This window comes from Crinia signifera, chromosome 4 (assembly GCF_055691185.1).
Source record: "Crinia signifera chromosome 4, ASM5569118v1, whole genome shotgun sequence".
Taxonomy (NCBI): Eukaryota; Metazoa; Chordata; class Amphibia; order Anura; family Myobatrachidae; genus Crinia; species Crinia signifera.
The window spans coordinates 187,387,062-187,531,240 of record NC_139220.1 but is presented as its reverse complement, the minus strand read 5'-3'; the positions used below and the strand labels follow the sequence as shown (position 1 = coordinate 187,531,240).

The 144,179-nt window shown below is 44.0% G+C and overlaps 1 protein-coding gene across 7 annotated transcripts; it reads left to right on the top strand.

Annotated features, from left to right (window-relative positions):
• Nucleotides 1-41,649: 41,649 nt before the first annotated feature.
• IMPDH1 (inosine monophosphate dehydrogenase 1) lies at nt 41,650-140,213 on the top strand. Of its 7 annotated transcripts, XM_083183253.1 has the most exons (17): nt 79,658-79,870; nt 80,758-80,856; nt 87,321-87,446; nt 103,585-103,633; nt 109,891-109,992; nt 110,894-110,968; nt 113,868-114,074; nt 114,545-114,632; nt 119,776-119,975; nt 120,110-120,200; nt 120,387-120,482; nt 121,409-121,552; nt 121,650-121,794; nt 122,272-122,415; nt 126,237-126,320; nt 128,594-128,610; nt 134,770-140,213. In XM_083183253.1, the coding sequence occupies exons 3-17, from the start codon at nt 87,370-87,372 to the stop codon at nt 134,859-134,861; spliced, it is 1,611 nt and encodes a 536-aa protein (XP_083039379.1). In that variant the 5' UTR covers nt 79,658-79,870; nt 80,758-80,856; nt 87,321-87,369; the 3' UTR covers nt 134,862-140,213. The 7 variants fall into 7 exon arrangements, with proteins under 7 accessions (XP_083039378.1, XP_083039381.1, XP_083039379.1 ...); XM_083183252.1 differs by lacking the exons at nt 79,658-79,870; nt 87,321-87,446 and adding an exon at nt 41,650-41,667; XM_083183255.1 differs by lacking the exons at nt 79,658-79,870; nt 87,321-87,446 and adding an exon at nt 78,998-79,124.
• Nucleotides 140,214-144,179: the final 3,966 nt, after the last annotated feature.

Here is a 144,179-nt window from a genome sequence, read left to right as displayed (position 1 = left end):
CCTCCCAACTGTCCCGCTTATCACGGGAACATCCCAATATTTTGGGACATTCCCGCGTCCCTATCGCTGCCGGCAGTGTCCAGTGGCGGGGGGGGGCAGTTCTATTCTTGCAGGCTGAGGGGCTGGGGGCTGGCCAGCAGCTCACATAGCTGCTAGACATGCCCCCACCGAGGCGAAAAGGGGGCGTGGCCTCGTGGTAGCGTCACAAGTATAGGCCACGCCCTTTACAGTAGGACCCCCCCAAATTCGCCACGTGCCGTCGTCGCGGACGCCATCCCGCCTCCTCCTTCACAGAAGTTGGGAGGTATGCTGTTGCAAAGCATCTAGGGAAATAGTTAACACAAGCTATGAAAAAAGGTTAAAATAGGGTGCTTGAGAGAATGTGACCACAATGAGACTAATTAAAAATGTAATCTAAAAAACAATATTGTAATAATTTTGAGCAATAGTGTTAAGACCTGCGAAGTGGGGTCCTGTGAAGGGTCTCTCTCTCTCTTTTATTTTTTGGGACCTGTAACAAATACTGTAATCCTTGTTTATTAACTGAAAACTTGCTGCATCCCCTAATATTTTATCTTGTTCTCTATTCCAAATAGTAATGTGCAGCTGTATACTTGGGTTATATATATGATTTCTCTAGGGAAGTGCAGCTGAAAAATCATTAGTGTTGCTGCTGCTGTTATCCGTAGTAAGCATAGAAAAAGCAGCATGCTTACATCAGCACTAGCTGTGGGGACTGTGGCCTCCGATAAAGGACAGGTGCCCAGAATTATGCCACTTCATGGTTACCCAGTGAAGTACCAACAATCTGTCCTCTGGGTGGAGACAGCTCCTGGAGACAGATACATGTAGGGAGGAAGGGGGCAGGGATTGTGCAAGTGTGCAAATTCCCCAGCTATCAGGATGTTAAATACTCCGATCCTCTTTGACAGATAGGGCACAGCTCAGACTAGCCTGCCTTCTGTCTGCTCAAGCTGAGTTCAGCACCAAGGGCAACCTGTCTTAAAACTTCTAAGGACAATTACACTACATACGGTAGCACTCTGCAGAGCTGCTGGTTGTAAGCAACCACACAGGATGTGATTAAGTGACTTTCTCATATTTATTTCCTCTGCATTTATTCTCACCCAGCAGCAGCTCTCTCTCTCCTGCTGGGTATGGATGGGTACAGATATGAAGGTGATGTTCAACAAGGACTTTTTGACTATCGACTCATTGTAGGGGATGTGAAGGAGCCCCCGCTTTCCCCATCTCATTCCTCACACAGGCGTTCCTTAAAGAATGGCTGCTCACCTGTACATAGTGGGCATCTTCATGGGCACGAGACCGCAGCTCAGAGGTACAGTGCTACCCGATTACAGGCTGGGTATGAACCTGAGAGGTAAGGGAGACCGGAAGAGAACACAATTTTCATTTAAATCTCTGCGGTTTACAAAAGTGTGACATTTATCATTACTGTAGATGACCAGAGGGTTCGTACTTCCTCTACCAGACATATGAACTTTCAGGAGATCATTGATTTTTATTAATTATTATCTTTGTTGTATTACACTGTTTTACATATCACACAGACCAATATACAGCTGTTACAACTTCACAGAAAGGGTAGTGGACAAGTGGAATATCCTCTCATCAGAGGTGGTAGAGGCTGAGACACTAGAGCAATTTAAACATGCATGGGATAGGCATAAGTATAACCTTACAAAGAAATAAGGATCAAATGGGGTGTGAGGTGAAAATATGGTTAAAAAAGGGGCAGACAAAATGGGCCAAATAGTTCTTATCTGCCGTCAAATTCTATGTTTCTATATGCTTTGAGTCGGGATTTCTCAACATGTGGTACTTTTACTGCAAGGACACATGATGAAGGTACAGTATATCAGCATTTGGAATGTTTGTGAAAATTTTTTTTATTTTAATTAATAAAATATATCTAAACTATAAAACACAGGGGGTACTAGTTACACAGTGGTGCATATACATGGTGTTTTGGAAACATTAATAGTCTTCTGTCGAATTTCCAAAAATGCAGACATATATACATGTATGCAGAGGTCTGGGAGGCAATGGAGTCATCTGCCTCTGGGCTACTGCTCCCAAGGGGGTACCTCTCCTTCCACTCAAGTCATCAATTTAAATTTATCGCTTCTGTGGCTGACTCCAATAGACGTGACACCCACTTTATTCATGGGTGCCTCCAACGAGAAGGGTCACAGGTTTCAATCCTAGATGTGACTGCTAAGCAACGTATTTGTTTCAAATAAATGATAATGTCAATAAATGTGGTGCAATGTAACAATATTTATACATCCAAAACATATTTATATAAAGTATTTGTTCTGAAATATATATTTCATTTATATAATGTATTTATTTAAATTAGACACATGCATACATATATTTATATAACGTGGTGGTGGGGGCATCAATATTTGTCTTTCCTCCAAGCAGCTGGCACAAACTGCATGTATGGGTACATTTAGCAATAAGGGGCTCTATATAGCAAAGCACTGTAGAACTGAAGTGCAACTGTGCAATTTCCTTTCATATAGTGACTATAAGTGCAAATGATTACAGTATTTATTAATCTCATGTGTGCAACACTGTAGGTGTGTCAAACAATATATGTGGTGTTTCTTGTGTTACTCCCCACTTTCAGCATCCTGAAAATACCTACTAACTCACTGTACCATTTATGATGCAAATATGTATCATCCGCATGCACTGATACTTTAAGCCAGGGATGGGGAACCTTTGGCCCTCCAGCTGTTGTTAAACTACACATCCCAGCATGCCTTGCAACAGTTTTAGCATGGCCAAACTGTAGCAGGGCATGCTGGGATATGTAGTTCAACCACAGCTGGAGGAGCAAAGGTTCCCCATGCCTGCTTTAAGCCATTATTGGACCACGTGAGCAAAGGGCACTTAACATTGTTTTGCACCTGTGTGTGTGTGTGTGCCTAGATTGTGTGCTATGTGCACAATTAGTGCATTCTCCCTCTCCACCCTCTGAAGGTTTGTTCACAAACTGGAAGAGCAGGAAATCTGTAGTGTTGCACTGTGCAAATTTGTCAATGACAGATCATCAAGCTAATACCATTATATAATAATTTCTGTCTTTAAATAAAACTAGTCCGTTTTCTCTTAAAATACAGCTGGGTTTAACCCTGTATGGTATATTTTCAAACATTCATGATAGTGAGTGGACATTGAGTCTGTCTTCATGACATATGGAACTTTGAGCCTACAGTAATTCATTTTTGTATGGAATTGCACAGCCCCTAAGATGCCATTGTGCAATTCAGTGTCATTCAAATTCAGCAGGAGGCATCTGTTGAAGATCCATATGCGAGATCTGAGTGATGTGTCTGCAGACAATGCATTGTTTTTAGGTAAGGGCCAGCCTGAGTAAGCTGAAGCCGCTGGATCCAGAACCCAGGTCCCGTAAGTCTGCATCAGATGACGCAGGCCCTGGACCCTTCACAGTGGCAACACTTTGTGAACAATGGTGATGAATGCCACTCTCGCACTTCTGCCCAAATGCTGCAGCATGTCAGTCATGCTGTGACTGACACGGGGCTGTTAGCAATATCTCAAGACCTAGTCTGCGCATGTGAAGAACCGGTCTTGCGTCTGCTCTGCCTCACACCATCTGATTTGTATGCAAACCATTGGGTTTATGTACAAATCACAATTAGGTGGCAGGTGCACACAGCAATGAAAAGAGTTGAGAAGTGTGCCAGTGTGGAAATTTCCTATGGCAACCAATTAGCTGCTTCCTATAATTATATAGAATGCACTTCAACGCTGGGCAACTTCTCCATTGGCACACTTGGCTCATATATCTCCCTCTAGGCCAGGCATGTCCAACATTGGCCCTCCAGATGTTGTGAAATTACACATCCCAGCATGCTTTGCCACAGTTTTGCTATTAGAGAATGCTAAAACTTTTGCAAAGCATTCTGGGATGTGTAGTTTCACAACATCTGGAGGGCCAATGCCGGCTCTAGGCCTTTTGTTTTACATTGGCCATAATATGCCAAGAAATGCGCTTCTCAACAGTAGTGCAACTGGAAGGTGCAAAGTATAAGGCAAAGTCAATGGGAAATTTATAACTGCTCCATATTTTATGCAGTTCCCAGCGCCAAACCACATGGCTCAAGCAGTCTATTTACTAGGACACGAGGGCATGCACTAATGCCCTGTACACACCAGGATGACCCGCTCACGATCACGCGGAACGCACGCATCGTGAGCGGGTTCCAATCCGATTTGCACCCGGGTGTATGGTCGTTTTCAGATCCTACCTGCTGCAGGTAGGATCTGAATAACGGCCGACCGACCCGCGGGGATGATCCGCATCCGATCGGGAACGGATCAGAACAGGACAGAAAAGGGCCCAATCAACATACAATCTACATCCAATCGGTTGGAATTGGATCTAGATTGATGGGATCTGACCCTCGTCGTCCTGGTGTGTACCCTGCTTTAGACTGGAGGGGAGACGGTTTAGAACACTTGGAAGGGCTTTTTTACGGTCAGGGTATAAAATTATAGAACTCTCTTCCATGTGAGGTGGTGTTGGCAGTTTCAATAACGTCATTTAAATTAAGGCTAGACCATCATTTATTAGATAAAAACATCCAAGGATATAACCGTCAATCAAAGGTCTTTTTTCATCCTAAACTACTATGTAACTATGATTGAAACCTGATTGCTGGGCTGCGAATCTTCAGAGCCACCAGTGTCCTCCCCCCCACCCTTGTGCACATACGTTTGCAGCCATGCATACAGGGGAAAACCATCAATCACTCCCCATTAAATGGTTTGCCCCCTCATTGCAGCACTGTGATGACCATGGGGAGATGGAGGCCACTGCTGACTTCAGCGGCCCTCCCTCCCCACAGATGGGCCTGTCTGTGTTTTTAGGTGGGACACCTAGAGTGGGGTGCCTACAACACCCCATGGCTGTCAGCAGTGGCGGTCCGTACCTTGTGGGGGGGGGTCTGTCTCTGACCGTGATGCAGGCACCCCCCTGTCACCGGTGACCGTCCATGCAGTGAGTTCCCGGCGCCTGTGGTCTCTCTGATGACAGACGCCGGGACTGGCGCATGCGCAGTACAAACCTCTGTACTGCGCACTCCGCCAGCTTCTATGGGCTGCTTCGGCATCAGCCCATAGAAGTAATTATGGTCCCGGCACCTGTACTATACAAATCACAGGCACCGGGACCAGCGCGTGTGTAGTACCGGTATAGGTACTGCGCATGCACAATCACCAGCAGCCTGCAGAAAGGTGTCCCGGAGGGAGTGATAAACTCCCGATGGGACTGTCTTGGTGACTGGCAGGTCGGACTTCCAATAGGAAGTCATTGCCAATCACAGTGAAGCCAGGGCAGTCTCATCGATAGTGTATAACCATCGATGTTTTTGCATATCAATGGTCATCCAATTTCTCTGATTGAGTGGCCTGTGGGCCAATCAAAATGCGGGGGCGGGGCTTTGTGTGTGTCGGGGGGCAGAGCTATGCTCAGTGTCCCGGCACTGTAGGGAAAAAGCAAAAACAAAACTTTTTTTTCATTTGGTTGTCCCCCATCAATGGCAAAACTATTTGACATCGGCCATAAACCATCGATGATTTCTAATCATCGATGGTGGATGGCCATCCCTATAATTGGGTGCAAAGGGCATTACTGTGTGGGGAATAATATAGTCAAAAGGCATCACTGTGTGGGGAATAATATGGCACAACAGGCATCACTGTGTGGAGCATAATATGGTGCAATGGGCATCACTGTGTGGGGCATAATATTGTGCAAAGGGCATTACTGTGTGGGGAATAATATGGTGCAATGGGCATTACAGTGTGGGGAATAATATGGTGCAATGGGCATCACTGTGTGGGTCTTAATATGGTGCAAAGGACATCCATGTGTGGGGCATAATAGGGTGCAAAGGGCATTACTGTGTGGGGCATAATATGGTGCAATGGGCATCACTGTGTGGGGAATACTATGGTGCAATGGGCATCCCTGTGTGGGGCATAATATTGTGCAAAGGGCATTACTGTGTATGGAATAATATGGTGCAATGGGCATCACTGTGTGGGTCTTAATATGATGCAAAGGGCATCCCTGTATTGGGCATAATAGGGTGCAAAGGGCATTACTGTGTGGGGCATAATATGGTGCAATGGGCATCACTGTGTGGGGAATACTATGGTGCAACGGGCATCACTGTGTGGGGCATAATAGGGTGCAAAGGGCATTGCTGTGTGGGGCACAAAATGATGCAATGGGCATTACTGTGTCAGGAACAATATGGTGCAAAGGGCATCACTGACTGGGGAATAATATGCTGCAATGGACATCACTGTGTGGGTCTTAATATAGTGCAAAGGGCATCCCTGTGTTGGGCATAATAGGGTGCAAAGGGCATTACTGTGTGGGGCATAATATGGTGCAATGGGCATCACTGTGTGGGGAATACTATGGTGCAACGGGCATCACGGTGTGGGGCATAATAGGGTGCAAAGGGCATCACTGTATGGGGCATAATCGGGTGCAAAGGGCATTACAGTGTGTTGCATAATATGGCACAGCAGGCATTACTGTGTGGGGCATAATATGGTGCAAAGGGCATCACTATGTGGGGCATAATAGGGTGCAAAGGGCATCACTGTGTGGGGCATAATAGGGTGCAAAGGGCATTACTGTGTGTTCCATAATATGGTGCAATGGGCATTACTGTGTGGGAAATAATATGGTGCAACTAGCATTACTGTGTGGGGCATAATCTGGTGGAATTTTTTTCCTGCGGTCACCAATGTCTGAGGATGCAGGGTCAAAAATGTGGGTGTAATTTAGACTTTTCATGTAAGGCTGTGCCCATTGTAGTGATGTCACGCTAATTACAGTGAGGCCACGCATCGCTTTTGGAGCGCATGCAAAAATTTAATAATCAGAATTATATGGGGAGGCATATTTTTTACTAAGAGCCAAATTGTCTGGAAACAGCCCTGCTAATATTCCTTCAACTTTTAGTATATTTAAGGTCCTTTCATGCCGTGTATGATATTGTTTGATGACAATGTGATAAAAAGTCCTTTCTCCGCAGATCATTACAAGATTACTTATGACACACCCATAAGCTGATTAAACATATACTAAACACAGCTAAGTGCCAGGTCACATCCTCTTCCTTCATATACTGCCACAATCAAAAGTCAGTTTACCATATGGAAAGTATTACAGCTTCACTACACCAATCCCCAGACGGCTTTAAGAAAACATGGTCTCCCTGGGCAAATTACTTTGTATCTGAACCCCCAGGGAATACTGCAACACTAAGCTCCTGAATACCGCAAACACGCAGCAAGCATGCACGCTTTCACCCTCACCTCTTTTGCATATTGACTCCTTGGTGCAATACAATGGCACAGCAAATCCTGTTCAATTTGTTAAAACAGAATGGTATACTTAGTTTTCTGCTTGGTTTCCAACTATAAGCATATTCTTTGTTCATTAGAACCTGTAATCAAAATGTTTTGTGCTTGTCCGCTTACTGCAGCCATCTTCTTTTTCTGCTTTTTCTCTCCTCTCATGTACTGCACTGCTCCTTCTTCTTCGACATTTTTTATATACTGTACCATCTATGTACACAACTTCTTTATACTATTGTTAATATGTCACTGACAATGGCCCTTATTCAGATCGGCACGGTACGGCCCGCGTGCGGCCGTACCGCCGATGTTTGTGGTCTGCACATGCGCAGAGGTCATTCTGCGCATGTGCAGCCCCCTTCGCCGCAGACGGATTTCGTCCGCCGCAAAGGGGGCGTATAGGGGCGTGAGGGGCTTCAGCCCCTCATTTCCCTATGTGTACGCCCCGCGTTTCATGGGCGTTCCCATGAAAACGCGGGGCGTATGCATGGTAATGAGGGCATGACGCCCTCATTACCATGACATGGGGGCGGAAAGCTGACGTCGCCGGATGTCAGCTTTCAGCCCCCTTACAAGCTCCCACACGGACGATTGTCCGTGTGGTCTGAGCTTGCGGGAGCTGCCGCGGCGTGCGGGCCTGCCTTCGATGGTCGTCGACCATCGAAGGCAGGGGGCAGCTCCCACCATGGTGGAGGCTTAGCCTCCACCATTTTTGTGCGGATCGCCAGCCGTCCGTGTACGGACGGCCGTGGCGATCCGTCCGGTGGGCGGCCCTTGGTTTGTGCGGTCGGAGCCCCGTGTGCGGCTCTGACCGCACCAACCAGAATAAGGGCCAATGTGCTGGGTGTTCTTGTCCAGGAGCGATGCTAAGACAATCAATGGCCGATAAATCACTCGAAGCATACACACTGAACGATTTTGACCAGGCCCAGTGATTATCAAGGGATGAGGGGGCACTTTCCATGGTAGGAGACTATGGAAAGTGGTTCACTCAGCCTGTAATACAGGCTGATGGATGGCGGTGGCCGGTGATGATGCGGGAGCATGCATCAGTGCTCTACCCTCATCGCCCACTCATACACACTAAGAGATTTTGGGGGGTATTGAATCTGCGGGTCAAGGCTGTCTACCCAGTCCCGTTCTCAGTCAGCTCGACCGAGAACAAGCAGGCGAGATTCAATGTCCTGGGGCGAGAAGGGGGCGTGGCTGGGAATAGTCAATTCCCGGCAGAATGAGCCCGACTGCTCATTCGATGGTCGGTGAACACAAATTCTCAGTAAGCTGCGAGCTTTGCCGCTTACCGAGCAAATCAGAATCACCCCCTTTATCACTTTTCAAGGCTTAGTACATCTTGCCATATGTGTGTAAGTGGCACTAGTGGGGACATTATGGGGGTTATTCTGGTTGATTTGCAAGGCTGCGAATTTGAAACCTTGCGAGTCTACCAAACCCCGCCTTGTGAATGGTGGCCTGGGCGCCATGCATGAAAAAGGTGCATGCATATAAAAGTGACTCTCAAGTCACTTACATACATACATCCGGTGATGTCAGCTGGCCGACCCACATCATCGGGGCATTTCCATGAGAATGCCCATGAAACGCCCCTCCACGCCCATTGTCCGCACACTTTGGTGCGTGAGCCCAGTGAACACCCTGTTTGCGGTGGTCGCACGCACCTGGCGTATGCACATGTGCAGTAATGACCCTGTGCATGCGCCCACAATCAGACCCCTTGCAAACGAAGGGGTCCGAACAAACGGACCTGAATAAGACCCTCTGTGTGTAAGCGGTACTGGTGGAGGCATTATATGTGCAAGGGGCACTAGTGGGGGCATTATGTGTGTAAGTGGCACTACAGGGAGCAGCACTACCTGGGTAATAGTCTAGCATAGCCCCAATAAACTGACATGAGATGTGGTTTATCTGGGATTTGCTTAACCTGCCCTAGGCAGGCAAAGTAACCTCCCCAAAAGCAGACCCGTTTTCAATGGAAACTGGGGAGGGGTGACACCATGAGTTACCACAACGAGTGACACCAACCCTAGTGACGCCTCTACTCCCATTGCACAACGCGGACACCTATTACCATTAATTATAATATCTGCCAAAAGGCTGGTACAAATGTACCTTATATATTGAAAGTATTTTATCAAAGAAATCTGCCCTGGTATATCAGACCTCCAATGTACTTCTTTTACTTCTTGAACTGTTACGTAATTATGTAATTACATTCTACAACATGTGGCTATATAATTACCAGCTTGTTTTCAAGTCGCTGCTGACACATAAAGTAGGAATTGGCAGTTATCAAACAATGTATTTCAGTAACAAACAGCTTAGTTTCCTGAACTTGATGGTGAGGTGTTATTTCCTTTGTATAAAGCTATGGTTGTGGATCAGTTCTTAGTAGCAGAGTCAAATATAATCAGTGGCTCTGGTGAGCTACAGAACCTCTGGGGAAAGTTTGTACTGCACATGAAAAATTGTAAACATTCCCTATCACTTTAGTTGTCTGTATGTCCGCAGAGACTAGCATGCTAAACACTTGTAATAGCTTGTGCCTAGCACCTGCCATGGAGGTAAATTTACAAAGCACCATATGATTCCTCGGTCAAGGTGGAAAATGAGACATCAACCTGTCTACTACTCTTTTATCCATGATATTTTTGTTTCTCCAGTGGCAGATAAAGTAGTTTTCTGAATAGGGATGTTTGTTGTCTTTAACAATCCTTTGTATATTAACTGGATGCTGGCATACCAACTGCCATCAGAACCCCAGCACCCTGACTTCAAAAAGGATCAAGATACTGGCGACAGAATACTGCTGGCACCCCAATCGGTAAGTATGTGGGGTGGGTCAGCTTTGGGCTGGGGAAGGGAGGATCAGTGTTAGGCACTGGTGGTGGGAATGCGCGGGGGGGGGGGGGGTAATTGTTAGGGATAGGCAGTGGGCTATGGAGTGGAGCATGATCTCTGGCCGCCAAAAAGGCTAGATCTGACATCAACAGTGTGTCCTGCTCGGAATGCGGTCGATAGGTCGACAAGCAAAAGGTTGACAGTCAATAGGTCAATGAAAAAAGGTCGACATGAGTTTTCGTGACTTTTTATCCGACTTGTTCAAATGTACCATTCTAAAAGGTCATGTCGAACTTTTATCCATGTCAACCTTTTTCATATGTCAACCTTTTGCCTATCGACCCTATGGCCCATACCCGTCTTGCTCAGTATCAGCACATGTGTTTTTTTAATGATTTCTTATGTGTGGCATGGATGTTGAATTGGAGGGAGGTGCTCCAATATTTCTTGAACAGGGTGCTTGTTAGACCTAGGGCCAGCCCTGCATAGACAGGGCTGGATGAGCTATCCCAGCTTTCACCATTGGGAGAGGGGTGCTAAGAGAGATCCTGTACTCAGTAAGGGGTGATGGGTGCAGTGAGGAGAGTGGGATGCTGCAATAGCCGAGCGGAAAATGTTAAATGCTTTCTGAACATTAAGGGGTCAGTATACAGTAGTATATCTCCATGCAGGTTGCTGCATATAAACTTTTAGATGGTGACTTGCAGATTTCTACTCACATCCCTATGGGGCTGCATACAAAAATCCACAAATTAACTGCCCGTTGGGTCCGTTGACGCCCTCATTCCCCTCGGGGCTCTTAAACAGTGACAGACGGACGGGTATTTACCTTGGAGAAAAGACATTCCAGTTACGACTGGGAACAGCCTTTTCCCATCACGCATGCCATATTTTACAGTGATATTTGCACATTTTTCAAATAAAAGCATCTATTTATCTTACAAATCACCTCTCCTCATTACACCATTATACTTGGAGGCAGCGCTTCAGCCCAACCCATCTTTGTTTCCATTTATGACCCACAGGGGAAGCGGGTAACCCCTGAGGCTATGCAGCGCCCAAAACATTAGCCACTCCAAGCGAGCGCAGTGTACACCCCAAACCGACCAAATTGACTAGGGCCTGCTCTGAGGAAGCTACACCAACAAGATGTAATTATTTCTTGTCTGCTGAAGTAGGGGAGTTAAAATCCCCAGTTCACACTTTAACCTAGGATTCCCTTTACTGCCAGCTGTGTACAGAGGGTAAACACAATGGTTTATGTACATTTAAAAGGACTCAAGCTGATTGGTTGCTATGGTCAATGTATCCCCCTAGCATCTCTGTCCTGGCCTAATCATCTGTTTTCTTCCTATTGTGTCCACCCATGTCCCCTCTAGATCACAGGTTCTCAAAGTCAGGACCCCACACGTTTTGCAGGTCTCATCACAGAATCAAGTGAAATAATTCGCTCCACCTCTGTATCTTTTCAAAAGGGGCAGTAAGTAATGAGTAAACCTGTGTCCTGGAAAATGTGATGCAAACTGTGTGGGGTCCTGAAGATGAGTTTGAGAGCCACTGCCAAGGTTCTCTAGGGTCATAACCAGGGGCGGCTCTACCATTAGGTAGCTGCCTAGGGCGCTAGCATCTCGGGGGGGGGGGGGGCACCAAGTCTGCCCATCAAAAAATCAAGGCTGTCTATGATGATCTTTGTTGTACTTAATGCAGGTGGCTGTTGTGGAACCTCTAAGACCGCACCTCTATACTTTCCTTTGAGGCATATTTCTCTACTTTGCTGCCCCCTCCTCCTTGTACTCTGTTGTGGGTGGCAAAGGAAGGCCTCCAGGGAAACAGGGCACTTGCCCACCTTCCCGGAGGCTTGGGAGGACCACTTGATTTTTGAGAGCCTCCCTGCCATTCTGGAATGTAAGGCAAACATTCCTTAAGAGGTTGGAAAGGGGGTATTGTGGCAGAAGGGGGAAGGAGGGGAACAGTAGGTTGAAGTTTTGCCTAGGGTGCTTAGAAGCCTTACACCGGCTCTGCTCATAACAGTGGGAGGGCAAGCAGCATACAGTAACTGCCTACTCTACGCAAGTTACTGGAGATTTTTCAAGCAGTCCATCACATCCACGGAAGAGAGGCCGCATCTCCCTTACTCCATCCGCTTCCCAATGAAGTGTACAGGATGAGGATATTACACAGATAAATTACATTGATGTGTAAAGGCAGTGGGGCTAAATGGTATGAATCTGTATAGTTTCGCTCCATGCATAACCGGAAACTTTGAATATAGGCATGTATAGAAAGCAGTACTACTGCCCAGAGCCTAAATTGAGGCAATGTGGCTGCCCTGTGGCACATGGATTTTGGCATATAGGGCAACTGGAATGCCTGCACTCAACTTCTGCCAAATCTCAACTACTGTATAAGCCACTGCAGCGCACCCTTTGATCTACCTCATTGTGAAGTCATGATTTCATATGTTTGGGAGCGGTGGCCAGCACAAGGGACATTATGGACCTGTTACAGTCATGGGGGACTCTACCATTTGATAATTCTGTAACCCCAATAATCCAGCAGTCATGGGGGCCTCTACCATTTGCTAATTCTGTAACCCCAATAATCCAGCAGTTGTCAGACCTCTGCTTCATTGTTTGCCTCCAGTCCCTACATTTGAACAGGTGATTGGGTTAAACTGTTTAATATCAAACTGTTAAATACAATGATTGTCCTGGAGAACAGTATGGATTGAGGCAGTAATTGATTGATTGATATTCAGTAATTTGATGGGCTTTTCCTAGTTTCAGGTGCTACAAATGGAAGACTGTGAAGTATTACTTTCCAAAACCTTTTTCTCATGTCAGCAGGACATCTCCTTTAAAAATGTATATAAGCTTCAGAACCTGTTTGTATAACGTCATGGTTTTGTTTATTGTTTGCATAGTGATTATGCAGCTTATATAGACAAGCAAAACAACAGTGGGCTAAAACGCTCCTTATTTATAGAAAAAGGGTGTGTCGTACTAGTGATAAAATATGTGCATATAATATATATGAAAATAAAGAAAATCCAAATCTAGTGTTATAAATTTGAACATAACCTAATGTATATCATAATATTCTGGATTGGCCCTATCCATGAAATCTGTGAAAAACCCGAATTGTGCAAACAACAAATAAAAAATAACACTTAGCATACTATGATGCTTGGCCCACTTCACAGCATTCAGTCATGTGTCATTGATACAAAACAAAAATCCACCCTAATCTGCAAAGCTCCACCCATTTTGGGTAACATATTGCCCCTTTTGGGATGAGGGAATTGGGCCAGATGGGAGATATTCTATTTTGTCCCTGCTTATCCATATACACAGTTTCTTGCCATGTTGCAGGAGAAAGGTACATTTTGTCCCTGCTTATCCATATACACAGTTTCTTGCCATGTTGCAGGAGAAAGGTATATTACCTTTCTCCTGCAACATGGCAAGAAACTGTGTATATGGATAAGCAGGGACAATATAGAATATCTCCCATCTGGCCCAATTCCCTCATCCCAAAAGGGGCAATATGTTACCCAAAATGGGTGGAGCTTTGCAGATTAGGGTGGATTTATTTTGTACCAATGACACATGACTGAATGCTGTGAAGTGGGCCAAGCATCATAGTAAAGTTTGGGTACTTAAGGGCCTGGTAATGTTGCTCCAGCCTCCCAGATCACCCACTGTGCTTTCAGAGGTATCCGGATGGCTAATAAACAACGTCTAGGTTGACAGTCAGAATGTTGACACCATATTGTCGATGTGGTGAAATGGTTAACATGGCTATGGTTGACACAATTTAGTGATTTCTTCCACTTTCTCCTACTTTGCCATCCAAGTGGACTCTGACTGGGAACAATAAAGTATGCCGGGAGCAGCAGTAGCATGGTGAGTCACCTGGCCTGAAGCATGGCGAGTGAAGAGGTATACTAATACCACTTTTACACCAAAACTGCCAGGTCACACCCGTTTTTTTGGACCCGGATGCGACCCGGCAGTTGTTCCCTTTTACACCGGCATCCCCCGGCATGCTCAGACGGCGGCGGCCAACCTGAATCAACACTTTGTTTCTGCGAAGGGTAAATACCAGCTTCTTTATTTTTACACTGCAAGTTAGATATAAATTTGAACACTCCCCACCCAAATCTTATGCTCTCTGCACATGTCACATCTGCCCCACCTGCAGTGCAGCATGGTTTTGTCCATCTGCAAAAATTGCAGCCTTGCTAACCGGCCCTCCAGCTGTTGTTTAACTACACATCCCAGCATCCCTTGTTACAGTTTTGCTATGTGCCATGCTACAACTGTTGTAGGTCATGCTGGGTTGTGTAGTTCAACAACAGCTGGAGGGTCAAAGGTCCTCATCCCTGGGGGAGGGGTATAGCAGCAGTGGAGTGTGGTGCAGCCCATACTATTCTTATATAAAAGTATTCCAAATGATTGTAATAACGACCACATGATGCTCATGGTTTTGCGAAGTACATATAACCTTTACAGTATGTGAAGTTTGTGTGTTTCTAAGTATCCAGAATGCAAAATCAATGGTAAATTCAAATTGACAGACAAAACAGGTGCACTCCTAGGAACAATCTCACTGAATATACCAAGCCAAGGTGTGGATATCTCTGAACCTTTATTTGCTGGCATGCATTGACAGTGTTTAGGTCATCAACTATTGAGAGGGCCCTGCTCATGAGAGTTTCCATTTAACAGGGGAGGGATAGACAGACAGGGGTGACATAGATGGGGTAGACAGTGTGCATGAAACATAGGGTTAGGGTGAGATTCGGCTGGGTTTGGTGAAGAAGTGGGTCTTGGGAGCCCATTTGAAGTTTTGTAGCGAGGTGGGGAGGGAGGAGGTCATTCTGGTGCATACTCCCTGTTGTGAATTCGCATCAGGGAGCGATGGTGAAGGCCTGCACATGCATTATGCACATGTGCAGGCCATCTCTGCGAACGGACCTGCATAGTCGCTGGTCTGCTCGCACAGAGCAGTGCGGGTGGGGGCAGGAGGGTGGTGGGGAGGTAGCGCCCATGGGAACAGCCAATGTTTCATGGTTGTCCATATGAAAACGCTGGGAGATCCCATGGTAATTCGGCCATGACGCAGGTACCGAGGGCGGGCAGCTGACATCACCGGATTGCCCGCCAATCTGAGTCACCAGAGAGTGACAGATTTGTGAGCGCTTTAGATATCATTCAATGGTTGGCGATCATCTAATGATTTCTGCCCCTCACGCAACATTCGCCGTGCGACAGCGCACTTGGGAGGCTAGAGGAAAGACTAGTATCATCAATAATGAGATTATGTGGGAGGGTGGGAAGATGTTCAGCTCAGCCTTATGGGGCTTACACCCGGGGCAATTTCATGGCATTTTCTAAGCCATCTGTCTAGTTCTTTTAGAAAATTTCCATACATTACGCCGTGTGTAGGTGCCATAGCAATAAAGCACAGCCTCACACATTGCAATCACCCAGCAATTAATATCCAGCATTGCCGTGACGGATCACTCAGCACACAGCGCTGACAAATCACTGTGTGCTGAGTGATCTTGCTCAATACCCTCAGCAAAACTCCGTGTGTAGGCTCCTTTAGAAATGTTAGGTTTAAGAAGAGAGACAGATGAAGACACAAGAAAGGAGAGCAGGGGAGAGGTAAGGGAAGGAAAGGTAGATTCCAGTATCATCAGCATTGAGATGATATTGGAAGTCAAAAGAGCTAATGATTTAACCAAAAAAGGACATAGAGAGAGAGAGAGAGAAGAAGAAGAGGACCAAGAACAGATCCTTGGGGAACACCTACAGTTAGTGGAAGTAGGGAGAGGTGGAGTCATGAGAGGAGGCAGAGAAGTAATGGTCAGAATGGTAGGAGGACAGCCAGGAGAAGGCAGTTTTAAGCAGACCAAGGAAGTAGATTAAGCAAGGGCTGCCAAGAGCCTGTGAATTTTGTGATTGGTTAATAAAGTTTTGTTGTTAGGTAGATTACCCAAGAGCCTTAGGTAGTTGTTGTTTGGTGGATTAGCCAATTAGATAGCTAAGGGGAGGTAGTTTTGTCAGAGGTATATAAGGGGAGTCATATGATGCTACTTCCCCCTTCATTCCTGGAATCCCACCCTCCCTTTCCCTTACTCTCTCAATTGCTACCTGGCCTTTAGTAATTGGCTATCCTAAATATTTAATTAAAATCATCAGGAGGGCGCTCTCGACCAGTGGTCATGTTGGGGTACAGGTGGTTGCTGTGAGGTATTGCCCCCTTTGCCAGGATGGCTAGTGAGCTCTGCCTCTGTGGGGGACGTTGGGCACTTCATGGAAGTGTCCTCGCCATGCCATAGAAGGGCTGGTGAGATCGTCACAGCATGTGCTGTACCTTCAGATAGATGGGCCATTCATCACCCATGTTATAAGTTGGGGCATTCTAGTCACCGCCATTATTAACACCCATTGACCGGAGGCTGGTCTCAAAGTGCTTTCCTAGCCATCCCTTTACAATTAGGGTCATACCAGTTAATAAATATCCATGACCTTTTAACTCATGCAGTTTTTGTCCGTGTCATTTTTATTTATAAGATTTGTCCGTGTGATTTATTTCTAGGGGTAATATAGAGTTAAGCTAGTGTTAAAGGTCAATTGCTATAATTCAATAGGCACCTTAAAGGATTTGCAGAAGGAGAGGGTGGTCTACAAAAGCAATAAATCTATTGATGAATTTGTGTACTGCTGATGAATTTATTCAGATGAATGCCAGAATGTTTCACTGCTGAATCTCTGTAAGAGTTGGTAAAATAGATTATATACCCCATTTATAAAATAGTTTTTAATATATGTTCACTATAGCATGTACACGTGGTTTTCTGCCCAGGAAAGCTCACAAATATGCATTTTTAATTATTTGGGGCTTAACTTTATCACACACACTCCTACACTGGGGCATGAAGTGCCCACATGGGAAATGCAAAGGAAGGGGCCTGCTGTAAGGGCATGAACAACCATTAGGTAAGTGTGGTCATCAACTGATCAACTGAAGGGGTGTGGCCAGATAACTAGGAAATTAAAGATTAATAAATTAGCATACAAACATAACCTCAGCATATACACATACACACACAACCTGAGCACATATACACACATAGACTCAGTATATACAAATACACACACACAACCTGACCATACATACACACACACACACACACACACACACACACACACACACACACAGGGGTTAAGGTAGGGGGGAATGGGGTAGAACTGAGTTCCATCACTTGTAATGGTAGGTGAAACTAGTTTCACCACAGCCCTGCACAGTGCTACTGTCGGCATACGGTGTACATTTTGTGTAAGGGGCATTGTGTATAAGTTATACTGCTATGTGATATACATGTATAAGGACTACTACTGTGTAGTGTAACTTTAAAAGGGCACTAATGTGTGTCATAACATGAATAAGGGGCACCACTATGTGGTGTAATATGAATCAGGGGCACTACATTTGAAGTAATGTGAAAAACATTGTGCTTCTGTGTGAAGTAATTTGAAATGGGGGTATTGTCTGACCCCACCCTTTCATTATAAGACCACTGTTCCTTTATAAATTATGGGATATAGGGTACAAGTTTATAGTTTGCAGGGGGTGCCAAAAACCCTGACACTGGCCTGTGTTCCGCCAAAAGGGGGGAGGGTTGGTGGGAGGGGAAATGAGATCTACCACCTTTCCTGGACCACTTTAATCCCTGCTCATACACACATAGCCTGAGTAAACATGCACAAACACATGTAGCCTCAGCACACATACACAGACTAGTAATCTCAGCATACATACAGACACATATCTAGCCTCAGCATATATGCACAGAAACACATGTAGCTTCTGCATGCATACTTGCAGACACACATTTAGCTTCAGCATCCTTACACAGATACACATGTAGCATCAGTAACACATGGGGTGACATTCTATGCTATGCGCTAAATGCGCATGTTTAATTCGCACACCATATCGCCGCAAATCGCCTATTTTCAAATCGCATTTTTCAGCCTAAATGCGCATATTTAATGTGATGCGCATTGGAGGCTGAAAAGTGCGAATAGGGGCGATTTGCGGCGATGTGGTGCGCTGTTTTTAGTCCTGAAAATGTGCGATTTTCATGTGTGAAAATCGCACATTTGCAGGACAGCGGAAGGTGTAAAAAAAAGAACCGAGCGCGGGGTCCCCCGCCCGAGTGTAACCAGCCCCGGGCTCACTGAGCCGGTGCTGGTGACATAAAATCAGGGTCCCCGACAAATAGGGGTCCCCTTGATTTTATGAAACCAGCACCAGACTCAAGGTCCGGTGCTGGTTCCCAAAATACGGGGGACAAAGTGACTAGGGGTCCCCCGTATTTTAAGAACCAGCACCGGACACAACCAGCCAGCAGGGTAATGCCACAGCCGGGGGGAGACTTTTTATACAAGTCCCCCCGGCCAAAGCATTAACCCCCTGGCTGGTCAGCATGGGCAGGGGTCCTGGGGAAGTGGGGACCCCCCCAATGAAGGGGTCCCCCCCCTCCAGGACTTACCAGCCCATGCTGATAGTCCGGGGCTGTCCTCCATGCCCCTGGGCTGTGGGCATGGAGCTGATGCTTTGTGTAAAAAAAAGAATGTAAACTATTGTTTTACACTGGCGAACTATCAGTCCCAGCAAGCCTACCCCGCATGCTGGGACTTGGGGAACCACAAGTCCCAGCATGCGGGGCATTAAAGTGCCCGCTGGCACTTGTAGTTCTGCAGTGTAAAAAATAGTGCACAAAATCACACTGACAACCTGTGAAATAAAACTTTAATACACACAAAACACACTGATACTTACCTACCTTGAGCCCGTAGGTCGGTCCCTGGATCCTGGATTCGTCCTCCGGGGCTCCAGGGCAGAAGAGTCCGGTTCCGGGGCCTTGGTCCTGGTTCCGGGGCTGGTCCTGGGGTTTCCGGGGCTCCTGGCGTGAAGAATCCGGGGTCCGGAATCCGTGGTAGTCCAGAGGGGTACCTAAGGAGGAAAATCCTACTCACCTGCTCCCCGGCGGCGACCTCCGGTGACAGCGCTGCTCCCGAATGGTACCCGGCTTCAAGGAGTTGGTCCGGCGCTGAGATGTTTCCTCTTCGCCGTCTGTGAACAGAATGATTTCTCGGCCAATCAGGAGCCGAGAAAGTCGGCTCCTGATTGGCCAGAAATCATTCTGAATATAGACGCCGACGGAGTAACATCTCTGCTCTGGATGCGCTGAGATGTTACTCCGGGGTAGGCTTGCTGGGACTGATAGTTCGCCAGTGTAAAACAATAGTTTACATTCTTTTTTTTACACAAAGCATCAGCTCCATGCCCACAGCCCAGGGGCATGGAGGACAGCCCCGGACTATCAGCATGGGCTGGTAAGTCCTGGAGGGGGGGGACCCCTTCATTGGGGGGGTCCCCACTTCCCCAGGACCCCTGCCCATGCTGACCAGCCAGGGGGTTAATGCTTTGGCCGGGGGGACTTGTATAAAAAGTCTCCCCCCGGCTGTGGCATTACCCTGCTGGCTGGTTGTGTCCGGTGCTGGTTCTTAAAATACGGGGGACCCCTAGTCACTTTGTCCCCCGTATTTTGGGAACCAGCGCCGGACCTTGAGTCTGGTGCTGGTTTCATAAAATCAAGGGGACCCCTATTTGTCGGGGACCCTGATTTTATGTCACCAGCACCGGCTCAGTGAGCCCGGGGCTGGTTACACTCGGGCGGGGGACCCCGCGCTCGTTTTTTTTTTTTATTTAACCATTTATTTTACTTTTTAAGGCAGAACCCTGCACAGAACATTGCGATCTGTGCAGGGTTCTGCCTAATTCGCCTAACAGACCCAGGTCTGAAATAAGTGCGATAATTAGTCACTTAAATAATGCGATGTGCAAATGCGCATAGCATTAAATAAGCGACTTGTATACTTTTCTGTGCGCAAACATCTGGATGCGATAAAAATGCGAATTAATCTCGCATTTTTATTCACCAGACCTTTACGCACAAAATATGCGATTTCAGCCCCTGTGCGCATCCCATTAAATCGGCGATTTAATGGGAAAATGCGATAGCGCCATTTTGTGGTCTAATTACCGCAAAATCGCGCTAATCGCAGAGCATACAATGTCACCCATAATATCTATTATGGAAATTAAAAGTGACTCTTCTAGCTGTTGGAAGGTGGGTGGATGGGGGCATGTCCACACGATGGTATCATAGTGGTTTTACACACACACACACACACACACACCACTATAAGCATAGGTGCCGATTTATGATTTTGCTGGTGGGTGCCCATGAAGCCACTCCGCAAAAATATAGGGGAGTGGCTTCATGGGGAAGGGGCATGGCCACAAAATAATAGCAATTTATATTATACAGCACAGTTGTCTCCAGTCACGCTGAATATAGACATGCCACATATTTTACTACGCAGGAGCTGCTTGTGTGTGCTATTCGGCGACAGAGAAGCACCATAGCATGGTGCGGTTAAAAGGGCTATTTAAAATGAAAGGAGGATAGATGTACAGTATGTGTTGCATCAACTGCATTCAACTACATTTTATTGTGTGAATTACTTTTGTTGTACTAACCAGATGAGGAGTAGAATTTTTTTTTTAGGCTGTAGGGTGAATTAGCCATTGAATAAACATCAGGTATATGTAATAAATCTATTTTTAACTGATCAGCCAATCGTAACAAGTGTCTTATTTAATTATGAGTACTGCATTGTTGATTCTCTGGACTTGTTTTATTGCTGTAACTTTCCATTTTTTTGAGCTGTAAAATTGTAACAAATCTTGGTACTCTTTACCTAGAACGGCGCCCGTCGCGGGCATCGCGGGTACATTTATGCCTGCCCGCGACGCGACCGACGCGATGCCCGCGATTTTCCCATTGAAAACCATGTTAAACCTGAAAAATCGCGTCGGTCGCGTCGCGGCCGGCCATAAACGTACCCGCGATGCCCGCGACGCGATGCTCCCGATTTCCCATAGGAAGCAATGTTAAAAGCCGCGATGGACCCGATTTTAGTGTTAAATGCCTCAATCCACCCGATTTGGCCATAGGAATCAATGTTAAATGGGCTACAGAGCCCATTAACCCTTAAATGTCCCCCCAAATTTTTAACGCCACCCCACGATCAACGCCAACCCGAAGCGTGGCGAGCGCAGCGAGCCCGCGAGGGGCGGCGGTACGCGTCCTCCGACCTTTTCATGCCCTACTATCCACGTCGGCGTGGTGTGAGAATAGAATAGTGTGGCGAGCGCAGCGAGCCACCGAGCCCGAAGCGTGGCGAGCGCAGCGAGCCCCGCGAGGGGACGCGGATACCTTCACAGGTAAGCGCGTCCCCTCGCGGGCTTCACAGGTGTCCGTGGCCACGCGGACACCTGTGAAGCCCGCGAGGGGACGCGTATAACTGTGAAGGTATCCGCGTCCCCTCGCGGGGCTCGCTGCGCTCGCCACGCTTCGGGCTCGGTGGCTCGCTGCGCTCGCCACACTATTCTATTCTCAACTCCACGCCGACGTGGATAGTAGGGCATGAAAAGGTCGTAGGACGCGTACCGCCGCCCCTCGCGGGCTCGCTGCGCTCGCCACGCTTCGGGTTGGCGTGGATCGTGGGGTGGCGTACAAAAATTGGGGGGACATTTAAGGGTTAATTGGGGCTATTTGGGCTCTGTAGCCCATTTAACATTGATTCCTATGGGAAAATCGCGGGCATTGAGGCATTTAACGCTAAAATCGCGGTCAATCAGGCTTTTTAACATTGTTCTCTATGGGAAAATCGCGGTAATCGCGGGTACCCGATTTTGATGTACCCGCGATTTACCCGCGATTTACCCGCGATGCCGCGATTACCGCGATTTTACCCGCGATGCCCGCGATTTCAATCGTGGGCGCCGTTCTAGGTAAAGAGTACCCAAATCTTTAAACCAAATATCAGCTAAGAAATTCATCATAATTAGCGGGACCGCCCGGCACCCGGCATCTGTCTCCTCCAGAGAGTTCTGTCACCTTTTAATATCCACTCAGCCTCAGTCACCTGAGGCAGAACAGATATTAAAAGCTGACAAGCCTGACACAGCAGGTGACAGGATTAACTGAAGGAGTCAGATGCTGGGCAGTCCTGCTCCTGGCAGCCTACCTACTACTCCAGTCCACTCCGCTTGGGGGTGAGTAAGCTCAGCTGCCTTCTCGGCTCCAGGACGTGACGCAACGCCACTAAGTGTTCAGGTGCGGTGGAGGGAGAAGGAGGGGACAGAGGTTGGCGCCGGCGCCCGTCGGGTGTACTGAGGAAGTCAAGTGTGCTTACTTTATACAGCAATACGTCGGCCCGTGGGTGCTTGTGAATTTCCGTGGGTGCTCATGCCCTTGAGCACCCACAGAATCGGCGCCTATGACTATAAGGCTGTAAAACAAGCATTGTATAATGGAGGGGGGGGGGGGTGGCAGGGCTACGACTATACAATTCAGCTAAATCGGTTCACTAGGTCCCTATTGGTCCTCACACTTGTGTTCTTTAGGTGAGTGGCTGAGGTGAGGTGTCAGCAGGACGGCCTCCCGATTTTTGTGAGCATCCTGTTTAGCAGTATGGGTATAATGCAAAATGGATTTCAGGAGAAAATGATTGATTCTATTATTTAGTGATTTCAAGTCTTTGGTATAATGGGTAGTACAACATTTAACATAGATTACTGTTTCCAAAGATTCCAAACAGAAATCTAAAAATTATTTTCAAAACTGGTTTGTAGATATTTAAGTCAGATGTAGCTGTAAGCTTTCTGAATTAATTACATGAGCAATGTTTTCCCACCAAGGCAAACAGGTGACGGCTAAGTTATGGGCTTCTACAGTGGCGGATTAAGCACGTGGTGACAGGGGCGGTCACCCCGGTCCCCCACACATAAGGGGTCCCCACACCGGGGCCCCCCGTGTGGGGCTCCTGTTGCCCGTGCTTGGGTAGCAGGGTCGGGCAGCGGGTTCCTGCAGAGGTCTGGGAAATCAGCGCCAGGGTCCCTGCAGCGGATGGGAAGTCAGTGGCATGGTCCCTGCGGCAGATGGGAACTAGTAGCCAATACCGCTATTAGTTCCCATCTGCTGCAGGGACCCCACCGTTGACTTCCCATACGCTGCAGGGACCACAGCGCTGACTGCACAGACCGCTGCAGGGACCCCCTGCCCGTCTGCACTGTCCAGGTACCAACCTCCCCTGGGGGGATGTGTCTGTGGGGGGGGGGGGGGGAGGGTGTCTATGGGGGACCCCACAATTTTGTTGTCCATGTCCCCCACAGACCTTAATCCCCCGGGCTTCTATTGCTGCTCGGTGAATGTATGCTACATAGCTTTGAATGTAAAAATTCTTACATTTACTAAAGCTTCTAAAAATGAAAAGAGGTGATGTTGGCCATAGCAACCAATCAGATTTTATATTTTCTCTATTGCATCCTTGAAAATGATAAGCTGGAACACCATTTATCATATGCAACCAATTTCAAATAGCTAAAACTCATTGATAAATGGGCCCCTATATGTGGATAAACTCCTATATGCCAAGCTACATACATGTGCCACTCTACCACCACCTGCACACTTGGGGCCTGATTCTGGTTCACTTGCAAATGCAAATTCTCTCTCTAATGGACAAAATCATGTGCACTGCATGTGGGATAGATGTAACACATCCATTATACAGTACCAGGTTTTTCCTTGGTTGGATGTAGTGAAAAGTCACAGTGTTGTGCAAAAGTGCTGCAGCTGTATATAAATACACATAGCTATATAACCCAGCAGTAATCCAATAAAGGGACATTTGAAAACTTTGACATCTCAAATGGTGGCTTGTCAGCAGAAACTATGGGATCCCAAAAGATTTCTCTTGCATGATAACAACTGCTTGGTAGGTTTACTGGAAAAAAAACAAAAGGGGTCTAACTCAGGGTGCTTTTTAGCATCCTGGCTTATTACAACCTTTGGACATGGTGTCTTCACCGATTTGCAGTTGCCAAAATCCTACATTATAAGGACCACAAGACTTTCTTTGAATTGCAATAAACTAGGGCTAAATTGGACCAGGTGACGAGACATTTGTGAGACTTGCAACTTCCATATACCATGTTCTTCAGGGCTGGTGTAAGGCTTCTCAGCACTCTAAGCAAAATTTCAACCTACTGCACCTCCCCCTACCCCATACTGCCACAATACTCACTTTCCAACCCCTTAAGGCATACTTGCTTAACATTCCAGAATGGCAGGGAGGCTCACAAAAGTTGGGTGGTACTCCCAGACCAACCCCGGGAAGGTGGGCAAGTCTCTTGCTTTCCCTGGAGGCCTCCCTTTGCCACCCACAACAGAGTACAAGGAGAAGGATGCAGCAAATTAGGGAAGTATATCTCAAGGGGAAAAAAAGGAGGTAAGGTTTTAGAAGTTCCACAGCAGCCATCTACAGTAAGTACAACACGGATCCTCATAGACAAGATATCCTTGATTTTTTGATAGGCAGACTTGGTGGCCATAGGCGAATCTAGAAATATGATAATGAGAGGTCCCAGATTCAACCAATCATGGAGCAGGGAACGTTGCGCAGCGAAAAATGGAGTGACCTTACAAAGGGAGCGTGGCATTACACATTATACCACACACAAAGTAGTCATGGCACCTACTTGAACTGTCCTGATCTGAATCTGACAACCGTGCAGTGCACAGCTCTCTGCCCGGCTGTCAGCACTTTATAGATAGGTGCATCCCCGGACCACCCCTTAGATTCGCCTATATTAGTGGCACACCCCCCCCCCCCCCCCCAGATCCTGGCGCCCTAGGAAGCTGCTGGTGATGATAGTTGTTTCCAAATGCTGCGCACACTTCATTGACACTTCTAAGGATGCTGTTAATGGTCTTGACCTGAAAATGCCTGGGCTGGCTTAGTACACATTGGGTCAGATGTATGAACCAGCGTTATGGGGGAGAAGGGGTATCAACGCACGTTATCTGAGAAGCAGGATGAGTTATAGAGGCGTGTTAAGCGTCGCTATAATACATATGCCTCAATGATGGTTTGCACGCATGGATTTCTGTCTGTGACGATAATGGCTCCTAACCTGCAGCATGATTGGCAGAGGTGCAGCTTTATTTTCCATTGGTTTTGTGAAGAAAATACCACATCCATCCTGAGTAACCTGAGGGTTACTCATATAAGTGATGTTTAAACAGAGTGATCCAATGCAGGTCACAGAAGCCAGCACAAGGCATATATTTACAAGACACCGTCTGCTGCATTAGCATATTTCTAGCTTACAAACATAAACATAGAATTTAGTGACAAATAAGAACCAATTGACCCATCTAGTCAGCCCCTTGTTTTACCCTATGGTTACCTAAAACCCTATGTGATCCTTATTTATTTGTAAGGATATCTTGGGTGAAATTTAACAGGATGAGTGATTCAGAAAGAGAGAGATTTGGCAAGAAATCTCCATTTTCTTTAAAGGGGCAATCATTTACACTTCAAAATTCAATCTTCAATAGAACTCCCATCTTAGTAAATGTACCCCCTAGTCTTATTATTCTGCCTTTTGTTTTCTCCTTTCACTTACACGCCTAAAATAAATGTGCCTCCTTTACCCACTTATTAGGCCCTCTTCTCCTCAGCTTGTGACTTTGCACATTTGATTACCTTCTTAGCCTCCTTCTGTCTAACAACATACATCTCTGGCCAATATTTTTAATAACTTACTTGTTTATTGTTAGTTCAAGAATGCCCACGGCATGTGGAAATGTTAATTAAATAGCCTTTTCCCCACATCAAAACCAGGGGTATACGCATCCAACATTGGGCATTCACTTTAGGGGTAATCCCCACTAACTGAATTGCTCTGGCATTAAAATGAATAATGGGGTATATCCCCCTAGACATTCCTTATTTGGGGTGGTAGGTATCGGGGTTGTTTTGGTACTTTAAAATTGTGTGCGGTTTTTTGTTGTTACCACTGTTTTGATGTATTTTAGATGGATGGGGCAACAATGCTTCTTATGTTGTTATCCTGATATTGTGGTTTATTGTCCTGCTGCATTTCATGTTCACTTCTTTTCTTAAATATTTAAAGATTCTTAAAGATTTGTCTCAGAATGTCTGTGAGCTAAATAATGATCAAATATGTCAACTTAAGGCTCTGACCAGGTTTGCCTATTAGAAATTCACTTGATGAGTGGTAGGGCATTGTCAGTGAAATGGCAATGGGTAGGCGGGTCTTATCAATCTACTTTTATTATTAATTCTATAGGGGTCTATAGCCTTATTAGTAAATCCCTTGGTTTTGTCTATTACAAGTTACAGACATTGGGGCATTTTGTTTCACTTACTTGGTCAATCCATGCCTCACATTTGCTTTACTATCTATTTATATTCTACCACTGTATACCAAGGGCCTGATTCCAATTTGTACACATATGCCTAAGTAGCAGCAATCTTTCAGCCTACAGACTCGATAATCATTGCAAGTAAAGTAGTCACCCAGAAAAGAATAGACACCCAACAGAGACATGTCGAAGTCATCTCCAACTTCATACACATACAGAACATTGAGTCCCCAAGTGAGTTTATGGTCTCACTGAATGGCCAGAGCAGCAGCGACACTTGTGCCATGTTTGTCTATGTAAATGAACCCAGCTAAAGGCAGAAACATTCCCCAAAACCTGGCATGAAACAACGGCATCTTTGCTGCCATTCCCTGTTACCTCCTCCAGACAGTACCTTCCCTTCAATCAATCTGCAACAAATCCTTGCTAGAAGCAGCAACACAAAAGTAAGAACATTTCCATCTTCGGTCTACAGCCAAAGTCAGTAAATCTGCATCACTAGACTGACTTCAGCACTTTCTCAAAATGAAGGCAACACACCTCTGCTTTCACAAATGGCCCCAGTCATCATCCCCTTCCCAATCCGCAAACAATTGTCAGGCTGAGGCTTTGGGGGCACTGCATAAGAAGACACAGAATGGGTCCTGCACATGCGCAGTGTACCCACCACCGGACTTGTGAACTAACCATTGGGTTAGCGTACAAAGCTGGTTTGGTGGCGAGAAGGCCTTCCACTTTTTTACTGTCTTATCTCTGCGATATGGTAGCTTCTGCTCTCATAGTTTTACCACATATACTGTAGTAGTAGATATGAATTGGTTTTGGTTGACACAGACGTCCAAAATGCTGATTGCTTGTGATGTGATTTTGTTTGTTTTTCGGTGGATAATCTCTGTTTAACTAATCATCCTTTATATGGGACACATTTAAAGCCTCTCCTCACAGCATTTTAATTTCCAGAGTGGCTCAGATTAGAATTAAAGCGGAAGAGTCATGCCCTTGAACAATTTTATCTTGCTCCTCACCTTAATGCTGATAGGTTGGAATGGCTAGTTGTGTATGAAAGAATGGACAAATTTCATCCTTGATGAAACCATAGACTCCACTTTTCTGCATTATATTTAAGCCAATAGGGATAGCAAATGTCTGGCCTTTATGTCTTGTGATTGATTCACTTCTTTGCTCTTATGTTGGTGTACTCATATCTTGGAATTTCATTACTTGGGATTCCTTACAGTATATTTCACTAAAAACTTGCCTTAATTTCAGTTTGTTAATATAAACCTAATGTTTGGTTGAAACTCCCACTGTTGGTCATGGGCAAGATAACTTTAGTGAAAATGATTCATCCTAATTTGCTCCGTGTCCTATATCCCTTGTATATTGTCCCTTTTTTTATTAATAAAATTGCTAGTTATATCTCTTTTGTCTAGGTTGGCAAGCATCTTTAAATTGTTAATAAAACTTTGTGTATGCGGTGGAATGGCCCTTCCTAATTAGAGAGCGGTGACACTTGTGGATAGTAAGCCCAGGTGCAAAATTATAATTCCCTACTCCCCCTCCCCAACCCAAGTTCACATTATGCAACACGGCAGTGGGTGACAGGGGAGGCAAAGTGTGAGAGAGAGAGAAAACAGTGGGTGACAGGAAGAGCTGAAAGGAGTAGCAGTGGCTTAGTTCTCAGGTGCCCTGCACCTGATGCACCAATGGTAGTTTCGCCTATGATTATCTGGCAATGCAATTGGTGCACTTGTAAAAATGGTTAGTTGAGCTGAAGTAATGGTATGCTCCTTGGACACTACCTCAGCAGATCTTTTTCTCATATGTCCCAATTGTTTTTTATTTTTTATTTTATTGAAGCAAAACATATATAACAATATGAGATGCAATGAAACAAGAATCGGAGCATTTCCACTGCACTCCATTATACCCATTACAGTTTTTACTTGTGGGTATTCCTTTTGGGGGGGATTTCCCTGCAGATACAGACACATAAGGGCCCTTATTCCGATCTAAGCGGTAACGGCCGCTTGCGGCCGTTCCGCCGATGTTTTCGCTCTGCGCATGTGCAGAGGGCACTCTGCGCATGTGCAGGCGAAATCGCCGCACAATTTTTTTTACCGCCGCAAAGGGGGTGGATAGGGGCGTGAGGGGCTACTTAGCCTCATTTCCCTATGCATACGCCCCGCGTTTCATGGGCGTTCCCATGCAAACGCGGGGCGTACGCATGGTAATGAGGCTGTGACGCATGTGTTGGGGGCGGGCATCTGACATCGCCGGATGTCAGCTGCCCGCCCCCATACATGCTTTCACACGGACAAGTGTCCATGAGGTCTATGGTTGCGGGAGCTGGTGGAGCGTGCGGCCCTGCCTTCGATGGTCGGCGACCATCGAATGCAGGGGGCTGCTCCAAGATGGTGGAGGCGTATCCCCCGCCATTTTCATGCGGACCGCCACATGTCCGCGTACGGACGGCCGTGGCGATCCGTATGGAAGGCGGGGATTCGCCTGCACGGTCGGAGCCGCATATGCGGCTCCCGCCGCACCAAGCAGAATAAGGGCCAAGGTTTGGCTAGCAGCATTAAAGAACCCTAGGCCTATTAATATGTATTCTATGTCTTTGCTTCCAACTTTGTGGCAACAGTTGGAGAAGGCCTTTTTCTATCCCAACATCACTGTGCCCCAATACACAAAACAAGGACTATCAAATGAAATGGTTTCATGAGTTGACTGGACCTTTCCCATGTCGACCTTTGACCCTTACCTATTGCATGTTGACCTTTTGGAGTAGACCTATTGACTTTCTATCTAAACACTGTCTATCTAATAATCTGCACCCATTTTCTCATGTATCGCTCTAGTTAAATTCTCTATTTCTCATGAAAGATTTATGTATATGAAATGGAAGTTGGAACACTATGGCAACCTACTACCATCACGGTAGACTAATGGTTCCCATACGCAGGTCCGATTTGCCCTGTTTTCATCTGATTCTGACTGATCGGGACTATATATCAATGAAAACTGGCCAAATCGGACCTGTTTGACATACAATCTGACCCGATGCACGTTCCCATACGCATCGGATCCTGTAGATCAAATGTGCAGCAAGTATGATCTATTGGAATTGGATACATCAGTGTACATTGCAGCTTTTTTTTTAGAACCACTGGTACACACCTATAGTCTGCAGAGCGGGGAAACCATGGGCAGGAGAGATGCTCTCCTCGCTCTTCATCCTCTGCTGCCATCTGCTGTTCCTGTCATGTTAGTTTGACAGGCAGCAGTGTTGGCAGCGCTATGACCTTGGAGACGGGCGGGCAGATTTCAAAACTCCCATTCAAATTAATGTGGCCCCTGATTGGCTGAGAAAGCTCAGCGCATTTATTTGAACGGGAGTTTTGGGGAGTCCCTTTACGTGTTATAAATCGCATGCAATTTATTGCATGTAAAAAATGGCACATCAAGTGCCAAATTGTATGTATTCCCCACGGGGAAGCTGCTAGGGAAGTTAAAAGGAAGTCAAGTCCAACTTGTTCCTCAGACAAGTCAGACCTGTGTATCGAGGTCTTTAGATGTGTTCTTTCCTTTAGCAGTTGTTGGTTTCTGTCACCTTAGTGCAATAAATATATATATATATATGTATCTGAGGACGGTATTAAAACCGAAACATGTCATACTGAATACTATTGATTCTTTGGAGTCAGTTATTGTTGGAGCGAGTGCCGCCGAATTTCCCTGGTATATTACTGCGTTTGCACTGCGGAGGGCACCGCACTTGTTGTCTTGAGACTGAAAATTGGAGAGTGCCGGTTATTTACACGTGACTATATATATATATATCTGTATTATATTACTTCTCAGTCAATAGTAACTGTTTGTATCTTGTATGTTGACACTTTGTTCTTTCTGTACAGTTTTTGTTGCTCTTTGGGTGCTTAATCTATTTGCTTATCAATAGTTTGTCAAATATTGCTTTTTCACTTGCTTGTAAATATTTGTTTTCGAAGCTCAATGAATATTTCTGATTAAAAAACAAAATGGTAGTGTCTAAAGGGAGTATTCAATGTCCCGCCTCTATTCATGACGGGGGAAGTAGCGGCGGGGCCATATTCAATGCTGTCTTTCCCGGGATCATTGAACAGAGATCACGGCAGAATGAGACTGACTTTAGAAGCAGTCGGGCCTGTTCTGCTGAGAACGGCCATGGATTGACAAGCTCACAGCCGCAGCACGATGATTCACGTCCGCATCTTGCGGCCATGCCCCCTTTTCGGCATTCGGGACATTGAATCCCGCCTGCCGATTTCAAGTCAAGCCGGGCAAGAACGGAACAGGGTCACAGCTGTTGGGCCAGCCTGACAGTTATGACCCGGGATTGAATATCCCCCATAATCTCTTGGAAAGATCAAAGTTTTTATTTTTACATTTTTGAATCTACTAGTTGGTTTCTTCTCCGGCAGTTGACCTTATTCTCAAACTGATTATAATCACTTTGGTATAAACCTGATCTTTTCTTTTTGGAGACGGATTTCCCCACCCCCTCCTCCTCTGTCTTGGTAATACATGGGTGCACTGACATATTCATATGTTTATTACAGAAAAAAAAATCTGTACTTGTTTCCTAACACGGCGCCTGCGATTTTGATTGTACTGTATCCATCGGGTCCTAAAAAATCCCGTCGATCGCATCGCATGCAACCAAAGCGCATGCGATGCGATCAACGCTATCGATGCGATTTTTACATCGGAACCAATGTAAAATGGTCCCTGAGACCCGATTTTACATTGGGCCCAATGTTAAATGCCCCCCAGACCCCAATTTTCATTGTATACCCACCCTGATGGGTCATATGCCCCCCATTATTAACGCCACCCCACGATGAATGCCAACCCGAAAGCGTAGCGAGGGGCGTCGGTATGCGTCCTCTGACCTTTTCATACCCCCACTATCCACGTCGTGCGCTCACCACACTATAAAAAATCAACTCCACCCCGACGTGGATAGTGGGGGTATGGTCGGAGGACGCGGCCTCGCTGCGCTCGCCACGCTTCGGGTTGGTGTTCATCGTGGGGTGGCGTTAACAATGGGGGGGCATTTCACATGTAAAATACCCATAAGGGTGGGTATACAATGAAAAATCTGGTCCATTGCCCCATTTAACATTGTTCCCTATGTAAAATCGCATCCATCGCATCGGTCGCATCGCATGTCTTAACTTAAGGCATGCGATGGACGTGATTTTTAATTGTCGGGGAAAAGGCTAAAAATAGCCCTGAAATCGCGTTGGTCACGTCCATCGCATACCTTTAGTTAAGGTATGCGATCATTAGCGACGGACGCCGTGCTAGGAAACAAGTACCAAAAAATCTATATTAACTTATTTTGTCTTCTTGTTAATATTTGTTTTAATTTGTTATATTTATGGTACAGAATATTATGTTGATGCTTTATTGCATACTATCGCAGGATATCAAAACATTGTGGAATTTGTTCTATTGCTTTTCTGATCTGTAAATCAGTACCATGTTTGTCTTTTGCAATTTGTAAATGCAATCAATACGCATATTGACAAATAATAAAAGAGGGTTTGTTTGTTTTGTTTTTAAATGGGGAAAATAGGAACAAAGGAATATCACTGCGGAAATATGGAATGTGTTCTGGTTTTATTAACCCTTTGAGTGCCAAGTGAATTTGTTCATCATAATGACCTGTAATGTTTACCTTATATAGGAAATATAATCTATTTTTACACATTTTTATTTTAATTCATATAACAACTGTGAGTGATGCTGGGATTTGTAGCGGATATTTTGCACTTCACTCACAGGGATGTTGGCACTCAAAGGGTTAATATATATACATATTCTCATCTGCTCATATACATTTAAACAAGTCAGGTGTAACACAAATGTTTGGGTTGTCATAATCCAAAATAATGCATCTATGTTATCAACATATTGTTTTGATATGCAATGACTTACATTTTAATTTAGCATGGGTCTGTAGCAGTAAACATGAATGATATTCTTGTCATTCAAGTTTCCTCTAGCGGTGTGACTAGCCCACTGAGGATATAAGGTTAAATAATCTCTCTGCCTATGTCAAAGCCTCAAGCCAGTGACGTAGATTACTCCTCTGCTTACCTTGGATAAAGATGGGACATGACATCTATTAATCCAAGCTGTTTGTGTCCAAGCTAATTCTATGGAGACCTCTGCAGAGCTTCTTTCAGATGACACCCGTAAACCGGGGCAAAAGGTCTTCACACTTAATGCTATTAGTTTTACCTACATCTAATAATGACAGAGTTTGTATTATGTGAAACAAAAATAGAAAATCAGCACTTATCAAGCACAACAAATAGGTAATATGCATCTTAAATCAGTGTGCAAAAGACATGCAAAACATTTACACATTTGCCTTGGCTAGATCCTCTGCGTGTAGGATGTACTTCACGTGGATCTTTCCATATTGGGTATAACACACTACTACACAATTCTCAACTCCCAGTGTAACATTCATATTGCGCCCTACATGGCTACTTAATCTGGTATGTTTGTAGATGGGATCAGTGGTGTAACTATAGCCAGAAACTGGCTGGCAACTTTTAGCCTAGGGGGCAAGTCCAGAGCACCGGCCCATATCCTCCATCTCTCTGGAAGGCGGAACGGTTGTGCACGCCGGAGGCGCGCTGAAAAATTAGGCGTGTGGCCTATCATAAGGGGGCGTGGCCTGTGCCTTGACAGGGCCGAAACTAGGTTTTTCAGCGCCCGGGGCAAGGCAGTCACTTGGAGCCCCCCCCCCCACACACACACAAAAAAAACCCACCAAAAAACCAACAATAACAATCCCCACCCAGTCAGCAAATAGGTTTAACCTCCACCACCCTGGACACTGTGTGGCCGCACTCCTGCGCAGGGTCTGCATTCTGTCCTGTCCCGGAGGCGGCATCTCCCTCAGGCTCCTGGCACAGAGCAGCAAAGGGGGAAGCTCCGCACCGGCCCGTGAAGCGGCTTTCACCTTTTATCAATGCTGGGGGAGAGGGATAACTTACAGTGGCTGAGTGCTGACAGCCGCGGGCAGGTGATGGATGAGTCCTGCTCTGACTGCTAATCCATCAGGTGCGGGAGCTGTGCGCTGTGATGTGTGGGGCAGCTCTCCTGCCGGTTACATGCTGCAGCAGCCTGGGTAGGCATATAGGAAGGGGCACCTTCTACAAGCCCCTGCCAGTGTCTGGCACCAAGCGCTCTGCCTGGAATCGGTCCGGCTCCACCATTGTGCCTGGCACAGTCCTGACCGTTGCAATGCTGTCACATAATAAAGATGCGGTTGCTGTGGAGACCGGACTACACCTGTGTCTGTGCACTTTCTGGAACGATCGGAGAGGGCGCAGATCAATGCTGGCTGTCAGCCCATACTACAGCTATGCCGACTCCAGGGGGGAACGCGGGAGGGATGGTACGGCGAACTGGCACTCTAGTCTGGCGGCTTCCGGTTCTTGAGGTTCGTCAGGTACGCCCCCCCTATCCAGCGCCCGGGGCGCCTGCCCCCCTAGCTTCCCCCTAGTTACGGCCCTGACCTTGATTGTATTGTGTACCTGCAGATTGCCCATTGTGATGCTAATTACACATTATGGCGCACACCTTGATGCCCATTGCACCCCATACTGTGATGGCAATTACCCAATGCTCCCCACATCGTAATGGCCATTATGCCCCATACCATGATGCCCATTACACCGCACAATGTGATGTCCACAGTGCCAGATTTGCCCACACAGTGCCAGATATTCCGCCACAGTGCCAAATACACATATGCCCCCACAGTGCCAGATATGCCCCCACAGTGCCAGAGACACATATGCCCCCACAGTGCCAGATATTCCCCCCACAGTGCCAGAAACACATATGCCCCACAGTGCCAGAATTTCCCACCAGCAACTCACCATTGTTGCTGTCTCTCCATCTGCTGCTGCTGGGCGGTGGGGGGGGGGGTCCGACAACCCTCTTGCTCCCCTGGGCCACTTAGCCAGTCACTGGCTGCGGGCCGCGCTGGATCACTATCCACCTCCTCCAGGCATCCCTCCAGCGCTGGCCGCGGCTTCCAGAACACGGCCGCGGCTACAGGAAGATGGCCGCCGGCCTCCTGCACTGAGGACATGGCACCCTGCCCCCCGGCCCAGCCCGCCCCTGACTATAGCGAGTGTATATGGGATGCAACTTCTATGGAGCCTGGGATTTTGGGGGACCCGAGGGCCCAGCAGGCAATCCTCTGTACCCTTTTGATTTATTAAAAAATATATATTTTTGAAAATGCAGTGCTGTGCTGTGTTAGCAGCTGGCTTTTTAATGGCTGGTAGGGCAGGAGACAGGATATGGCACTCGGCAGCAAAGAGCACCACATTATATATAGAGGGTGCTGCTCCCTTCCCTATTTCCTGGGAACTTGCTGGTTGTCATCCCTACACAGTCCCAGCAGTCTGTGACGCTGCAGAGATGTGGACCCAGTGGAAGAAGCAGCATGTGTCAGGCCATTCAATCACTGAAAAAGCTATAGTTCCTGCAACCCCCAACACCATGACAGCTGCCTGTGACCAACCACCCGAACAGGTACAGGGAGATGGGTGGTGGGAAGAGCAGGGGTAGGCACATGCCTGGCATGGGACTCAAAAGCACGGGCTCAACGGGTCACCAGTATGGTGGTGGGGAAGCCAGCACACATTGCCTGCTGATGCCCCCCTGCAAGCCGTTCTTAACTGTCTTTCTTCCTCTCTTGTCTCCCTAACACCCCCTCTTGCTCCCCTCTCTCTCTTTATCTCTGACATTGTATCTCTCTGCCACAGTCCTTCTATCTCCAACACTTCCTCTCTCTGACAATCTCTCTCTCCCTGACACTCTCTCCCAGACAAAGGAATTAATGGAAAACACCATGCTGGATATTCTATGGCACCAGAGCTCAATTTACACCATACAATGGGGCAGATGTATCATAGCAGCGCTTATCGCGCCGCTATGATACTTCCTGCTTCGCCTCAATAGCGAGGCGAAGCAGGAAGGGACATCGACAAGATGTATTAACATCTTGTCTGCCGAAGCGGGGGAGCGTTAACTCCCCCCTTCGGCGATGTCCCTTTCTGGAGATAGCGCATCAGTTAATACTGATGCGCTATCTCCTGTCCCCCGGCCGGCCGCACTGGGCATGCGCGGGATCTCGCTGTTCACGCGAGATCCCCAGCGCAGCCCAGACCTAACAGCAGGGACAGCGCTGTCCCTGCTGTTTAGATAGGGCTTTGCCAGCCTGATGCTGGCGAAGCCAAAGCAGGCTTCGTGCGGAACGGTCAGCGATGCTGACCGTTCATACATTCGGCCTGCTATCATTTTGATAGCAGTGCCGATATGGACAGGGGCGCATAGCGCCCCTGTCCTTTACCGCATCTCACCTGCTTCATACATGGGGGAGAAGCGGTATCAGTGCACATAACGTGCGCTGATACCCCTTCTCCCCCATAACGACCCTTCATACATCTGCCCCATAGAGAGTTATCAATAATGTTGGCCACCTATAGTAAACTGTTATTAAGTATATTTCCTCAATAAAATCAAACATATATTTTTGAAAATACGATACATGTGTATGTGTGTACATGTGGTCGGCAATATAGACTAAGCTCCACTGGGGCAGTGACTGATTGAATGTTCAAATAATCTCTGTAAAGCACTGCAGAATATGTGTACACTATATAAATAACCTGTAATAAATAACCTGTAATAAATAATCTAGTATGCATCAATACTTAAACAACACTTAAGCATATAACCAGTTCTCACATTTCCAAAAGGAATGGGATACGGTCACTAGGTCGACAAGCATTAAGTTGACACCACTAGGTCAACAAGCATTAGGTCGACATGCAGGAAGGTCAACGTGACTCAAGGTCAACATGGGTTAGGTCAACAGGGTCATTAGTTCGACACAAGCATTAGTTCAACATGGGAAAGGTCGAAATGGGGTGTTTCTTTTTTTTTTGTCCCAAATGTCGACCCAGTCGACAGGAGGAGCTGTTGCTTGTCACGGTCTGCTTCAGATGACAATATCCTGACCAACAGGTCTTTGCACCGCTGTAGACTTTTGTCCGCCGGAAACACAATATACACTTTAAACCGAGGATCAATCACGGTGGCTAGAATGTATTCCTCTGACTTTAATAGACTGACCACCCTTGTATTCTGGCAAAGCGTATAAAGCTCTTCAACCATATGCTTTGCGGAATTGCAATGCTTTAGTTCTTCCTTCAATTTCTCCAGCTGCTTCTGCAACAGCCTGATCAGGGGAAAGACCTAACTCAAGCTGGCAGTGTTGAAACTGGCTTCCCATGTGGCAAGTTTAAATGGCAGGAGAACATTGCACAACACGGAAATCAGTCTCCACTGTGCTAGAGTCAGGTGCATCCCGCTCCTTTGCCTATGTCGTAGGTCGCTGTGTAGGCTTGAATGGCCTTTTCCTGATCCTCCATCCTCAGCATATAGATGGTGGAGCGTGTTACAACCTCTTGTTTGAGGTGATGGCAGGGATTCAGTATTAAATCCCGGCGGTCGGGATCCCGGCGTTCAAAATCCCGACGCCGGAATCCCGACCCCCGAAATCCCGACAAGGGGGGGGACATGGATCGCCCCCCCTTGCGGGCTCGCTGCGCTCGCCACGCAGCGGGCCCGGTGCCTCGCTATGCTCGGCACACTAATTTATTCTCCCTCTGAGGGTGTCGTGGACACCCACGGAGGCAGAAAGTGTCGGGATTTCGGCGGTCGGGATTTCGGCGTCGGGATTTTGAACGCCGGGATCTACACTGCATCCCGATGGCAGGACAGGTTCACTATTTTTTTAAGTCATTCCAGCCTTCAGCAGGCAGTGGCAGAATGGCAAAAGTGTCCTGCAATTTTGTGGCCCACCGCAAGTATCTCCTGCACGCTCCTATCACTTTTGGGAAAATGCACCACCACATTTATTGTGCGGAAAAACATGGCACGTGTTGGAAATTGCCCATATGTAATGCCTGCACAATGTTACTGGTGTTGTCCAATACCACAAATCCCCAGGCGAGTCTAAGTGGGGTAAGCCATTGTGAGATGATTTCCCTCAGTTTCTCTAAGAGATTGTCTGCATTGTGCCTCTTACGGAAACCTGTGATACACAGCATAGCCTGCCTGGGAAAGGAGCTGGTGTTTTCAAGATGCTCACAATCATATAGTCCTTAGTTTGCCCTGAAGCATTTGTCCACATGTCCGTTGACAGTGGGTACAAGCACATTTTTCAGGGCACCGAGGACACTTAATCGGCCATCTCTGTACATCCTGGGTATCCCCTGCCTAGTGAAGTGGATGAGATTTGGTACCGAGGACACAATACCTCGTCTAAGTCCAAATCCACTGATGGCGGACAACAGACGCACATCTAACACCAACATAGCTGTCAAGGCCGCAGTTTTCCGCTTTGCCGTAGGATGACCGCTTTCGTACTTCATCCTCATTGTAAATGACTGTTGGATGGGCAATTGCTTAGTGAAAGATGTAGTGGTGTTCCATGATCAACAACTCCCAGTAGCAACAGCAGTAGGCATAGTGCTATAGGATCCTCCAGAGGAATTTCCGGATAGAAGAGTAGTCAGTCATGCCTGTGACATGGCCTGCAGGACTACCTCCGATCCGTATCGAGAAGGAAATTGATGAGGAGTGACTTGCTAGTGTGGTTTTCAGGCACTTGGATACAACAGGATTAAGAGATTTAGGTGTCTCTGGACTGCTAACGGTCCTAGCCAGGTGACGCATAAGGTCTTACCCCTGCTTATTGCAGTGTTACATAAGCTACATATAGCAAAACAGTTGTTGTCCGGATCTGGATAAAAATATATCCAAGATGGTAGAGGTGAATTTTTTGGTCTTCTGCCCAGGCACGGCGACGGCCTTTGCATCCCACAGACAACAACTGTCTCGCCTGGTGCCTTATTTAAGCAAACCACATCACCATCAGCAGCAGCAGCATTCTCCTCATCAAGTTCCTCCTCATCGCTAGCTACATCAATATCTTCCTCCTAGTGTACAACATTGACACCTCAAATATCAAAATCAGGAAGTGTACTGTGGGTGATCCTTCCAGCATATGCAGAGGGCATGCTGCAAATGGTGGAAGAAGCCACCTCTTCTCTTACAGTGATGGGTAGGTCAGGCATCGCAACCACCAACACCCTTGGACTCCATTTGGGGATTTATGATCCCATGTCTTTAGAAGGCACAGTTTGCTGTGTTTTTTATGACAGTTTAACTCTCTTATAATTTCTAGCGGGGAGAGGATGATGGCTTTGATCATCATGTGAAGCTAAACCACTATTCATGAACATAGGCCAGGGCCTTAGCCGTTCCTTGCCACTCCGTGTCGTGAATGGCATATTGGCAAGCTTACTTTTCTCATCAAATGATTTATATATTTTTTCTCAATTTACTGAACTTGGGTATTTTGGATTTTACATGCCCTCTACGATGACATTGGGCATCGGCCTTGGCAGACGACGTTGATGGCATTTCATGTTTTTAGTTACATAGTAGATAAGGCTGAATAAAGACTTTGTTATATGTAGTGTATTCAGGTATTTTTTTTTAAAGACAGATTAGGATTCTTATTTGTACCCCTGGATGTTTTTTACCACTAAATGTTTGTTCAACCTTATTTTATACATATTTATTGTGTCAGCCGACACCAACTAACCTGGAAGAGAATTCCATAGTTTGGCTGCCCTCACTGTAAAGAAATTGTTCCTTCTAAGGGAACTAAATCTTCTTTCTTGACTGGTGGCAGCAGCTTCAGCACTAGGAGGAAGTGCTTCTTTCACTATTTTATCCTCCAATTTTTTGTTGTCGATTAACTTTCTGGAGTTATAATAATATGCGGCACAGGAGAATGTACCCCTAAACCACACACACGGCAAGGCCTGAAAAAACTATACGGATTAAAATACCCTTTTATTTTGGATTTATTTAAAAATTATTATATGCAGGCGGCACAGTACTTGGCCTAAACCATACACGGCAAAGTCTGATTAGACTAATTTAAAATAACCCTTTTATTTTGGGGTTATTGATTATATGCGGGTGGCACAGGACAGTGTACCACACACATACACGGCAAAGCCTGAAAATATTAGATGGATTAAAATAAAATTTTAATAATTTATATAGGACTGTCAGTGGAGTTATATGGCTGTCAGCTGTTCCACTGGACTTTAATTGCATTACCACTGGAATAGCAGAACCATTGGACTTAACAGCATTACCACTGGACTTTAACGTCAGTGCCACTGGACTGGACTTATGCAGCAGTATCACTGGACTTTAACGGCAGTACTACTGAACTTATGCAGCAATACCAATGGACTTTTTAACGTCAGTGCCACTAGACTGTACTTATGCAGCAATATCACTGGACTGGACTTATGTAGCAGTATCACTGGACTTTAACGTCAGTGCCATGGGACTGGCCTATACAGCACTATCACTGGACTGGCCTATACAGCAATATCACTGGACTGGCCTATATACACTATAGCACTGAGTGCTGTCTATCACTGGACTGCACAACAGCAGTATCACTGTATATTAGTAGTAAAAACTACTAAGTATCAGCAGGACAGCAGGTGGCCGGGAGAGCAGGCGGGTGGGCGGGTGGCCAGGACACACGCTGCCTCTTCACTCTCCTAGACTGGAGTGAAGATGACATCCGGCCGCCCATCTCTTAATAGCGTGCGGATCTCGTGAGATGCGATGGCGGGATTTCGCGAGGTCCGGAGACCCGCGCTCCAAGTCTGGGCAGGAATACCTGAACAGGTTCGGAGAGTGAGTTCAGATTGGGGGTGTTCGAATTCCCCCAAACCGAACTCGCACATCTCTAGTACAAATGCAAATAAAGACAAGCACATGATAAATAAAAGACAGTTGAAGCAGATGCTGATGCAATGCTCATTGCTAGGGAGAGTAACATGCTCATTGCTAAGGGAAGTTACATGCTTATTGCCAGGGGGAATTTATATGTTCTTTGACATGGAGGAGTTATATACTTGTTGTCAGGGGGAGGGGTTGCATGCTCATTGCCAAGGGGACTTACATGCTCATTGCTAATGGGACTTACATGCTCACTGCTATGGGGGACTTAAATGCTCATTGCCAACAGGGCTTACATGCTCATTGCCAAGGGAGTTCTGAACAGTGCCGGACTGCTAGTGTCTGTCTCCTCGAAGGTGGCAGTCATTTTTTGAGGGGCCACCACCGACATAATATTCATGCGGCTTGCTGTTGGTTGGAGGCCAAACACAGTAGAGCAGCCAGGGGGTGTGGGTGTGTTGGGCATTAGGGGGTGCCTGGGCACTCCCGGCACCCCCCCCCCCCCCCTGCACATGCCTATGATTCTGAATATAGCTAAAAAAATATATACTGTATACACAACATAGCATAATATAGTAAAAAAACAAAATAGGTCTGTACGTTGCACTTACCCTTTTGAAGAGTAAATCAAGCCATATTGTGTCTTTGTTCATTTCTGGATACTCCGTTTGATGGGCCTGCTTTCAATTTAAACAACCACCGGAGACACAATTATTTCACTTTTATTTCAAAGCTTTGATATTAGTAAAGCATAAGGTACTAGCATCAAAGCTTCTAGTAATAATATATTCAACAAAGCTTCTGATTAACATCATTCCTATTGAAGGTCTCCTGACAAAGTCATAAATGTAATAATTAGTATGTAAATATAGGATTAAAGACCCTCCAACACCCCCCACCACGACACACCTTGCATTGCAACAATCTACTGTAAGCTACTTAGCGCAAGAGCATATACCCGCCTTTGAAAATGATGTGACCGCCAGCATCAAGAGACCTGGAAGATCCTCCAGCAAATCGGTCTCCCACAAGGACAGCTGCCAAAGGGAAACAAGGTAAGTCATTGTAGATTCTCAGTGATCCCAAGCAGGAGAAGAGAGCTATTCGTAAAGGTATTTATGTAGCAGGGAATGTCTAGACCAAGACAGACCATCAGTGACATTTCTCTGGTGGTGTATTGCCAGTCAGGAGTCCCAGGTATACCTACCAGCAGGTCCAGATCCATCTGCACACATAGGGGTACCCTGCAGCTTACTTGCTAGTCCTGTTAAAAAAAACTGGAATTTTTCACAACTGTTTGGATTGAGAGACTTGTGCACACACAGTGCCCATTTAAATTGAACTGTCAAATAATCAGCCAGTATGTACCAACAATATGTCTGTGAACGCCTATCGTTCACAGACATATTCCGTCAGCTGTGCAACACAGCCGATGGCAAATATATATCTGTGCATTGTGCTGTATATACAGTCCATCCACTGACTGTCCGTACACCCGAACCAGAGCCAATGGTGATTGACAGCTTAATGGGCAGGTGCATGTAAATGTGCTCAACCAGTTGTGACTTCAGTCCCGATGGATCAGGCAGCCTGTATGGAGAAAAACACTGCCTGATCTGTCTGTAGATATATCTGTAGATCAATTAGTTTGTACCCCACTTTTCTCTTAAATAATAAGGATGCCATTATCAAGGACACTAATTATATGCTATTTTAATATTGGTGACAATATATTATTTAAACTTTTTTTTTATTTATGAACTATAACACACACAGCTTTTATTTGCTCCCATTTGTGAGTTTGTGTTTATAATTCAGTAAAAGGCTTTAAACATTATCCTCATGTAAGTGTATTTGGGTGTATTTCCATTAGTTCTTTTTCCACACGTTGCAATTATGTGCCAAGTGTCCCTCTCAGACACAGGTTATACCCTCCATATTTACTATTCTTTTTGGTGGTGTGACACTAAGGAATAACTGTTTATATGCACAAGTGTTGTTTGAGTATGATGCATGCCACGTGAAATCACACCTTTATTACAAAACCAACTGGATTATGGCCCTTATTCAGATCTGATTGCAGTCAAAATTTGTTGTCAAAATGGGCAAAACCATGTGCGCTGCAGGTGGGGCAGTTGTAACATGTGCAGAGAGAGTTACATTTGGGTGGGGTGTGTTTAAACTAAAATCTAAATTGCAGTGTCAAAATAATGCATACAGTATTTACCCTGCACAGAAACAAAATAACTCAAATTTAACTCTCTCTATTCATGTTACATCTGCCCCATCTACAGTGCACATGGTTTTGCCCATTTTGAGAACAAATTTGTACTGCGATCAGATCTGCAGTACAGATCTATGTTCTTTAATATGTCTAATATACAAATCCTTTTTTTTTCTAATTATTGAAAAACTTTATTGCAAATGCAGCATGTAATAAAAACCTGTAAAATTATATTTTGGCTGAACCATATCACAATTACACATGTTGTACCTACAACCATTAATTAACCTCATTCATCAGTATTGTGGCCACACTTAAAACTCTATGAGGATCTCTAAATTAGATATATTTTATGGTAAAATACCTCCTAAAATAAAAATAGCCTAAACCCTAATTAAAAACAATGAGTAAAGGTGCCCATACACTTATAAGATTTGGGACAATTTCACCCGATTCCGACCCGCATCGGTCCCATGCGCATCGTGTCGGACCCTACAGCTCCCCTGGAGTTTACATGGGATAAATCGCATGCGGTTGTCCATGCAGTGGAATGGGTCACTTGCCCTGGGCTGGTCAGTGCGGCTTAATGGCGATGTATGCTTAATTGCCATAAATGGCTGGGGGGATTGAAGGGGACAACCGCACCAAGCGTTAATCGTCGGACTGTCTCTAGTGCACATTAGGTGCGATGATAATACATAAAATAAGTTATCCCAGTAAACCAGCGTTATGTGCAACATATGCACTTAACAATAGTTAATCATTTACCCAAATTTATCTTATAGAATATGTATTTTCTCTCATTTGGGATTTCTGTTAGACTGCTCACATAACCTTTGATATTGGGACCTTAGCATAGCTGTATGGCAGTGGTTCCCAACCTCAGTCCTCAAGTACACACAAAAATTAACTTTTTCCAGGTCTAAGCACACAATCACAAGTGAAAAATTGTCAGCGAATAATGAGTACACCTGTCGATTGACTTGGAAAACATGCACTGTTGGAGGTACTTGAGGACCGAGGTTAGGAGCCACTGCTGTATTGTATCAAGTGACAGCAGCAGACAGAATTAGCAAGGTGTCTGTATTTTATTTACATTACTAAATGTACTTTTTTGTGGTATAATTTGTATTTACAAAATCAAAACCCCACACAAAAAGTTTTGTAGAGGGGTTTGGGTCATTGGTTCAACAAAATTAGGTTGACATGCATTGGTTCGACCGCTGAAGGTCGACACATGAAAAAGGGTGACATGGCTAAGGTTAATAAGGTTCAAAATGTCGACACAAGCATTTGGACAACATTGGGAAAGTTGACAGTCAAAAGATCGCCATGGGTTTCGATCCCGAATGTCGACACAGTCGACATAGACACATGAAAAAGTGCACCACGTCAACTCGCATGGCTTGCCAAGCTTTGGGCTCTGTGCCTTGCATTGCTCAGCACACTATTAAAAATCAATGTCAACCTTTTGACTGTTGATCTTCCCAATGTCGACCTAATGATTGTGTAGACCTTTTTGGTCGAATGGTTGATTTTCGAATGCTCCCACACACATAGGGCGATTACATGGCTATTTCTAAGCAATCTAACTACGAGCCTGGGTGTTGGGTGCAGTGCCGACGCTCACACACTCCACGGGCAGTGGAGGGTGATGCGGCCACCTCCACCACTGCGCCACGGGATGAGGGGATGGGAGATACGGTTGCCACCGCTGTGCTCCACATGGGGGGGGGAGAGTTGGTGGCAGGAGACGCCACGGGGGTGGCTTAGAGATGCAGCTCCGTATGGGATCCAGGAGGGTTGCTGCGGGCTCGACCGTCACCACTGACAATGACCAGCATGGGGGGACGGGCTCCAGGGGGGAGGGGCTGTTTTTTTCTGCTGCTCAAAACCGCCCTCCAGTGGCCGGCGCCCTAGGCAAATGGCTAATGCTGCCCTGGTCGGGTGGTGATAAAAGTGTTATTTCTTTTTTGTTTAAATTAATGTTTTATTTAATGTTTTTTTTCTTTTATAAGAGGTTAAGGATAAAAAAAAATACACTAGACAAAGGTACACATCCCCCAATAGAGTACAACCCCCCCGTAGAGTAAAGGCACACATCCCGCACATAGAGTATAGGCACCCACACACACACACACAGAGTGTATGCACACCAGCAAACGCTCCCCACATGGGGGGTTATTCTAGTTCACTCGCAAAGACACAATCACTCTCTAATGGACAAAACCATATGCACTGCATGTGGGGCTGATGTAACCGGATGGTGTCAAAATCCCGCCGGTCGGAATCCTGGCGGTCGAAATACAGACGCCGAAATCACGACCGCCGAAATCCCAACAATTTCTCTAATAGTGTGCCAAGCGTAGCGAGGCATCGGGCCTGCTGCGTGGTGAGCGCAGCGAGCCCGCAAGGGGGGGTGGGGGCGATCCATGGACTCCTTGTCGGAATTTCGGCGTCGGTATTTTGACCGCCGGGATTTAGTACTGAATCCGATGTAACGTGCATAAAGAGTTACATTTGGGTGGGGTTTGTACTTCAAACTGATATCTATATTACAGTGCAAAAATGAAGCAGCCAGTAGTTACCCTGCACAGAAACAATAAAACACCTAAATGTAGCCTGCAGTGCATATGATTTTGTCCATTAGAGTGATTGTGCCTTTGCGAGTGAAGTAGAATAACCCCCATAGAGTGTATGCACCAGCAAAATGGGTATTGCTCATTGTGTCGACCAAATTAAGGTTGATATGCATTGGGTGGACCACTGAAGGTCAACAGGCCTTAGGTCAACACGGCTAAGGTTGACAGGGTTAAAAGGTCGACACAAGTATTAGGTCGACAATGGGAAGGTGACATGAATTTTTCACTTTTTTGTCCCGAATGTCAACACAGTCAACATGGACACCGAAAAAATGCACTGCATCCCCTCGTTTCAAGCTTAGAGCCTCGCTACACTCAGCACACTATTATTTTCTCTCTCCACGCTCTAGTGGATGTGAAAAACCCATGGCGACATTTTAACTGTCGACTTCCCATTGTCGACCTAATGCTTGGGTCAACCTTTTCCATGTGTCAACCTAAGCTCTTGCAACCTTCAGTGGTCGACACAATAAATGTCGACCGTAATAGTGTTGACCTAATGACCGTATACCGGCAAAACCTCTTCCCACCCCCCATGTACCCAACTCCTTCACACACAAGTCTCTCAAGCAGAGCCGGCCCTAGCCTAAATGATGCCCTAGGCAAGATTTTGGCTGGTGCCCCCTAGCACCGCCACTAGTTCCACCTCTGACCCTGCTGCCCTTTCCCAGCGCCATCAACCCTCATCATAGCAGTCATCATTTTGGTGCTCCTAACCGCAATATTTTAAATAGAAACAGTGCCCACATTCGGTGCGCAGCCCAAACAGGGGTATGTTCTTGCTGGGAAGGGGCATGGCCACACAATAGTACCCCCAATTCAAATTATTGTCCCACAGTAGTGCAACTTTATTCACATTATATCATGTGATGGTGTCCCTTATTCACGTTACATCACACAGTAGTACCACTTTAACTTATATACATTACTCCTCACATTATACCCTTAGAAAAAAAATCCTGAGAAAATATTGTATTGTAAGCACCTCTATGGCCACACTGCAACCCAGCACAAAGCAGTGTGTGCTGGGCAGAGGAGAAGAGCTGCAGCTGCTGCTGCTGCTGTCACTTAAGGGGAGGGGGCCTTCCATCAGACTTTGGCCTGGGTAATTTGTACCCCCTACCCCTTTCTCTCGGCACCCCTGATAATACCACACAATAATGCCCCTTACACATGACACACAGTATTAATGTCCTTATAAACATAATGCCCCTTACACATTGAGCCAACCTTTATTAATGCCCTTCATACACATAATGACACACATAATGCCCCTTACACATATGTTGCACATTATTAATGCCCTTATACACATGACACACATAATGCCCCTTACACATATGTTGTACATTATTAATACCCTTATACACATGACGCACATAATGCCCATTACACATATGCTGCACATTATTAATGCCCTTATACACATGACACACATAATGCCTGTTACACATATGTTGCACATTATTAATGCATTTATACATGACACACATAATGCCCTTTACACATATGCCAAACACTATTGCACAACCAACCCACCCGCAGACAGCACTCGCACAGCCGCTAACACTGTGACATCTGCCTCTGCTTGGATACAGATGTTTCCTCATAGGCCATGCAGCTCCTGGCCAGTTCTGCTAATGTTGGGTGCCTTTTTTGCTGAAATTTCGTCTTATTTGCATTGTTATGTGACCAGGGCACACAAGGTGATTATGATTATTAATATGCAGCATGCCTATATTCTGTGTGCGACTGTGGCATACAGAATGCTATGTTACAGTGATTTCCATATACACTATTTCATGCAGATACGGCCTCACTCACAAACAGAATATAGGCATGCTGTATATCATTTTAATCAGCAGAAACTGCTGGTGCCCCTAGGCATTCCAAATGCCCTAGGCAGTTGCCTAGTTTGCCTATGCCTAGGGACGGCTCTGCTCTCAAGTGTGTGTGTCAGACGGATCAACCTGCAATGGCGGCAGGCTCCAGCTCCCTGCACAGCGCCACAGTTCATCTTCTCTCCTGTGAGTGGCAGGCTGCAGCACATGTCCTCTGCTCGTGGCTCCCGCCTACCCGTGGCACCCATCTACTTTCCAGAATCATGCCACAGGACACAGTTGTGGTCGGGCAAGGACTGCATGAATTAAATGGCACCTGCTTAACAGGGGGTGGGTGCTGTAATAATGCAGACAAACTTGAATGGCCGGACAGAGGGCAGGGTAAATTTGTGGGCATTTAATTAGGGACAGCAATGGGGAAAAGGCAGATAAAAAAAAAAATACTTACCGTACACCCAGAAAACCTTGCAAACCTCTCTTCAACAGGGGCAACAAATTTCATGCGGGCCGCTACTCCTCATGTCCTCTCCTACAAAATGCAGTACTGCAGCTAAATAGACTAGCAGGGTAGAGCAGGGCATGGCTAAATATGGTGGGCCGAGTTAAGCGGGGTGGAACAAAATAGGGAATAAAAAAAGGGTGAATAAAATGGAGCGCCAATAAAATATATACAATCCGTCATATTAAAAAAAAAGAATAAAATGGGGGAGAGAATAAAAAAGGGAAATAAATGTACTTTATAATTAAAACCAACTACAGCAAATTAGACATCTAAAGAAAAAAAAATTGAATAGCCCACCCAACCATAACTTCAAAAGACTTCAGATGCCTGTATCTAGAAGTCGGGGGGAAAAATGACACTCAAAAGTAAACATTTGAAGACGGGCTTATGCTGAACAGTATAGGGCTAGTTGTCACTATGGCATGAGAAACCTATGCTGCATATCTCCCTGCTACAGGAACTGTAATGTTAACGGGTACATGAGTGTGGTAGTGGGCAGAGCCCTCAGCTGGGGCCGCTGTTTAGGACGTCCACGGCGCACCCTACACTAACTCTATTGACCTCCTCGGATCGATGACCATAATCTGCAGGTAGCTAGGCTTCTCCTTTAGTCAATGCGTTCGAAGGAGCGAGTAAGGCCCGCTTCAACCAGGTCTTAAGTGGTGACAAGACTAAGGCGAACCGAGCCTACCTGGGAAATAACACCCTGACCGACGAACACCTTTTCCTTAAAATCCTTAAGTAGCCAAGTAGCCTTAAAACAAAAGGCCCTAGACCAGGCATGTCCAACGTTGGCCCTCCAGATGTTTTGAAACTACACATCCCAGCATGCTTTGAAACAGTTATAGCATTCTCTAATAGCAAAACTGTGGCAAAGCATGCTGGGATGTGTAGTTTCAAAACATCTGGAGGGCCAACGTTGGCCATGCCTGCCCTAGACGGAGAAGAGGAGGAAGCTTGGGAACCAAAAGAGTTAGCCTAAGAATGGTAACCGTAGACGGCAAAGACAGGCGAAGTCTTGGAGGCCGAATGGACTGCATTATTGTAATCAAATTCCGCCAAGGGAAGACAACCCACCCTATCATTCTGCAACTTGAATACGGAGCATCACAGTTACTGTTTTAGAGACTGATTAAGTCGCTCAGTCTGCCCATTTGACTGAGGATGGAAGGCCAAAGTCAGACTGAGCTTGATCTTCAATGAGGCACAAAACAGTCTCCAAAATTGCGCAACAAATTGTGGACCCCTGTCAGAAACAATATCCACAGGTACCCCATGAAGTCTAAAAATATGCCACAGGAATAAAGTAACCAGTTCCTTAGTGGACGGTACCTGTTTCAGGGCCACTAAATGCGCCATCTTCGAAAACCTGTCAATGACCACGCAGATGGTCTGACAGCCGGCAGAAACTGGGATACCCACCACGAAGTCCATCGCAATGTGGGACCACAGCCTTGAAGGAACGGACAGAGGCACAAGTTCAAAAAAAGGCCTGGAGCAAGGAACCTTGTGCCTAGCACAGACTGGGCAGGACAGAACAAATTCTTTAACATCTTTAGAAATCACTTGCCACCAGACTACACGAGCCAGCAAGTCCAGAGTCTTATTGAACACAAGATGACTTATCGTCTTGTTGTCATGGAACTCTACCAGAACTTTACGCCTGAGCGACTCAGGTACAAACAACTGCCCATCAGGGGTCTGGATTGGAACCTGGCTCTGAGCCTGACGGATGAGACCTTCCAAGGGCAAATTGAGACCAGCCTGGATACAAGTGTCAGGGAGAATCGGAGCGGCAGTTACCAGGCGATCATGTCATGGAAGAAAACACCGGGAAAGAGCATCCGTTCTGACATTCTTAGGACCCAAGACATTTTTCCCTCAGCACACTGAGCAATGCTAGTAACCAATCTAGAACACTACATGATAATAGAATTCAGAGATATTGGTTACATATACCTGCGCAGGTGTATGCTATGCCCCCAAGCCGCGTCAAGGCTTCTCTGTATATTGGGGGTCCCTAGCGCTATATCTAGGTGCAGGGTGCGGCACCCCAAAAACCATCATAAGCTGGGAAGCCCAGTGCGGCATGCCAGTGATATACTAAGTGTTAATAATTAGTGATAGGAAGCCGAAGCTATATAAAAGGGAGAGATAAATGAATGTAATTAAAATAGGATAGAGATAGTGTTAGTGAGGGAAAAGTGTTAATAGAATGTAAGAGCATGCCGCACTAAAAGCACCCAGCCCATCCAGTCCAGGAGCACCGCACCCCACACCACCGTTACCCTAAATTGGGTCTAGGATTAACCAGCAAGGAGCCACATGATAATGGCTCCTTACTTGATATATCCAAACTAAGAGCTACCTACCTTGGAGCAACCCCTGACTACTCCATGTGGCATATCAGGACCCACATCTCCTCCTAATATGGGCTCCCTTCTGCCTCTAACAACATACATACAGATAGTAATAGATGCTCAATTAGTTCAGTAGCATTTCCCAGGTGCATGAGGGAGGGGTTAATTACTGGATAAGTAAAACAAGACATTTTTTCCCTCAGCATTCTTAGGACCCAGCCTATAAGTGATCAGAAAATTGAACCGAGTAAAGAACAAGGCCCAGCGGGCCAGCCGGGAATTGAGCCATTTAGTATACCTCAATATACTGTAAGTTCTTATGGTCGGTTAAAACCAAAATTTGATGACTGGCCCCTTCCAGCCATTGCCTCTATTCATCAAAAGCCCATTTGATGGCCAGCAATTCCCTGTCACCTCCATCACAGTTGGCTTCCGTGGCATAGAATTTCCTTGACATGTAGGGGGGAAATTTACTAAGAATACGAATACAATTTTTCGTATTCGTATTCTTAATTTGAATGAATACGAATGCATACGGCTGTTCTAGCCGTATACAAATTCGTGTTCCGGAGGGGAATTTACAAAGCAGTCAAATACGACTGCTTTGTAATACCCAATGTCCTATACATTCATATTAGTGGCTGTATATACGGCCGCTAATACAAATTCGTATAGGCAGTCTGCACGGATCAGTCAGATCCGGTCAGGATGCAGTGTGTAAAAAATAAAGAAAAATAAATACATTTAAAAAATGGTGTGTGGTCCCCCCTACAGCCGTAACCAGCACCAGACTCAAAGTGGGGGGCTGGTTTTAAAAAAATCAGGGAACAATTCACAAAATTAATAGGGGACCCCCGTATTTTACGAACCCGCCCCAGGCCCAACCAGCCAGCAGGGAAATGTCACAGCCGGGGGACACTTATTATATAAGGTCACGCATCCAAAACATTAACCCTACTGACCAGTCAGCCTGGGCAGGGGTCCTGGGGGAGAGGGGACCCAAGAACAAAGGGCCCCCCTCCAGAACTTACCTTCCCAGGCTGAAGCCTGGTGCTGTCCCTGGTACCCCTGGGCATTGGGTACCGGTCTGATTCAAGTGGTAAAAAATAGAATGAAAAACTATTGTCTAATACTGTGGAACTATGAGTCCCAGCAAGCCTCCCCCACATGCTGGGACTTGGGAGAACCACAAGTCCCAGCATGTGGGGCATTAAAGGGCCCGCTGGAACTTGTAGTTCCACAGTGATAGAAATAGTTCAACAAACACTCTGACACACATATGAAAAATAAAACTTTAATACATACATAGCCCATACATACTGATACTTACCTATCTTGAGTCCGTATGTAGGTCCCCGTCCATCGGTACTGGGGTCCGGGTGTCCTGGGGTCTGGTGTCCGAAGAAATCCTTTTGGGGACCTGTGGAAGGAAATTCTACTTACCAAGGTCCTCCAGGTGTAGATCGGTCCTCTTGGTTCCGCCGGAGTCCAGGGATCTTGAAAAAAATAAAATAACAAACCGTAAAGCCCGAAAGCAGCGCACTGAATGTGAGAGCCGTTGAAGTTTCATCTTCAGCGCCTCTCCCCCAAATGATTATATTGGCCCTGCTTGTCTATATTTATACTGTAGCACTGGTAAGACTAAAGCCGTCTACACACAGGTTGATTCTTCTAAGCGATTTTGACTACATTGTCAAAATTGCTTAGAAGGTTTGCCTTAATTTGCCGTGTGTACACAGTGGGTGATAGCGATGCGTGGCCAAAAAGAATATTTTGACTAGACAATGTAAACACAGACCACCGTCTTATCTCAAGCTAAATCCCTTAAGGCCCCCATACACGGTCCGTTTTTGCGGTCCATTTTGTACTTTTAAAGTACACATCGTATCGGATCGCATGCCTTGTGCATGCATTACGATCCGATGTGTACCTAGTACAAAAAGTATGTGCAGTACATACTTTTTGTACCGTACTATGTGATGCGCGGGAGCGTGCATCGCATAGTACAGAATGGAGCCGGCAAAAACGGAGCGTCTATGGGCTCCTTTAGTCAAAATCACCCAGCTTCCAGCCCGTGTGTACACCCATACTTGCCTACCTGACTTTCCTGGTAATGTATGATTGCCATCACCTGTGATGAAACACCTTTACCTAGCTCCCCACAGGTGATGGCAATCATACATTACCAGGGAAGTCCAGAAACAGAGCATTTTCTCCCGCATGGAGAGTGTCAGGTAGGCGTGTATGGTACACCTTTTTACAGTAGCTAACAGCAGGTGAGTGAGCACAGCACTGACTGTGTTACACATGTGCCGAGCTGACAGCTACCAGCACTGGATATTGCTGTAATTAAGACTGTTGTCTTTACAGCTTGTTAGAGCCATGATGACTCTGCAGGTTCTTTGCCTATGAAGTTTGATGCACAATTGACGAAGATAATACATATCCAACTGTGACTGTGCATTTTTTTATTTCAATATCTGCTTTGACATCTGGCTGATACAGATTGCTTACAAAAAGGGCTTATGCTGGGTATTATTTTTTGCTTTCCTTTTTGGGTGATGTGCAGGGAGCTGGAAAGACTAACTCCAATGATGAATAAAATAATAATAAAAATTATATTGCTAATAAAGAAATGGGTACTTGTGTATTATCAGGGCGCCCTCAAAATTGGCCGCAAATCGCATGCAAAAATCAGATGCGATTTAGCGGCCGATTTTTGGCCGATTTGCATGCTATTCCATCATTGCACACCCCCACTATCCAAGTCAGCCCGATGCGTGGCGAGCGGACGCGACATGCGTCCTCCCGACCGGTTCATACCCCCACTATCCACGTCGGCGTGGAGTTGATTTTATAAAGCGTAGTGAGCGCAGCGAGCCACTGAGTCCGAAGCGTGGCGAGCGCAGCGAGGGGACGCGTAAAACGATCCGAAGGGTGGCGAGCACAGCAAGCCATGTGAGGGGACGCGGATTACTTGACATGTATTCCGCGTCCCCTTGCCACGCTTCGGGATCGTTTTCCGCGTCCACTCGCCACGCTTTGGCCTGACTTGGATAATGGGGGTGGGTACTTGTTTCCTAGCATGGCGCCCCCGATTTCCATCGCTGTACATCGCATGCAACATAGCGGCATGCCATGCGATTTTTAATTGTACAAGCACCCTGATGGGTGCTTACAATGTTAAATGCACCCCCATTGTCAACGCCACCCCCACTATCAACGCCAACCCAAAGCGTGGCGAGTGCAGCGAGCCCGCGAGGGGTGGCGGTATGCCTCCTCCAACCTTTTCATACCCCCACTATCCACGTCGGCATGGAGTTGATTTTAGATAGTGTGGCAAGCGCAGCGAACCACCGAGCCCGAAGCGTGGTGAGCGGACGTGGAATACATGTAAAGTAATCCGCTGCGCTCGCCACGCTTCGGGCTCGGTGGCGGTGGCGTTGACAATGGGGGTGCATTTAACATTGTAAGCACCCATCAGCGAGCTTATACAATTAAAAATCGAATTGCATCGCATCACATGCCACTTGCCCATTTTGCAAAGTACACCCCTCAGGGAATTCATCTAGGGGTATAGTGTACATTTCAAACCCCCAGGGGTTTCACCAATTGTGGTACAACTGGGCTGTGAAAATGAAAAATTACATTTTTTTTACACAAAAATGCAGTTCTGGCTCAAAATTTTTCATTTTCACAAGGAATGAAGGAGACAAAGCACCCCAAAGTCTGTGCCCCAATTTCTCCCGAGTACGGCAATGCCTCACATGTGACCAAAAAATACCAGTTGGGTGCATGGCAGGACTCAGAAGGGAAGGAGTGATTTTTGGATTTTGCAGCTCAGATTCTGGTGGAATGAATGGTGGGTGCTATATGGCATTAGCAAGACCCCCGAAGCACGGTGAAATGATGAACCTAATAATCCATAGATGTGTGGTATATTTTGAAACACTCCTTCATACATAGGCCGGGTTTGTCGGGGCAAGTTTCACAGTGGAAAATAGTTTCCTTTCTTATTCCCTTTTTATAGCAAACTTTGCACCTTTTTTGTGTCCTGCCCTTTCTTGCAGTGGAGGGGATTTCGTTGGGAAAATGCTGCCCTGGTACAATACGGGGGCCAGTACTAGAAGTACTGGGGCCCTCTGCCTGCTGGTTCCCAAATACTAGGCCCTTTATGACTTCCTCTTGAAAGTGCATAAATGTCCCCCTCTGGCCGGTAGAACGGAATAGCACGTAAGCGTTATACAGTGCCATCTGGATGATATACACGGCCAGCTTCTTGTACCAGATATTTGTTTTCCGCAGGGCACTGTACGGCTTCAGTACCTGATCTGAAAGATCCACTCCGCCCATGTACTTATTGTAATCTAGGATACAATTTGGTTTTGAGGTGTGGGTACTGGTACCTCGTACAGGGATGGAGGTGGTACTGTCTCCATGAATTGTTGTCAGTATAAGGACATCCCTCTTGTCCTTATATTTGACCAACAACATATTTTCGGTGCATATTCCCCTGCTTTCACCCCTTCTTAGTACTTGGGCAATGTGCGTTTTGGGGAGGCCTCTTTGGTTCTTGCGCACAGTACCGCAAGCTGCTGTACCTCTTGAACCAAGGGCCTTAAACAGGGGGATGCTGGTGTAAAAGTTATCCACATAGAGGTGATAACCTTTATCCAGGAAGGGGTGCACTAAATCCCAGACAATTTTTCCACTAACACCTACGAGGGAGGGGGGGCATTCTGGCGGTTCAATTCTTGAATCCTTCCCTTCATATACCCTAAACTTGTGGGTGTACCCTGTGGTGCTTTCACACAGCTTATACATTTTTATGCCATACCTTGCCCTCTTACTGGGAAGGTACTGGCGGAATTTAACCCTTCCTTTAAAATGTATAAGGGACTCGTCGATACTAATACATTTATCAGGGATGTATAGCTCTGCAAATTTGGCACTGAAATGATCAATGACCGGCCTGACTTTGAATAGCCTGTCAAAGGTGGGATCATCTCTGGGTGGGCACTGTGCATTATCGGTGTAATGTATAAATTTATGGATTGCCTCAAAACGAGCCCGGGGCATGGCCATACGGTGAAATGGGGTGCTGTACAGAACATCTGTACTCCAATATTGCCTAATTTGTGGCTTTTTTACTATGCCCATATGTAACACCAGACCCCAAAACGTCATCATCTCTACTGCATCTACAGGGGTCCACCTAGCAAATGATGACGTGGGGTTTTGAGCAATAAACTGCTGGGCATATAAATTAGTTTGGTCCACCATTAAATTTATAAAATCATCAGAGAAAAATAATTTGAAAAAGTCAATTTCTCTGAGACCTGTTGAATCAAATTGGATTCCTGGGATGGCCAAAAACTCAGGAACCTGGGGCTCAAAATTGTCTGGTGGTGGGGTCCATACGAGATCAATTATTGGGGGGGGGGGTCTCAGCTGCTCTACGGGGGCGTCTTTGAGGGGGTCCCTCATCATCAGAGGAGGAAGAGGAGCTTAAGACAAATCCTTCAAATTCCCCGCTTGCCTCACTGGCTGTGTCAGAGTCAGAGGCAAGCATGGCATATGCCTCCTCCACCGAATACATTCTCCTGGATGACTGGGACGACATTTGGGATGACATTTGGGATGCCATTTATATTTTTGTGTTACTGGTAGTGAAATGTTTCAACACGTGTATAGTGTAGGGGGGGGTACAAACTTTATTTTAACCCGGGGGGTATGTAGTGTGTAGTGTGTATGTAGTGCAGAAAAAAAAAATACAAAAAAAAAAAAATTGAAGGGTTCAAAAAAAAAAAAAATGGAAGGGGTTAAAAAAAAAAAATGGAAGGGGTTAAAAAAAAAAAAAATGGAAGGGGTGAAATAAAAAAAAGGTCCTGCGCCAAAAATTGAGCACAGATGTTGGTCAGTAACGTCCGTCACTGAACAGCGCTCAAAGGCAACAGGAATTTGATCCAAAAAAAAAAAAAAAAATAGATCAACCCTGTGCCGAAAAAGCTGATCAGTGATGTACGTCACTGATCAGCGCACAGTGGCCACAGGACACACACAAAATCACAGTGTGTGTAAAAAAAAAAATGTAAAAAAGACCCCACAGCACTCACAAAAAATAAAAAAAGGTGATCAGTGATGCGACACTGATTACCAGTGAGGGGCAGCAGGTGCACAACCTTTGGTGGTACTGACAGGTATATATAAAAAAAAAAACCTCTTTTCCCCCCAAAAAGTTGCTGATCACCTCAGATATAGTGATCAGCACAAAAGGCGGGGGCAGCAGACACAAAATTTAGCACTCTCTATCACTCTCTGTCACTATCTCTCTCTATCTCTCTATCTCTCACTATCTATCACTCTATGACACTGCAGCAGCAGCACTGACAGGTATATCTATATATAAAAAAAAACCTGCGCCCCCAAAAAGTTGCTGATCAGTTAATTTATACTGATCAGCACAAAAGGGGGGGCAGCAGTCAGTTATATAAAAAATATATAGCACAATCTGTCACTATCTCTCTATCTCTCTCTCTCTATCTCTCTCTATCTCTCTCTATCTATCTATAGCTCTATCACACTGCAGCAGCACAAAATATAGCACTAGGCCTCTCTATCTCTCTCTATCTCTTTCAGTTATATAAAAAATATATAGCACAATCTGTCACTATCTCTCTCTCTATCTCTCTCTCTCTATCTCTCTCTATCTCTCTATCTATAGCTCTATCACACTGCAGCAGCACAAAATATAGCACTAGGCCTCTCTATCTCTCTCTATCTCTCTCTATCTCTCTCTCTCTAACTCTCTCTCTATCTAATAAATCGCAGCAGCACAAGATGTCACAGGATGTCACAAGATGTCACAAGCATAAGCAATATCAATGATCAGGTAAGTATTTTGGATGGGTTCTGGTCAGTATAGGCGGCAGCTGGGCACGGTGACCGCACTGCACGCTATTCCAGACCGGAATGGCGTCTGCAGTGCAGTCACCGTTAGTTTAAACCCCCCTCCATGGCTGTGATTGGTCCGTCGGTCCGACGAACCAATCACGGCCTTTGGGGGCGGGAGGGGTGAGGTGGGGTGACACCAGTGTCACCCTTACACCCCGCGGTGATTGGTGCTGTACTTTACAGCACCAATCACCTCCGATCCCGTGTCACCGGCGAACGTTATTCGCCGGTGACACAGAAAACACTGTGAATGGCTGTTCACAATGAACAGCCAATCACAGCGATCGCCGACGGGGGGGCGGCATCGCCGCCCCCCCTGGGCATGCACGGACATGTCTGCTGTCAGGGACAGCAGACATCGTCCCTCTGTCACTGCGTCTCTAGACGCAGTGACAGTTTTAAGCCATGACGTATATATACGTCAACGGTCGGGAAGTACTTCCCGGCCATGACGTATATATACGTCAAATGTCGTGAAGGGGTTAAAGTGGACGTGTAATGCTGTAGTATCTGAGAGACAGGTCACAACATTTACATAAATAAAAATGTAAACTTTTACATAATTTGGCACATACTGTATTTTTAAAAACCTTATTGAGAATGAATGTAACCATAGGGATCACTATACCTATTAATCAATACATGATAACTGCACTGATAATCCTATTTGAATGTGTATATCTTTGGTTTTTTTTTATTTCAAGTAGGCAACAGCAACATAACTTGAAATAAGTGGGAATACAAAAGTTGTGCACATACAGCTGCTGAGTCAATCAGATCACTAAAAGAAGATTCCTCTTCCCTTCACCAATAAGACATGCTCAAAGAACATTATAGTGTTGACTTAACCAGCGCTGAGTTCAGGCTTTCATCTCCATCTTACAGTATTAGTAAACTAGTACACTGTTTACTAGTAGTTGTGCGCCCACTGTAGTTAGTACGCTCATACCCCCACTATCCATGTCGGCATGGAGTTGATTTTATATAGTGTGGCGAGCGCAGCGAGCAAAGGGAGACTGAAAAATAAGCAAATAGCTTAGTAGGCGCCCAACTAACATATAAGTACCCACTACTTTTCTATTCGATTTTGCTTATAGAAGCGAAATCGAATAGAAAATCGAATGGGCATCAAATGGTTTTTCTACATTCAATGCAGATTTGATCCCAATGCGCACTCCTGTGTAGTGTAAATCGAAAAAAATATATAGTCTTGGCAGGCCAAACTAGACAAATCAAATGCATTTTGCATACCATTCGATTCAACCCCAACTAGACCCCAATCGAATCGTAAGCAAAATCGCACCGTGTGTACCAGTGGCGTAACTAGATACATGTGGGACGCATAGCAAAAGTTTGTAAGGGCCCCTATTCATCAGCTAATGCTGAAAAATGTATATAGCACAAGATACTTTGACAGGCAAAGTGGACCCCTCTCAGCTCTGGGCCCCATAGCAGCTGCACCCCCTGCACCTATGGTAGTTACGCCCTTGGTGTGTACCCACTATAAGCCTCATACTTACCTCTGGGATGAGCAGAGATTCTGACCATCAGCATCCTGCTGCCTATCATCTGACTGTTGGGGTCTCAAATGTCACAGCTAAAATACTATCTTCTCTTATTTGACATAGAATCAAATTACATGTCCTAAGCTTTCACGGTAGCACTACTAATTATAACTGACATCAAGTCGTTACATTTCCTGTATCCATCTGATTAAAAAGAAGAAAAATCAGTACAAGCTGAATGCGACAACTCTTGACGAATCTAGATAATGAATAGGTAATACTCACAATCCCTCTGATCCAATTACAGAACATCCTGTTTTATCAGGTTTGGCTTTGCTCATCTGAACGTTGAAGTTGGTTTCATGCAGAAACATGCCTGCAGTTTTCATTCTGCTCTTCTGCTATCAATTCATATGGAAAATTAAATTGCAAGGCCAATGCATGAAAATAAGCTCTATGACAGTTTATTGAGACAGTATATTTCATCTCCTTCACAACACATTTTGCTCTGCAGTGCTCATGTATCTTTTCTCTAGTTTACATTAAATACTTTTTGAGACTTATGGTGGGGTTTTAATTCAAAGTGAGATCTATATTGCAGTGTAAAAATAAAGCAGTCAGTATTTTCCCTGCACAGAAACAAAATAACTCACCCAAATCCAATTCTCTCTGCACATTTTACATCTTCCCCCCTGCAGTGCACATGGTTTTGTCCATCTAAGAAGGATTTTGTCTGAAAAAGTGAACTAGAATAAGGCCCTTAAGCCCATATCTTTAATGTTGCACACTCCTGCGCATCGTTGACCACCCCCTTCCTTCATGCACATCAGTTTTGGCAATATAGCCAATGACATGCATGTTCAGTGGGTCCCGGTTACATTACATTACAAGCATATGGGGCTAGTGTGTATGGGGCTTTAACATCCTAATTCTGATGCAAAGTGGTCACAGGTTCGGAGAGATGCAGCAGCCAGAATTACTACCTTAGGCGAATGGAAGTCTCCATATGTTTTTATACATATACTGTAGTTATGCCTGTGTTTTTTTTATATGCGACAACAGTTGCCATTAGTGATGACACTCAGACCATCCCCATGCTCGGGCAAAGGATTCATCAGAAGCAGCTGTCCAAATAGCAAACGGAAAGCACCTAATACAGTAGCATGTAACTCAGGCTACACACTGAAGACACTCCCACACAATGGATGTCTTGCATTAAATTGCAACATAGACACCCAACTACCACCTAGAAACACCTATTACGGCATCAGAATACTGGTACTCGGGGGAGCGAGCGCAAAGAAGCCCATTGTGGACTTGCGGTGCTTGCCATGCTGCGGGCTCGGTGGATCGCTGCACTCGCAACAGGTTTTATTATACCTCTATGGGGGTCGTGGACCCCAACGTCAGTTGGGATACCGACTGTAGGGCGGTCACCTGGCGCCCTACTGTTTTAGCCAATCATGGCTATTTGACAATGAGGATTTAGATAATAGGTTCTTACCTTTATTAACATATACATAAAGGCTGATAAGGTATTAAAATGTGTCTGCATTAAAACGCTGGGTGTTCCCCTGGGAACGTAGGTGGGTCGATGCCTGCCCCCTCTTCGGCGGACACTGAAGGAAATAAAAGTCAGTTCAGACTGACTTTTATTTCCGAAGGGGAGAGAAATCATTTGATAGTCGGCGAATATTGAATGATTTCTCTCCCCTTCAGCTGCATGGGGATTCGTCGGGGGTGGGGTGGTGGACGTTCAACCGGGCAGTGTTTCAAGGCTAGCTAAGCAGCAAACAACCGCTGCTTAGCGAGCCTTGCTGAATCAGGCCCTAAATGTGTAGATAACATACTTACTTATTATCTGTATGCTTATACCATTAAATATGAAAGGAATGACATCCATGAAACCACTATGAGTAAATTATCTTAGAAACAAGAAACTGACTGTTCTAATACGTTAGCCATCATGAAAGTAGTTTTAGTGTTTAACACATACTTGCCTACTTTGATTTTCACCTCTTTGGGAGAAGTCCGGAGAGGCAACACGTCGGGGGCGTGGGGGCAAGGCTGACATCACTTGGCCCCGCCACCATGCCATGAAATTCTGTGATTCATGTGAATTACAGCAATTTGCGGTAATTGAACCAGCGGGGAAGGGGGGGGCGGGGTTCAGGCCAACAAGTGGGAGACTTGCCCACTGTCCCGGGGGCCGGGAGGTGGACCTGATTTTCAGGAACCTCCCGGCCATTCCGGGAGGGTAGGCAAGTCTGGATTAACAGGTAAATATTTGTGCGGTATTTTTGTTTTTTCCTGAGTCAATTTATTAGAAGAAAGCAAATTGCAGCTATAAGCTGACTTGTACATGCTATAAATATTAAGTATTTAACAAAAACAGGTAAACCATACACAATGAATGAGATTTTCTATTAAACGCATATTCTATATAAACAATGTTACTTTCTGATAAATATTCAACTCTACTTATATAATATGCAGCTGTTCTTTAGCACAAGTGCAGCATGAAATTAGATAGCATTTGCGTCAAGATGAAAAGGAAACAATTTGTGACTGTTGCCCAAATAATCATGTGCTCTTAAATGACTTTTCCTAGCATAGATAATGTAACTCACCAGTTCAAGTACTTATCTCTGCCTGCAAGTCATGACTGTCACATCAGTGCTTGTCACGAGGCTATAGAATAATTCAATTATCTCCCAACAAGGCAGATATTTATATAGTATTTCTGTCAAAATAAGAACATTTTATTATGGATTGTGTCGCCTATTGTAAGATCGTGAACAACGTACCAGAGTTTGGTTTATTAACATTATTTAAAATGGAATCTTCAAATATAAAGACATTCAATCCAGGGCTGGATTAAAGCAGGGGCAAAAGGGGTCAGTACTCCTGGCCCCCATCTAGCTAGGGGCCCCCTGTGGTTGGCATGTATTTAAAAAAAAAATTCTAATTTTTTTTTTTAGCTAAAGGTTTTGTGCATGGGAGTGGGGTAATGCTGCATATTCACCTATCTGCCAATGATTATTGGTGTTGAGTAGGGATGCCAATCACGGGGCATTTTTCCAATCCCGGGATTGACATCTCTCAATTTTACAGGCAGTAAGAAGGACCTGTCCCCCAACTCCAGCCGCCCTGCACATTCATTTACTTACATGGCTGGGTGGGTGGCCGGGAGCAGGGCAGACATCCGCGGGTCAAGGGAGCGGGAGTAGGGCAGACATCCTGTGGGTGGGTGGCATCGGCGGTGGCAGCAGCAGAGCCACCGATGCTGCAGACATGTTTCAAAGGTGCGCGGTCCCAGTCACTCTGAAGCGGATATGGGCGGTGCAGCCTGAGCAGCGTGACCGTCAGAGGTCATGCTGCACTGCCCATACCCGCTCCAGACTGCAGGCCGGGGATCAGGATCTCCTGTGCAGCGTCTGAGCAGTCGCTCAGATGCTGCCCGGCATTAGATATGCACATGTGCTGCTAATCCTGGAATCCCAGGATTGGAAGGTCCAATCCCGGGATTCAAATCCCGGGATCCCACCAATCCCGGGATTGGCCACCCTAGTGCTGAGCATGGGGTGCCAAATCCCGGGATTGGCCACCCTAGTGCTGAGCATGGGGTGCCAAGGCACACTGACTGCACAAGTGTGCAGTGCATTACTGGGAGCTTGAGTCCCATGAGACTTTGCACAAGAGGGCAGAGGCTTAGAGATGTGCTGAGCTCTGATTGGTGGAGCTCATTAAATATTTCTCAGGCCCATGGAGGACAGCAGCAGCCTAGTCATGGGAGGGTTTTCAATCATGTATATATATATATATATATATATATATGTTTATATAGAATCTTCCCCCTGTAGTTACCCATTGACCAAGTTTATACTGCCTTTACTCTGTGTTTTGCCAATGTAATATTCTCCCATGCAGTTTGCAGACAGTAATGACAAGTGCAAGGGGGCCCCCTTGTCTAAAGTGCCCCGGGCCCCCCGAAAGCTTACTCTGGCACGGATTCAATCCATGACATCAAAGTGAGAAAAAAGGAAAATTCAGAGGGCAGTATTCAATGAGGATAATTTGCCCTGTTTCACAGCGAATTTGTGCTATTTTCGCGTTGGAAGGTGATTTTTTGGGTCAGAAAGTGAATTGCTATTAGATCAATTACATGGTAATTAAGTAGATATGCACATGCCTTTAAAAAGCATACAGGTGGACATGAACAATCCATCTTGAAAAAGTTTTCGGTTGCCTGGGAAACGAAACGCGTCGACGTCACTTCCGCCCCTGAGCCAACCCATCTCTAAGGTCACGATTCTCTGTACACGGAGCCGGCTCGTTTGACTTGTCTCTGCTATCACATTTGGAGCCCACCGATTGCCCGCATCCACCAGCATCAGGAATGCTATCCCACGGCTTACTCATCTGCCGCATCCCACCGGAGCTCTCACTCACGGACGACACAACGTCACGTGCGCCGGGTCGAGCCGCCGTGCCATCAGGCACCCCGATCCCTCCAGAATCTACTACCAAGGAGGGTGAGCATAACATAAGGATCTATTGCGTTACCTGAAACTCTACCACCTGGCGTTGCATGCGCTAACAGGTTACACGCAGCTTCATTCTGACTGTGATGGCTTGCATCTTCCCCAATTCATCTAACAAACTACCCCCCGCTACTAACACTTTGGCTAATCTCATCCACTATTGACTTCATATTGCTCCTGGAATCTCCCATTTATTAATTAATTTGTGACCTCATTTGAGTTGGCTACTGATACGGCCTTATTCAAGCGCTTGCCTCATATTGAAACCAAGTATATGAGAAGTTAGAAATTATTTTATTGTATCTGCTTTTTAATTTGATTTACTTATATGTGTACATTCAGTTTTTATTAACATGTCTTTTCATACATAAAATTCTAAACGCGATATTTATAGTGTGTCCAGGTGTCCTTTTGTTCAGCTTGGTTCACAGAGTCTTAATCTAGACTCAGCAGCGTAAGTGCAAAATCGATTGTTTTTGCAATTTCTTGGTGAGTTACTAGCAGATTCACCTGCACCTGCTGCAGCTGTTAATCTGGAGGTTTGATTTTCTTGTGTTTCACATGTGGTTCCAAAAAAATTTTTTACTAAGCGCCAGGTCCTGCGGACTGAGGAGGAGCCTAAGAACCCTCCTACGTCCACAAATTGTTTTCCCTCAGAAAGTGAATCACCCTATTCAACGTGCACTTCTCGTCGTCTTTCTAAGTGATTTTCGCCGTGTGTCGCCGTGTAGCAAATCGCCATCTTGAAGTGGAAAGTGAACTTTTAAAATAAAGTTGTTGTTTTACATTTGCTGTCAAAAAATCAGGAATTTTATTCTGTGAAGGGGCATGCTATTTTTATTCATGTGCTTATAGCACATGAATATATATTTAATTAAAAAATATATATATTTTTTTTTTACACAAAGCAGCCAGCAGGGGGCCGGGAACCGCTCATTAGATATTCATATATTCACTGCTCCCGATCATTACATATGCACAATCGGGTGCAGTGAATACCCGGTCCCCTGCCTGGCTCCCGAGCAGCCCACCTCCTCCCCACATACGTTCTGGGGCAGGCAGGGGGACTTCCATCTCCCTGCCTGCCGCCGTCCTCAGGCTCCATTCGCAGTCAGGTCAGCGAGCCCCTGCCTCATTGAATACTTTGTCAGCGAGGGCTGGCAGTGAGGGCTCCAGCCCTCCGGAACACGGCGAATGTGCAGAGAATCCTAAACAGGATTCGCTGCACATCGCGATTAGGGACATTGAATACTGCCCAGAGAAGAAAGGTGGGTAAAGAAACAAAGCAGCACAAAAAAGTTAAGAGTTTTTGAGAAATCATGTTTGGGGTTCATTTCATGACAAGTGGGCGCTCCAATGTTATGGTAGTGAAAAATCTCCACAGAAACTATTAGAATGAAAGTTTTATGTTCAATCCTCAGAAACCAGATATTGATAGAGGATACTTATCCTGTAACTTCTAACAAAATGGTTCCCCAAACATCTTTTTTATTAATTATATGTCCAGCATGTTAGTATACAGGTCCAAATAACTTGAAATAAGTTTGAATTATAACTTGGCACACCTTTTTAAGTTAAGTGTTTAAATAGTAGACATCAATGCAAATAACAGAAAGGCAGAAATTGATAATTTGCATGTCTGTGCACACAGCTGCAAGGCCATCCACTGTTTTGGTTTTCTATGGGAATAGCGTAATATCTAACTTGATGGGAAATATGAATGACTTATTTTCAAAAGAATGGTGTTGCTGCTCTATTTCGGTTTATACCTAGAACAATCACATTTATAAACAGATCCTACCTACACCATATATATATATATATATATATATATATATATTTATATATATCTAGCAATAGGTATAGGGTCCGTTTGTGTGTCTCCGTAACACTGCCATCAGTTGCCAGTGAATTAAACTACATGTCTTTCTCACACATGTCGTGTTCCTTCTAAGCTTATTTTCTGCCGCACCCTGCGCATTTTTAAAACCTCAAAATGCACCCTGCCCTTTTTGTGTGGGGCACTGTGCCCCCTTACGCTGCCCCCCACCGTGCTAACATGCCACTGAGAACATTCGTGTGTACCATCATGTGTAATGGATATTACGGCGTATGCCATCATTTGTATGGTGGAAATAAATTCATCAGTAGATTTGACATACTCAATTGCTGTCAGAGGTGTAGCTCATCAAAAAAGATCATCACAAAAGATAAGATGGTCCAATGAAAACAATCTAGTGAAATTATCATGACATTATCTATGGTAACTGAGAACTAAGAACTAAACCTGTTTTAGGTTTCCTCCATTTAAAAAAAGATTGTTTTCAGTGGACCATTGAAAATCTTTTTTTATATGGAGGAAACTAAAACAGGTTTCATACATGCTGCTCATTTAATCTTGTTGCATACTGGATACATATTCTTGATGTGTACTGGGGATCAGTATGCATGACCAGTGGCAGCAGCATACCTCCCAACATGACCCTCTCCAGGAGGGACACAAGGCTCTGCTTCTGGACTTTCCTCTTAATGTATGATTGCCATCACCTGTGTTGAACAGATTTACTGTTAAGAAAGGTGTTTCAACACAGGTGAATTAAAAGGGAAGTGCAGGAGCAGAGCATTGTGTCCCTCCTGCAGAGGGTCATGTTTGGAGGTATGCAGCAGTCAGCAGACCAACCAGCAGCATCCTGCTAAACAGAATACCGACAGGCGCTAAGGTAAATATACATAGCCTCTCCCTCTAGCCCCTTATCGGCATCCTAACCCACCACCACCACCACACACACCTGCAGCCTAACTCTAACCCTCCCGGTTAGTGTCCTATTCAACCCTCCCTGCATAATAACCCTAACCTTTTTTTCCTGCAGCGTAGATGTATGAAGCAGTGATAAGGGAGGAGAAGTGATAAGGTGCCTGGTACTTTATCACCAGCCAATCAGCTCCTAACTGTCCCTTTTTAAATCCAGCCTGTAACTTAACAGTCATGAGCTGATTGGCTGGTGATCAAGTACCAGACACTTTATCACTTCTCTTCCCTTATCACTGCTTCATACATCTACCCCTTAGTTACTGACAGTCGGGATCATGGTGGTCAGGATGTCAACGCAAAGATCCCAAGTGATGACATTACAGCCAGCCGGAATCCACGTATAGGGGGAATAGAACCTTGTGGCCTGCAGCATGGCAACTGCAGGTCCCCGTTGCGCTCTCCCGCTGCCGGCATATTGGCGGCCAGGAAGCCGCTGACGGGATCCTGATTGTCCGGAAATCACACTGAACTAGGGTGACCAACTCATCCCTTTAATCCGGGACACATATTAATTACACAGGTTCTGTGGCTGGCTTTCACCTGGTTTTAAATTGCCACACCTCAAGATTCCATTTCACCTGGATTTAAACTGCCATAGAACCTGTGTAATTAATATGTGTCCCGGATTAAAGGGATGAGTTGGTCACCCTACACTGAACCCTCCCCCAACCGGTGCCTAAACCTATCACCAGCATCTTAACTGCAACCTGTGTATTGTACTCACCCACCACTAGGCAGCTTTAGGCAATTGCCTAGGGCACCGGCCACTGGAGGGCGGCATGAAGGGAGCTGGGATGGAGGTAATGCGGCGGCGTCGTGGTGTGAGGATGACTTCACTCCCCCTCCCATCCCCCCCCTTGATGGAGTACCGGGCGGCAGGTTGTCAAACCCCCTACCCCCAGGTGAGCGGAACCCAGAAACCACCCCTCCCCCCCCCCCACATTTTGCCTGGGGCAGTGAAAGTGCTTGCCCCGGCACTGATTGTACTGGACTCACATAGATGTACTACTTTGACTTTTTTCCTTTTTTTTTTTATCATGCTTCTATAAAGAAAATGTAAAAAAAAATACAAAATAATATAGTAAATGATTTTATGAACTTCACTTCCAACTCCATTTCACAAAGGAGGTATAACTGCAGCAGGGTACGTTTCACAGTAATGGTCACAGTCTGCAGGGAATATTACCACTACCACACTGTGGCCTGTTTTTTTTTAGCTGGATTCTCCCACTAAAAGTCAAAAATCTCAAAATAACCATACACAAAAAAAATCTGGTTTTCCAATAAATAACATTTCAGTGATTAATCTCTGTGGTAAAATACTTAATTGTTAGCTACTCAATATTTTCTCAAAACATTTGCCACACAGCAGCCAGTCATTATAGACATTTCAAGGGCAGATCAACCCCCATGGACCATCTCAGGTCTAAATATTATATATCAACCCCAAATGTCGAGATAAAGTGCAAGGGCAGTCAACAGAATGCAGTAACAAACCACACTAATAATGAAATACAGAGCTATGGATATTATGAGAATTTTACAGTTCATTCAAAATATAGCAACAGATGCCTCTCACAGCCATAACAGCTGACTGTAAATATCTTATCAGACAATACAATTATCAACATTTATATTAACAAAGCTAAGTGGCAGGATCACACGAGTTTGTGTCCTCTCGAGAAGCTGTGAAATGCTTTTAGAAAGATGCCTAGTGTGTGTGTGTCAACTTTAACCCCCCCCCCCCCCCCCCCGACTAGCCTTATGCTGGGTACACACCAAAACGATTTGGATTGGATGCAAATTGTATGCAAATCGTATGCAAATCGGATCGTACGATTTGCATACGATCTGATCCCCCCTGTATTCAGATGAATGGATCTTTTACAGATCCTACCTGCAGCAGGTAGGATCGGATTAGGATCTAATTCAGATCCAACCAAACGATTTTGACCAAATCTGCATCCAATCTGCATCCAATCAGTCTGAATTGGATCCAGATTGATGGGATTGTGCCAAAATCGTTTTGGTGTGTACCCAGCATTAGCCATCATGGTTAGCCTGATTGGTTGCCCATCTGAAATAGAACTCCCATCTTTGTAAATAAACTCCATAGTTTCCTATTACCTTAATCTACTCAAGATGTTCTTTATTCCTCATAAATTTTTAAACTTCTTATAGCATGGGTTATTATAGTTTATATAAATTACCGGAGCACCAACCAACAATCTCTTATTCCCTGTACAGTCAATGGCTATTTTGCCATTCTTATATATATCTGTCAACCTGTTCACTCCTAAGGACAAGATAAACTTTTCCTCAAAACTGCAACGGCTTAAATGGTTGCAGAACTTTCTAAAAGGCTCCCCTAGTAGTTTCTATAATTATATCGATTTTTTTGCAATCAGCAGCCAATAACTTCCTATAATTCGGGAAGTAAAGAGCTCTACAGGTAGGTGGGTGTGTGTGTCTAATGTCCAAATCTGGTGTGGATTAAAGGGTTGACAGTGCCGAAAAAATCGACAGTCAACAGATGGACACCACGTTAACATGGTTGACACAAGCAAAAGTTCGACATGAGTTTTTCACATTTTTTGGTGTCAATGTCGACATCTGGGCATTAGTGTAACACTTTGATCAACCATGCTACAGGCCTGGTGCCTTGCTCCACTAGAACTGGGCTTGGCACACTTTACCATTTTCAATGCTAAAAATCGTGAAAAACTCATGTCGACTTGCTCATGTGTCGACCATTGTCATATAGACCTTTTCGCAATGTCAAGAAAGTCAACCTAGACACTGTCAACCTATCACCCGGATACCATCTCTGCTTTCCTTTCATAAATAAACCCCAGTGTCCATTCCTATAATGCAGTAGGGTGTCATTTTGATTGGGCTACTATAGCCCAATAGTCCTTCACATATCAAAAGAAATACACGATCTTTTTCAAGTGCAGATCTTATTATGAAAACCTACATCTAGGGGAAATAGCAACCAGATACTACTAGTCATTTATCTAGCAGATTTTAAAAGAGAATACAGATGCAGTGTCTGTCAGCTAGCCTGAAGAATCGCCCGTACTTATTTCCTAGCACGGCGCACACGATTTTCATCTTATGCCATCTTTTAGATTGCATCACATGCGACCCGACCGCATGCTATGCGATCAGACCCGATTTTTTATTGTACAGGCACCCTGATGGGTGATTACTACCCCCATTGTTAATGCCACCCCCACTATGAATGCCAACCCGAAGCGTTGCGAGCGTAGCGAACCCGCGAGGGGCGGTGGTATGCGTCTTCTGACCTTTTCATACCCCCACTATCCACGTCAGCATGGAGTTTATTGGTACTCTTTACCTAGAACGGCGCCCATCGCGACCATCGTATGCACTAAAAAACGGGTGCGATGCGATGCCCGCGATTTCCCATAGGGATCAATGTTAAAAGTGAGATTGGACGCGATTTTAGTGTTCAATGCCCACGATTTTTCCATAGGAAACAATGTTAAATGGGCCACAGAGCCCAAATAGTCACCCTAAAGTCTGAAATGGCCCCCACAATTGTTAACGCCACCCCACGATCAACGTCAACCCGAAGCGTGGCGAGCGCAGCGAGCCCGCGAGGGGCGGCAGTACGCGTCCTCCGACCTTTTCATACCCCCACTATCCACGTCGGCGTGGAGTCGAGAATAGAATAGTGTGGCGAGCGCAGCGAGGGGACGCGGATACCTTCACAGGTAAACGCGTCCCTTCGCGGGCTTCACAGGTATCAGCGTCCCCTCGCCACGCTTCGGGCTCGGTGGCTCGCCACACTATTCTATTCTCAACTCCACGCCGACGTGAATAGTGGGGGTATGAAAAGGTCAGAGGACGCGTACCGCCGCCCCTCGCGGGCTTGCTGCGCTCGCCACGCTTCGGGTTGACGTTGATCGTGGGGTGGCGTTAAAAATTGTGGGGGCCATTTAAGACTTCAGGGGGACTATTAGGGCTCTGTGGCCCATTTAACATTGTTTCCTATGTAAAAATCGCGGGCATTGAGGCATTTAACACTAAAATCGCGTCCAATCTCACTTTTAACATTGATCCCTATGGGAAAATCGCGGGCATCGCGGGCACCCGTTTTTTATGTGCATGTGATGGCCGCGATTTTTTACCCGCGATGCCAATCGCGGGCGCCGTTCTAGGTAAAGAGTACCTTTATTTTATATAGTGTGGCGAGGGGACGCGGATTACTTCACATGTATTCCGCGTCCACTCGCCACGCTTCGGGCTCGGTGGCTCGCTGCGCTCGCCACACTATATAAAATCAACTCCACGCCGATGTGGATAGTGGGGGTATGAAAAGGTCGGAGGACGCGTACCGCCGCCGCTCGCCACGCTTCGGGTTGGCGTTGATAGTGTGGGTGGTGTTACCAGAAAACAATTACTGTACATACATTTGATTTTCATTCTCTCTTTGGTACTTTTCTGTTATTTTGGGAACATTTCTTGCCATGTAGGGGGGAATAAGCAAACAAATGCTATTTTCTGGAAATGCTGTAATCTGAAAATAATGAGATATCATTTTTGTGGGTACTGCACAACTAATTTCCTGATATTGATGTTGAAATGTGACAAGACAACATGTTCAATAATAGGTCCAGCAGTGAATGGGTTAGGGAATAGCATATAAAACATTCACAAGATGTGCCTTTAATGAATACAATGTGAACATCACATGTTCAGGGGGATTCTAATTGATTTGGCCTTCTGGTGATCACATGAAAAACATGCATCATTTGAGAGTGGGATGATATTAGTGTACTGAACATAATCATCTAAAGGGGTTCATTGAATTAGATGTGATTTAGTTGCATCTGTGAATAAGTGTAGCAATATATCTATAATCCATGAGTCCAGGGTGATATCGCACTGTGAATTGCAGAATTGGCAGCATTTCCATGCTGTTACACCAGAAACCCCCCCCCTACATCTAAACTAGATTTGTATCTAACTGAATGAACTCTTGTGTTATACATACTATAGAAAGCCCAGAATGTTACTAGAATATAAATGTATAATAATTCTACTGGATAGTAGTAAAATAGCATCTCATTCTCCAATTTTCTCTTTCTGGACATCCTTAAGTACATCCACTTATATAACCTCTACATCAAATATTATTTATATAGTGAAAACTGAGGGTCTTTGTGTCCCAAAAAACACAAAGTACAAAACTGTAGCTACATGAAAGTGAATCATTATATATTGGACTACAAAACATCAGTTAGTTCTGCATCTGTGAATGCATTCAGTTAATAGGCCAAATGGATTTTACAGGCTTTTAAGTGTCTCCCCTCTAACTCTTCATTCTCTTCGGATTTCAGACCTTCTGGCATTTTTATTTCCAAAATATATTGAATGAATCAACTTTAGCTTAAATAAAATGTGATATATATATATCTTGATATCCGGCACTCGAATAACAATTTAAGCCTTGAATGTGTGCCTCCATTAACCACTGCAGCAAACAAGCCAGACAGCCCAATATTAAGTAAACTTTTGAAGTGGAACTCACGTTTCTTCATAAAAATCGCAGCCCACACTTATTGCATCATCGTTTCGTTAATACCGTCATCAGGATCCTAATTTAATAAATACCAAAACGTTGATGATCAATAATAAATAATAAAGAAGTTGGTCTTGATAGTCCGTTTGAAGTAGAGAGGTAGAGAAATCCAGAGGTAGGGAGCAGCACAGGAAAAGTCTTGGAGGTGGGAATGGAAGGAAGTAATCAGTTGGCAGGAGAGACGGTGAGCATTAGCAGAGCATAGATAAGGTGTGAGAGTGTAAAAGTAGATGGTTATGGTATAGTGGGTCGAGAGTCACTAGGCTGATCACTAAAGATCCACAGTGACTAGGTCGACAAATATAAATTGGCTACATTGACAGAAGATTGACACAAACATGAAGTCAACATTTATATGGTCGACATGCGTTTTGCAAGTTTTTTGGTGTTTATGTTGACATAAATGTGCCACATTCCCTCCTATAGCTATCTCCATTCACCATGCTTCAGCCCAATACCTCAGCATCAGATAAAAACTGTCCAAACCGCACTAGTGGATGGTTGCCTTTACACTTGCAAAAAGACCCCCTTACCTCCCACAGCATAACAGAATTTTCTGTCATTCTGTGTGGTTATATGTGAATTTTGGCTCATTCTGGTTGGCATGGGAATTTTGGCTGATACTGTGTGGCATAATGTGAATTTTGTATGTGAATTTTGTGGTCCCCCAGCTGAAATAATTGCTCACCCCCGCTGTAAGGTGTAGCAGGGCCAAACGTCAATTCTCTCTTTTTTTTTAAATTGTATTGGATACATCTTAAATAAATGTTCTTAAACTAATTCAATCATAAAGAAAAAAATGAATAAATTTAACCTTTGGCAACACTATATTTTGCAGGCAGAAGGCAGCATGAGTATTTTTTCCATTTCTAATTACATTGCAAGAAAAATCACTACAGATTTGCCTGGGGTGTTACATTTCTGCCCTTGGTAACACATGTCTGCATTACAGATCTGGACAGATTTGCCAAGCCCCATACACACGATGAAATAAAGGCAGACAATATGCACGATACAAGATCGTTAATGATATGTGCATACCAATCAGTGTGTACGATCTGCGGCTCATTACTGACCCCCATTTCTCATCTGTATATGCAGTCATTTTGCCTACACTACAGTATGTTGTTTATGACTAGGTGCATATCGTTCACTGTGTACAAGCAATAAAGGCAGAAATACGTTATTTAAACCAAGATGGTCATTGATAAAGCAAACCCTATATGTTTCGAAATCATTCAGTATGTATGCACTATAGCTCCGTGGAGTTCAAGGGACATTGCTAACAATATTGGGCAGTATTCAATGAGGCTGATTCGCCATGTTTTATGGTAATTTTGTGCTATTCTCGTGCTTTACTGCGATTTTTTGACAAAAACGGTGAATCACCCTATTCAATGACCAGATGGCGAATACATTTCAAGGTTTTTATCGCCATGATTCACCGAGTAGCAATCGCTATCTTTTTATGGTGAAGTGGAATGTGAACTTTTAAAATAAAGTGTTTTGTTTTTTACATTTGGTGTAAAAAAATCAGGAATTTTATTCTGAGGAGGGGCATGCTATTTTTTTTTTTATTTTTTTTACACAGCAGCCAGCAGGGGGCCGGGAGCCGAGCCGCTCATTAGATATTCATATATTCACTGCACCCGATCATTACATATGCACGATCGGGTGTAGTGAATACCCGGTCCCCTGTTGGCTATCCTGTGCTGCCTGGCTCCCAGGGAGCCCACCTCCCCCCCACAAACGTTCTGGGGCAGGCAGGAAGACTTCCATCTCCCTGCCTGCCGCCGTCCTCAGGCTCCGTGTAGCAAAAACGTGTAGAATGTATCTGACTTTATCGTTAGCGACTGCATGCACAAGGTATATAGAGGACGGGTGACATCAGTGAACGATATCTGTAACCAATACGCTCTCTTTCATTTGACAAACAGCACCGCCAATATAGTTAACTATATGGCCAGTGCCGCTAGTGTGTACAGTGCTTTAATAGGGCAGCAGTCTCCAAATTCTCAAGGCACCCTGACAGACCAGATTTTAAGGATATCCATTTATCTGCACAAGTAAATTATTTAGTACCTCATTCATTTTGATTAAGCCATCTGTGTGCAACCACAGATAACCTTAAAACCTAGACTGTTAGGGTGACTTGAGGTCGGAGGACTGTTAGGGTGACTTGAGGACACAGTTTGATAAATACTGTAGTAGAGAAAAAGCTAAACCCCTTCTAGTTACTCAGCCACTGCAAAGCTCAAGGCCTCTGACCCTCCCCTGAAACACATATGGCCTCCCTCCCTGCTTGTACACATTAATCCATGTAAGCCAGTGGTTCCCAAACTGTGTGCCTAGGCACCCTGGGGTGCCTCAGTACACTTGCAGGGGTGCCTTTGGTTGGTGGACCAGGATCAATTCATATTATTTATGGTCAATGTGCCAGGCAAAAGCAGTGCTAGTGGCTGCCAATCATAACATATGTGGACAAACAGGAGCAAATCCTGCCCCTCACCACATAACTGTGACATATATGACTTATGTACATAATTTTATCTTTTTTTTCTGAATTTCTCAATAAGAAACATTTGGCCTAGGGGTGCCTTGATAACATTTTGATGCTCTAGGGTGGCGTGATTCAAAAACATTTGGGAACCCCTGCTGTAAGCATTGTATTGACATATTCCCACCTTCCCTTCCACCTTTGTAGGAACACATTCCACTCTGCACTACAGCAGAACTAAATTCCCCACCCTCCACTTCAGTACAACTACATTACCCTACTCCCCATCACCCCCTATGTCAGTGGTTCCCAACCCTGGTCCTCAAGTAGGTACTTGTGAGTTATCCGGGCTGCCGATTTTTTCATCGCGCCCGAAATCGTGGGCATCGCGTCGGTCGTGGCCGTTATAAGGAGCCGCGACGCGATGCCCACGATTTCCCATAGACAGTAATGTTAAAAGACGCGATGGACCCGATTTCCCATAGACAGCAATGTTAAAATAAAATGACAATGTGAAATTGGCCAATATGGCCATTTCACATTGGATATGTTTTAAAAAAAAATGTTTCATGGCCCCCCACCACCGTTAACACCACCCCGCTATTGACGCCAACCCGAAGCGTGGCGAGCGCAGCGAGCCCGCGAGGGGCGGCGGTACGCGTCCTCCGACCTTTTCATGCCCTACTATCCACTAGGGCGTGGAGTGAGAATAGAATAGTGTGGCGAGCGCAGCGAGCCCAAAGCGTGGCGAGCGCAGCGAGCCCCGCGAGGGGACGCGGACACCTTCACAGGTATCTGCGTGCCCTTGCGGGCTTCACAGGTGTCCGCGTGCGCTCGCCACGCTTCGGGCTCGGTGGATCGCTGCGCTCGCCACACTATTCTATTCTCACTCCACGCCCTAGTGGATAGTAGGGCATGAAAAGGTCGGAGGACACGTACCGCCGCCGCTCGCCACGCTTCGGGTTGGCGTCAATAGCGGGGTGGCGTTAATGGTGGTGGGGGGCCATGAAACATTTTTTTAAAAAACATATTGCCCAATTTCACATTGTCATTTTATTTTAACATTGCTGTCTATGGGAAATCGGGTCCATCGCGTCTTTTAACATTACTGTCTATGGGAAATCGGGTCCATCGTGTCTTTTAACATTACTGTCTATAGGAAATCGTGGGCATCGCGTCGCGGCCCCTTATAACGGCCACGACCGACGCGATGCCCCCGATTTGGGGCTAAATCGCGGGCATCGCGTCGGTCGGGTGTCCTTAAGTTAACCAAACTTAAGGACAAAATCGGCAGCCCGGATAATTCACAAGTACCCTCAAGTACCCCCAAAAGTGCATGTTTTGCAGGTCTCCATACAGAATCACAAGTGCTATAATTAGTTCCACCTGTGGATCTTTTCAAATGTGCCATAAAAATGAGTGCACCTGCCGGGTGACCTGGAAAATGTGCACTGTTGTGGAACAGTTGGGATCCACTGCCCTATGTGATGACAAAGCCTCTCGCTTTAATGTACCTCTCTCCATTCTTCTGCATTTTTTCATCCATAACCATTTTCGCAACAACTACTACCTCCCCTCTAGATTATACCTGTAATAACAGATATCCCCCACCCTCTCCTCTTTAGATTTCCTCCCCTCCATCATCCTTGTATTAAATCATATGCCCCATTCAACCCTGAAACAACACATAGGGCCTTATTCTAGTTCACTCTTTCTGACAAAAATCTTTCTTAGATGGACAAAACCATGTGCACTGCAGGGGGGCAGATGTAAAATGTGCAGAGAGAATTAGATTTGGGTGAGTTATTTTGTTTCTATGCAGGCTGCTTTATTTTTACACTGCAATATAGATCTCACTTTGAAGTAAAACCCCACTCAAATCTAATTCTCTCTGCACAAGTAACATCTGCCCCCCTGCAGTGCATATGGTTTTGTCCATCTAAGGGTGCCCACAGACGCATCAATTTTACTGTGCTATGCGCTTTTGACTGTACAATGGTTCTATACAATTTTTCTTCCAGCTTGCGATGCGATGTGCACTTGGATGCATGCGATGCGATGTGATGAACCCATGTTTGTAATGTTAATTTCCAGATGTAGTCTAAAAAGTACGTGCAGCACGTACTTTTTTAGACATACAATATCGGCTCCCGGGAACGCGCATCGCATCGCACCGCACAAGCCCATAAACAACACCCGATAATTGTACATAAGATACTTAAAAAGTACAAAACGCATTCGATAATTGATGCGTCTGTGGGCACCTTAAGAAGGATTTTGTCAGAAAGAGTGATCTAGAATAAGGCCCATAGGGGTATATTCAATGGTTTTTGCAAGCTGTGACAGCGAGCAGTACTGACTGCTCACTGTCATAGCTTGCACGGTCAGTATTCAACTGACCCCCTGCACACACCGTTTCCACGTTTCTGGGCTTTTACAGCGATGTGCAATCGGCATGTGCGGCCACTAAAACAGCAAGCCTCTCTGTTTGGGGGAATCCTCACGTCATCTGACATCGAGGGTTCCCCCGGAACATTGAATACAGTGAGCGGCCGGTGCAAGGGTTAAACGGAGAGGGTCACTTGTTTTCGGCTATCCCCTCCGTTTAACCCTCTTGCTGGCCACATTGATACTGCCCATATTAAGAAAAAGTAAAGTATTATTAAAGTCCCTGTATCTGCTTTCTAAAGGGCACATGTTGTGAACAAAGTAAGGATGGTCACTGATGATTCATAATCATGGATTGATTATGGCCGATGTAGAATAGTTTTGCCATCGATGGGGGAGAACCAGATGGTTCCCCTCCATCTATGGCACAGCATAATCAAATGATTTTTATTTTCTGAAGGTGCTGGGACACAGAACAAAGCTCTGCCCCTGACATAGAAGGGTTCACAATTGGGCGATATGTACTAAGCCCTGAAAATAAAATGGAGACTGATAAGCCATCAACCAATCAGCTCCTACCTGTCATTTTTCAAACACAGCCTGTGACATGGTAGGCAGGAGCTGATTGGCTGGTGGTTTATCACTCTCCATTTTATAACTTTTTAAGCTTAGTACATCTGGCCCTCAGTCATTTCAATTAATGCCAAGAAAACATAGAGGAAAACCACTGTTGAACCATTACTGGGCATCAGAAGACTAGTATCACTACTGTGGGACAGGACGAGGTGGGGTTAAAGGAGCAAAGCTAAACTCAATATCCCCTTCACCCTGAAATATAAAAACCATGCAGAGTCTGTCATTGAAAGTGGAGAATCATCAGACCTCTTCTATTGATGGTGAAACAATCAACCAAAGATGGTCACTGACCTTAACTCATAGGCGCCTACAGTCTAATACTGCTTTCAGACCGCAAATGCAGGGTCGCACCGGGACATTTAAACGGTTCAGTCCCAGTGCGACCCTGCATGTGCGGTCTGTTCAATATTGCCAGTTCGCTGACGTCATGCAGCACTTAAGGTACCCATACACATTACGATTATTGTATACAATATCACAACTCATCTCAGTTTATCTCAAAACCGAGATGAGATGCGATATTGTATACAATAATTGTAACGTGTATGGGCACCTTTGGAGCTGGCGCTGCTCCAAGCGCTGCCTCCTCCATAGTGTGAATGGTTAACGGGTTGCTCGACCTGATTAACCTGTTCACACCGCAGAGCAATGAACCGGTAAGAACCCTTCGTCTTACCGAGTTCGTATTGCTACCAGCTAGAACCCGGTAACTTTGCGCGATGTGAAAGGGCTATAAATGAATTCTGTATCGTGCAGTCACACACATTCTTTATTTTACCTGTGTATTTTTGGATAAGAAATCAGAACAACCATAACCATGCAAAAAAATAAGTATTCCTTATAATGCCTGTTTCAATTTGAAGCACTTGGCCTGTATGATGTACAGCTCTATCCAAGTGGTGCTCTTTCCCCGATGGTCATTTATTCCAGTGGATCTCAATTTCAGTCCTCAATCACCACCAATAGTGCATTTTTTCCATGTCTCCACACAGAATCACAAGTGAAATAATTAAATGTGTCAGTGAGTAATGAGTGCACCTGCTAGGTGACTTGGAAAGTCATCATCATTATCACTGTCTTGTACCCCAGTCGGCATCTGGATGATAGGTCAACAGTCAATAGGTTGACATTGACAAGGTGGAAGACAAAAGGTGTAAAACCAGCAAAAAAGGTTGACATGGCAGTAGTCCACACATGAAAACTAAATGTGTTTTTCAAGAGTTTTTTAAACGTTTTAATACTTTACCATCCACGTGCACTGTGATTAAGAGCGGTAATGTGTGCCAAGTGCAGCGATGGAAAAGCGGAGCACCTGGCCGAAAAATGGCAAGCCATGTGGTACATAATAAAATAAAAAAATGTGCAAAACTCATGTCGACCGTAGTGAGTCAACCAATTTTGCATCAGCCTTTCTTTATGTCCACCTTTTGGGGTAAATCTAGACCAGTGTTTTTCAACCACTGTGCCGTGGCACACTACTGTGCCTGGAGCTGTTCTCAAGTGTGCCCCCAGATCTAAAGATGCCCAAACCAGTTTACAGCCACCACCAGTTCAAGTGTTATTTACTGGTCTTTTCTTTTCATGGAAAGAGCCAATGTAGTGTATGGTTACCTGTGGAGACCAGTGTGATTGTTTTATATATGGGGGCCAATAGGTTTGTTTCTTTTTCCTGTGGGGGCCAATGTGTTTTGCCTTGTGTGGGTTCTCATGGTGTGCCTTGGCAATTTAGAAATCTTTTTTAGTGTGCCGCAAGGTAAAAAGGTTGAAAATCACTGATCTAGACACTAACTGTGGATTGTTGACCTAATATAGCACACCCTCCTCAGACAGTAATGCTACCTTATGAGTGACATCAGCAGGGCTCCCCACCACATGCTGCTGCCCGGTGTGTAGCTAGAGCTGCACATGCTGCTGTTAGGCGTGGCTTAGTACATACAACGTGTCGCCGCAGCAGCACCGAGGAAGGAGCAGGAGCGAGGCAGCTGCCGGATCTCAGGTGGGTGCAGCAGATGTGTAGATATGGGATCTCCAGATTAGACCTGGCCGGGTGCAACGTTATCAGAGTCTGGAGAGGAAAGTACCAGCGGGCGGCCAGCCCATATGAGTTCCTGTCACAGCTGTGCTTGAAGAATGACAGCAAAGAGCTGCTTTATCTCTCTCCAAGCTTTGGTACATCCCCCCCCCGTGTGTTGTCCCACTAATCAGCCACGTGTGGTGTGCTGCAGGGGAAACGTTCCGTGGCTGTTAAAACTATAGTGTGGGATCATCACACTCACCCCAATGACACTGAGCGGGGAGGCGGTCGGGGTGCGGATGCGGCGCCTGACTGCTACAGTTACACAGAGCCCGGGGCAGATGGGGACAGAGTGTACGCGGGTGACATGTGCGTGGCTGGGACCTGGTTGTGTGTTCGCTCCCCCTCCCGCGTGTCTCCCTGTCTTGTAGTGCTGCGCATGCGCCGGCCTGCTGCTGCTCTGTGACGATTGGTCCCCAGCGCACGGGCTCAGGGAGGAGGCGGCTGCTGCGGTGCCCACGACCACGTCAGTGCTGGGAGGTGGCCGGTGAAACAAGAGAGGGAGGGGCACCGGGTATCCGGGCTCCGCCCCGTGTCTGGCGGCTTATGATCTTGCTCCGTCTGGCGCCCAGGCCATCCTCGCCGCGGGTCTCCTATTGGTGTGCTGAGGGTGGCTGCTGCTGACCGGCGTCTAGTTGACAGCGAGTGCTGCTCCCCGGGGAGATAACGTGAGCAGCACCGTGTGTGTACTATATGTAGCATTACTAGGTCAGATGACGGGGCAGCCAGCAGGCACATGTAGGAGAGAGCAGGCCGGGCTGTGTGCGGGTGATGGGGAGAGGGCTCTGCTGCTGGCATGTTGGGTATTCTCTCCATCGAGGGGAATGTGTGCTGGCATATAGAGTGGCTGGCATAACAGCTGACAGCAGACCTAGGGTTCAACAGGGACACCGTGCACAGGGTACATCAGCAGGGACACCGTGCACAGGGTACAGCAGCATCAGCAGGGACACCGTGCACAGGGTACAGCAGCATCAGCAGGGACACCGTGCACAGGGTACAGCAGCATCAGCAGGGACACCGTGCACAGGGTACAGCAGCATCAGCAGGGACACCGTGCACAGGGTACAGATGGAAGCAGCTGCCTCTTGTTGTCTGCGTGCATGTGTTACACCTTTTCTGTTCAGTACAAATAGGGAACTAGTTGCCAAGGCCAGATCGTGTTATCTTCATTTTTTTGTAAACATTTTTCACAGCCTAAAATTGGATGATATATATATATATATATATATATATATATATATATATATATATATATATATATATATATATATATATATATATATATATATATATATATATTTATTATTATTATTATTATATTTTTTTTTTTTTTTTTTTTTTTCTGGTAGATATTGCACCTGTATGAATTCTCTCACTCTGGTTTTGTTTTGGGTCTATTTTTCCATGATTCTATAGCCCATAACTATTACAAAGCACTTTACAGAGATTATTTAATCCTTGTTTAACTGTGGCTTCCATTTTAGTCAAATTTATCCATTTTATGGATAAATCCTTTACACTTTTCTAAGCTATTTGTCTTTTATTCATACAGCATGGCAGACTACCTGATCAGCGGGGGTACCGGGTATGTTCCAGAGGATGGTCTCACTGCACAACAGTTGTTTGCTATTTCAGATGGTCTCACCTACAAGTAAGAGAACCAATTCCTGAACATCCAACTCAGTTTCCTCTTCTGTAACAAATGTCACTTTCCCTTCTCTCACAGAGTATGAGATATATTGCCAATGTAATACATTTTGTGCTGTGTAAAAGGTATTTGGAGGAATCCTACATAAATGTTCATTTTTGTTACTAATTGACACTTCAGTGTGTTGCAAAGTAAAATGTTACAATGCAGTGTATGGGCCATTTGAAAAAAAGCCTGCACATTTTGTTTTCTCATATCTAATAGATCAGGCCTAGCCAACCTGTGTCTCTCCAGCTGATGTAAAACTACAAGTCCCAGCATGTCTTGCCACAGTTTTGTTATTAGAGAATTCTAAAACTGTGGCAATGCATGCTGGGATTTGTAGTTTCACAACAGCTGGCGTGCCAGAGGTTAGCTAGGCCTTCAAATATTGGCAAAAGGCTTAACATCATGGGTCTTCAAACTGCGGCCCTCCAGATGTTGTGAAACTACAAATCCCTGCATGCCTTGCCACAGTTTTAACACTCCCTTATAGCAAAACTTGGGGCAAGGCATTCTGGGATTTGTAGTTTCACAACATCTGGAGAGCCACAGTTTGAAGACCCATGCTTAACATAGTCCTGAGAAATGCAGAACAGATATAGATTTACCTTCATTCTAGAATCTAGGTGATTATGGTGGTCTGCTGATCCCAATTCTACTGAAATTGGGTTGAAAATGACATTCCCTTTATTATCTAATTGCTGGTAACAAATAGGAGGTCTCAAACCTGTTTTGCACACACTACTTTTACATTAGTCAGGATCTTTACTTCACTGGTAGGCATCCGGGCAGTCCTGATGTTGTAATGGCACAGAGTGTACAGATTGTCTTAAATTTGAGGACTGTGTCCCCACACAGGCTGGGTGATGCATTTATATGACTGGTGGCAAGCAGTGTGATTCTGCCGCAACCCAGATAGGAAAAGTGTTGACGTTGGGCACACATTAGATGATTTTTGGGGGGCTATTCCGACCAATCAGAGTTTCAGAACGTCCAGTGTGTACTGACTATGCGCGCTCCTGCCATTTGTTGATTGCATTTTTTGAACTGGCAGCACGTTTAGTAAATATCATTGAGGACCGCATGCTCCTGAATATGGCCACTGATGATATCCATTGCAGGAATATACAGTTTGTAAGCACTATATTGTCTGTCCAGGGAGTTCAAGGGAAATTGTTGACCTGATCGCCATTGTGTTTTTTCAAAAGCCTTTCGAATGTCTGGGCTGCATCATGCATGCGCGATGGCACACAAATCAGGAAAATCAGATGGGTGTTTTTTTTGGGGGGGGGGGGGGGGGGGTTATTGACGGTCGCAGTTTGTGGGTGATAACTGTCTGTTTTCGGAGAGTGTCAGGAAAGATTTAGGCTTGTCCAGGCGCTTTCAGGGAGAGTGTGTGACGTCCGCTCCGGCCTCAAACCTGTTTCAGAGTTGTGGAAGGGTCCGTGTTCCGCACACTTGCACAGACTGGAAAAATCATTCGATGGCGAGTGAGTTGCAAATTGATTTGCAGTTTGCAAGCCATTGACAGATTTACAGGGGGCGGGAATTCACTCTGTCTGGGTGGCGGATAACTGATCACAGACCTCCTGCAATTTTGCACAGCAGCGATCAGGTCTGAATATGGCCATTGTATTATTTACAAGTCCTCTAGCACTGGAGTAGCCAACTCCAGTCCTCGAGAGCTACCAACAGTTAATGTTTTCCAGATCTCCTCACAGAATCACAAGTGAAGTACTTAGCTCCACCTGTGGATCTTTTAAAATGTATCAGTGAGTAACGAGTGCACCTGTGCAGCAGCTAGGTTGTCTGGAAAATGTGAACTGTTGGTAGCTCTCGAGGACTGGAGTTGGCTACCACTGCTGCAGCATGTACCCACCTTTACTCCACAGCTTTTTTTCAAGCATTGTTAATCCACCTTTGCTCAAAAAAAACTGATTAGGGTGATTTTTGGTCGTATTGATCTGCTATTCTAGTACAGTTGTATGCTACAGAGATTCCAGATTTTACATGTCATTGGGTCCAGCCTGCCCCCATTCACTGTATGTCCCTTACTCTGCCCCCTTCACTGTATATTCCCCTGCCTGACCATCTTTCTCTGTATGTCCCACAGCCTGCTCCTCCTTCACTGTATGTCCACCATTCACTGTATGTTCCCCACTCTGCACACATTTACTCTGTCCCCCAGCCTGTCCCCCCTTCTCTTAATGTCCATCACTGCCTCCATTCACTCTATGTCCCAAAGCCTGACCCTCCTTCACTGTATGTCCCACAATCTGCCCCCATTCACTGTATGACTCCCATTCACTATGTCCCATACTCTGCCCCCATTAACTGTATGCCCCCCTGCCTGCCCCCACCCTTCTCTGTATGTTTCCCAGCCCCTTGTGTGAGCCAGAGGACAGAGGCAAAGCAGGAACTGCAAGGATAGGAGATGCTTGGGCTCCCGCTGCTGCCCTCCACTCTGCATGTTACGGGAGCAAGCTTCCCCCCTTGCTGCACCCCCTCCCCACACACTGTGATTGTGGAGGAGGGTGATATACAATTGCAGCTGCAGGGGTTGGATGCATACTCACCCAAAAGACACCAAACACATCTCCCTGTGGCGGCCGGCACCTCCTTACTGCTGCAGACAGCAAGGTAAAGGCACGCTCACCGGGGCCCCAACTTTAGTGCTGTGTGTCCCGCATCTGATGCTCCTCCCGCTTCTGGCTGGAGGCTGTGGGCCACTTAAAATTACAGCACGGGCCGCAATTGGCCCCCGTGCCGGACTTTGGACATGCCTGCCCTACAGTCTAATTGTCTCGGCATAGTGATTTCTGTTCTTAAAACAGCACAAAATATGCTGTTCAGTGATTGCTTTATAACCGTATAAGGTGAAGACAATAAAATGGTTATGTCCAGCTATCTGCTGAAACCAGCATCTCCTTCCACAAGCATTTCAGTCTACAGTGGCAGCAGATAAAAATTACATTACCATTAGAACTGTATTATTAATTTGTCTGTATATCTTAATGTAATACTAGCTACATTAATTTCCTGTTCATACCACCAAGGAGGTAGCATAAACCCATTGTAGTTTAAATATGTTGAATTAACGGAGTCAGATATCATGTTGAAAGGTATAATTAACAGTTCTATAATCTTCCTGTTTGTGTAGTGGCAGCCTTTAGGGTCAATTCTTGATCGCGACACAAATGGGGAAACCTTTTCAGATTATATGATTTTATCAGGTTGTATATGATGCTTGTTTTGGAATGCGAAATCTCCTGGGTCTCTCAAAACTGGTGACCTTGTGGGTGACCCATTTGATCTATTATTCTTGAATCCAACTTTCCCTTGAATGAACAGCCTGTAATTGATATTAGAAGTTTAGTCTGGAAAGATAACATTGGTTCTTTTTTGTGTACCCAACCTGAGGTATATTTTGGTGTACCGTTTGGGTTATCCATCTTGATGATGATTTGGGCAAAGAAGGTCACCACTCTTTCAGGGCAGGATTCTCTAAACGAAATATGCTTTAAAAACCCTGTTAGCTGGGCTTTTACCACGTTTTTATATGCAGTTAAACCCGCACAGCGGGTTTTCGCTGCGGGAGGTATCGACAGCAAAAGCTGATGATACCCCATAGAAGCCTATGGGCTTCTTAATGCTGCCCCAAACGGACCCCTGCAGCCTCGCACCGACCACCCCTCACCTGTGTCCAGACAGCGCTGTGCTGCTCGAACCTGTGACCACCTCCTCTCTGCACTGTAAATCCTCTTCCGGGTGAGGGAGGGGGAGCCGCCAAGGACCCGCTGCGCATCGCTGGCCACAAAGCAAAGGAAAGCTCTTAGCGCAAGAGCTGTCCTTTGGCATAATTATCGCATATGTTCGTGCATATGCGATAATTTATGTCTGCGGTAGTCGGCGAAGTGCAGGTGCGGATGTTAGAGCATCCCACCCTCAATCTGGATGTTTGTAAACTTGACCAGTTCTCTGATTTATTGATGTGCCATGCACATTGCTCGATCAGTAATTGGGAAGATCATTTGTGGAAAACCGTTTTTAATCTGAAAGGAAGACTGCATCTGCTGCCTTGTATTCTGCTTTCCCTGTTTTGTATTTAGTTTTTTATGTACAGTGCATATAATGGGCTGTGTATGCACAGTGGTTGAAACCATAGGAAATCTATCAATATTTTATGACCTAAAGCAAACAATAACATCTATATCTTCTGCTAGTCCCTGATGATAAATACATACATTTTTAAAACACCTGTGATATTTTTAGTTAGATGGGCATCATGTTTACATACATGTATGCTATGTTGACTTAACATTTAAGGTGGCCTAATGGTTGCTTGCCTTTTGCTGGCTACTGCAATGATTTCAGTTCACTTTCCCAGGTCACGGCAGCCATACGATCAGTATTTACAGAGGTGACCTATGCCAAGCAGTGGTTCAGGGGTGTTTTCTTCACTCTGTCCCTAGTCTCTAACCACACAATCCCCCGAGTGCCTAACCCGAACCTCCCCTTAAGGTGCCCATACATGGTGCATTTGCACCATGCAATGCGTGCCACTGCGGACATCTCATTGAACAGTACATAAAGATGTGCTGCACATACTTTTTGTACTGCTTTCTGATTACATCGCATGCAAAATGCATGCGTTGTGATCCAGCCCATAACTGGTGCAATCATCGCACCTTGTATGGGGCACCTTTAGAGCTTAACCTGAATCTTCCTAGCGGCACTTATAAGGCCCATACACACTTGAAGATTTTCATTTCAAAGACTTTGCCAAAATCTTTAATAGCTATATCTTTAACCAAAGTAGTGCGTACACACTGAGCTATTTTCCCCAAAGAGCAAGAGATTTTCAGGAGGCGAAAGACTTTGCTGAAAATCTTTCATTATAAATGGGCTGGGTTTGAATTCCAAGGGTTCCATATATACAGTACATTGGTGGCAGTGGGCATATAAATATATAAACATTGGTGGGCAGTGTTGATGCATAATGTATGATTTATGCATTGCTGGCACAGACCAGCAATGTATATGTTACTGCCAACACTGCCCATCAATGTTTATATATTTATATGCCCACTGCCACAAATGTATATTTATTTAAATGCAACCCCCCCCCCCCCATGTGCCCCAGGAGCGACTCGGCGTCCGTCACCACATCCCCCTCCAGCCCCTTCCCTCCCTCGGTGAGATGTGGCCGCATAGTTCCCCTGTGGAGCAAAGCGGGTAAGCGCCAAAGTGCCCTCCCTCCCCGCCTGGGGCGCCCCGTGCCCTAGACTATCTATAGCCGTCCCCAGCAGATAGCGACGCACACAGCTGCCCACCAATGTTTATATTTTATATGCCCACTGCCACCAATGTATTCATTTAAATGCACCAACAATATATTAAAATATATATATATATATATGTGCATTTAATGAATACATTGGTGGCAGTGGGCAGAATAATATAACCATTGGTGCCCAGCAGGTGTTAGCAGGGAGCAGTGCTGTCTGCTCCGTGTGTTTAGCAAGGCTGGGGGCGGGGCTAGCCTGGGGGAGCAGGTCTCTGCAGCAGCAGCATCCAGCCGGCCAGCCAGACGGAGCACAGGGGTGAGTATGACGGGCGAGGGGGCGTTCCGCCGGGCTGAAAGTGGTTAATCTTTCAGCCCGGCAGGCGTACACACACAGCAATGATGGATGGAAAACATCCATCATCGCGACATCTCCTGGTTAAACCAGCAGATGACCCACTTTCCTAGCGATGATGCAGGAGCGCGCATTTCAGATGTTGACAATCTAGTATCGATATTATAAATAATGCCATGGTCGCGGTCGATAATGTGACTGGATCTCAGTTGGAAACTTTGTCACCGCCGTCAGAAATCCATCAAAAATCGGCATTTTAGTCAACCGCTCTTGCAGATTGTATTTTAGTTTAGCAGCTTCCGTTATAGAATAAAGGTCTGAATTGTAACTTATTACCAGTTATGTATATAGCGCACACATAGTCCACTTACAATCTATATTCCCTACCACGCACACACGCACGCTCATTCTAGGGTTAATTATGTTGGGAGTCATAAATGCCAGTATATTTTTAGACTGCGGTAAGAAACTGGAGTACCCAGAGGAAACCCACACAGGCACAGTGGGGGATATACAAACTACGTACAGTTAGGGCAATGGTGGGGTTCGAACACATGACCTGAGTGCTGTGGGGCAGTTAAGCTAACCATTACACCATCTGTGCTGCTGCAATTTACTACTGGCAGACTTCTAAAACTAAAAAGGCTCCAATCTCTAGATTTAAAAGAATTCAGACTTGAAGTGTGCATGGCTTATTCATTAAATTAAAGACTACAGATCAGATCTCTCCTTGGTCAAAGAGGAAGGAAAGTCTGTAACAGTGACCCTTCTCCTCCCATATTCCAGATCAATATAAATGAGTGTACAGTAAGTCTATCACGGTTGCCAGCTTGTTATGCCGATAATGGAGCGGGAGAATAGAGACAGCAGTGAGCTTGCATCACCAGCTTTGTTACAAAAGAATCCAGAATGGCAAGTGTTTTCTTTCTATTCTTTTTGTTTTAATCTCTACATCATGATGTGTTTTACAAGTGCCACTGTAGCATAAACACATTTTAGTGTAAAATAAGAGGAGTGTGACGTAATTAGATGTTTATTAAAGCCCAATTGCAATGATATATTTACATTCCCAAGTGTATATAACTTCCTGGTCTTTCACCTACTTATGTGTGAAATGCTAGGACAGACTTGTACATTACAAATTGCATACATGAAATCTTCTTTGTGTTGCCATTCAGGGAATTGAATGATTCAAAAGACCACCTAGTTTTACTGATGTGTTTTAACAATGCATTGCCTGCTATTCAAACTACTGAATCTACGTTATCCTGTTATGGGTGTATCCTAAGTTCCCAAACGCTGTCCTCAAGGCACCTTGACAATCCAGGTTTTAAGGATAACCATGCTTGAGCACAAAAGTTTCATTGGTACCCAAGTCAATTAGATTGTGCCATCTGTGCTCAGCATTGGTGGCTCCTACCTTACGGTAGGAGGGTGGCTGCTGCTGGCCGCAATGCCGGCACCTACCTTGTTACCGCCCCTCCTGGTCCGCTCCGCAGCAATCCTGGTGCCTGTACAATGATAACAGGCACCGGGACTAGTGCATGTGCAGTACCGACCTCTGTACTGCGCATGTGGCCAGCTTCTATGGGCTGCTTCGGCAACAGCCCATAGAAGTGAAATCACCCCTGATATTATGTGCTGCCGCACAGCAGCCCATACTGGGATCCCGGAGGGAGGGAACACCTCCCAATGGGAATGCCTTGGGTGACTGGCAGGTCTGACTTCCAATAGGAAGTCTTGCAGACTTCATCTGGCTTCACTACAGTGTCGGATTTTACCTAGGGGGCTGCAGCCCATAGGTAAAAACCGCCACTGGTGCTCAGCCATGAATATATTGTTATGGTGCCCATACACTAGGGCGATATTGCATACAATCCTTTGATTTGGACCGCATCGGTGCAATAAATCAAAGGATTGTATGCACATCGAATGTCGTGTCAATAGATATTATGTGCTGCACATAATATTTATCAAATTGCATGAGCGATCGCTTGTACTTTTAAAAACATATGGGGTGAAATTTAATAGGGTGAGAGATTTGGTAAGAAATCTCCAGTTTTTTTTAGTCCAAATGATTGCAGCTTTAAAAAAAAAAAAAAAATGGATATTTCTTACCAAATCTCTCACTTTCCGAATGTCATCCTATTTATTTACAGTTTCTTATATAGCGCAGCAGATTCCGTTGCGCTTTACAATAGTAGACAGTGATAAAACAAACTGGGTAACAGACAGACTTGGAGGTAGGTGGGCCCTGCTGTAATTATATTTCACCCATGATTTCTCACAATGCGGGTGGAAGGAGCCCTGGCGGTGGGGTAGCAGAGCAGGCGGCAGGAGGGCTGGCAGGCGGCAGAACTTGGAGGGGGGTGCTATGCCACCGCCAGCCCTCTTTCAGCACCTGATGTGACACTGGGTGCTGGGGGGAAAAAGTGCTTGGGCACCATAAGATGTGATCAGATGCATCACAACCAATCGCAAGAGTGTATGGGCACCATTAGGGTGCTTTGGGGGCGAGTTTGGTTACCACTATCCTGATGCAGAGAAATATAAACAGGACCTACAATTGTCTCTGACAGTTGGTTGTTTAATTCGGATCCTTCCACATCTAATAGGTGTTAATGCTTTTTCACTGGCCAACAAAACAACCTGAAGAATGCGTTTGAAACTGGTTGAATCATTTTGTAATGGAATAGTTTTGGCCATTGCCTTAGGATTGTATTTAACATTGAGATTGCAGAATGCCCTATTTATCATGCATTCATGCACGCTGCTGTAAATTGTATTGGCAAACTCCCCAGCCTTTAGAGAAAGCACCTCCCACCAAACCTTGTAATCTGCTCCATTGGGATTAAAAATAAAGTATCTGTCAACACTGCAATTCAGTTTTCAATCAGAATTAATGTAAAATGCTTCTTAAATGCTCACTGCACTGACATGTTTGGCATAGTGGAGCAAATGACAACTATTTACATGATCTTTAGTAATGAATTTAAGTCTATACAGTTAACATTACAATCGATACCAGTAACTGTTACTTAATGGATTGCTGAGGCTCGTTGTGAGTCGTGAAACATCCATATTTTTACAAGTAAAATAGAGCTACAATAGTTAACCCTTTATGGCTTTTTACATTAAAACCATCACATACAAGCCTCCTGGTCATGTACAGAAGGGACATACTTCACAGTAGTCTGTAAATACCTGTAAAACTGAAAATGGGACACTTGCTTAAGCCCAAAATAGGCTATTAATCAAAGTATATCGCAAAGCAAGATGGTCATATCACAGATCTAAAAACACAGCGTTGCAACAGTGTTATGAGGTATTGCTTGAATAAAAATATCAGCATTTATACCATTCGTTGTAACTATTACAAACATCCTATGCATACTGAAGCTGTGATGTGCAGTGGGAGGTAGCACTGGTTAGCTATCTCTATCTTGCATTTGAGGTGATTGTCTAGTGCTACACCCATCATGTATGCTACCGCTTTTATTATTCCTTTGTGGTGTATGACCGCCTTTGCCTAATTGAGTGCTCTGATGATCCGAGATCAAATGATTCAACTGGAAGATGAAGAGTTTTCCCCCCAATAATTGAAACCTTTTTAAATATTTTTTTTTAAGATTTATAGTTTATTCTATGTTAGAGTTCACTCTATACAAGAGCAGTTTTCAGATAATAGTAGCAAGTTTTAGGAAGGCATAATGAGAGCTATGAACAATATGAAGATGTTTAATGAATAATGCAGTGCTAGCTTAACCATGGAACATGTTCCATGTTGTTGTTTGCATCCTGTACAACGTATGATTGCCTGCTGGCATTCATTTCCTGCTCTTTCCTATATTAAATAATGTATGGGCAAATTTAGGATTGTTACAACACTTCATAGAATTAATATGGGAATATAAACACCCTTCTTTTACTAGTTGAAACCGAATATAGTGATGGCGGATTTCATCACATAGAGGCCTTACCGCTTACATCTTCCTTGATATTTGTCTTCTAGACATAACTGTAATTTGCTAAAATAGTAAAAACAAAATGCAGTTTATTTTATCCAGAAGTAATCGAGGTAGATGATACCATTTTCACTTTGACATAACTATGTTGCACCATGGAAGGTGTGAATTAGCAGTCTTTTCCTTTGCATTGTTTGCGTTACAGCAAGGTTTGTCCAGGTGCAACTGTGAAAACTTTTGGGGTACTTGTTTCCTAGCACGCCCACAATCTTTGGCATCGCGTACCTTTAAGTTAAGGTACACGATGCCCGTGATGGACCTGATTTCCTTTGAAATCAGGTCCATTTTGCCGGCAAAGGGAAAATCGCGGGCATCGCGTCGGTCGCGACCATTAACATTGGCCCCGACGCGATGCCCGCGATTTTGCCATAGGCTTCAATGTTAAAATATTTTTTAACATTGAAATCGGGAGCATCGCGTCGGTCTTGTGCCATTATAATGGCACAAGGTGAGATGGACTTGATTAAGTCCATCTCACATAGTAAAAAAATGTGAAATGGGCCAATATGACCCATTTCACATTATATGTCCCCGTCGTCACCCCACAATTGACTTGAACCCGAAGCGCAGCGAGCCCGCGAGGGGTGGTGGTGCGCGTCCTCTGACCTTTTCATACCCCTACTATCCACGTCGGCTTGGAGTTGAGAATATAAAGTGTGGCGAGCGAACGCGTATACCTGTGAAGTTATACGCGTCCCCTCGCAGGGCTCACTACGCTCGCCACGCTTCGGGCTCGCTGCGCTCGCCACACTTTATATTCTCAACTCCACACCGACGTGGATAGTAGGGGAATGAAAAGGTCGGAGGACGCGCACCGCCTCCCCTCACGGGCACGCTGCGCTCGGCGCGCTTCGGGTTCACGTCAATCGTGGGGGGGGGTTTACGGTGTTAAATTGGGGGTGTAGGGAATATTTTACATTGAATCCAATGTAAAATCGGGTCCCAGGGACCCTATTCACATTTGATTCAATTAAAAAATCGGGTCGGTCGCATTGCATGCGACCAAATCGCATGCGATGCGACCGACGCAATTTTTCCGTCACGACCACCCTGATGGAGATCGGTGTGGCCGTGCTAGGAAACAAGTACCGCTTTTGGTTTGCACTTTTAAATGGTGTCCCATATGTATCTGAGGTGAACAAGTTTTCTGTTGGTCACATTCATTTTAATCACCTGGAGGGTCACAATAAAATGTTACCTTACCGTCGCACAGTAGAAGAGGAAGATATATACCTGAGTCTGTGAGCTTCCTCAAAGTGTTGATTAATCACCAGAGTTTATATGTCCATGTTACATGGAGGGTGTGTCATGCCTCTCCCCTGTAACACTTTGGTGACCCCTCTCTTGTGGCAATTTTTATATATATATATTAATTTTTTTTTTTTTTTTTTTATTGTAGATAGAGATATATGTGTGTGTGTGTGTGTGTATATATAATTGGTACTTGTGAGTTATCCGGGCGTCCGATTTTTTGATTGTATGCCTTAAGTTAAGGCATACAATCAGATGCGATGCGATATCGCATCGCATTGCATGCGACCATCGGATGCGATGACCCGATTTTTCCATAGGAATCAATGTTAAAATGATTCCTATGGAAAAAGGGGTCCTTTTCATACCCCTACTATCCAAGTGGGCATGGAGTTGGATATAAACCTGTGGCGAGCGTAGCGAGCCACCGAGCCCGAAGCGTGGCGAGCGAAGCGAGCCCCGCGAGGGGACGGTATTCCGTGTCCCCTCGCGGGGCTCGCTACGCTCGCCACGCTTCGGGCTCGGTGGCTCGCTACGCTCGCCACAGGTTTATATCCAACTCCATGCCCACTTGGATAGTAGGGGTATGAAAAGGACCCTTTTTCCCATTGAATTCCATGTTAAAATGGACTCAGTCCATTTTAACATTGATTCCTATGGAAAAATCGGGTCATCGCATCGCATCCGATGGTCGCATGCGATGCGATGCGATGTCCCGATCCGACCCGATTTCAAAATCGGACGCCCGGATAACTCACAAGTACCATATAATTTAAACTCCAATATCATGAGGTGAGGACAAGGTGGATTCCAGGCAGTAGAGCTAATCCTCACATAATATGACCAGGTCTTAAGGCCCCCATACACTAGCCGATTTTGGTCAGATTTCAGCCAGATCAGTCGGATCTAGCCGAAATCGGACCAAAATCGGCTAGTTTTGATGTCCCCTCAGATCCGATGCGCGGTCCCGTGCGCATCGGATCTGCGTCGGGTGGTCGGACCTGCTGCACGTCCGACCACCCGACTTGGGACCTAGTGGGGCGGCGCGGCGGTGGAGGGAGCAGGGGGGGCTGGGGACGCTGCGGGGGACACGTCTGTGTCCCCCGCTGCTGGGGACGCTGCGGGGGACAGCGTCTGTGCGGCGAGAAGGTAGAGGGAGCAGGGGGGGCTGGAGACGCTGCGGGGGACACAGGCTGCATAGAGCCGGCCGGGAGCTGTCAGTAATGAATAAAAAAAAAAAAAGCCCATACAATGAATGGGCGGCCTGTGATTGGCTGAGCGCTCTCTCAGCCAGTCAGCAATTGGCTGAGAGAGCGCTCAGCAGCCAATCACAGGCTGCCCATTCATTGTATGGGCTTTTTTTTTTTTATTCATTACTGACAGCTCCCGGCCGGCTCCCCCTGCCCGGCTTTATGCAGCCTGTGTCCCCCGCAGCGTCTCCAGCCCCCCCTGCTCCCTCTACCTTCTAGCCGCACAGACGCTGTCCCCAGCAGCGGGGGACACAGACGTGTCCCCAGCCCCCCTGCTCCCACCAGCTCCCACCTCTTAGCCACCCCCCCCCCCCTCCCCTGCTCCCCGGGTTTTTTACATGTGATAAATCGAGACGATTTATCACATGTAAAAAATGGCACATCAAGTGCCAATCTAATCAAGCTCCCCCGGGGAGCAGCCGGGGAAGCTCAGGGGGAAGTCGGGGGCGACTTGTCCTAAGGACAAGTCGCCCTAGTGTATGGGGGCCTTTACTCGCAAGACTGAGGATTTGCGGTATAGTGTCCACCTAACTAAATCATCGTGCAGGTGATTCAATCTGGCTCAGTCTCCCACAATTGCAAACATGGTGAGTCTAATGGTGTGTACACACGGTCAGATGTGCCTTCAGATACTATCCACGATCAGATCGGATCGTGGCAGTGACGTGCGGTGAGATCAGTCACTGGTGAGGCTCTGTATTTTTTAAATTATTATTTTTATTATTACCAGTTATTTATATAGCGCACACATTTTCCGCAGCGCTGTACAGAGTATAGTTGAACATTCACATCAGTCCCTGCCACAGTGGAGCTTACAATCTATATTCCCTACCACATGTACATGCACACAGACATTCTAGAGTTATTTTTTGTTGGAAGCAAATTAACCTACAGTACTAATATGTAAGCAATCAACTTATGCTTTTAAGTGATGCCCAAATAAACAGACATCAATTACAATAGTGCTCATGAAAGGTAAACACTTTATGCTCCAAATCCTTACTCTGATAAAGTATTTATCCAAGAAAACCAACAGTTTGCATTACAATGTTGCCAGTCTGGAAAGTGAAGGATGACAGATAGTACAAAGGAAATCCCAAAATACCCACCAGTGAGGGAGAGAAGGAATACATACTGTATCTAAGCCGTACCTGGGCTCACAGAGTCTGGATCTCCCCCTGATGCATCCTTCCTCGCAGGGGCGTAACTAGAACTTTGTGGGCCCCATAGCAAAATTTTGCAAAGGGCCCCCCTAGCCTTTGTTACTACATTGCCCCTTAGGGGGTAGGAGAGAGAGACAAATAGGGTGTCAGGGGGGAAAAAACACAGAGTGAGAGGTTAGATATAAAGAGAGGTGTTTCATGGGACAAGAGGGAATTAGAGAGATAAGGGTGTTAGGGAGAAAAAAGATAAAGGGATTAGTGTGGATAAAGAGATGGGGCATTAGGAAGACAGAGACATACCTCCCAACTTTGGCAGGTCAGCAGGCGGGGGGGCATGACCTAATTTGGGGGCGTGGCTCCTACGAGGCCACACCCCCATTTTGCCGCTATGGGGGCATGACCCAGAGGCTCTGTGAGCCTCTAGCCATGCCCCCAGCCCCCTGGCTGCGGGAATAGACGCTGTGCGCATGCGCACAGCGTTTATTCCCCGCTGCTTAGCATCTGACGGGGGGACTCCCAACAGCCCCCCCACACCGCGGGACAGGCCCTGACAATCGGGACTGTTGGGAGGTATGCAGAGAGATGGTGTCAAAAGGGAGGGGAGAGAGTGGGAGAGAAGGGGACAGGTGCGAGCAGGAATGAAAGTGTGCCAGGAAGGGAGGAAAAGAGAAAGAGGGGATTTAAGATAGAGTTTCAGTGAGAGAAAATGGAACAAAAAGTTGTTCATGAGAGACAGTGTCCAAGGCAGAGAGATCATGTCAGGGACTGAGAGAAAGGATGGGACAGTGTCAGGGAGACAGAGAGAGAGGAGCACCAGAGAGTGTTAGGGAGAGAGAGAGAGGAAGGAAGGAGTGAGCAGGAGAGACTACAGCACAGGATGGGGTGGCATAGATAGACATATGACCATAGGGGGGCATGGGCAAATTAATGTATGGAGGCATACATTGATTGAGGGACAGGGGGTGGGCATAGATAGATGGGGGCATGGATAGACAGGGTACAATGTGGGTCACAGGTGGAGGATAGAGGAGAGTGGATCTCATGTGTGGCATGGTTCAAGTGCGATCATTCTGTGCCCATCAGCCATGCAGCACTGACACTGTTACTGAAACTATGCTTTCAGGGTCTCTGGGCACACACTATGAGCAACTCCATTTCCTGCCTCCCTCCAAGGAAAAAAACATAAGTGCCCTGAACCCAGCAAACAGCAGTACTAATTAAAATGAAAATATAAAAAAAAAAATTATTCAAAAGGGTGCAGTGGAATTGCCTACACTATGTAGATATGTTCGACTTTACCAATGTAGAAAAGCCAGTGTAGATTTGAAGTTTGGGGATAGGGGGGCAGCTCACCGACAGCGGGACTCAGCAGGTACCTTCCGATCAGCTGTGCCAGTCATGCTCCAGACAGGGGACCTCACCGGCAGTCTCTGATCCATCATGTGACAGCCGCGCTTCTGCCTTCTGAACTCACAGGATGGTGGGGTCATCATCATCTCTGACGATTAGGCTCCACGACTATGCACACTGAAGCTCCCTTCAGTGTGCGGCTGCCCCAGGTCTCCTCTGCAGCGGCCGACGATGGGTCCCAGCTGAATCAGTCATGGAGTCTCCTCTGGAGCGACTGCTGGATCGGCCACCGGGTCTCCTGTTATGCAGCTCTGGCAGTGGCTGCGCTCCCCCTGAGCTGCTGGCACACAGAACGGGGAACGCTACTGTACCGGCCCCTGCTCTGTATGCAGACTGTGATGTGCTGCCCTGCACTCCCGCTCCCACCGCCGGAGATGCCGCTACTCTCACAGCCGCCAATGCCTGCCACCACAGATGCCACTGCCGCGCCCGCTCCTCACTACAACCGCCGCCGATGCCCGACATTTTGCAGGTCATACAGTACCTTCTGGGGTGGGGGTGTCTGATTATGAGTGCCCCTCGGCTGGACCAGCTGCTGCAGGCTCTGGTCACAGTAGAAAGGGCCGGCACTGAGCGCAGATACAGGCTGTCAGTGTATGACAGCCTGTACCCGCTGTCCTATCACATCTGTCTCAGTGACATCCCTGTCACTGAGGCAGATGTGTAATTGCCGCTTCCCCGTTGATTTCTAATGGGCTTTTCTGACTCTTACTGTGCCCGTCCTAAGCTCCGCCCCTCGCTGCTGACAATATTCAATTATCAGAAGGAGGCACCGCTCTCACTGCCTCCCAGCTTCCTCACAGTGTCCCACCACATAAATGATTTAAAAAAAAAATACAAATAGGATATTTCTTGCACAGTATACGTGTTTTAAATATGTTTGTATTTTTTTTTTTTTATCATTTATGACAGGTGAGGCACTGCCTCCCCTGCCTCCCCTGACTGCACGTCCCTGGATCGTGGATAGTATCTGAAGGCACATCCGATTTGCATACAAGTCTGACTATATATAGTGCAGGTCTGCACTATATAGTCAAGGCAGACAAGAATTTCTGCCTTGCGATACGTGAACGCGGATCGGGATCTGAAGGGTTAAAACCCTTGCGATCTGCATACGATCCGATGTTGACTATATCGTCAACATCGGAAGGCAAAAAGTACCGTGTGTACACACCATAAGGGAAGATGTGTCAACTTCTGTAGGGATGACCAGTGGAGAAGCTGCCCATAGCAACCAGTTGGTACCTATCATTTATTAAGAACATTTTTTTAAAACAAACAGACTAATATTACAGATAGGTGTCATCTTCCTTTTTTTTTTTTTTTTTTTTTTTATTGATCGAAATCATTTATTTAGTACTGAGAATAAAAATGTGTCGGTTTTTGGGTGTTTTTAAGGTAATTTGTTACGGACAGCCTGTAGGTCAGAGTTGTAAGGGGGGAAAAAACCAAGAGAACTTTTTCTGTATATTACACTTTTCATAGAATAATAAAGGCTGTATAGTCAGTCCTAACCATCACCATGCCAATGGATCCTGACAATGAGTGTTCGGGTCAGGGTTGGGAAAACTGTGGGCTCTATCGGCATTGTGATCAACTGGATCCTGACTAATGTTAATTTATTCCCAGAGTTGGAATGCGTGTATTTGTGAGGATGTAGGGCTATTTTCTCCCTACCCTCTAAACATGAGAGTAGCTGCTGTACAGGATGAGATGAGGAGCGATGTGCAGTCAGGTGAAATTGCACATTACATACTGTGCACTTTTTCCCTGTACATTGCACTGCCCCTGTTGCTCCCCAGTGGCCGTCCTCACCGTGGCTCTTGCAGTGCCAGGGTCCACATTTATACCACCTCAGTATCTAGGACTATGGGCCAGATGTACTAGGCTTCAAAAGTGATAAAATGGAGAGTGATAAACAGCCAGCCAATCAGCTCCTGCCTGCCATGTTTGTATTGTTAATGAAGACCAGGTGCACTTAAGCACGAATATGAACTGTCTCACAGCAGCTGAAAGCTGCCTTCCCATGGAAATGTCATGCTGCGGAAAAGGCTCAGCTTGTAGCTGTTTACTGCATTTGTGTTGCGCAAATCAGTATATCCAGAGATTAGTCAGCAGCTAGGGATTGGAAGTGTCCTGGTTAAAGCCCATCTGCTTTATTAAATACTGGCTTGTTTTGTACAAACCATTGTAATCCCAGGTGTGCTGCTTTTGAGCAACCTTCATTCTTTTTTAGTTTTTTTTATTATAAACCACTTTATTTCCTAATTATGTCTGCATAGATGTTTTCTAACTAAACAATTTATATATTTTTAATCATACCTGTTTACCTGCACTGGTATTAAACTGAAATTGAGCACTACTCTCATGTCACACAATTATAATTGTTTTTGTGGGTAACCGTCAGAGCAGTTTCGTTGTGATTGCCCACCCCAGGGTGTGTGCTTGCCCACTAGCAACAGGCTTAGCAGCGAAAAAATAACTAAACCTGTGTAAAGTACTGCTTTGGATGTCCAAAATACAAACTTTTCCCACATCTCCCCCTCGCCACCTCAGGAGGCAGCAACACCAAATGTATGTGTGATTTCTACTTTCCCCACCCCAGTGGATATTTTGGCCTTGCAACAATCTAATTGTTCTGTCGGGTGCCATGTAGCTGAAGTTGTGAGGTGATCATAGAAACATAGAATTTGATGGCAGATAAGAACCACTTGGCCCATCTAGTCTGCCCCCCTTTTTTTTAAACTGGTTATCTTAAACCATATTTGATCCTTATTTCTTTGTAAGGATATCAATATGCCTATCCCAAGCATGTTTAAATTGCTCTACTGTATTTGCCTCTACCACCTCTGATGGGAGGCTAATCCACTTATCCACTACCCTTTCTGTGAAGTAATTTTCCTCAACTTTCCCATGAACCTTCCTCCCTCGTGTTCTGTTGCTCCTCTTCCTGTAAAAAATGTCTCTCCCCCCCCCCTCTGTACCTTGTAAAAAAAACCTTGATCTATTTGAAAGTTTCAATGGAATAGCTTATACAGAGGTCAAACTGAAAAGGATTTTGAAGAAGCACTATATATACTTGGAGCACCAATATAGATATTGTAATAATTACAAAAATTAAATGACCAATCCCATTACAGTGGTTTCAAAATGGTTAAACTATATACTTTCTAATTCTATTTGCACAAAGAGTAACTAAATATAGGATTACATAAAGATGTAGGTCAGTACACTGCCTCCCACTTCCGCTTTGGATGGCTTGGGGCTCTGACTATGAAGAGAGGAGTTGCTGATGCATGCTCTGCCAAACCGCTGTAAAACAAGGTATGAACTCCAGTACTTCCAAGTGGGGCAGATGTATTAAGCCTTAACAAGAGATAAATGCAAGGGTGATAAGGAGAGATAAACGTCCAGCCAATCACCTGCTAACTGCCATGTTACAGGCTGTATTTGAAAAAAGTCAGTAAGGAGCTGATTGGCTGGATGTTTATCTCTCCTTATCACACTTGCAGTTATCTTTTGTTAAGGCTTAATACATCTGCCCCACTATCTCAATCAATGGATTTTATTAAGGGGCCTATGTACTCTTATTCGAGGCCTTGTGATCAGGTGTTTTGAACTCCATAGTCCTGCCAAGCAAAGGCCTGAAATGTGGAATAAATATCTTGGAGCACACCCAGATGTAATGGGCCCTACACATGGAGTGATATTCAGGCATTTTCTGAGCGATTTTAAATAATTTCCATTAATCTCTCAGAAAATGGCTGAATATGGCTGTGTGTGTAGACCACGCAGTGATTCAAATGCACAGCCCCGCGGGTCTGAATCTAGCAGCGATTAATAACCTGCACGCAGGTTATTAATCGGCTGGGTCCAGCATTCTCACCGGAGAACACGGGCATTGACACCTCGCTCAGCACACAGCACTGTGTGCTGAGACCTAAGCGGTCTTACAAAGTCTGTTCGTGTGTAGGGCCCTTTTAGAGTATTATTTAATGTGTGCATATTGTGCTCTTTGCCAATCCTTCCATAAACCTAAACCATTCCTCAGTTAAAGCATTTTCGTTATTTCCTCTTTGCAATAACACGCATTCAATTGCAACTTTCCCCTTGTTTTAATTAGTAGAAGGTGGAGATTAGACCCATACAGGGTTTTAACTGATTTGCTTTAAGGTGGAGGGCTGAAGAGCTGATAAGTTGAAGAGTGCAAAATAAGGGTTAGAAAATCATCAGACATCTATCCCAGAATAGGATATTTTGATACAGATTGCTGAAGTTACTCTGTTGTTGGGGAGAACCATGGTTGCTAAGATTTAAGTGCAAGTCTGTAAGGTGCAGAAGGGTGCACTATACGGTAATTATAGGCATGTAAATGTCACCTTTGTGTTGTAGGAAAGGCCATCCATGTGACATTACATCTGCTGAGAGACATTTAGCAGAGGTGCTTGTGGTGGGCTGCAGTCAAAGGGATAACTCCACATTACCAACTGACTGTATGGAATAGGTCAGGACTATAGGGCTATGATTCCACATCACTTATCATAATTTAAAAATAAAATATATAAGAAACTCCATAAAGGTATAAAATCTCTCTCGATCTCCCCTTCCCCTTCCCCGTGCGTGATTTAAGACCATAAAATATAACATTTAAGGTGCCCACAGACACATCAATTTTACTGTGCTATGCGTTTTTGACTGTACAATGGTTCTATACAATTTTTCTTCCAGCTTGCTATGCAATGTGCACTTGGATGCATGCGATGCAATTAACCCATGTTTGTAATGTTAAATTTCAGATGTAGTCTAAAAAGTACGTGCAGCACATACTTTTTTAGACATACAATATCGGGCTCCCGGGAACGCCCATCGCATCGCACAAGCCCATAAACACCACCCGATAATTGTACATAAGATGCGTTTTGTACTTAAAAAGTACAAAACGCATTCGATAATTGATGCGTCTGTGGGCACCTTAAGAGTAGCCAAACATTCTAGTTGTGTTTTTGTAAATGTCAACAACCTGTACTACTTCACAGTACAATATTTCTGTGTGTTTTGCACTACAGATGGAGCGCCTCCGTCAGCTCTGGGAATCGCCAGATTCCCTGCGCTGGTGAGAGCCAGCGTAGAGGCGCTTTATCTGACGGGAAGGTGGCAAAGGGCTCAGATGGAATGGGGAAAGTCACGTGCGTGCCTGCTCCCTGGGTCCTGGTGGTTGGCGATAGTATCGCCAGGACCCGCAAGCATGAGAGGCGTTCCATCTGTAGATCGCATCGCATGTGATTTGTGTCCAATGTAATCCTAGTTCAAAAAGCACGGGCTGCACAGACTTTATGTGCTGTGCGAGGGTATACCCGCGGGAGCTCGCACCGCATGGCACCTACACACCGTGTATGGGCACCTTTTTTAAGACTTGCTAATCAATCTTTATTTACCGTCTGTATTTGTTTGAGAAGTGCTGGATGAATCTCCTGTTGTTCAGGCATTTTAAGTGGGAGGGTGTATTTGTGAGGTCGGAGGCAATATTTATTTCCCTATGCTCCAAACATGAGAGGTGCTGATTTTTGGAGCAATTGTGTGGGAGATGTACAAATTCTTGGAGAGGATAAATGTATGGCCAATCATAACTGCCATATAAGAGGCTGTAAATGATAGGTGCTGGGTGGTTGTTTCCATCTCCGCTTTATTGCCTGGCACACACGGTGCGATTCTGAGTAGCTGTCGTTTTTTTTTTTGTTTTTTGTTTTTTAATTTTTACTATATAGTCGAAATATAATAGACATCTAACGGTTTTCAGGCACATTCAATGCCGATTCGACCCTAATGCAAAATACACTGCAGGCAATACTATATAGTACAGATCTGTATTACATAGCCAAAATGGAATGTGTTTTGCTTGCCTTGCAATTAAATCCCCATCAAAAAGCAAGGTGCCCCTTGTCACTCTGCAAGGCTTGGTACATCTGATATATATATATAATATATATTATTATTTTTTAAAAATTTTATTATTATTATTGCAGCCTCTACATACTTTTTGTGTTCTTTATCCTTTGAGTGCCAAAGTAACTGAGCGATCCTCAAAATATCTGCTAAAATGCCAGCATTGCTCAGTTACTTTTTTTTATTTTTTTTTATAAATACAGCTAAGTCAATTAATTGAAGTTTAGTTTAAATATTGAACACCCCCCCCCCCCCCCCCCCCCTGCGAGACGCTGGCATTTTTAACGGATATTTTGAGGATCTAAGCACTGTTGGCAATCAAAGGGTTAAAAAAAGGTTTTCTTGGCAGTTTTTAATGGATATTTTGACAAATTCCCTTGGCACTCAGTGTTAGGTTGTGTGGATAGTCTGGAAAATGTAAGTCCCTGTGTAGGTTAAGGTGATGGCAAAGACATGTGTGGAAAGCTAGCATACCAAACTTACAGTGTAAGCAAAAACATCTTAGGCTGTTTTCGGAACACTTTGTACTTTGTCATCATGCATGACTAGTAATATACTGTGTAGAATTCCCTAAGTTGAACTTACCTGGGGTTAATACAAGCACATCTTAAATGAAGCTATCACGGCAGAGCCAGATTGAAGGGCTGCGTGATGGATGACTTGGTGCTTTCTCTTGCAATCCAAATTTTAAGAGTTATGCAGTAAGGTGGGGTGTGGATTATTAGTTTGCCGGGTCAAAAAGCCTACCTGGACCTCCAATTTGTATAACATATGCCTCGCTTTGCTCGCCATGCCACGGGCTCAGTGCTTCTCTATGCTCAGCACACTCTTTTATTTTCTTTATATACCGACATGGATGCTGAATTCAGAACAAGCTGATTTAAAAAAATAAAATAAAAAAAACTCATGAAAAACCTCATGTCGACCTTTTGAGATTTAGACTGTAGAGCTATCAACTGGAATCAATAAGGAGTGGGATTCCTGTGCTATTTTGAGTAAATTACAACAATATATTGTCTGAGGTACTTGTCTATCATTTTTTTTATTCTTATGTATTTTTAAGCCTCATTCTTTAGCTTTTTGCTTCTAAAATGTTTCTACAAAATGTAAGTTGCTACCTGTGTAGTTTGTATTACAAAGAGTGCCTAGGAGGATGATATTGCTGCACTGTGATCATGTACACACAGATCTATGTAGGTGTATGTATATTGGGGTACTTGTGTATTATAGCGGCGCCCATCGCAAGGCATGCGATATCGCGCGATATTGTACAATGTCATACAATTTTAAAATTGTATGGCATACAATGCGATGCGATTTAAAAATTGTATAAGCACCCTAATGGGTGTTTACAATGTGAAATTCACCCCCCCACTATAAACGTGAACCCGAAGCGTGGCGAGCACAGCGGTACGCGTCCTCCGACCTTTTCATACCCCCACTATCCACGTCGGCGTGGAGTTGAGAATAGAAAGTGTGGCGAGCCCCGCGGATACCTTCACAGGTATCGGCGTCCCCTCGCAGGCTTCACAGGTATCAGCGTGCGCTCGCCACACTTTCTATTCTCAACTCCACGCCGACGTGGATAGTGGGGGTATGAAAAGGTCGGAGGACGCATACCGCCGCTCCTCGCGGGCTCGCTGCGCTCGCCACGCTTCGGGTTCACGTTTATAGTGGGGGGGTGGCGTGGGGGTACATTTAACATTGTAAGCACCCATTTGGGTGCTTATACAATGTTTCACCACATAGGGGGCTAAAATCGCATCGCATGCCATCGGGTACATGGCATGCGATGCGATAAAAACATTGCACGATGTACATCGAGGGCGCCGCTATAATACACAAGTACCTATATTATTATTTGAGAACCAATTTTAAATATCAGATGTGCTTTGTAATTCTGTGGAAAATCTGCATTCCTGTCTTGGTAGTTGTCTTTGTTCGTAAAAAAAAACAAAACAGTTTGCTCTGTGCAATTTACAGAATTTTCTTTTTTTTTTTTCTTTAGTGACTTTTTGATTCTTCCTGGATTCATTGATTTCACAGCTGATGAAGTGGTGAGTGACTTTCTTTTTACATTATCACCATCTCTGGTATCCAGGTTATAGTTTACTACTTTAGGCAGCTCTACATAATAGGTTGGTGCTCTGTAAATAAAGGAGAGTAGAGTACTGATGTCCACAACATAGTGGGCCTAATTCATGTTTGCACACAGTGCCGGTGTTCCGTAACTGAGCAAGTGGAATCTGACTGCACATGCACCAAAGCACATTTGTAATTTTGCTACCAGTGATTGACTGTTTGGGGGGAGGTAACAGTGAGCAGCAGAAAAACAGGTATGTGACGCCCATCTTTAGTGCTGTGAATCTGCCTTCAGCTGCAATCGTGTACTGTACGTAGAGCAAAATAAAATTTAGGAGCCAGGACAAATCTGCCCCCAAAAATAAAAATGACTGAAAACTTGTACAAGGTGTACTTTAAACTTTAAGCAGTATGAAACAGGAGGGCCCTGCTGCAAAATGACAGCCTTTATGGAAATATAACTACTAGGAATTAGTTCTCAAATTAAAACCAGTCAGTTTTTCAAATGAAAGATATGATACAGCAGAAAACAAGCGTTGGTGTAAAAGGGACAAACCCAGGTCCTGACCAGGGAGGAACACTGCTGCAGCAAATAGCGGAGCAGTGCTCTATATATAACTGCCGCCCCCACCTCCGGGTAGAGCAGGGGATCTCCGGCAGGTGCGGGAAGGGAGGAAGCAGCAATTAAATGGGCTTACCTAACGCGCCTTAGTGTCAAGTCCCACTGTCGAGACCTGGGAGCATGGAAGCCGCTCGCAGAGCTACAGCTAAATGAGGCAGCTCAGCAGAGGATCCCCAGCAACCGCGGGTGCAGGGGGAGGAGGGGAGAGATCTCCAATATGTGTGCTGAGAGGTGGTGGCTTAGGCAGGCAAGAGTTGGGACACGCCGCTGCATCCTATCTCCTCAGCAGACTGCAGGCCAGAATCTAGTCGCCAGACAGGAAAATCTGGTTGCGGTGGCGACCTGGCTCCCAGGGTTTGTTGAGCCCTGACCGAGAAATGTGGTGCCAGTGTCACTACTGTCCTGTCCAGCCTGTGATCATAGGAAGTCGATGTTCCTCATTGCTGAGCCCCTTTCAAAGGGTCTGTTGAGTGTTTTATATTTCTGTCTTGTAGCCTCACTTATGATGATTAGAAATTCCAATGCCTGAACATTTGCAGCTGTGTAGGCATGTACAAACATGAATTAGGCCCAATTTCTCTTAGGCTGGGTACACACTAGAATGTTGTGTTCCTGGCCAACATATCATGATTGAGGTACACATTGGAACAATGAACTGCACAACGTGTGATATCATCCAGTTGACCATGCAGCACATGTGACCACATTAGCATGCAGATTGGGCATACGCACTACATGATCCTTCCAATATGTAGTCCCGATTTTGGCTAGAAACAATATGTCGGGCCGAGTGTATTCTAGTGTGTTCCTGGCATTAGCTCCCATCTCAAATCAGAAGATCTGTTATTTTTCAATAAGCTAAACATCTGAGTGTTTTTTTAGGATTTCATTCCTATATAATATTGTGCTACCACCTTGTGGTGAATTTACAGTTTGCAGTTGAAGGTTAACATTAACTTTGATCATGAAGGTGGATATGCATCTTGTTAATCTGTCCTAAAATACATCCCCACTTATAGGGGGAAATTTACTGAGATGTGTATTCTACTTTACATGTGATGTTGCTATGGGCAACCAATCCGAATCTACTTATTTAACACCCTCTAGAACAGTGGTAGGCAACTGAGGACTGGGGTTCATCTCCGGACCGCAAAGGACAGAGATGCGGACCGCCTACACACTCCTGAAACTGCAGCGGTCCCAGAAATGCATTGCGGCGGGTGCGTGGGTGACATCACCACACACCTGCGCGCCGCTTGTAGCTCAGTCGGCTCCATGTGGCGAAGCTGCCTCAGAACTGGCGAGCACTGTCTGTGCAGCAGCAGGAAGGCCTATGGGGAGAGGGGTCTTTTCAAAGTAGTACATCTAAGGTGAATGTGATGGAGTTCTGTGTCCCCTCTGTGCCATATATAATATATATAACCAATATTTTATTTTGTGTTTTTTGTGGACCTCGATCAAAATAATTAGAAATATTCGGACTCCGTTAAAAATTACTTGCCTACCCCTTTAAAAATTAACAAAATAAGCAAATTTACTGCCACGGGGGTCTGCCTGTAACTTGAGTTCTATTTAGGAAAAAGAGATGAACTTAGTGTCATTTTGAAGCTTATAACTAGATATTTTCACTTCAATTTTTTTTTAGTAAAGTAGTATAGGTTGCCTCATCCACATATCTATTATCCAAATTATTCTGAAAACCCATACATTCCAGCAAGTACTACTGGGGACATGATCTGTAACTGGCACTAAATATGTCCAAGACAATGATTGCTTGGCCTTCAAATTTAGTATCTGAGATTAGTAAACAAACTTTGTTTCATGTTTTGAAACCTTATTTTATGCACAAATAAAATTATTTGTGTGTATTTCATGTGTTTGTACAACATAAATGCATTATACCTCAAGATGCATCATTGAAATACGGAAATAATCCATTATCCAAAATTAATCTGGTCCAGAGCATTTTGGATTGCAGTACTCAACCTGTACTAGTTTAATAACCTTTGACTATGACCTTTTGACCTCAAATATATATATATTTTTATTTATTTTTTAAGTTCTCCCATATTTAATTTAAACATGTACCAAATTTCTCTTTGGGACTCCCATGGGATAATGAGGTAATAATTTTACTGACAAGCAGGCAGCTAAATTATACAAAATACTAACTTGCAGACAGTGTATTATAAAGTTTTGAAAAAAAGCAATATAACCTTAATAAATATAACAGACTAGGTTTTGCTCATACGTTCCCTGAGTTTAGTTTTGAAGTTGCAGACAGTGTTTCTCTTTCTGTAATGGTGTACACACATCCTGTTGTAGTCATTGGGTCTACTGTTGTTAGTATAGCACAACGATGAACTAGAACAGTGGTTCCCAACCTTTTTTTCTCTCTCGGACCCTTTGATTAGGCTTTTTATTTATGAGGACCCCCTCCTCTCAATTTGAAATATCTACAGTACTTACAGGTGGAGTGTAAGTGAGCGTTAGGCATATCCTTATATTAAGGAGTAGTGTGCGGTCAAGAATCGGGTCCCTCTGTGTCTGGCTGCTGACTGTGTACGGTCTCCGGAGTTCCCACTATTGCCTGTAGGATTAATGCCGCTGCTTCCTCCGCCCGTGTCAGCGCGAGGTAGATAATCTCGGAATGTCTGAGAGCAATGTAGGTAGTTCCCAGTGGATTGCTGGTTGGACAAAAACATGAGGAAACTTTGATGATGCTACAGACAGAACTTGAAGTGACGCAACGTGGTTCATCTCCATGGCAATGGGAGACTTCTTCCGCTATCGGGAGACTTATTCTTCCGCCATTACCAGTATTATTTTCAAGTACCCCCAACTGGTCTGCAGGGTACCCTCAGGTTGGGAACCACTAAACTAGAAGAATCTCGGGATTCCCTGGGTATTTGTATAATGGGGATGGTCCTTGTGGGTGGTGAAAGCTGACCTTTTCTAATTCGTACTATTAATCTATGTCCAGACCCACCACTCGACGACATACACACAAGTGACAAATCCTTTAATGTCTTTACATTATACTTTGTTCTCCAGTAAACAAACTCGTTTAGTTCTGAGCACAAGGCCCTGCTGTGATATGACACAGGTCAGCAATGGAACCTGAATTTGGCTTTTTGGCAAGGAGAAGCCTAGCCCAGCTTGGGTAGACCTCAACAGGTACCCGCTGTGGAAGTGGAGACGAAGAGCTGAGGATCAATTCCATATCTGCCTGGAAACAACCAATGCCCTGCACCAAAAATGGCGATCCACGGCATGGCCTCCCTGGTGATCTAGTGGCTGTGCAAAAAATGCCGGGTGCCTGATGCCAGGGTTGCCGGGCGATGCACCCCGCCTCCGGCACCATATGCCGCTAGTATTAGTTTCGTTCCTCCCCCCACCGGATTTGCACAGTGACACCTGGCGCTGTGGAGAGGAGTACCCGCTTACCTTGTGGGTTGGGGGAGGCGTCTTACTGTTTAGGGAGGTCTCCGGTGGGTCTGGTTGTGAAAGCCAAAGCACCGGGTCTAGCCACACAGGAGCAGCTTCTGCAGGCGGTCTCCTAGGTTATTTAGGTAAAAATACAACAACAAAAAAAAGAAAATCCGTACAGGGCACAGAGCTCTGCTTTGGTTTACCTGTGAGGTGCCAAAAAAAACCTGAAGCCTATAGGGGGGCATGGATGAAGAGGAGCCTGGGCTGTACTCAAAGAAATCTAATCTCCTTGGTGCCTGTAGCTGAAGCTCCACCCACTGTCCACCATAGGCATGAAAGAAGAAATATAGAATATTCTTATTCTTTGACTACTGACATGGCTTTGTGTCTATTCTACCTTCAAAAAAAAAAAAGGAATGGAAATACTAAAGCGTAAATCTGCCTAAATCATGGAACTGGTCAACTAGCTAGGTACACACCTACAGATTTATCTGTCCATTCTGGCTGTTGAGCTTATGAAATTCAATCATTTACCATACACTGGAAAATAGACAAAAACTATTATTTGGACAAATCTCTTAGACAATGGTCTATCATACAAATTGGTTAAATCTGTTTGTTTTTCAGAGTTTGGGAGCAAATGATCGATTGTTATTGGCTCCCGTACATTTCCATGTTTTTTTATTTTGTGTTTTGTACCTTTTTTTTTATTTTGCCAGATAGATTGGACAGATCTGTAGGTGTGTATCCACCTTAAGGCTTGGGCCACACATTGCATTTTGTTTTTCAGGCTGCAGTTCAATGGAATCTAATTGACAGGACACAGCTGTTTGGAGTGACACATTACGTTTCAGCTGGATGCCGCAGAACAGGATCTATTGTGTCCGGCCGGTGTCACAGTATTTTTTTAAGTAGCAGGGTTAGCGGAACAGCCACACTGTGAGTACATACATACATTCAAATGTATGTGTTCTAGTTGAACGCTGGTCATACTGTTCAACTGCAGCACGCTGTGGTTGTGTTCGGTAGATGCAGTACCGCCGCATATGTGGAGGCAGCCACTCCTTCCTGCCAAATGGATCCCATTGAACCTGCAAAAACACAATGTATGTCCTAAGCCTAACATTCCTTTTCTTTATTAACATAAGTAGACTAGTCATTGCTACCCATAAGATCTTCATTCTCTCAAGAAACTTTCTGTACTTTTTTGAGTCTTTGGGTGAGATTTAATAGGATGAGAGATTCAGAAAGTGAGAGATTTGGTAAGAAATCTCCAGGTTTTTTAAAGGGGCAATCATTTATACTACTAAACCAGTTTGAAGTGTAAATGATTGCCGCTTTAAAAAACCTGACATTTTCTCAACAAATCTCTCACTTTCTGAATCTCTCATCCTATTAAATCTCACCCTTCAGGTTCTATACCTGCAGAATTTTTAGATCGGTGTGCATAAAAGGAACAGGAATGAAAAGAAAGCTAGGAAGCTTCTTAAATATACAATCTGGTCAATGGGATTTGTCACCCAATGCAAACTCCTCACAGGCACCAAAATTGGGCATGGTCTCATCATTCCTACTGCTGTATGATATTTTTGTGGCATGACACATTTTATGCCCCCATTCTTGTCACACTGGGGGCTTGCCCAGCTTATACGTAATCATTTGTCAGCGTCTCCAAATTAGCAGAGCAGTGCCTCTGTTTTTGGTGTCATTCCTTCAGATGGTTTGGTCCACACCCACCTAGTGACTCCACTGGGCATATGTCTTCATAAATCCAATATGTACGATTGCTGGATTGATAAACCTATACATAAAACTATCTCTTGAACACAATTGGCTTTTACTGAGCAGTGGAACATGAATGGCACAATTATTTGGTATAGTTATATGATGTGGTCACTGCATGAAGATCTGTATCCTGTTCTCTGGCTATTCTTCACAGTAATAATTTGTATGATAATCATATGAGATTGGATTATATAAAAGATTTATTAATTGCAACATTCCAGCCCATTCCTGCCAGTGTTATATTTGTAATTGGTTAAATTCTATCTGTGAACTCTACCAGCTATTTTGATGATCCATTTTAGTTCCCTTTTTAGACCAAAAATGCTTTTTATTTATATAATCAATGTATATAGTTTCTATACATAGAACCTTATTGTGTATGTGTTGTTAAAGGACCTGACATCTGCCTTGACTCGTAAGATAACTTTGAAGACGCCGTTGATTTCCTCTCCCATGGACACAGTGACTGAGTCCGATATGGCTATTGCAATGGCGGTGAGTATAAGGCACAGACTTTATAACCTCTGCCAGAAGGATAGCTTGCTGCAAAGTCGACAGTATAGAAAGTGTTAGCTACTTCCGTTTTTAAGTGGGATCTTTGAGGGAAATTCTTATTTGATCTTTGTTACTTCAGATTTGTTCTTATTGCTTGATACTAGGGTTTCCCAAAGTTAGGCCCCATTCTTGTAACACTGGGGGCTTGCACATAATCTTATTGGAGTATTTAAGGTAGGTCAAGCTCAGAAACAATAATATTTGTGTGCTGTGTTTTCTTAAGCGTCACCTTGATACTGTACTGGCACCTAAATGAGCTCTGGTTTGTACTAAAACATTTATCTTTATGTTGGTGAGCTATAAACGGGATGCATTCAAAATCCCGACATTTTCTCCCTCTATGGGTGTCCACGATGCCCATACAAGGGGAGGGGGCGATCCACGTCCCGTCCCCCTACACCCCCCCCCCCCTTCCTTGTCGGGCTTTTGAACTCCGGGATTTAGTACCAATCCCCTATAGACAACTATCACATGAGGTTTGCAGCATTTCTACCGCTCGTGGCCTCATAAAGGTAGCACAGCATGGCTTTGGCTACGTGCAAAATTTCACTTTTTAGCTGGTTTGTAAATTAAGTTTTTGTGCTCATGTGACAACAGCTCTACCTACAGTATATTGCCTATAAGTGCAGTCAAATGTGGCTCTCATGCATAGAGTTAGGGAGATTTAAAGAAGTTCTGTTTTGATTGTTTGCTCAGTCCTAGTAGTGTATAATTTTCATAATTAAAAGATTAATCCTATTCTTATTGCAGCGTCAGCCATGTACTGTAAACGCTGTTTGGTTCCTTTTTGCAAGGTGCCTGTACACTTGTAAGTTTTTAATTATGGCTTCTTGTTTTGCAGTTGATGGGAGGTATAGGAATCATTCATCATAACTGTACCCCAGAGTTTCAGGCCAACGAAGTCCGCAAAGTGAAGGTAAGACTTGATAAATCTAGTGTTTGGGGTTTTTTTTTCCTTTAAATGTCTGGATCAGGGCATTTATTTTTTTATTTTTTGTATTATCAGTATTTTTAACTTGGTCCTAAATTTTTTTTCCCCCCTGTATAGCCTGTTTTCTATCTTCTGAAATATTGATTATGATAAATGGGATAATACATGAAGTCTGGATACATTTGGAAATTAGAGATGGAAGTCGGTACATAGGTACGAAGATGTACTGTAGTTCAGGGTCTTATTCAGGTTTCAGAAATCTGAAGCCGCTTCTTATATTTGCAATAATATGCATGATTTCTAATAAAACAAATATTTTCTTGATGAATTGCAAAGTAATTACCTCCGATCCCTCTCTTTCTTCTCATTAGTATTAGTTTATGTGTGTAGCAAAAAACTATATCAATCACAATATAACTATTTTGAATAGTCCATTTTAAAATACTCTAATATTCATGAAGCTGCTATAATAATATAAAACAATAACTTATTGTCTGTAACTATTTACATGCAATGAACAGTAATGGCTAGTTCAAAAATGATAAAAATAGGTCACCATCACAGCACTGCAGTAATAACACTGGTTTACTTTCTTGCATTTCAATAAATTGCCACAATGTTCAAACGGCTTCAGATGTATATTGGCTTCATCAAGCCAAGGTGAGTTGATTTCCAAACAGCCACGTTCCTGCAAGGAAATACAATTGTACTGTAGGTATACAGCACTGGACTAAAACATTAGATTACCTGCTTTTTTTATTTCTCTCATGCAAACATTGGATAGTAATTAGGTCATACTGCTTAGGCATACTTCATGAGAACATGTAGTTCATATCAAGGGAGAGTGCACCAAGTAATTTCTCCTTGTAGGGGATTACACTCTAGCCCCCTTCAGGGAGATGTGAGACAAGAAGGTAGCACCCACTGCCTTATGGAATAATTTTGTCATGGTATGAATGCAAAGCAATAATTATTGAGCTCTGATCCGATATTACATTTTAGCCTGCAGATAAGTGTGGCGGAGTGGTTATAATGTACACTGATGACTATCTTAACCCTTTGAGTGCCAAGTGAACTTTTCAAATCTGTGTGAAAATTGACAAGCAAACCTTTTTTATTTATCATAATGACATGTAATTTTTACCTTTTTATATAGGAAATATAATCTATAACCGGTCACACTCATCTTTGGTGATATGCAATGTCCCGCCGCTATTTCCGACATGGGAAATAGCGGCGGCTCCATATTCAATGCTGTCATTAACGACAGCATTGATGCAGGATCACGACAGAACGGGCCCGACTTCAGAAGCTGTCAGGCCCATTCTGCCGATAACGGCCGTGGATTGTCGGAAGGCCGCAGATCAACAATCCTCAGTCTTTTTCGTGGCCACGCCCCCTTTGCGTCCATCTGCAGACGGGACATTGAATCCCATCTGTCGTTATGCGGTCGATCTGACTGCAAACGGGCCAGGATCACGGCTGTCGGCGGGTATCGACAGCCGTAATCCCAGATTGCATACCCCCTTTGACTTTTTTCCAAAACTTATTATCTATATGGGGCATAACTGTCTTTATGGGAGATATATTTTGGGATTGGTTAACTCATATATTTTACAGAAAGTCTTAATCCCTTTTGGTTTACAGTTCACTGGCACTTTAAGATCTTAATTGTTCCAATATTGCACTAACAGCATGAGCGTGAAAGATTACACACACATTTATAGAAGGTCTACCTTTTTACTTAAATAGTTACAGTAGCCACCTTGAAACGATGATGTAGTAATTTTCCCAAGGGTCAATTCTTTTTTAAGGATTAAGTGGCAGTTTAACTAAATTATGAACTAATAACTAATCTCACTCTCACGTTGACAGCATGAGAGGGAGAAAGTGGATATGTAATATATATGTCTGGTGCTGTATACCTACTAATTAGGTACTTGTTTCCTAGCAGGGCGCCCAGATTCTCTACGTACGCTCAGTAGTTAATTTATTCACTGCACCCTGAGTGAAATCACATCGCATGGCCCTTTTTTTTGTGGTGTGAGATGAGATCTCTAGTTAATATGGTAAAACCCCTAAAACAGCACCACTCTCCACATCACCCCGAAGCGTGGCGAGCCTCGCGAGGGGCGGCGGAACGCATCCTCCAACCTTTTCATACCCCCACTATCCACGTTGGCGTGGAGTTGATTTTATAAAGTGTGGCGAGCGGACGCAGAATACATGTAAAGTAATCCGCAGGGCTCGCCACGCTTCGGGCTTGCTGCGCTCGCCACACTATATAAAATCAACTCCACGCCGACTTGGATAGTGGGGGTATGAAAAGGTCGGAGGATGCGTTCCACTGCGAACGCCACGCTTCAGGGTGACGTGGAGAGTGGAGCTGTTTTAGGTGTTTTACCATATGAACTACTGAGATCTCATCTCATATGCGATGCGATTTCACTCAGGGTGCAGTGAATAAATTAACTACTGAGAGCACATCGCAAGGCACAAAAAGCCATGCGGTGCGATGCGATTTCACTACGCAGAATAGCCAACTAAGCTAATAGCTTAGTGGGCGCCCTGCTAGGAAACAAGTACCCTAATTACGGTACTCTCCTGCAGGAATGTGGCTGTTTGAAAACTCGCCATGAATTACGCTCACATCTGAAGCTGCTGGAACTTTGGTTTACTTCTCTCTTTAAATTGCAACAGGGATTTTATTGCAGTGCTCTTATTGTAAGATTCCTTTGATTATTGTCATTTGGAAGTGGTGATATTTGTATTTTTATGGGCTTCCTGTGTATAACTTTATGAGTTAACGTATGTTTAAACCTAATTGATGTCCTTGGCATGGCCTTCTCTCTCTAGCATGTCCTTTTTCTTTCTCTTTCTGCAGAAGTTTGAACAAGGATTTATCACTGACCCAGTAGTAATGAGTCCCAACCACACTGTGGGGGATGTATTTGAAGCTAAGAACCGACATGGATTTTCTGGCATCCCAGTGACAGAAACTGGAAAAATGGGCAGCAAATTAGTGGGGATTGTCACCTCAAGAGATATAGACTTTTTGACAGAAAAAGACTACACCACTTATTTGAGTGAGGTACTGTATCAGAAACCACTGTTTCGATTAGCTAATCCTTGTACTTCCATGTCCTCTTTTAATGGCAGTCTGAGCCAATGTTCAGTATTATCTGTTCCTCTGTGTGTGCCCTGCTCTACATAGGAAAAGAACAGAACAAATTTTCCAGGAGAAATTGTTAGTTTTATATTTGGTGTTTAAGATTAGTATGTATGTGTTTTTAAGAAGAAACCCATGTTTGCTTGATCTGTTTTCTTACAATCACTGCTCTTTTCTTTTTATTGAACAGAATACTATTTATATTTACGTATGACCATGTAAAGTATAGAAAGAAGTGTGTTTTTATTTTTTGTGTGTGTGGTTTTTTTTTTTTTTTTAAATGTTACTTGTCACCTGAAAACTAGCGTAAATATGGTCCTCGACCCTTTTTTGGAATGAATATGGTGTATCTGGTTCCATATGTCATAATCTGTATTCTGATTGTTCTATAGGTAATGACCAAAAGAGATGAACTGGTTGTTGCTCCATCAGGTGTCACGCTCAAAGAAGCAAATGAAATTCTCCAACGTAGTAAAAAAGGTATGCCCATTTTACATGCCTGCAATCACATTGACTGTTGTATAAATGTAAAAACTTTTACTGCAAGTGTATTTCAGTTTTATAGGTAAAACTTGCAAAACCCTTAGCATTAGAAAGTCTAGTTCATACCTACCACGTGGTTAGAAGTATGTAACATGCGGCATATATTTTAATGCTGACCTATTTAGTGATTTTTGGATCTGATTTAATGCCTTACTGTGTCTGTTCTAAAGCCACAAGCATAATTTAGGGCTCCATAGAAGTCTTTTATACCTTTTTTACATTCGCACTTTAAGCTGCTTCAGAAATCTGTTCCAATATTCTGTTGAATTCTTGAAAAATACTATAAATACCGAAGAGCTGCTAGACTGCTTTGTGCAAGTGGTGTTTTACTTTGTCACACTGCAGATACTATGGGCATTATTCTAGTTCACGCTTAGAGGCAAATTCCTTCTCAGATGGACAAAACCATGTGCACTGCAGGGGGGGTCAGATGTAACATGTGCAGATAGAATTAGATTTGGTGAGTTATTTTGTTTCTGTGCAGGGAATATACTGACTGCTTTATTTTTACACTGCAATATAGATCTCACTTTGAAGTAAAACCCCACCCAAATCTAAATCTCTCTGCATAAGTTACATCTGCCCCACCTGCAGTGCACATGGCTTTGTCCAGCTAAGAAGGAATTTGCCTCTAACAGTGAACTAGAATAATGCCCTATATGTCATTGTTTCTCAAGCATGGTCCTCATGGAACCCTAACATTGCATGTTTTCCAGATCATCTAGCTGACCCAATAGACCTACAGGTAGTACTAATTATTCCTGCAGAGAACTTCAAAACACTCAGTGCTTGGGTTCCATGTGGACAGAGGTTGAGAAACACAGAAATCTACCTAGATTAACAATTTCATATTGTTAGAACTACTTTAATTCAGATTTGCTTATGCGAAAATCTGATAAATGATATTACCAAAACTATAGTCTTGGTAATCATCACTATATATGTCAAATGTAATTTATCAGGACTATGGGTGACGTTTTAATGAGATGCGAAAACATTTTTTTGACGATATATTTAATGAGATGCAAAAACGGGAAGATGTTACTAAAAATAGCCATACATGCAGACCAGGTTCTGACAGGCGAATTTGCCAGAACCATGCACAGATCATTGAGATCTGTGCATGGCCCTGTGTAAAAGTTAAAAAAATGGCGTGAGGTCCCCCCTCCTGAACATAGCGAGCCCTGGGCTCATTGAGCTGGACCTGGTTCCAAAAATACAGGGGACAAAAAGCTTAGGGTCCCCCGTATTTCTGAAACCAGCCCCAGACTCTTGGAGCGGTCCTGGTTCCAAAAGTACGGGGGACAAAAAATCTTGGGGTCCCCCGTATTTTGAAACCAGCACCGGGCTCCGACAGCCCGTGGTGTTATGCCACAGCCAGGGAAAATTGGTGACGTGGCATCTTCTCTGACCTGGCCCATAAAGGCAAGTTCTCTAGTTTACCAAAATAATAGTTTGGTTATAAAACAAAAGCCAAATGATATACTCCCCTTTATGGCATGCTTTCCAATACAGCCAATTACACGGATATCTGCATAAATAATTATACCTCCTAAAGTAACCAATAGCAGTCAATTTTATTACTGCAGTAGATTTTACCTGTAGCTGCCTTTTGGACAAAGAATGACAAAGCTATTTGATATCTTACACCCTGTGCTGAGAATACAATTATCTGTGGTATAATACTGGTGGATAAGGGTGGCTTTAATGATTGGTGCAATTCATTTCCAGTCCCTTATTCACCCGATCCCTATCTTGTTAAAGCCCCACAATAGGCGTTAATACACAGAATCCGTAAAATGTTGGCGTATGAGCTGTACATCCTTTCATAATAAATACACGTCACATTGCACCTTTTTATCTGGTCTGAAAGCCTCTTCTCGCTGCCTGCTATGGCCTACAGCACTTGCTGCAGCAATGCCTGAGGAGATCATGCGGACGTAGTCTTGTAAAAGAATCGGGTGCACCTAAATCAGACTGGTCTCTAGCTGCAGTTGTTGTTGTTACAAATTTATCCAGCTTAGCGGCTGAAGCAGGATGGTGGCATTTCACTGTGATGAGGTAAATAATATAGCAATTAATATGTGAAGGTGGTTTAGAGGCAGTTAAAGTACAGTACTGCACAGGGGAGCAGCAGCTGATTATGTAGGAGATGCCCTCTCTGTGTAGCCCCTTAACTGTAATGAGGACAATTCCTGCAGGCCCCCATTGCATAAAAGAAAAGAGGGTCAGACCTTGCAATGGCTGCTCACTTTGGATAACTTCTTGATGAGGAGTGTGCTGTGCTGGCCGCCCAGGTGTTTTGTATGTGTCGGAGGTTTACCCCAGCAGAGCTGCACCGTCCCCAGGGAGTGCAGGCTACGCTCATTACTTGCAGGTCCCAGCAGCTATCGGTGATGGTGGAGGTTTCGGGAGACAACGCTGGGAGTCTCAAGCACTCGGCAAACCAGGCTGGTGGTCAGGACAGCAGGATAAGAGTTCAGGTTTTAGAGTAAGGATTAGGGAGCTCCGCAGGTCTGTGTCCTACATCCTTTCCGCTGTGTTCACGCCCCGAATCTGTGACCGGTTAGCACAGGGCTGGGCAACACCGTCCCTCCCAGATGTTGATGAACTACACATCCCAGCATGCCTTGCATCAGTTTCAGCATGGCCACATAGCAAAACTAATGCAAAGCATCCGGGGATGTGTAGTTCATTAACATCTGGAGGGCCGGTGTTGCCCAGCCCTGTGCTAACCGGTCACAGCAGATGAGTAAAAAAGTAAATCCATGAGTAGATAAGGGAGTCAATTAGCTGTGGTAATTTAGGGGGGGGGGGGGGTCGATTAAATATGAATAATGCACATGCAAAAAGTAAGGACTTTACCACAGTAAAAAAGGATCCATTCTAAGGTTGTGGCCACATAAGCGGCTTACAGTAGTTATTGGGTACTTTTTTGCAGGTGAATAAAAAAAAAAGTCCCTCGTTTTTGTTTTTTTAATTGAATCAGTCCCCATGGATCATATAGCCAATGTATTTCCTCCACCGACCCCCCCCCCCCACACACACACCACATTGTTTGTATAAGAATTTATAACCATCATATACATAGAATTGTGGTTGCTGCACTGCCCTAAGGTTCATTATAATCTAAAACAAGTAGTACATTAGTGTGTTAGGTTTGAAAGGACCATCTCTGTATTGGATCAGTGTGCTGGAATGTGAGCGGGAGTTGGTGTTACTTTTATGTAAAAGAAATGTGAGGAAAATGCCAGTGAAGCGATTAGTCATAGATCTATTATAATGCCCCATAGATAAAGCTGACATCAGGCATGATTAATTCAACAAGAAAAGGTTGCCAATATTTTCACTTAAGTAGCCCCCATGTCACATCCACCTTTTCTGTCCCATTTGCACATCGCACCTAACTCCGCACTGAAGTCAGTTCTGTTACTTTTCCAACACTTTGCTGCATTCTATTCAGTAGGCATAAATGTGAGACTGATCATGCAGATTGGCACTTTCAGCTAAAGAAGAGGCTTAAGCCCCATACACACTACGTGACCGCTGATGATATATTTAGAGAGAGATATTGGTTACATATATTTGCACAAATTTATGTGTAAGCCCCCAAGCCGTCGTCAAGGCTTCTCTGTATATTGGGGGTCCCTATCGCTATTTCTAGGTGCAGGGTACGGCAACCACAAAAACCAGCACAAGCCAGAAAGTCCAGAGCCGCACACCACTGAAAATACTATAGTGTTAATAAGGATTAGTGATAAGAAGCCGAAGCTATATATAGATCTCTCCCTCTCTCTCGCTCGCTTCGGCTTCTTATCACTAATCCTTATTAACACTATAGTATTTTCAGTGGTGTGCGGCTCTGGACTTTCTGGCTTGTGCTGGTTTTTGGGGGGCCGAACCCTGCACCTAGATATAGCGCTAGGGACCCCCAATGTACAGAGAAGCCTTGACGACTGCTTGGGGGCTTGCAAATATATGTAACCAATATCTCTGAATTCTGTTATCATGTAGTGTTCTAGACTGGTTACTAATACCATTCAGTGAGCTGGGAGAAACCATGGATTGTTACTACTCACTAGAGATCACTCATCGTTCGTTATGCGCGGGTGTGCACATAGATAACGATGTTGATTGTCCACACTGGACGATAGTGTGAACAATATAACTCAGAACCCCTTTTCTGAGCGATTATTGTATCAATATCTCCTAGTGTGTATGGGGCTTTATCTATACTTCTAGCATCTTCAAAACCATGCAACATTGTATCTTTTCCTTTTTCTAAAGTATTTGTGCATCAATCTTTTTTAATATCACTTACATTTAGGATTGGTTGTGGTTAGCTCCGTAGCCTCATTTAAGCTTTGTGTCTGACTTGCACCTTTTTGGAATTACTCATTAACCAAAGGTAAGCAGGAACCTGGACCAGATACCATCCTCTTCTCTATCAATAGCCCCAGGCTACTGTCTATGAATAAGGGGGCAGGGCAAATTCCAACAGAGACAGAAAATATCAGTGTTGGTGGTAAGAAATTACTTGGTGTGCTCGGAAAGGAAATGCACTGTCCTCCTGGTCTTTTGCTTGAACAAGAAGCAGAAAGGAGCAAATCCTTTATCCTCATATAATCCTTGTGTTTATAGGAATTCAGTTTTGTTCCCTCAGGATGGGACTATTGCTTGCTATATGTATGTGTTGGGGAGAATGTTTGTTGGCAATGAGCCTCCTGTATGGAAAGTAAGTATCAGAGGCTTAAAGCGAAAGTCGGGCCAGTGACTCCTGCTTTTCAAGCATTAATTGCAAATTTTAAGATTTAAATATTGAATTCCTGTATTTATTCCTTTAATCTGTCACTGTAAATGACAGATTTTTTAAAATAAACAAAAGCCTTATTTCCACAAATGAAATGTTATACCCTTAGTGTGACGTCCTGAGTGTGCTTATGAACTCGTTTATAATTCACTAGGACTAAAATATTGTTTTGCTGGCTTCACTAAAATCTTCTATGACCATGCTGCTTTGTTGGCGTCACTGCTTGGCGATGCACTCCTAACATTACCTTTTTTCCATCTTTAACCACAGGAAAACTGCCAATAGTTAATGACAGTGATGAGCTGGTCGCTATTATTGCTAGGACAGACTTAAAAAAGAATCGGGACTACCCACTTGCCTCAAAGGACTGCAGGAAACAGCTGTTGTGTGGTGCAGCTATCGGGACCAGGGAAGATGACAAATATCGGCTTGACCTTCTCATGCAAGGGGGTGTGGATGTAGTTGTCCTGGTAAGTATATGTGTACATCTACTTGTCCAATGTCCACGTAAATGTACATTTAAGTTAAAATGTTTATAAAGAATATATTGTGGGGAAAATCATTTTAAAAGACATTTCAACTGTTTGCTTTATTTAATTGACAGGACTCTTCTCAGGGTAATTCTGTGTATCAGATAAACATGATCCATTACATCAAACAAAAATACCCCGAGCTTCAGGTGGTTGGTGGGAATGGTAAGCATTTTTCTATGTTTAATCTTCTTTTAGATGTCATGTCGGAAGCGAGAGTAATTTACAACATATTTATGTGTTCTGGATTCATGAGTTCTCTGTTTTCAAATATATTTCAATCTGAATTGATATAGGTGCATGAAGTACAAGACCTTTATTTAATGCATTCTCGTTTTCTTTGCTTGCTAGTGGTGACTGCAGCTCAAGCAAAGAATCTTATTGATGCTGGTGTGGATGCACTACGAGTAGGAATGGGGTGTGGCTCCATATGCATTACTCAGGAAGGTGAGTAGAGAGTTTTAAGAGTAGTTTTCCCTTTCATTAAAACCTAGGGACACAGCAGTAATGAAAAGTCTTGGAACTGAACCTTCCTTCTCTAACCCCTCCCACTTGCTTCAAATGGTCAGTTTTTTTTATTTGTTGCCTGCGAGGGAAGCATTGATTTGTTTAACAAAAATGTATTTATTTTTCTTTAACATTTCTATTGGCCTGGCAGTGATCCGCCCCAGAAAGGTTAGTTACGTAACTGAGCTGCCATAGCAGGTAGGGGTTTCATTTTATTTAGTTTCAGCTCCAATAGATTAATTTATGAAGTGCCTGCTCCTCCGTTCTCTCCGCTAACTCTGTTATAGGCCATAGTGCCCCCCCAGATGGATTACAAGAGAGGGATTTTATGGCTGTTTTAAAGGATTAAACAGAGGGCTAGATGTATTATAGCTGTGCTTATTGAGCTGCTATGTGACCTCCTCCTTTGCCCCGTTAACTAGGCAAAGCAGGAAGGGATATAGACAAGAGGTGTTAACCTCTTGTCCGCCGAAGTATGGGAGGGCAAACTCCCCATTCAGGTTGTTTTATTTGGCAATTCAGTGTGGTTTAAATGTTTCTATATGTGTGTGTGTATATATGTGTGTGTGTGTGTGTATATATATATATATATATATATGTATATATATATATATATATATATATATATATATATATATATATATATATATATATATATATATATATATATATATATATATATATGTATATATATATATTCTCTATCAAAAATGATCAACATTGAATGTTGAACAGTGTTAATCTTATTTTGAAGTGGCTCACCATTGGATCTGCATTTAGCGCTAAGGCTGTTGAGCCCGACTAGACGTTGGACCTGAAAGGGTTAATATCCATGTTATATGATATGTGATTGTGCTTGTTTGCAGTAATGGCTTGTGGCAGACCTCAGGGAACCGCAGTATACAAAGTGGCAGAGTACGCTCGCCGGTTTGGTGTTCCGGTTATAGCAGATGGGGGTATTCAAACGGTGGGACATGTGGTGAAGGCTTTGGCTCTTGGGGCATCTACAGGTACAGTATATCTAAGAATGGATGGTCATTAGATGCAGTTGCTTTATCACTGTCAGTGTATCTCATTCTACTGTTTTTTGGTGTTTTTCCTGTTCAGTGATGATGGGCTCCTTGCTAGCAGCAACTACAGAGGCACCTGGTGAATATTTCTTTTCTGATGGAGTGAGGCTGAAGAAATATAGAGGAATGGGCTCCCTGGATGCCATGGAGAAAAATACCAGTAGTCAGAAAAGATATTTCAGGTCTCTATGGCAGGATGTTTATTGATGGGTCTGAAATTCTTCACATTATTTTCTGGTTTTCACCTGAATAGATAGAGCAAGCTGGCTCATTTGGGTCTATGTTTGTAGTCTGACCTCAGGTTGGATTCAAAATGGAAGAAACTTTTGTTTTCATTGCGGAGCTGTCTGGATCTGTGAAATCTCTGCTCTATCATATTCATAATGAGAGCCAGTTACAGTACAAGTATGACTAATGTTACATGTAGTCATAATCATGAAAGCCTGCCTGGGGCACACATCCCAATTGACAAGGGTTGTTTCTATAACTGCCTAACATTACAATTTCTATGCATACTGGTTCTACTGAATCGGGAACACTTTGTAAGGTTTGCCATTCCCTATTTGATGTTCCATGGTTGTTGCGCACTTGCAGAGTGGAATTTGTCATTATAACTGGTTGTAAAATGTGAACTATACCATACATTCCTTTTCCTGCAGTGAAGGGGATAAGGTGAAGGTGGCACAAGGTGTATCTGGTTCCATTCAAGACAAAGGGTCCATCCATAAGTTTGCACCATACCTAATTGCAGGTATCCAGCATGGCTGCCAAGACATAGGGGCCAAAAGTCTTTCCATATTGAGGTAAGTTCTACTGTTCTAGAACAAATGTATGGTTTTCTTTAAGCGCATATATAAACAATGTAGTAAAAAATTGGAAGTAAGATTGTCATGTTGTAAATCTTATTTAAAATAATCATTTAGAGAATAGATATCTGATCAACTTCATCGATGGCATAATGACATAAACTATGCACAGGGAAATTGAATATTCTGCTGAAACATTAATTTCAATCCTTTTTTTTTAATAGTACTTTGTTCCTTGACCAATTCATTCTTTAAGAACAGTTAACTTTTTTTTTTTTTTTTTTTTTTTTTTTTTTTGTGCAAGTTCTCAGTATGCTATGTGCTTGATCACACTGCATTCATTGGCTTTGCCTACAGAGATTTTCCAATAGCCTCAACATTGCCGCAAGTAAGCTCTCTGCTTCTAATAATACAGGCAGGGTATTCCCCCATCAAGCTACATGCATAGGACACACATGTTGTATGGAAAGGAACAACCCATGCTAAGAGCACAATAAATAAAACTATTCCATAGCCTTATGGAATGGTTGTATTAGAATCTTTTAGCAGGAAGGTTTTCAGTTAATGTGTTTTCTTGAGACCAAGCCGATTTTTCTCTTAAGCCCCATACACATTAGAGGAGAAATTAAAAGACCTTGATTCTGAATGATATCTTTTAAAAATGTCTAGTGTCTACACCAGTGGTTCCCAAACTGTGCGCCTAGGCTCCCTGGGGTGCCTTGGAGCACTTGCAGGGGTGCCTCAGGTTGGTGGTCCAGAATCCATTCAAGTTATTTATGACCAATGAAATAGGCAAAATCAGTGCTTGTGGCTTCCAATTAAGAATATGTGGGTAAACCTTTAAATCAAAACTTTTAAAATATTTTTCCTGAAATTAGTAACCAACGTTTGGCCTTGGGGTGCCATGAAAAATAGTCTGATAATTTAGGGTGCTGTGATTTAAAAAGTTTGGTAACCACTGGTCTACACCTTTGAGTGCCACTGAATTTGTCAAAGTTGGTGTGAAAATTGCAAAATTTCTTGTGGAGCAAGGAGGAGAATGTCACTTTGTGATGCACCAAAGGGAATAATAAAACATAACCTTTATTTTATTTCCTAAAATCTATAGCGAAAATAAAAAACACAGTACAGACATATAACATAGACATGTAAAAAAGGATAAAGATATCCTTATAGCCGTGGGGTCCCACTCCCCAAAATGTATATACATGTGGTTTTTATTTGAGCTGCAATCATGTATTGTTACTGTAACTTAGTAGCAAGTATTGCTGATTTTTTTTACTCTTAGAACTTTTTGCAGTTACTAGCGGTATGGGCTGTGCACATCACAATAAAATATCCATTTTAAAGCTGGGAGGTGAAAACTACCCACAAATATATGGTCACACACCATGCGATAATCTCTTGTCGGCAGTGGCCGGGTAAGCCTGTAGGGCTGTGAGCCACTACATAAAAGCACTGGAGTTACAGAACAATACATGATTGCTGCTCAAATAAAAACCACATTTATATACATTTTGGGGAGTGGGACATTTTGGGGAGTGGGAATTTGGTTTAAATTCTGTGTCCAGTGATGGCACACCCTCATTTCGTTAATATATTCACATACCATGATTATTTAAAGGGGCCACATAATATCTATTACTAAATATACTTTCCTGTGCGATTAACCCTGCTCTCCTTGTAACCTGGTGTGAAAATTGGCAAGCAAACCTTTTTATTCATAATGACCTGTAATGTTTACCTTTTTTTTTATTTTTATAGGAAATATAATGGTTTTTTTTTTTTTTTTGTACACAATTTTTTTTTTTTGTATTCAAATAACGAATGTGAGCAACATTTGCATTTTTAGCCCTCATATGTTGCGCATCTTTCACAGATGTTGACACTCAAAGGGTTAACAATTCACACTCTCAGATGACTTAATCTGCTTAACATGATTGTTTGTGTGTGTGTGTGTGTGTGTGTGTGTGTATAGAGATTTATATCTATATCTATCTCGCAGCACCACCGATATATTTAACGATATCGACAGTGCAGCTAGTCATCTAGTGTGTATGGGGCTTTAGTGCAGCATTGCTTCACCAGGAAACTTTCCACTGCCTATGAGTGCTATTTTCTCTCCTGTTTGAGCAGCTATGCTTGTTGGCAATACATTGGGGAAATGTCCAAAAAACTTTTCCAAGCTTTGTTTAGCCTCTCAGTTTTAATTGAACCCTCAAAAAATATACCAGATGTCTTTTTATTTTATTTTTTATCCCATCTCTGGATTTATCCAATTGGGTAAGGGTAAAGTATAAAACTTCTGTATTGGGCATTAATAAAGAAGAAAAGTATGTCCTATATCGGTGCACCAATAAAGATTTTTAAAATTTAACTTTTATTGTATTTATTTTAAGCACTGCGAGATAAAAAATACATATAACAACAAAACAAGGGTGGGATAACACTCTTAAAAACTAAGGTGGCAGGCAGATGTTTAAGAGTGTTATCCCACCCTTGTTTTGTTGTTATATGTATTTTTTATCTCGCAGTTCTTAAAATAAATACAATAAAAGTTAAATTTTAAAAATCTTTATTGGTGCACCGATATAGGACATACTTTTCTTTATTTCTGTCCAACTCTCATGTCCGAGGTAGCACACCCCCATTCGTGTTACTGATTACTCCAGTTCATATCCCAATACTGAGGGGGTCTTCCAAATGTATTATTATCTGTCTTGTGCGACCTACCACATACCGCCCTGTATTGGGCATTATCCAGCCTCTGCAAGGAAACGGTGGTAATTAAACAGTGCTTTCCAATCAAATTGATAAATGGATAGATGCTGCTCTAAATACTCACAATCTAATATCTACTTCACACATACATCTTAATATAGAAAGATTAAAAAAATGTACATCTAAAAATAAACCAAAAAGGCCTTGTATGAAGTCTCTGCTCAGGTCATATACACAGTCACTGATCATATATGCGTATTGATCTGAGGCCTGGGAAATTAATGGACAATACGAGTAAAGGGGTGCATATACCTTTGGGAATATGGCCAGTTTGGGCAGATGGTAACCAATTCTTATGGTGATCCTGGTGATTTTCAGTTAGTGATGGTCCGATGCGCGGCAGTGGGGTTCAATGCTTAATCAATAAAGTTCCTTATTCCACAGTCTGCATACTTGAGATCCCAATTGAAAGATTGTGTTTATAAACAGTACCAGGAATTCCTTATAGGGTAGCGCACTGACCAGAGGATAATCATTTTCCGTGTTTTGCTGTTCACTAGCAGCTTTATCAAAGGTAACACTGTGGCTCAGTAAACCTTTTCATATGTGGAGTCTAGCAGAATTGTCAAACGGCACCTATACACCTTTAGGTCTGTCATGATTTGTTAATCTGTGTCTGGAATCAAAGGTGGCTGCCCAACATGAAGGTTTAAGAGGTGCTATTTGACTATTTGAAAATCCCCAGGATCACCACAGGAATCTGGTTATATAGCCAATTCAGGCAGATCGTTTCATAGGGTTAAGCACCCCTTTTATTAATATTATCCAATAATTTCCCAGGTCTGAGATCAATACGCATATGCTCAGAGACTATGTATATATGAAATGACCAGACTTAATACAAGCCCTATTTTTGGTTATATTTAGATGTGAATTATATTTTATTTTGAAACTATTATCTAATCCGCTAAATGCATCTTACCATTTATGGTGATATTTGATTTTTAATGAACATAAATGGGCTAAATTTAACTTTATTTTATTTATATTTTTGTATAAATATAATTATGTAAGCCCACATTTGATATTCTTTGCAGATCCATGATGTATTCTGGGGAGCTCAAGTTAGAAAAGAGAACGATGTCTGCACAAGTAGAAGGTGGTGTCCATGGTCTCCATTCGTAAGTTCACATCTCTACTAGAATGCCCTGAATGTGGAGTTCTCTGTAAGGCGGTGGTTTCTAGCCTATGTGTAAAAGATACAGGTCTTGTATGCTAAACACCAGAACACAGTGTTTATACTAAATGGGAACTGAAATAACCTTTTTATATCCTACATAAAGATCAACTTTAGTGGGGGGAAAAAACTGCCGTATGTTGTAGTGAATGATTTTAACGTTGCGTAAAAAACTTGCTTTATAGTAGTCTTGGCTTAGTAATAATGAAGACCTTACCCTGTGCTTGTACCATTGAGGTTATTCTGTTGACTCGCAAGGCTGCAAATTTCACAGCCTTGCGAGTCAACAGAATAACCTCCACCAGATGCCACCTGCACAGAATAACCCCCCCCCCCCCCTTATGCGCATCAGTTAGATGAGTATTCATTGTGTGTCAATATTAACAAAAGTTGGAAGTGTCGGCACGCACCTATTTTAGACTCCTTTTCGCCCTGCAGATTTAGCACTGTTAAAATGTCGAATCTGCATGTCAGAAACAGCCACTAAATTGAAAGATCTTGCGGTGGTTTTCATCAATTCATGGGGTTTCAGACTGCCAGGAAATTTTTGACACTTGGATAGATTTAATAGGTTGAATGGAAATGTCACCTACTCTTGTGGGAAAAGTTCTGATATTTTCAACTGAAATATCAGTACAAATTGAATACCCTGTTTAGCGGGCATTTTGTAAATACAGACACTGGCATTAACACTTGTTTGCATTATGTGAACAATATTTAGGGAGATGTGTGGTATTATATGGAGAGATTACAGTGGCCTCTATGTTCAGCTGTACCTTACATGTGAGAAACTTGTAGTGCTAGGATATTGAACCATTAATGAAAATCTTTATCATGCTTGTTCCTGTATCCTCATATCTTGTTCTTTTGTAGTTTGTGTGTCTAATTTAGATGGTGTACTGTGGTTCTGTTCATTCGTGTCTGGTTTTGTTTTAAAGAATTATGAATGTTGGAAGGCGATAGCGTGAGAAGTGATGTATTTTGTGTAACGTTTTGTTGAGTCATGGAAAACTTTACAACCTACTAAACAATTAAAACTTGAATTTGCTACACATTAAACATTTCTCTTTATCAAACGAGCCAATTGAACACATTTTCCTGTCTAAATGAATGATACATTTAATAATACAGAAGTACGGGGATACTTCCTAATTTTGCATGATAAATGCAGAGTAAAAAACATGTTTTGTAAAAAAAAGAAAAAAAAAACTTAATACATACCTAATTTAAAGGTTCTGAAGCGGCCCCCCAAAAATAGTTTGCTTCAACCAATAAGTTTGAGTATCGATTTTCGGTTGTTTTTGAGCGTTTTCACATAATCGATCTATCATTTGCTACCAAATGCTTGTTTATCGTTCCAGCAGGCCATCAAGGCCCATAAAATTACCAGGCCTTTTTTAGTTGGTGGGAGCTATACTTTATAGGAAATACATTAGTTTATTTACAGTTTCTGATTGGACGTAGCATATTCCGTTGCACTTCATAATTTAAATAAATAGTGGAAAAAACAGGATAATAACAGACAGACATACAGGTATCTTGCTATATCTGTTTCTTACAGATCTTATTAACTCATAAAGTGTCTGTTTGGAGTAGTATTTTCCTGTAATGTAATGAACATTGTATTGGGGTCTTTACAGCAAGTTATATGGCTGTATTCCAGATAACTGGTAATGTGTGGAGGTAAAATTAAAATGACCTCCACTCCACAGGGAAAAGTAAAATTTACTCTTCACTTCACGTGACTGCACTCACACAATAAATTGCCCATTGGGTAATGAAACCAGTAGTACAAATACTTATACACGTTCTCTATGCGGTTTTGTGTCTAGTTAATGTTTGTAAGTTATGCAATAGAGTGTATTTAATATAAGTTTATGCAACCACAGTAATTGGGTAAGGACTTGGGCAATGCCAATTTTATATTCCCATATAAAAAAATATATTATCCACTGTAAGACAGACTTAATGTGTTCTTTAGCTGTGCATACAAAACATGCTTCTGCTCATATCCATATGTCCGATATCCATGAGAGAACAGAATTCCTAAAATCGTGTTTTTTCTGTGTTTTCTTGGCTACTTCCCTCTGTAAGACTTTGTTGACCCCTTCTTGTGTGACTATTGGTGGTAGTGGTGGTTAGGAAGATTCATATCATCCGCTCAATCCCGTCAGTGTTTAATCTTCTCTCTTTCTTTTGCACATGCATCCATTCTAGATATACATTTCTGCCATGTAAGTAACAGAGCATTTATCGGTCTTGTCTTCGGAAAGATAAGTTGCAGTTAATGGTCCTGGGACATCAGAAAAAAACATTCTAGATTTGTGACTTGGTTATCCCTCTTTGTTAAACTTTCAGTCCATAATGTTGTTAGATATTCTGTTTATGACTAAGTGCATGGCGTTTGAGAAACAAAAGTGTGATTGTGTATTTAAGGCCATCATTCTAAAAGCTGAACTGTAAGGTGTAGAATCTTCATTGGACCTATCGAATCATCCTCATCTATTTTTTTTTTTTTTTTTATAATTTAATCGGTACTTGTGTAATATCACGGCGCCCGGCTACTCTACGTTGTCAGCATAGCCCAATGGCTGCCTAGCATAGTCAGCGTAGTGACTCCGCAGCAGCACTTCGTAGTCGGCGTACACAGCGCACCTCCTACCCCCCTACACAGACTCCGAGGCAGGAGGCTTCCATCTCCCTGCCTGCCGCCGGCTCCCTGCAGCGTGCAGATTTATACCAAGTCTTGTGTACTAATTATACCTGGTGTGTTTAAGTACTTAGTACTGAGAAAGGATACCTCTTTACGGACACAGTACCTAAACTGCGAAATTCACTTATTGTCCATCGGTTTGGGATTAATCTGCAAATGCCTCCATTTTAAATCCCCACGTCGGCGTGGAGTTGATTTTATAAAGTGTGGCGCCGAGCCCGAAGCGTGGTGAGCGGACACGGAACACATGTAAAGTAATCCGTGTCCCCTCGCGGAGCTAGCTGCGCTCGCCACGCTTTAGGCTCGCTGTGCTCGCCACACTTTATAAAATCAACTCCATGCCGACGTGGATAGTGGGGGTATGAAAAGGTCTGGAGGACGCTTAACATGTCCCCTCGTGGGGCTCGCCACACTTCGGGCTGGCGTGGATAGTGGGTGTGTTTCAGGAACACATTCACACCTGTCATGTCAGCCAGGTTTAAATGGTCAATGGTGCCCACACAGTGTATTAAGCGGTGACTGGCTACGCTAACTACGTAAGCACCGGCTGGCCGTGAACGGGCGGGAACACAACGCTGATACTAACAGGGACGTATGACTGACTACACTAACTACATAAGCTCCGGCTAGGTGTGAATGGGTGTGAAAACTACACTACACTGCCTACGCGAACACAATGCTGATTCTGACAGGGCCACTACGCTAACTGCGTAACGGGCGCTGTGCAAATACACAAGTCCCATTTAATCTCTAAATTTTATCTGCTTTTGAGTGTTACATAATTTTAGTTACACTCTAGACCAGTGGTCAGGGAACTCGTGGGGTAGATTTATCAATTGTTCCCTAACGTTCCTTATGGGCGCAGGTTCGCTTCACCACTTTATCGTGGTGAAGCTCCCCTGCAATTCGCCCAAATTTATCATTAGAGTGTGCTTCGTTATGGGAGTGCGTTATCCCCTGCTGCCAGGGATACGCTGCCTCTCATAACGTTTCCTGCGCTGCCGTCCGCCTGTTATCTGCGCATGCGCAGGATACTTTTTTCTTGCAATACGTACGTTTTTTATGTTAGGTGCCGCTTGTTGGTCTCCGGCGTCTTCAGTTTAATACTGCGCATGCGCCGGGTAATGTTCGCCGGGGATGTTGTGTACCTGGCGCATGCGCAGTTTGAATTTGCAAACGCCGAAAACCAGCAAGCGACAGGAGAGACCTGCAGCGCCAGACATTTCTGGCGATAAGGACAGCGCCTCAGAGGCGCATAAAGAACTTTGATAAATGAGGTAAGCAATAAGCGCCCTGTACTGAAAAAAGTACATGCGCTATCTCTCCGCCCCCGCACCGCCGCCGATATGTTACCTGTCAAGCAGGTTTGATAAATGAGGGGAAGCGCTATCCCCTGCTTTAGCGCAGGGGGATAGCGCAAAAACTCCTCTGTGCACCTGCTGGGTTACCAACTCCAGTCCTCGAGAGCTACCAATAGCTCACATTTTCCAGACAACCTAGCTGCTGCACAGGTGCACTCATTACTCACTAACATTTTAAAAGATCCACAGGTGGAGCTAATTACTTCACTTGTGATTCTGTGAGGAGATCTGGAAAACATTAACTGTTGGTAGCTCTTGAGGACAGGAGTTAGCTTCCCCAGCTCTAGACTGTACAGAAAATCCTGACAAACGCCTTTATTGGCATGCATGTGTGGAAGGCTAGGCTGCAAGGGTGGAAGGATAGGGTTAGGGAGGCAGGGCAAAGGAAAGAATATTCTCAATGAGGAAGTCAGCATCCGTATTCGTATTGCCGGTGTCCACATCACCTGTCATCTGTATGTATTCAATGTATTGATGGTGTTTGGGGAGTTAAACGTATGCACAGAAGCAATTTCAGACAAGTGGGGAAAATGTGCTAATACGAGTGGCTGGACTTGATCTTTTTCTTACTTTACCAATCTGCTCCTAACTGTAATGTTACAGCATAGGTGTGCGCAGCACATTTTATTAGGGGGTGCACAATCAAAGGGGTTTGCCTAGCACCACCTATTGGGCATGTCTAACACGACCAATCAGGCGTGTCTACCATCATATATGGGCACTCACTACAATATAAAACGTCTCTCAGCCACACCAAAATCTTCTGCCTCTTTCAGTTTTAATTACTCTGTAACAGTACATGCAAATAAAGTCAAAAAATATATATGGATGACGCAGGTATGTAGTGATATGACAATGGTCATAACAATGCAAAACACACATACTGTAATTCAATGCAAATCAATAATTGATTGATGAATGCTTTTAATGGAATACAGTGCTAAAAAGCAAAAGTTTTTGGTAAAAGGTATTGCTGGTATTCATAGGTGTTCATAAGGGTGGGCACAGCATTAGGGGGTGCACCCTTAACACTCAATGTGCGCACACCTATGTGTTACAGACAGTATAAATAATGACCGGAACTGATCGGTTGTTAGTTTTTCTTCACTTTATTTTTCTTCAAGTCTTAGTACATTTGCCCTAAAGGTAGTGACAAGAGAGCGTCATTTGTAGAGATTTACACCCCCAAACTCAAGTTAGTCTAAACTTCCCAGGCCACACTGCGCAGCCAAGTGCTGGTCTGCACGCTTAAGCACTGCTTCTGATCAGTTTGCGGTGTGGTCTTTTTTCAATCCTGTGCTTTGGGATATGGCATTCCTATTTGTTAATACTGATTTCCTTGCTTATCTATGTATCAGTTTCCAGCTGCATGTATTTGCAATTGTGCAAATCAGCTCTTACAGTACACCATTAGTATGCATCATCATGGCACTGAATATAATTTCATGTAAGTCTTTAATGTTAGCAGCACTGTATCGTACAGTGTGTTTGCCACACAGGGAAATAACATGGTACATGAGCTGGGCCATTCTACATTTTGATGTTTTCTTTTGTTTCATAAAACATATGGTGTATTTGTCAATGCTAACTAGCTTACAGTTAAGCCAGAGCTTGGTAAAATGGTCCTGGAAGTAAACCCATTCTGATGAACTGATAAGTGTCCCTGGGATGCTGCAATATTGTTAGCTCTCCTGAGTAGTTTTCCCTCTTTCCTGCCTAGTTTGCTCCCACCTCCTCCTCCAATGCCTCCTTGCATCTCATAGACCTGTAGTTCTTCAAGCCACTTGTTATGTACCTATTGTATTAAATTGTACAGTGTGTCGTTCTACATCTAGTCTCCGTACATCATGCAGGGCAAAATGCCTGGTTTGGGTAACTCGTGAGGTCCTGTGGAATTCTGCTAACATCAGGCTTTTCTTCTTTTCTTTTTTTTTTTTAGCTGAAAATGCATCTTAATCACAATTTGATGCATCTAGAACCCCTTTCACATCACACAACCATGTAGAGCTTGGCATCATGATCCTGGCACTTTCCTATCAAACTCCGGGTCGCTTATTTTACAGCGGGTGACCCAGGTTATAAGGCATTTCACACCACACCTCGATATGTGTCTATTCGTCACCGACCTGACAATAACCCGAGTCTGAGTTGCGATGTGAAAGGGGTATATGAATAATGTGATATGACACTTGTAGATTATGTGAGACTGAGTCTGTATACAGAACATAACTTGTATGGTGTGACTGCAACAAAGATTTATGAGGACATATCTGTATGGATATGTTTATGCTGCTTGAATGTCCAGTACTGTTCATCCTCTACATCTTTTGTAGTATTCCTTACATCTTTACTGTGCACTGCTGGACATCATAAAATGTCCACCTGCCATCTCCTCTTCCAAATAAAGGTTGCAACGTTTCGAACATAAGTTTGCAGCTGGTTATCCCAAACTAAAATCACTGGCACACAGTGGTTCCCTGCAATTCAGCTACTAATTGCAATGTTGTGTTTCAATATGAAGCACCTCCATCTTAATCTACATATTCTAGCCAGCAGGTGGGAGCTCTTTACTGTAACAGCATACACCGTTATTTGTTTCAGAATGCTGTGATGCTGTGCACAACAGCAGCTACAGATTTGTATGCATTTTATGCTGCCCTGATGAAGCTGATTGTACAGCTATGTTAGACTGCCCTCTTCCTGCAGTACCATTTTCACAGCAGTTGTCATTCTCATTTATCGTTCAGCTATGGGGGACACTTGATATACAATGGGGTATAGCTGAAGCTGGGTCTCATCACTAATTAAAACATGGATATAGCTTTAAAAAGTTCAGAAAACTGTTATAACTTTCCCCACAGGAATAATTACATTTATTGGTTACCAACCTACAACTGAGTATTTTCTACAAGAAAGCACTGCTTTGTTTGGTGCACTACAATCTCTTCTGAGTCACTTCATAAAATCACAGTACTTTCTCAACCTTTTGTAAACCAGTTCAATATAAAGTTATTTAAATAGCTTATTCCGGAACAGCAAGCCATTGAGATTACCGGTATCTGGAAATGTGTTGAAGGGATACAGCGCCCTCCTCCTGAAGCTTGGTTGATGATGGTGAAAAAAGCTGTCTCAAACACTGTTCCATTAAATCCCGTAATTCCCTTGATAAGTTAGCCATACACAAGGGGTGTGCAGTAAGTTTACAGATGTGTGGTGCATAGGCAGAGGTATGGGAGAAATGCTAGAGAACTTCAAATATAGCAAGGGCTTTAACAAGGTACAGGACAGAAACCTTCAAAGAGAAGTTAAGAACTTCTGAAACTGGAGATAGGCAAGTTTAGGGGTAATGTTAAAAAAAAAAGGTACTTGTTTCCTAGCACGGCCACACCGATTTGCATCTGGGTGGTCGTGTCGGTAAAATTGCGTCGGTCGCATCGCATGCGACCAAATCGCATGCGATGCGATAGACCCGATTTTTATATTGAATCAAATGTGAATTGGGACCCTATTTTACATTGGATTCAATGTAAAATATTCCCCAGACCCCCAATTTTACACCCTCAACTCCACCCCACGATTGATGCCATTGGAAAATGGGAAAAACCATGTGCACTGCAGGTGGGGCGGATGTAACATGTGCAGAGAGAGTTACATTTGGGTGGGGTGTGTTGAAACAGAAATCTAAATTGCAGTGTAAAAATAAAGCAGGCAGTATTTACCCTGCACAGAAAAAAATTACCTCACCTAGAACCAACTCTCTGCAAATGTTACATCTGCCCCACCTGGATTGCCTTATTTCCACAGAACTGCGAGGATTCCCCTAAACTGCGAGAGCCGCGGCTAGTGCAGCAAACTCGCTGTAATTAGCCTAGATTCTCGCAGTTTTTGGAGGCACATTCGCAAATTCCCCCTCGCTCAAAAAACGGAGCGAGGGGGAATTTGCGTGAGGGGGGTCAGTTGAATACTGACAGGGTGAGCGATGACTGTGAGCAAAAAGTCCTGCTCGCAGTCACCGCTCGCCCACAGCATTGAATATATGCCACTGCAGTTGGGCTTGCATACTGTGATCTCTTGGCCTGCGTTCAGTTCTTTAAAATATAATAAATTTTTACCCATTCCTGCCCTATTTATTATATTTAGATTTTGATTAACAATTGAATCCCCCTACCCCCCACCTCCCCCCCATGAATATAGTCTTCATGAATTGTCCTGTAGTGGCCTAAACTAAAATTGTGTTTTGTACTTTTATGGGTTGTGTAGATAATTGCATTTGTCTGTCAACTTTGTATACATGTTTTTTTTTCTCTCTTTTCCTTCAGTTACGAGAAGCGGCTATACTGAAACAGGGCGACGTAGCCATCGCCAGTCTACTCCCAACATTCCTACCCTGGTCCCAAGCAAACACACGTAATGCATTGGAGAGACCCGCCTCCGTTTTCCCCAGCTCTTCGCCTTTCCCCTGTTCCAAATGATGCAGGAAATCCAACTCCTCAATGTTTACGGACTCACCGTGGCATGGTATTTGCACTAAGGACACTTTCCCTTGGGATGTGTGAGCGAGACTTGAAAGCATGAAACACCAAACCACTGCCATGCTGGCATACCAGTTCTTCATGTTGTGAACTAGCAATGCTACAGGAATACATCTATGGCCCCTATTCGCGATTTTCCTCTATGTACACTGTCATGAAGCTTTTCTTTTCAATATTAGAGGGTTAGTTGTACAAAGCATTGTAAGATTACAATAAAGGAAAACACAAGTAAATTTGTTGCACTCCGAATTGTGTGAAATTATAGCAGTGATACAGTAAGTAATACTGGCCATCTGCAAATGTGTGCCCTTCTCTCTGGTCACCAGAAAATGGGACACTGACTAAACGAAGGAATTAGTATATGATGTGACGTAGCTCAGATGAGGAAGAACATGCTAGAAGGTGTTCTTGTGTCCTTTTTAGCTCTTCACATTGACTTTCTTCCTACTGGGTTACATTATTTCACCTGTAATTATTTCTGTTAATGCAGCAGTGATTAATTAAACAGACTGTCTGCCTATGACAGGAAACTTAGGTAAATGTTACAGCTGAAAGATGACTGCATATAGAAGTAAGGATCATTCCATTTGTTTTTCTTTATGGATAGAACAAAAAGTTCTGGTCTTTTCTACTATATTTTTAGGCACGTTCATAACTAGGACCATTCTGCATTTTCAATATATCCAAAGTTCATCTCCCAGAGGGCCAGATGTATAAAGCTGCAAAAATTGATTAAGGGGAGAGTGGCAAAAACCAGCCTGTGACATGTCAGGTAGGAGCTGATTGGCTGGCTGTTTATCACTCCATTTTATCACTTTTTGAAGCTTGATACATCTTGCCCAGAATCACAATTTTATTGTATTTTTTTTCTCTGCATGGCTCCTTTATTTACGCTTTCTGTTGCACATGTTTCCAAGCAGTAGTTAAGAAAGCAGTAATAGAAGGGTACATGTAATTTCATTTAACTACTGCAGGTGTTTTTGTTTGTTGCTTTGCATTGTTTTGTTTTTTTATGCATTCAAAAAGAAAATGAAGCAATAAATCTGGAACTTAAGCTGTTATGTATTTTGAAATACTGTGAATATTGTGAATTAACTAGCATGACCGTTTTTGTGTGCCATTTACCTTACATTTATGTTTTTTTAAGTTCTAGGTTTTTTTTATAACCTGGTTGGCTTTACAACAATGGTACATGGCCACAAATTTAAATTTTTAGTTCATATTTCTTTAGTTTTCTTTTTGGAAATAAACCTGAAAATGTCTTCATGTGAATATGACGGGTGGATGTTTTATGCATCTGATTTAAAATGATTAGCTTGTAGTTACTTTGATGATCTTCAATAGTTTCAAGTAGTATACGCAGAGAGCAAAGACAATAAAAAGTAAATGCTTTGTTTGGATTATCTGTTATTAAAAACTGATCCGTGTAGTTAACGTAGGTCAGGATATAACAGGGCACTTAACAGTGGGACCGACTTTGACCGAAATATGAAAACGTACAAAGAGCAACTCGCAGTACACTTTAAAAATTGATAAAAAAAGTATATATATATATCACCTTGTCTATTTGTCTTTTAAACATACCAACATCAAAACTGGGTGTGAAAGGAAATTATTCTTCATGTGCTTTCGTACTGCAACCATCTAATAATTGCTCTTCATTCATGTTAGTGTTGTGTAAACCTCCTATTTAATATTTATCTGTTTCAAAGGTCATGTATTATTGAGTGTAGTAATACATTATATATTTGGATGGTTTATACTTTAATATATCCGCAATGCTCTCTAGCAAGCTATGTTTGCAGCAATATATTTATCTAGCTAAGCTGACACATACAGTGCATTTAGAAAGTATTCACAGCGCTTATCTTTTTACACATTTTGTTATGTGACCGCCTTATTTCAAAACTGAATAAATTATTTTTTTCCCTCAAAATTCTACTCCCAATACCCCATATTAATGTGAAAGGAAAAAAAACTTTGATGAAATGTACATAAGTATTCAAAACCTTTGCTCAATACTTTGATGCAGCATTACAGCCTTTGTCTTTTTGAATATGATACCACAAGCTTAGCATACCTATATTTGGACTGTTTCGCCCATTCGGGTTTGCCGCACCCCTCGAACCCCATCAGGTTGGATGGAAAATGTCGGCGCACAGCCATTTTCAGATCTCTCCAGATATGTTCAATCGGATTAATTTCTGGGCTCAGGTTGGGCCACTGACAATGTGGAAAAAGTGAAGCCCTGCAAATATTTTCTGGATGCACTGTAGGCACTGGCTGCTTTGCCGAAATGAGTTTTGGTGGAGTGAAATGCAGATGCTTTGTCAGTGAGGTCACAGCAGCATAAACCACTGCATTTTCCACCTTTTTTTTTACTTGTATCAAATACAATTAAAATTGTAGAAAGATAAGCACTGAGGTGGAACGTTAAATGATATTGGTCTATTAAGCAGCCTTTCCACTATACCATATACTGCACATGCCATCTCTGTTACTGGATGAGCAAAGTTCTTAACAGCATTTTAGGGCCCCCTGCAAATGTCGACAAGGACACCATATCGGTGCACCACGTCCTCTTGTATGGTTTGCGCTCTTTTGACAAACCACATGTAACAAGGTTCCACGTTAGCAAAATTTAGTTAGTGACATAAAATAGATAACTTCTATGTATCACCTGTTAATGGGCTCCTATAAGGTAGAAGTATTTGTCACAAAATAGACACCATCAATTTAAAGCCTGGGAAATATAGAAGGTTATGTCAATGTGTCACAGGACGAGTGGGTAAATATCCTGTGAGTGTAATAACACACCTCAAATGTTCCTTAAAAAATGCTGTGAACTCAATGTGATAGCATTAATACTGAGTAAAGAGAGTGCATCAAAATCTGGGAGCCTGGTCAGTCCATGAATGTCACTCGTTAATTAGAACGCCCATATTAAACCAATTTGTCTGTTTTATAATGAATACTACCAATGAATAGCAAGTAATGGAATCTGTCCTCTTGACAGTAGTTACTTAGTATCAAGCATATGTCACTTGACCTTTTCAGTGTGTCCCTTAATCCACCAATTTTTGGGAATAAATGGATAAAAAAATATATAAATTCCATCTCCTGCAGACCTGGCTCTCACTGCCACATTTCCATACAGTGACCGGTGGATAGCTCCAGCATTTGCTGTCTAGCTGCAGGCTGGGAGGTAGGTAGAGAATGCTGATTGTGTGTAGTTCACAATTGGAGTGGCTGGACACCATACACTACCTGCTTACCAAGAGGCTCCAGGGGCAGCAGCCAAGGTAGCAGATGTCCGTGGCCCAGCCCATACCTGCGTGAAGGCACCTTGAATCTGGGGCACTGAGCCCAGTGTGCCTATATGTTAAAAGGTCTCATTTAGGGCCATCTTATCAGGTCTTTATTTTAAAAATAAAGTACTATATTTTTAGGCACATTCATCATAACTCGACCGTTCTGAACTAAATATCATTTAATGTGCTACTTTTTTAAATGCTGCCATGTATATGTTTTCATATAGCCATAATATTACTGCTGGGGAAATAAAAGAATTTCTGACCAACAGTCTGGCTTATTCTGACTGTTTACTCCAAGGCCAAATGCTATGATACCTACTGCTATACAATAGCACAGGTAGGGCTTGCTCATTATGTAAATTACTACAAAATAACCAACACAGCCTTCTTGACATGACCGCGGTCTGTCTAGGTTTAGTATGGATCATGTCAAATTAAAACTTTAATACTTAATTTTTGTTTACCCTAAAACCTTTTATAGGCTGCACATGTTAATAATCTGAGATTTCACATTGGTTTTAAAGCCACACTGCCACCTGTCATTTTCCTAATGTTGCCAAATTCTATTGTGTGGAAAGCAGGGCCATTCACAACGTTTTTGATTTGTGATTGGCCCTCCCATTGCCATTTTAAAGATAGCAATCTTTTATTTGCTTTTTTCCATATTACAGAATGGCCCATGGGATAGGGAAATGGGAAACATAAGGGAAAATATTTTACAAGATTAGAGTGCAGCTTTATAGCAGAAGCTACAGTGGAAAATGGCAACTTTTTAGTTCTGTAGTAGTTTTGCTGCAGTTAATGGAACGTTAATAAGAACATTGTGGAATGTTTAGGATATAGTTATTTCCGATTTCCTCTTCACTAGTAAATATGTAGTACAATGTTTATTTACTTTATGTAACAAATCTTGTATGCTTTCTTAAGGAATGATCAGTTTAAAATAACCTGTAAAGAATAATTTGTAAGAGTTGTTATACAGAAAATGTATTTTGTGTACTGTAGAAAGTGTAAAATACCAGAAAATCTTCATTGATTTCTTTTGTGGTTGTCTAGTACTTGAATATACCTGTGAACTGGTAACTTGTTCTTTAATATGATAGTACCATACTACATTTCAGACTGTATATTCTAGTCTTATATAGGTCAGACTTTTATTTTTATTTTTTTTCCCCATTTCTGAGCAAAGTAGATCACTGAATAAGTGATCCATCCCTCTACTGTTTGGTCGAAAGGTAAACCTAGACAAAAAGGTCGACACATGACAATATTGACTTTGGGTTTGTATTTTGAAGTTTTCATTCTTAACCATTTCCAATTGGACTCCACGTGGACGGTAAAGTGTGCCGAGCTCAGCTAGGCACCTGGCTTATAGCACGGTGAGCACTTTGCTACAAAAATTTCAAGTCCACCTAATGATATCTCGAAATTTGACACATAAAAACAAAAACACTTGCGTCAACCGATTCCATGACGACCTTTTGTCTGTCGCCCTTGTGCATTCTGACCTTTTGGTGTCTACGAATTGACTGCTGACTTAAACACTGTCCACCCTTTATACCCTAACCCAATTATGTACAGTATGTGACAAAATGGTTAATGAACATGTTAATTCTCTTTCTGGTACATCCCTTGCACCATTAGGTTCTCACCAGCAGTGTTGCAACTGCTTATTAATAAATGCCCATCTACAATGTGTATGTTACCCAGGTGCAGCCCACCACCCTCCTACGTAATACCGCCTCTATATAATGTCAATATGTACTCAGGTCCTCACTCCTAACGTCCAGAAAATCTCCACAATATTAGTTATGTCTCTGGTAAAATGCAGGGTAAAAAAAAAAAAGTGTTTATGCAATGCATTCTTAAAGCATTATCTAATATCTATTAATTTGTCCAAACTACATTGATAATACCCATAGTTTTAAAATGCGCAATATTAATAAATGCTAATTTAGCATTTATTACGACTATGCTTTTAAAACTGTAGTTCAAAACACAAGTGATCTGTGGCTTTGAAACTGCAGCTTAGTAAATCTACTGTGCCTCTTTGAGGAGCTTGCAGCATTAATAAATGTGAGCTGCTTATCACTGCTGGTGTAAGCAGTGCAGGAAGACTGGACCAGCTTCATTGTGAGGCAAATCCTGTTGTCAGTGATGCTCACGAGTCAGAGGCCACTTTAAGGCAGCCCACAAAGGTGCTTGCTGCGCCATATGGCTAATAACACTTTTATGCGTAGTTTAGTTTTCATGCCGTGGAGGGTGCGAGTTTGGGTGCTATTGCCGATGTAAAAATGCCACAGCAAATCGCACCTTTCTTGGACATTAGGATTGACCTCATTGTCTCTGAAAAAACTTTCCATAACAGAAGCATGTGTTGTAATTTCTGTTTCATAGCTGCCACCAATGAAATAAACACACAATCCCAAACTATTTATGCAGTTGTGGCCAAGTTAGCTTGCAGCCAATATAGATTCACGAGAGCTTATGTAAGATGGGAGAAAAACCTATGGAAGCCATTACTATGGAAGTGGTGTTGGTTTTTTTTTTTTGTTTAAATTTGCGGTACTTGTTTCCTAGCACGGCCACAACGATTTAGATCGTTGTGGTCGTAAGATAAAAAATCGGATCGATCGCATCGCATGCGATTTGGTCGCATGCGATGCGACCGATCCGACCGACCGATTTTTCACCCGATTTTTTTTTTTTTTTCACTTGATTATTTTCAATTGCCCCCCCAAATGTTACTAAGTGGGCTAGACCCCACGATAGACGTCAACCCGAAGCGTGGCGAGCGCAGCGAGCCCGCGAGGGGCGGCGGTGCGCGTCCTCCGACCTTTTCATTCCCCTACTATCCACTAGGGCGTGGAGTGAGAATAGAATAGTGTGGCGAGCGCAGCGAGCCACCGAGCCCGAAGCGTGGCGAGCGCACGCGTATAACTTCACAGGTATACGCGTCCCCTCGCGGGGCTCGCTGCGCTCGCCACGCTTCGGGCTCGGTGGCTCGCTGCGCTCGCCACACTATTCTATTCTCACTCCACGCCCTAGTGGATAGTAGGGGAATGAAAAGGTCGGAGGACGCGCACCGCCGCCCCTCGCGGGCTCGCTGCGCTCGCCACGCTTCGGGTTGATGTCTATCGTGGGGTCATGGCGGGCACATAAAAAATGTGAAATGGGTCATATTGGCCCATTTCACCTTTTTTATCATTTTTCCCTATGTGAGATGGACTTAATCAAGTCCATCTCATCTTGTGCCATTATAATGGCACAAGACCGACAAGATCCTCCCGATTTCAATGTTAAAAGATTTTTTAACATTGAAGTCTATGGAAAAATCGGGTCAATCGGTCGGTCGCATCGCGGCCGATTTTAATTGGTCGCGACCGACCGATTGACCCGATTTCTGTCAATCAAAGGGAAAAAATTGTTAAAAATCGGCCACATCGTGAGGATCGTGTCCCTTAATTAAGAGCCACGATCACTCACGATTGTGGCCGTTCTAGGAAACAAGTACCAAATTTGCTATTAGGTTGAGGAAGTTAACACATTCTTTTTAAAGTCATAGACCTTACCAGTAATAGTTCAAGCAAGGCTGTTCAGTAAAGTTGATGTTGGTTAAAATTGTATAGTGCCATTTCTTTTTTTCCCTGTTTTTTTAAAATTTGCATAAATGTACAACCCTCATTTGAAGTTTATATTCATTGTATTTGATTATTCAGTTACGCCAGAGTTTTCCTGTTATATAAATTTGATGTTTACTTTTTACCTCCTGTTATATGTATAATATGTCTGCATTAAAAATATATATATATTCCAAAGCTTTAACTAAATACAATTGGGTCCAATTATTTTATTTTTAAATGTTTAAAATAAAGTAACTTTTAATATTGCATATGTGACTTCTATACATTATTGGGTGTCCTTTTGTGTATTTTACAAACTGGCAGGTGGCGCAAGTACATTGAAATAGCTCTGTGAATTTAAGTAGCACATTTCTCCTACATATATTGGGACACAAACTTGGTTGGCTATTAAGTGCGACTCGGCTAAGACCCCTCTCTTGGTGGTGGCTGGACCTGTCGCTGGTGTAGTGGATGGTAGGGCATGAAGTACCGCATGTTGGCTCAAAAAAAAAAAGTGAAAAACCCCATGTCGACCGTCAGTAATGTTGACCTTGCTGCATGTCGTCCTAATGCTTGTAGACCTAGTGACTGTATCCCGCTGGCATCACTGCATGTGTGACAATTGGCAGAGCGTGGAGATGAGATCATCTCCCTATGTAATAAATGTGTACTGGGTCTCAAGTTAACCAGTTTGCATTCCCAGGTCACAGGTTATGGATTAACCCTTTTTTTTTAGTGGCAGTGAAAAAGGGGTATCATTGATGGTATACATCAGTGGTTCCCAACCCTGGTCTTCAAGTACCCCCAACAGTGCACGTTTCCCAGGTCACCAGCAGGTGCACAGATTATTCAGGCACATTTGAAAAGATCCACAGGTGGAGCTAATTATAGCACTTGTGATTCTGTGTGGAGACCTGCAAAACATGCGCTGTTGGGGGTACTTGAGGACCAGGGTTGGGAACCACTGGTATACACAATGCATTAGGTTATGTATACTACAGGTTATGTATACTCTATTTTCATTAGAACTGTACATTGGCAGCTCCAGGCAATGGGCCATATTTAATGAGAAAAATTTGCCGTGCATGGCGAGAGATTTTTTCTCTCGCCATGCACTCGCCCTGTTCCGGAGGGCTCGCTGCCACTCCTGCTCCCACTATTCAATGTGGTTAAGACTCGCCGCCACTCGTGGCGAGTCTTAACCCCTGCAGCGGACAAGTGTCTGCGGCAGGGAGCCGGGGGACGGTGGCAGCCAGGGAGATTAAAGTCTCCCTGGCTGCCCCAGAACATATGTGGAGGGGAGGAGGGCTCCCCGGGACCCAGGCAGCACAAGCTGCCCCCCCCCCCCCTATAGCCAGCGGGGGATCCAGTATTCACTGCACCCGATCGTGCATATGTAATGATCGGGTGCAGTGAATATATGAATATCTAATGAGCGGCTCCCTGCTGGCTGCTCTGTGTAAAAAAAAAAAAATTAAAACAATTTTTTTTTTTATTAAATATATATTCATGTGCTATAAGCACATGAATAAAAATAACATGCCCCTTCACAGAAAAAAAATCCTGTTTTTTTTACACCAAAATAAAAAAAAAAAAAACTTTTAGTTTAAAAGTTCACATTCCAGTTCTCCATGAAAAGATGGAGAATTGCTACACGGAGAGACACGGCGAAAATCACTTAAAAAGACGGCGAAAATATCACATTGAATAGGGTGGTTCACTTTTGGAGAGCAAAATGCTCCTTCCAACGCGAAAACAGCACAAACTCGCCATAAAACACGGCAAATTTTTTTTCATTGAATATGGCCCAATGTGTATAATTCAAACCATTCTCTACAATTCCAAATAAAAAATACAATTAGTGCTGTTCTGTCATGCCTATATAGACAAGGGAACTTATGTACACCTGTTCAGTGTGGGACAAATAAAATCTGACTTGAAAGCAAAGTAAAAAAAATCTTTGTACTTTGGCAAACCCCTTTTTGCTCTGCATGTGGGCAGTAATGGGGAATGGGCTAGGTCGACTAACTGGCAGTGTAAAGTTAAGTATTTATGGACTACATGCAAATTAATAAAGTACATGCACCCCTTGCAATTGCAACAGGGTATTTCCAAAAGCAAAGTTCTATATTATATATATTTTTTAAATGTATATGTTTTGTTTGCTCCACTGGTCTGTACAATAATGTCTGTAGGATGGGTGGAAAACCTGAACCTTTAGGTGTATGTCCAGCTTAAGTTGTTATTGCATTTGTTTTAT

Excerpts from the sequence above, each read along its gene's own strand:
- IMPDH1 (XM_083183252.1), top strand. The coding sequence starts at position 80,759 with ATGGCAGACTACCTGATCAGCGGGGGTACCGGGTATGTTCCAGAGGAT. Across the intron at positions 119,976-120,109 it reads GTGTGGATGTAGTTGTCCTG|GACTCTTCTCAGGGTAATTC; the intron begins GTAAGTATATGT and ends TTTAATTGACAG. Across the intron at positions 121,553-121,649 it reads GGCTCTTGGGGCATCTACAG|TGATGATGGGCTCCTTGCTA; the intron begins GTACAGTATATC and ends TTTCCTGTTCAG.